The 144,179-nt window shown below is 39.9% G+C and overlaps 2 protein-coding genes and 1 long non-coding RNA gene across 7 annotated transcripts in view; all 3 read left to right on the top strand.

Moving 5' to 3' along the window:
- Positions 1–6,383: 6,383 nt before the first annotated feature.
- Positions 6,384–116,360, top strand: podxl2 (podocalyxin-like 2). Of its 2 annotated transcripts, none has more exons than XM_039771985.1 (8): positions 6,384–6,889; positions 64,100–64,381; positions 75,116–75,756; positions 92,061–92,135; positions 104,624–104,780; positions 106,152–106,213; positions 107,508–107,687; positions 115,235–116,360. In XM_039771985.1, exons 1-8 carry the CDS (start codon positions 6,856–6,858, stop codon positions 115,439–115,441), a joined length of 1,638 nt encoding a protein of 545 aa, XP_039627919.1. In that variant the 5' UTR covers positions 6,384–6,855; the 3' UTR covers positions 115,442–116,360. The 2 variants fall into 2 exon arrangements, with proteins under 2 accessions (XP_039627919.1, XP_039627918.1); XM_039771984.1 differs by having other exon boundaries at positions 6,385–6,889; positions 75,077–75,756.
- A 16,411-nt stretch (positions 116,361–132,771) lies between these two features.
- On the top strand, positions 132,772–135,133 carry LOC120541294. 2 transcript variants are annotated; one of them, XR_005635978.1, is made up of 4 exons: positions 132,772–132,864; positions 133,433–133,500; positions 134,199–134,361; positions 134,837–135,133. It is a non-coding gene; the product is annotated as an uncharacterized LOC120541294 (long non-coding RNA). The 2 variants fall into 2 exon arrangements; XR_005635979.1 differs by lacking the exon at positions 133,433–133,500.
- Positions 135,134–138,551: 3,418 nt separating this feature from the next.
- Positions 138,552–144,179, top strand: part of abtb1 (ankyrin repeat and BTB (POZ) domain containing 1) — a 40,410-nt gene continuing 34,782 nt past the window's right edge. For 2 of the 3 annotated variants that reach the window (XM_039773235.1, XM_039773236.1), the window contains exon 1: positions 138,552–138,879. In XM_039773235.1, the coding sequence (XP_039629169.1) occupies positions 138,824–138,879 (56 nt within the window). In that variant the 5' untranslated portion in view covers positions 138,552–138,823. The remainder of the gene's footprint in view (positions 138,880–144,179) is intronic. The other variant, XM_039773234.1, reaches the window with a different exon arrangement.

Here is a 144,179-nt window from a genome sequence, read left to right on the forward strand (position 1 = left end):
TCCACATCACAATGGGTGGCTACCATGCTTGCTCTGTCACTAGGATCAAAACTAGAGTTCCTGTGCTTTTAGAAAAACGAGCCCCTGTCCAAACACTCTATTTAGTGTAAACTGGGAGGATTTGGGATGCCCCAGGTGCCCGCAGTCTTGGCATCTCGTGTTTCCCAGGGCATCTTTAAACTTGTAGCAGGGATGGACTAGTGCAGTTAGAACATCAACAACAAGCTTGGTGCCAGCATGCCAAGTGCACTTTATTTCAGTTCAACAAATCAGTGTCTCAGCAAATGTGCAGTGCAATCAGTAAATAAATACTTCCATTTTTCCAGCTACAAAATTGTACCTTTTTCGAATTGCCAATGCAGGTTGTAAAAAAAAAAAGCAAAGCCATTTGCTTGGAAAACCCACAGTGACCCATCACAAGACAATCTGCAAACTGTATGCATCACTTTGCCATTAATTAATTAATATGAATCTCAAATTCAGACAACACATGACCAGAAATGACTTGTGACCTATACTTTACGAAACTATGCATAAAGCATACTTACTGTACATCACTGCCGTGGTCAGGTAGCACATTATTGGCTGTCAGAAGAAGGTGTGAGCTTGTGATATTTTAGAAATGTGAAACTCTACTGGAAAGTCATCAATCACAGAGTCATCTCTCTTATCATCCCCTGAACGTTTTTGTTGTATAATCTGACATCTTCAGATGAGAAAATCAGCGCCAGCAGTCATCAAGTTTGGCATCCCCTCTGACTAGAAGACGTTTAATGTGCCAAAGCCTTTACCAGGAAGCTCACATTCTCTAACTTTGAGGTAAGGATAATGCTTCAGATAAGGAAAACAGAAGTTCTGAGGTAAGGTTAGCAAAACTGAACTGTGAGGCCTGGACTTTGGGGGATCGGTGCTGGAGGCACTGGGTTGTGCACTGAACAAATTGTAAATATTGTACAATATAAACGTTTGTGTTGGGTGCCAAAACGATGTCCGCCTGTCTGTGTCCGGGTCACGTTCCACAATGTTAACAAATTTGTGAAATACCAGTTGGTTTCTGATTTTAAAAAGAATTTTGCTGCATAAAATACCACAGGCTAGGTCCAGGTTTTCTTAATCTGTTAGTGTCCTGCTAAGTAAGTCAACCATTCATTGAAATTTTCTTTTTTTTTTCCTGCATACTAAGAAGTTCTTCAAAGCAGAAAGAACCAACTTCATATACAAAGAACCCTTCCTAGAATGAAATGGTGCTCTGTCAAGTAATAGTTCTATGAGCAACCACACAATCTATTAAAGAACCATAAAATGCTGTTTAAGAACTACCGTTCATACTTGCATTACTATCATATATACTCGCATTTAAGTTCTCACACGGATAAGTAGGGGCTTGATTTTACCGTATAATTTCTGGTATTTTATAATGTTGATTGTATAAGTCGAATGTGGAAAACTCATGCTATTGGTCCAAGAGATTATGATATGCTAACGCCCACCAGAGAGAGTAACCACGGAGCACATGGCCTTTTTTTTCTATGTATTGTTCCTACGTGACCACACGGTAATACCCGAACTATTCAGAAGCAACGATTGCATTGTTTTGTATTTCACACCCTCATACGTCTTTATCGTAACAACATCCCATATCTATATGCCCAGAGGGGACTGGGCAGTCTCATGGTCTGGAATCCCTACAGATTTTATTTTTTTCTCCAGCCGTCTGGAGTTTTTTTTGTTTTTTCTGTCCCCCCTGGCCATTGAACCTTACTCTTATTCGATGTTAATGTTGATTTATTTTGTTTTATAATTGTGTCTTTCATTTTTCTATTCTTTAATATGTAAAGCACTTTGAGCTACTGTTTGTATGAAAATGTGCTATAGAAATAAATGTTGTTGTTGTTATCTATGATGGAGCGTTTGATCAGAAGAAAATATGAAGCTGGTTTTAAATTAAACATCGTTGAAGTGGCAAAAGAAATTGGTATCTGCCCTGCTGCAACAAAATTCAAATGTGTCTGAGAAAGTGGTGGGAGATTGGCGGAGGCAAAAAGATGTGGAAAAAAAAAGAAAAATGTAAGTGTTGTATCTTTGAACGGAAGTCGGGTCTGATTTTATGATAGATTTTTCGGGTTTCAAGACACGACTTATACACGTGTATATACGGTGTCACACACGTGCGAATAGGGGGACGTTGTGTGGATCAAGTAAAGGTAATTCCACACCAGGCCAGGGGAGAGCCCTCTTTCAGGGCTGATGTTGACTTTTGTCAAAGGGAGGAGTTGATGATGGTAATTAACTGTAAACTGTGACAAAACCAACTGTTATGTTTTAGTTGGTCTCTCATTGTCTGAAGGAACGTTAGCGTCATTGGTTTGACCACGACTTCTTGCGCTCGCATGAGTAGCAAAAATGGGACTGACATCTGGTGAGAGATCAAAGCGAATGTGTAAAGCAAAATACTCCACAGACGACATTCCGCCTATTATCTCTGAACTGGACTATGACTTTTCAGACTCTGATTTTGATACAAGTGATCGAAAACGAATGTGAAGTTCCAGCTTCAGCTAATTGATCCCCAGCTAATCGTGGTACTGACAGTGTTCACCAGGTAGAACTGTCACTTAACAATGATAAGAGGTAGAAACCACATTGCAATGCACTGCAACCGTGATCGCTGCTGCTGCCCCAGCCACGTGAAGACAGCCTGGCAGCAAACCTGCTGCGCATTTTTGGCAAACTGGCAGTCACAGCATGCAGCAACAGATTTTTTATATTGATTTCTGTGTGAAACCATTGCTTTTCAGAAACAGTTTTTTGGAAAAAATATTCAGCCCTCAAAGAATTAAACCTTCTCCTGCTAACTCTACAGACCAGCCGCAGGAAAACCTATCTGATAATCAAGAACGTCACTTCCAGTTCTGGTGCCCAGAAGAATATCACTTCCAGCCAACCTACATCACTTCCAGTTAACATACATCACTTCCTGTCTGACCATTTAAAACCACCATCTTTTCCAACCTTTATCAGTTCTGTCTTGGACTTTCTACAATCAACTACTCTGTTGAATGAAAAGACAAACTTTTGCAGCTAGGAATATTATACGGGTGGCTGCCCCAAACCTTTTCACGTGTGTCGAGTCTCTTCCTTTTTACAACAGTAATTATTTTTAAAAGTGCACTACATCTCAGATTATGATTATACTGGATAATCTCATATGTCAGAGTTACTTCTTATGCCTTATAGTTTTCGAGTTATAGCAGGTGTAGGCAACATCAGTCGTGGAGGGCCGTAGTGACTGCAGGTTTTTTTTCCCACCGTTTGTTAATGAGAGGTCAGTTATGGCTGATGAAGCAGTTATTGGTCAAGTGATGAAGTTCTGATGCGTCATTTTAGTGGTGGATCCCCACCCTTAATTGCTTAGTTCAGTCTTAAACAGCTGCATTCACTGTTTTTGATGGCTCCTTATTAGCAATAAGATGCAAACGACAATGGAGTCAGCAGTTCTCCATCTAATTTGTTTCCATTTACAACTGTGTGGATTCATCATGCACTATTTGGTTTAATAAAAACACTTAAAAGAACAATGTGACAGAGTGAAAATGAACTGTTTTAGACTTCAAATGATTTAAATGGGTCTAGTAGTGGTTCTGAGGTTAGGGATCTGCGCCAGCAATGGGATTGCTGTTGGTTCGAATCCCATAAATGCCAGAAGTGACTCCACTCCATTGGGCCCTTGAGCAAGACCCTTAACCTGAAATTGCTTTATAATGGGTATGACGTTAATCTGCATCCAGCCCAGCAAGTACGTTCTCCAACTTACCAAACTTGGGGGTTGGTGGCAGGATTGGCACTGCAGCCACCATAAAAAAAAAAAAATCTCACACTATTATAAGATGCTTCCGAGGTGTCACCCGCTGCACTCGGGTCCCAGTCCGGATGGTTTGTTGTGTGGTGGGGGTGGTGTATGCTCCCAACCTCTTGGAAAGAAAAAAATCTACGATATAAGAACCTCACATGCTATAAAATGAAATAAGGTCTGAGATTGGCAAGGATTGGTTACTAATTAAGTAGTTGGGTTGGAATGAAAACCTGCAGCCCTCCAGGACTGACAATGCCTACCACTGAGCTATGGGGAGATAAAAATGAGGTTTTAGAGGATTAGTCATGTTGTCCTTTACAATGACCGCAAGCAATGAAATATGCATTCATTTGTTGAGTATGGCTAGCCTATGATATTTATTTATATTTTAATAAAAGTTTTTAATTTTTGTCAAAAATATAAATAGTATTTTAAATTATTTATAATAACTAGGGGGCGCCGCCCCCTGCTCGCTTTGCTTGCCCATCCCCAGGTTTGGTTTACCGGATATACAATTTAAAGAGGTTGTTATTTTCATTGGGATTGTTACATATGCATTATTTTTACTTTTACTTTAAAAATTGTGTAAAAACAATACTTGTCCTTGATTTCCAGCCCTGGGCTTGGTTAAATTTCTTTCTCACAGGATATATAAAGCTGCTCACTTTGTGAGGTAGGGCTCAGCTGAACTTACGCTAAGTAGATGCCGTTCGTTCAGCTGCTGTCTTTCTGCTGCTGCTGCTGGCGAGCTGCGTGTTCTCTTTGTCGTGCTGTGCGTCGATCATTTCAATGTCTGCACAGCAGCTGTCCTTTTGTTACTTTACGTCTCTGCTGCTCGCGTTGTGAACGAACGCTAAGGACAGGAGGTTGGATCATTTGCTGGCTTGCTGCTGCTGCTGCTGTTGGCGAGCTGCGTGTTTTGCTTGTCGCTTGTCGTTGCTTTAAGAGCTGGGAGCACATGGAGTGTGTCTGCCAAATACATTCCAACAACTGCTAGGTTAGATGTCCGTGAACTTGTTTTAAATGTTGTCTCACTGCCTTGTCTCGCAGGATCAAAATTGTCATCCGAGAAGATCACGTCTCGTCTCCCTAGTCTCCCTCCCAAGATTTTTTTTTAAAATAGAGAGATTATATAGTCAATATATTTAGAATAAAATATCATTAATTTCAATGTTTTTTCATTTGGAGCTAGCCTTCACAATACTTTAAAAATGTTTAATTTTTATTTTTACTATCATTTTGTGTTGAATTACAATATATTAAACATATTATTTAAAATAAAAACTTTCTCATACAGTAGATACCTAAAATTTTAATTATAGTGGACTAAAGTGGTTGCTGGGGCCCCTCTGATATTAGGAGCCCTGAAGCTTAAGCTTCATTGGTTTCATAGGAGATCTGCTCCTGTTCTTCAGAGTGATGACAGTAGGGAACCATTTTTTGGGCACAAAAAAAAAATATCCACATGAAGGATCCAGAAATAATCTTTATGTAGTTATATAGAGGCTTCATAAATAGTCATGAATAAATGATAACAGATTTGTGAAATCTTAATGGGCTCCTGATAGTAAAGGGACTCTTGCAGCATACAAACACACAGGCTAAGTTCAGGTTCTTTAGATCTGTTAGAATCCTGCTGGGTAGCCTTGTCCACATATTAGGAACCTTTTCAAAGCAGAAAAAACAACCTGATTAGCAAAGAATCCTACACATGAAACTGCTCCTTGTCAAGCAATGGATCTTCAATGTAAAATCCCATTACAGAACCATTACCTATAAGAGTTTCAAGTAATTGCATCGGATTGGCTGGCCCAGCACTGACTCTTTCATCAGATTGGTTGGCCCAGCACTGACTCAGCTGTGGAATGGCCAATAGGGGGAGGCAGTTTGATGGCCAAGGTCTCCAGGACTCTGAAACCCAAATCGTATTATGTGATATCATCTACTGTTGAATTCTGCTCTGTACTTGTAATATTTCTACTGCATTATTATATTGTATTGAGGATTACTTGTGTTCTGTTCTGTGTATTGCGTTGTATTTACCCCCCTTTTTTCGATTCCCACTGCATGCCCAGCCTACCTTGAAAGGAGTCTCTCTTTGAGCTGCCTTTCCCAAGGTTTCTTCCATTTTTTTCCCTACAAGTGTTTTTTTGGGGGGAGTTTTTCCTTGTCTTCTTAGAGAATCAAGGCTGGGGAGCTGTCAAAAGATAGAGCCTGTAAAAGCCCATTGCAACACTTCTTGTGTGATTTTGGGCTATATAGAAATACATTTTGTTGTATTGTATTGTATTGTATTGTATTGTATTGTATTGTAAGAGTGCAGCCTCCTCGGGCAAAGATACAACAAGCAAGTTTTTCAACTCAGCATCGGTGTCCATATTGATTTATTTTACAAGTTTATTTATTTATTTTTTTTGCTCGGCTAAGCGTGATCTGGACCACCATAACGATCTATGAACTCGACGTACTTTAGGACCCGGCGTTCGACGCGGGTTGGTGCAGCAAGGAGCCTGCAGACGATGCGCAATCAATGCATTTTATTCAGCCTCGCTTAACGAGCTCAGTGTGCTCTGTGGGACCAAAGGGGTTCTCAAGGAATCATTACAGTGCTAATGTCCCTCTGCAAAATCGCTTCTAAATTTCGATTTATCTCAAGGATGAAATAAAGGCTAGACACAAGGACACTTTGCCTTCTTCAAAATTTCCGCTTTTCTTTTAAACGTTTTTTTCTTTTCTTTTATGAGTCCACAGTCACCGGCTTATCGTTCATCTGTTGGCTGTTTTGCTTTGTTTTGGCTAAAAGGAAAATAAACATATAATATCCTATAAAATAACAAATGTCACACGTAATATGCCGAGTATTTAGAATAAAACAAAAGGCTCTCTAAGTTTGGATGTGCTTGACGCCTTACAGAGGGACATTACGAGAGTGAGAGAGGGGACAGATCTGCTGCAAGGTGTCCTGAGAATTTCACCGCGAGCTGAAGCCTGGCACCGCAGACATGGACAGATCGGTACCTTTGCTTTTGATTTACGGTGAGCAATAACGTTTTCTTGTTATTTTTTAAATCGAAATGACTGTCAGCAGCCCAGCACTTTAATAGTTTTATCATCGAGTGTTGCAGATATTTCAAAAATAGTAAATGACAGCGTGCTCGTACTTAAAATCTGCAATCTGCACCCTCCAACTGCGCGACCTTACTGGTGTTCTGGCATGGCCGGAGAGATCAATTCCTTCTATGCTTCTGCACAAACTGAAATCCCAAGATGTATTTGTATTCGTCGGCGTGTTTTTGTTATCTTTTAAAAGCACCAGCATGCTTCTCTTAAACATTCACGTGTGTGATTTCCAGAAGTAAAACGAAAATGCTGCATTACGGCACTAACTCTAAGTAACAGATACTAATCAAATAATTCTGTTTAACATGATTGACTATTTTAACTAGTGCAAGACACAGACAGCCATGTGTATTTTATCTTGAAGCCGCCTTACCCAGTATACGGACAATGTCATATATAGGTATAACCGGCCACAAAGTGGGAGTAATCCTTGGACGGGACGCCAGACAGCCCAAATCAGGGCAAGCATTTACTTATATGCTCACATTACTGGCAACTGTATTTCTTTTACTGTTATCCTTAAAGAAAGTTCTTGTAGAGTGTGACGCATCTTGTGTCGGCGAGCAAGTAAACTCCACAGCGAAGGCATCCTAGTAGGAAATGAACCAACGTCCAAGTGCTGTGTGGCGCATCAGTGGTACCGGGGACCGAACGGGGCATGCGCACATTTTAAACGAACTTTTGAAATTGTATGTACGGTGATTAATTACACTTCATGACTCGCCCCTTCCTATTACTCTTTGGTATTGCGAGTGCAGTCACTGTGAACACTTGAAGAGAAACAGACGCTAGGATCATTAAGACAAGGGAAGTTTTGTTAAAATATTCAAGAGGACGGTGGCAGATAAAAATTCGTTTTTGTTACGTTGACCGCTTCAAAAAGGTTAATGTCTCATCGGAGTAGAATTTCTTACGATAAGTCGGGTCAGCCACATTCTGCTGTTCGTCTGCTTTATTCAATTTTTATAGTGATGCCTGCGAATTTCAAATTCATTTTATTTATATTTACCGGTGACGATAAATCAGAAAGACGATTACATGCAGGTCAGGTGGATTGGCGATTCTAAATTGGCCCTAGTGTGTGCTTGGTGTGTTTGTGTGTGTCCTGCGATGGGTTGGCACCCTGCCCAGGATTGGTTCCTGCCTTGTGCCCTGTGTTGGCTGGGATTGGCTCCAGCAGACCCCCGTGACCCTGTATTCGGATTCAGCGGGTTAGAAAATGGATGGATGGATGGACAGTTAGCAAACCCATATGGGCACCACATATTTTCCATATTGGGCACAATTTGGGTGCCATACAGGCCCCCCAGGATCATATAGAGCACAGATAGGTCCGTATATGTGGGTTGTTATTGGTGGCCGAGTACGGTACGCTGGGAGCAAGTGGACACCTGGACGGGTTGGCCGTGTTTAGAGGGGGTGTAAATGGGGGTGTAAGTTTGGGGGGTTTGGGCAAGAAGGACTGCATAGAAAACACGTACCTAAGCCCTAAGCTTGAAGTACCGTATATACTCGCGTATAAGTTGGGTCTTGAAACCCGAAAACTCGATCATAAAATCCCCCGACTTATACGCCTGACACTTATTTATTATTACTTTTTTTACACCTTCTTGCCTCCTCCAATCGCATCAGTTTTTCAGACACATCAAATTTTGTTGCCACAGTGCAGTTACCAATTTCTTTCGCCACTTCAATGACTATTAATTTAAAACCAGCTTCATAGTTTCTTCTGATCGAACGCTCCATCGTAGATAAGGGATGCTCTTACGATAAAGGTTTATGAGGGTGTGAGATGCAAAAAACAGAAATCAGTGCAAACGTCACTTCAGAATAGTTTGAGTATTACTGTCTAGTCACTTAGGCAAAATACATAAAAAAAGGCAGTGTGCTGCATGGTTCCTCTCTCAGGTGGACGTTAGCATATCATAATCTCTTGGACCAATAGTGTGAGTTTTCTGTATTCGACTTATACATCCAACATCATAAAATAATGGAAATTATACGGTGAAATCAAGCCCTGACTTATCTGCGGAAGAGCTTACGGTAATCATTTAAAATAATGAAGGATTTATTAACATACAGTATATTTATTTATTTGGTTGAACCCTTTATCCAAGGTAACTGAGACCATTTGAAATACCACTGCTTATTTTCTTTTGTTTGTTTTCAATTGGAGCACAAGCAGGTGAAGTGACTTGCACATGATCACACAGTGTCCGTAACAACAACAACATTTATTTATATAGCACATTTTCATACAAACAATGCAGCTCAAAGTGCTTTACATTACAGCCAAGAAGTTACTGAAAGAACATTGAAACATTTTTTGACATTTAACTTTTGTTGCGGCTGCCTCACAGTAATGGTTTGTGTTCCGTATCATCCCTGCATGGAGTCTGCATGTTCTCCCAGTGGGTTTCCTCTGGGTGCTCCAGCTTCCTCACACTATCCAACGACATGCAGGTTAGGTGAATTGGTGTTGCTGAATTGCCTGTAGTGTACGTTTGGTAAATGAACATGTGTTTGTCCTGTGATGGACTGGCGTCCAGTCCAGGGTTTGTTCCTGCTCCAGGCTCCAGCCCCCAACAACCCTGATCTGGATTAAGCAGCTTACAAAATGACATGACTTTTTATTAAACTCCATTTCAAATTGCATGATTGAATTTACAGGATATGGGATTTTAACTTCAGTTACTTTTCTGGTATGAATGTGAATTTCCCCTTGTGATTAATAAAGTATCTATCTATCTATCTATCTATCTATCTATCTATCTATCTATCTATCTATCTATTATATAGTGGCTATCTATCTATCTATCTATCTATCTATCTATCTATCTATCTATCTATCTATCTATCTATCTATCTATCTATCTATCTATCTATCTAAAATTGGTTTGCTGTGTGGACATGTGACACTCAATGGACTACCGTCCTGGCCAGAACTGCTTTCCACATCACATCCGGCTCCAGAACCACCCTTCATCTATTCTCTGAACTCACATTTTACTGAAAGATTTGCAAAATGAAAGGTGTTCTGATTTTCAGATGACTCCATTTTTATTTAAAATCCATCAAGGAACACTATGGGATCACAATGCACCCAGGAAACACTGACTGAGAGAGCATGCAGAGCATAAACACAAAATCAAACCTAAGAATGTGAGACAGTGATAATAATACTTTATGGTCAGATTAGTCAAATGACCACAGCACCATCTGCATAAACAATCCTTAAATTTGCAATTTTAGAGAGAAAACTAAAACCACGAGAACACACGACATTAAAAGTTAAAACACAATGAGATTATGTAAATTTTATTTAGTTGTTACTGAGTACATCATCTGTTCCTAGTATCTCTTTTAAGTAAGTTAGGCACACATGAATCACAGTTACAGTCATTTTATTTTTCTAACTGGTTTCTTTTAAGAGGGGCTTTTACTTGGTTGCATGTAATATGTGCTATTATAAGCAGGGCTACTTGCATTAGGAGACTTCCAGGCATAAATGTGAATGACCGTTTAGATTCCTCATTTTAGTGCACACATCTGGTTTATGATTTTTTGTTTGCTTCTGTGCTTTCTACACACACAAAGTTAGTCACTGGAACAACTTAATTGAAATATGAATAGCCATGTAAATCAACGGAGCAATTCCTAAAGTCGTGAACAGTGGAATTCGCAACTAATGTCTCAGTGGTTAATCTAACACTTTACTAATAAGTTACACCAAATTCAATGTAATCCATCTTGTTAACTTTGCCTGTTTTATTACCCAAACTTAACTCATCAGTTTTTAAAACACATATTTTTGTCAAGTCAAATTACTGCATATCATTCAGTCAGTCGTTCACAAATCCACTTAATCCAGTGCAGGGTCTTGGGGGTTGGAGACTACCCCATTAGCACTGGAGTGCGTAGAAAGACACAGCCCTGGATGAGTAACAAGTCCATGTCAGGGGCCACTCAAGCACACAACAACATACGTAAAAACGTACCCCAACCTAATCACCCTTGGGAATTTGGGAGGAAATCCCATAGAGACTTCACATGGAGATTAACTAGGAATGAGAATCAAACGCACAATACTGGAACTGTGAAGCAGTGGCACTAACCATGAGGCCACTCTGTCAGCCTGCAGCATAATAATTGAACATGGTACATTCCTGGTGGCATGGTGGCACAGCGGTAGCACTTCTGCCTTGCAGTAAATTGAACAAGGTTTACGTCCAAGGTCTTCCTTACGTGGAGTTTGCATGTTCTCTCTGATTCTGTGTAGGTTTCCTCTTGGTGCTCCAGTTTACTCCCACAGTTCAAAGACATGCAGGTTAGGTGAATTAGGGACACTAAATTGGCCCCAGTGTGTGGTTGGAGTGTGTGTGTGTTTGCCCTACAATGGACTGGCACCCTGTGCGAGCTGGAATAGACTCCAGCAGACCCCTGTGACTCTGTTCTGGAATAAGCTGACTGACTGACTACATCTTTGGTATTACATTCTCTTACGTTACATAGAAAAACACTTTTGTTTCTCTCTAGGGGGAAATGTGGCTTTATACAGAAGCTCAATGAATACATATTATAATAAAAAAACAACCCCTTCTTGAATACATACCAGAATGACTAAAAAGAAGTAAAACTAAAAGGTAAGAAAACGTCTGACCTGGCAAAAGATATAAGAGCAGTCTCAGTCACAGTGAGTCAAGATTTTCCTGTAGGCTTGAAGGAGCTCTTGTACCATTTCTTGACCTACTTCTGCTATGCAGAATTGTTTATAATGGCACTCAGTTTTGTTGTAATTCTCTCCTTTACTATGACCTCCAAGATCCCAGGAGTGCACCCCATAACTGAGCCTGCCTTTTTAATTTGCTTGTTTATTTGGTGGGCCACTCTTAATGTAATGTTACTAGCCCAGCACACCACAGCGCAGAAAATCACATTGGTCATCATGGACTTATAGAACATATAAAAGACTAGGGGGCTCTTCCCCCGCTCGCTTCGCTTGCCAACCCCAGTAGCCACTTTGCGGATCTGCCACTCGCGTGAGGTGAAGCAGATGTACAATTGAAACAGATTGTTACTTTCATGGGACTTGTTACATATGCATGATAGAACTAACTATTTTACATTACTTTAAAGTAATTAACCATAGTAAAAAATAATAAAACGTAATAAATTGAAAGAAAATTATGTTTCATGTTGAGTTAGAGGTATCCGTTGCGTCATACATTTTCATTCTGTTTGACTTTCAAATTAACACGCAAATACTTTTTAAACTTACACTTTTACTGTAAAACTTCAGTAAAAACAATATTTGGAATTAACTATTCCTCAATATCACAGTGAATTTTGATTCCGTGTTTGGAGTTACATTGTGACAATGCAACGTATATCTGCCCGTGAGTGAATATTGTTTCTTTCTCTCTTTCTCTCTAATAAATAAACCGACTTTTTCAAATGTTTGTCCCTGTGATTTGTTAATTGTCATAGCAAAAGCTACGTTTTAATACGAATGACATATCAAGATCTCCTTTGGTGTCTAATGTTATCCACATTACCTTTCTTCTGTTAAAATTTTACATGTTAGAATTGTTTGACCAATTTTGAAAACAACTAATCTTGTCCTTTTGCATAGCCCATCACTCATACATAAATTACGCAATAACATTACAATACATCTTTCTTTCAACAATGTTAACGGTTGTAGATATTCTACCAGATATTGTAAGTTGATGTTTTCATCTTTCGCACCATCACCACCAACTATTTCAGCATAGTCTATTGATATGTATTTAGCCAATTTGCTATGTAACCGATTGACAATTTTTGCATTAATTCATTTAACTTCATTGTTTCTCGGTGCTAGGAATGCCTGTGTACTCATTTCTCCTGTTGATGAAATTCTTCAATAAGATTTGGACATAATAAGTCATCTTTTATTGGGAACTTAAAGTGAGGAAAACGTAAAAATTTATAAGAGCTGAAAGCGTAGGAACTGTGCCTGACAAAAGCATTCACACCAATGAGAGGTGAGAGGACCGTGGGTGTGGGTGGTGAACCGGAAATGGCTGAGAGAAGGGTGGAACCCCATCTACCAACTTGAAAAAATCTCTTAGCAATAGTCTTGTCTCGTCTCAAGATTTTCTTTTATGATAGAGAGATGTATAAACTGGTAGAGACCGAAGGAAGTCAACCTTGTGGAAATAATTTTCCATCAGTGGTAACTCTGTTCTTGTTGAGGGCATGGTCCAAAACTGTGATGCCACCTTTCGGGAACTGACCATTTTAAGTCTTCTGAAATGGAAGAAGCAGAGCCATTTCTAGGAGCTATGGGAGGGGCTATGCATCCTTCTTGCACATTGTCTTGGAACAATGGAAGAAAAAGAAGATACAGTTAGTACCAGTGCCCCCTCTCATCCCAGAGTTGTATTGCTTACCTCATCAGAGCCAGGAAGTTGTCCCCAGGTGCACATGTACTGTATGACAGATGCCATTACCCATATTTCAAGAGAACAGTATCCTTAGTAAAAAGAGTCCACTCTGCCCTTTCAAAGCCGTGTTAATGTTTGTGATACACCATCTGCTAGATTGACAGAGACATAGAAACACACAGACACATCTTTTTATTTAGGTGTATATATATATATATATATATATATATATATATATATATATATATATATATATATATATATATATATATATATATATATATATATATATATATATATATATATATATATATATATATATATATACTCCGGTGGGCTGGCGCCCTGCACGGGTTTCTTTCCTGCCTTGTGCCCTGTGTTGGCTGGGATTGGCCTACAGCAGACCCCCGTGACCCTGTAGTTAGGATATAGCAGGTTGGATAATGGATGGATGGATGGATATATTTATACTAATAAAAGGCAAAGCCCTCCCTCACTCACTCACTCACTTACTCACTCACTCACTCACTCACTGACTCACTGACTCACTCACTCACTCACTCACTCATCACTAATTCTCCAACTTCCCATGTAAGTAGAAGGCGGAAATTTGGCAGGCTCATTCCTTACAGCTTACTTACAAAAGTTGGGCAGGTTTCATTTCAAAATTCTGCGCGTAATGGTCATAACTGGAACCTATTTTCTGTCCATATATTATAATAGACTGCAGCGCGATGTCCGTGGGGGGTGGAGTTTCGTGTGACATCATCACGCCTCCCACGTAATCATGTGAACTGAATGTGAACGCAGTACGTAGAAAACAAGGAGGAGCTCCAAAAAGCGCTGAAGAAAACATGCATTATACAATTGAGAAGGCAGCGAAACAATAAGAAGCGAGCCAGTGACGCATACAAGCATATTTGTAAGTGTAGCTACTGCGGAAACAAAGCACGGTGTAAACCTAAAGTTTAAATTAAGTTCATAGACAGGCTGCCACTGGCATTTGTCATGCACACTACTAATACAATATTCGCGGGATACAAGTTTAATGAGAGGACGCAGGGTATAAACGAGAGTTTTGATCACTTTGTAACTAAGTTAAAATTGCTGCTGAAGGACTGTGCTTATGCAAATTCCGAGAGACTATGTTTGTGAGGGGGACTGACGTCATCATCTCCCCTCCCATTCACCTCATTTCATTCACTTCATTTCGCTCTGAGCTGAGCTCTGCAGCTAACGCGGTCTTGCAGAAGCAACTTTGTGACGCTGCCACCAAATACTCATAGAACAATCCACAAATTAATACACACGCTGTCTCTAGGGTTTCTCCGCACTCTGAATCCTCCAGGCACTACTGAGCATAATCTAATTTTGAGAGTTGGGACACCACTAATATTACTGAAAACCTTACAGCCACTGAGACTTTGTAACGGCACGAGACTTCAGGTCACGTGTCTGCAAAAGAACCTAAATGAGGCAACTATTTTTACTGGCAGTTGCTCAGGGGAAAGAGTTTGTATTCCTCGCATCCCCATTATACTCTCTGATCTCCCATTTCAATTCAAATGCCTCCAATTTCCAGTAAGGCTCTGCTTCGCGATGACAATTAATAAATCTCAGGGACACACCCTACAAAAGGTTACATTGACAATCATGTTACGTTATTTTTAAAATGTTTCCTTTTCTTAGCACAAGCACAGCTGAGAAGCTTCGATGCATGTGCTCCATAACGCGTTAAAAAATAACACATTTAATCACACTTTGCATTCCAAGCAAAGGGGAACTTCTCTCAATGCATGATTTCCTGGTACACCGATTACATTGTTGCACACATCAGAGCTACAAAAATGGAAGAGTCTGAAGAAAGCACGTTGCTAGGACTGATCGGAGGCAATTTTCATTTCAAAAGACTACCCGACGGAAGTCTAGATAAAAGTCAACATCGGTCAAACTTACAAATTCTCTCGCAAAATGGATTGCTTTGGACTGTAGACCACTAACAGTGGTGGAAGATAGGGGGTTAGAAAATGTGCTACAGTTAGCATCTGGTCATCCAACTTTTCAACTACCGTGCCGAGAGACTATTTCAAGTAAAATTCAACAGCTTTATGACACTGAAAAGCAAGCAAAATTAGATGAATTACAGAAAGCTGACTTTGTGGCTTTTATTGGGGATCATTGGACTTCTGTGACCGTTAGTAATTCTAATTATATCTAATTACAAAATGTTCAATGATCACACTGTTTTAGCCTAATGTACAAAATAATTTTGGCTAAGGTTACTCAGAGTTTAAAGGTGAAGCTGGTCAAATTACCTTTTATGTTTCTGCCTTATTTTCTTAAGAAGAAATACTGCACTTTATGTTGAAATTTTTCTTATTATTTAAAGACAATACCATTCTGAACATGTACTTAAAGTACTTAGAATACCACTTTATTTTTAAGTCTGCCCAATTTTAGCCAGGGCTGATATTTTTGTTTCTGTTTTGAATTGAAATGCAGTTTAAATGCATTTCTTTTTCAGAAATTAAAAGAGCCTGAGTTTACAATATTTATGTCCATGTCTATTATTTGATTCTGTCGCCCACTAAAACCCTTTTACATTAAAAAAACCTTTGCACTTTGGGGCAAATTTACTTGTGCGATTACATGCGATGAATCAAGATTCATTAATTACAAAGCCTCTAATTAATTAGATCATTTTTTTTAATCGAGTCCCACCCCTAATATATATATATGTTGATATGTATATATATATATATATATGTAGATATGTATATGCATATATAGTTATATATATATATGTGTGTGTATGTGTGTACTGTATATATATTAATATATATATATATATATACACACACACACACATATATATACATATGTATGCATATACTGTATATATGTATATATGCATGGATGTATATGTATATAAATGTGTGTATATGTATATATATGTTTATATGTATGTGTGTGTATATATATATATATATATGACATCAACACTCATGACAATGACAAGACAATTACATTGTCAATCATGTTACGTTATTATTAAAACGTTTCCTTTTCTTTTTCATTACTTCTTTAACACACTACTTCTCTCCATGGTATTTTGCTAGTATATTTTGCTAGTATATATATATATATATATATATATATATATATATATATATATATATATATATAAATGTATGCTACATATTTTGTAAGAAAAAACACACAAATAGATCAGGGTTAGGGCACTGAATGGAAGACCCCTTTTAACTGCTGAAAGCTGTTGAAATATGTTTGTCATTTAGTTGTGGTAATGTCTATTCATAAGTGAGTCCAAACATAGACTGAGGAGCGTGGGTGGTGGAGACTTTATAATGGCAGGGTAGGCAAAAGGCACAGTTTCAAGTGAGCAAAAACTGGAATTGACATTAAATATCCTTGCACCATTGATTGCTGGTCCGCAGGTAGAAGAAGAAGGGAGGCATTAGGTGACAGCACCAACCCTTGACTCGGGGTGGAATTACATGTGTGGGGTAATACAGTATATATATATATATATATATATATATATATATATATATATATATATATATATATATATATATATATATATATATCTTATATACTGTATAAACATTTAGGTGTGGAAGTATGTGTGTCTGTCTGGCCCGGAAGTGAGAGGTGGAGTCGGGGTAAGGTCCCCACCTCTGAGAAAACAGAAAACTCGCTTAGCCTATACTAACACAAGCGAGGCCAGCATGTCAGCAAAACGAAACCTCAGAAGAAAGACAAAGTTGCTTAGCCACTAACATTGGCAAAACGGTATCCCTTTTACTTTTCCTCCCGCCTCTAATACACAAGCGTGGCGGGCACGTTGGCAAAATGAATCCTCCTAGGAGAAAGATGCCCATAGTAGTTCCTTTCAATTACCTGACATCTCTACATTCCAATTAATTTCTGATGATTTCAAAAGTTTCTAGGACCCCGGGCTTTTTATAGCACGGGCTTACACAACTAGTATGCATATATATATATATATATATATATATATATATATATATATATATATATATATATATATATATATATATATATAGAGAGAGAGAGAGAGAGAGGGAGAGACAGTTGTGATTAATCTGGAGTGTGTCAGAGGTCCTGGGTAAAGATGTCTGTCAATCATACAACAATAATAGAAGGCTAAAGGTGAGCTGAAGTGAATGCCAGGTATCAAAGCAATCCATTAATGTTCCATTTCTGTGTAAAACTGTAAAAGTCATATTGCACCTTAGACTGCAAGCTGAAACAGCTGAAAATCAGGATGTGCATCAGGGATTTTTAAAGTAATAACTGAGAAAATAATGTCTGGTTTGAAGTGAAAATGACAGGAAGCAAGATAATGATACCTTCAGTGTTTATTACAAACTGAGCACATCAGGAATCTGAACCTATGAGGACATCTGGACTTTATCTGGTTTGTTTTTTAACCAGAAATATTAAGCTAGTGACCGTGTACTTCAAATGAAAGTGCAACAAATTAAAGAACAATGTATTTCACAATTTACTCAATAGCTTAATTATCTTTTATTATTTGATTAGGCTCATAAATTTTTCACACCGTGGCAAACAAAGAAAAGAAAGTGAGCTGTCTCCTCTTTATAAATTAAAAACTTTCGAGGTTAAAGCAAAATCTGGTTCAGTTATTTAATAGGACTAAACATGAATACAAACGAGGCTGATTCTTCTCACTGAAGAGAAAAAGGAACCTGAGTTCTGGTACAAAATGTCTGAAACAAACCGTAGCATACTGAAGAAAATCTGGGGTCTTCTCCCTGTGAACTTTAAGAATTCAATTCAATTGATAAACTGCCCAAACCCTCTTAATCCAATTCAGCATGACCTGTGCAGGTTGCATGACAGAAAACAGCCATGGACAGCGTGCCAGTCCATCACATCACACTACCCCACACATGCAGTGGATTGAGAAAGCCTTCAGAACACTTTGCTTTTTGCACACTTTTTGTGTTCTAGATTTAATTTTAAATGGATACATTTGCCATTTTTGGACATGAATCTATAATCAATAACCCATAATGACAAATTGGAAACATGTTTTCAAAAAAGTTTGCAAATGCATTAAAAAGCAAAAACTGAAATCTTTCACTCATTGAAGTATTCAGACCCTTTGCGCTGCACTCCAGATTGTGGTCAGATGCACCCTGCTTGCTTTGATTCTCCTTGAGAAGTGTCTGGAACTTGATTCGTGTCCACTTGTGGCAAACTGAAGTGATTGGACATTGTTTAGAAAGGCACACACCTGTGTACAGACAGTGTACAATTCACAGTGCAAATCTGGACAAAAAGTCCTAGGTACTGCTTGTAGAACTCCATGGTCAAATTGTAGTGAGGTTCGGATTAGGGAAAGGGTATAAAACCATCCAGTGTTCCCAGAAGCACACAATAATTGTGAAATGGCAGAATTCTGGACTCTTCCTAGAGTTGGCCATCTGTATAAACTGCTCATGGTGTTAACCAATGACCTAATGGTCTCTCTAGCAGATCCTCAGAAGTCCTCTGCTCAGAGGCAGGAAGCCACGTTTGAGTAAAAGACATATGACAGCCCACTTGGAGTTTGACAAACAACATTTATTGGACTCTGGGAGATTGAAGAAAAAGATTCTTTGGTCTGATGAGACAAAAGTTAAACTCTTTGAGCAGAACTCCAAGCACAATGCAAAAATGGCAACTGTGTCCATTCTACAATTAAATCTATAACACAATACTGCATCCAGAAAGTAAAATGAATTCACTATACATGGTGTCAGTTTGGAAGAGCTTATTAACCAAACAGACACATCTGTGGCAGGAAAAGTCTCCTAGCACAGGGAGAGCATGCAAGCTCCACGCAAAGAAGATTGGAATGTAGGACACTAGGCCCAGCAGGTGGTAGCACTAAAGCCCTCTGTCAATTCAAATCACTTTATTCTCATTAAGCCCACTTCCACTAATACTGTAAGTCCAGTATGCTATGCAATAATTATAAATACATTAAGAAAACGGACAGAAGATAGACAGATAGACACTTTATACATTAGTCGACAGTAAGTCCAATTTCCAAGTCTCCCAAGTCAGCTACATTCTGAAATCATTCAACACACAAATAACAAAAATGTATTTTGTTATTATGAATATGCTAGCCGTGTTACCTGTCAAAGACAGATAATGAAAAATATTTAAAAATGTTTGATATCTCTTTCCTTATGTGAACCTTAAGGTCCTTTTCTTTCTTGACTAGTGCTCCTTCTGTTGGGTGCCCTCCCATAAAGGTCTGCCTCTCAGATATTGCCATTCCAAGGCGCCTTGCTCACCTCCTGTCGCTTTTATACCTCCCGTGTTTGAAGGCGACTCTCAGGGTGCCTCCTACACCTTTACACCTCTGCCTGTGTCTCACACTTACATTTATTCTTTCCATTGCTTTACAAAAGTGAAAATGACCAATCACAAAAAACAAACAAACCAAACAAACAAACAAACAAACGTATCAATCAGATTGCACTTCAAGACCAGACAAACAGACCATAGCATTTTATTGTACTGTAGATACATTCAATATTAGGAAGATAAAAGAAAAAATAATTAAACAATGTTGTCTAAGGGAGGAAGTTGGTCATGGAGGAAGTGTTTGGACATCATTTTTATTACTATTTAATTTAATATTGTTTCTTTGTATCAGTATACTACTGCTGGATTATGTGAATTTTCCCTTGGGATTAATAAAGTATCTATCTATCTATCTATCTATCTATCTATCTATCTATCTATCTATCTATCTATCTATCTATCAACCAGATTGCCCCTTTTAACGTATACACAGTCCTTAAAAGAAAAACAAGCCTTCAAGGGTGCATTCAATAATGAAAAATGATAAAACCGGGTTAAGTATAAATTAAAAAAGAGGCTTCTTCAGTCTTTTTTCTGGTGTTTAGTTTCAGGTAGGAGCTCCAGTGGTAAGTCTACTCTTTCCTGAGTGTACGCGCCACACCAGGAGTGTCTCGTTTTTATTGTGGAGGGACCTTAGGGGGCGGAGTCAGTTTCCCTCCGTGGACGGTTTCTCAGGGCTGTGAGGTAAACGGGAGATGTTAGCTTCAGCAATCACAGTCCTGGAGTGGTAGTGCTCACCTCAGATGAGCCTGGAAGGCAAACCTCAGATGGGCATGCATAGCAATAAGCGTACTGATTCAGAAAAGAAAACAGAATTTAAATTTTACCTGATATTTTGAAATGACTGCAGGAAATTTAAACAGCAAAACAGACAAACGGTAGGGTGGCGTGGTGGCACAGTGCTTAGCACTTCATCCTCACACCTCTGGGCATCTGGATTTGACTTCTGGCCTGGTCACTGATTGTGAGGAATTGAGATGTTCTCTCTAAGCCAGAATGGGTTTCCCACGTATTTTATATGAATTGAAGCACTTTGTGCACGTAAATCTATATATATAAAAGTCAATGTATGTGTATATGTATGTATGTATGTATGTTCCAGCATCACTTCTGAATGGCTGGAGCGATTTTCATGAAACTTGGTACACATTTCTTATTGGTCAACTAAGAATACTATAGGGTGAAATCAACCCTAACCCACCCTCTTCTGGACAGGGAGGGTGATGATCTTGTGGTCTTGTATGCATGTTATCATTCAGTTGACACTCGGAACGACCACCAGAGGGCGAACTGGAGGTGACTGCCAGCATTCTTTATGTTTGAGCACCACAGCACGTCCCTGCTGCTTTTGAAATTAAATAGAGTTCATCAACAGGATGATAACATACGTACAAGACCGCAAGAAAGGCACATTAGTGAGTCTTCATTGTTTGTTAGTTTATTTTTATTTTTAAAGTTCTTAAACAATTTAAAAAAAAAAAAAACACTTTATTTTCCTCCCAGGCAACGCTGAGTATTTCAGCTAGTGGTGTTATATAAAAAAATGCGTGATTATTAACTGGCCAGAATGTGTTATTGTTTAACAGGCAGTGTGGCCTGGTGCATAAGAAGTAAAGCAACAACTTGGTAAATGAATTTAAATAAGTGACCAGGGCTCCAGTTGTAAAAACATCTTAATAATTCCAGTACCGTATGTTGTACTTGTAATGTTCCTATGCGACAAAGCTCTGTATAATAGAGCTGGATTAAAATCCCTGTTGGAGTGCATTTTCTGATTTTGGTCAGTCTGTTTTGAGCCTTTTCTTTGACAGCCTTCTATTATGTCGGTTTATTTAGTTCTTTAATGTATTACAATAATAATTGTCAGTGATTAGAATGGCCACCATGTGCCAATCTGAATGCAAGCTAATGCATTAATGCATTTAAAACTATGTAGGGCAGCACACACTTTAACTAATCCATGAAAATATTATTGTGTTTTTTTATTCTTTAGCTTTAATGTGGAGCATTACATATGGTTGAAAATATATTTTACTTTTTTTTAGGGATCAGTAACTACAGTGTGGACGAGTTTGCAATATTGTGTTAAAAACTGAAACACTATGCACAAATGTAAAATAGAGTAGCATTTGTTGTCTTGTGAAAATATTCAGACCCTTGACTAATTCTCATATTTTAACACATAAATAATCTTACAATTACATTTTATTGTCTTTAATATCTTTATTTAGAAGCACTGAAACACAAAAGAAAAATGTGACATTACCTTAGAAGACTGCTGCTGTTAGGTGTAGGGATTGAACATTTGTTCAAACACCAAATGTCCTATTTTTATTTTTTTCTTTTAAGATTTTTTTCTAAAATAAAACAATATCACATTAAAACACTCTGAGTGACAGACCTTGAGTCGCAGTGGATTTAATTTGGCTTTCTTGACACTGATTGACAGAAAAAGACTCATTAGTATCAAAGTAAAAACAGATCTCTGCCAATAGTCTAAATTAATTCCAAACATAGAACACAAAGTCAAGTCAGAAACCCGTTAAAGCGCCTTAGACAGCTATGATAATGTTGACTCAGTGTGCACATGTATGTCTCTTTGTCAGCTTTTCACATTTGGACACTGCCATTGTCCTCCATTCTTCTTTATGAAACTGCTCGAGCTCAGTCAGGCTGCATGGGGATCACAAGTGAACAGCCTTTTTCAAGTCCAGTCGCAAACTCTCAGTTCATTAAGATGTGAACTCTGATTCAGTCACTGCAGGACTTGTTGTTTTTAAGCCATTACTGTGTAGCTTTGGCTTTCTGCTTGGAAAACAAATCACTCTTCTCCCAAGATGCAGGTGTCTTACAGACTGCATCAGATTTCCCCCCAGGATTTCCCTCTATTTGGCTGCATTTGTTTTACATTCTCCTCTCACAAGCCTTTCAGGGCCTGCTGCAGAGAAGCATCCCCACAGTCTGATGCTGCCACCGCCATACTTCACAGTGAGGATGGTGTGTTTTGATAATGTGCAGTTTTAATACACTAGTCTGACAGCCAAAAAGCTCAATTTTGGTCTCATCAGACGATAGAGCTTCTTCAAGCTGACTTCAGAGTCCACTAAATGAATTCTGCAACTTCTGAAGCCAATTGCCAGGTGCCAGATAGGATTTGGGGGTATCACGTTATGAGGGTTAATACTAATGTAGTCATGATTTTGTGCTTTATATTTGTAATTAATTTAGACCAGTAATTAATTTTAATCCACTGTGATTCAATGTTGTATAACAATAAAAATGTGGTAACCTGCAAGGAGTGAATACATTTTATAAGCACTCTATCTATCTATCTATCTATCTATCTATCTATCTATCTATCTATCTATCTATCTATCTATCTATCTATCTATCTATCTATTGTGGACGCGGCCCGGACACAGACAGGCAGACATGTTGTTAATCACCACCACACGTTTATTTACACTTTTATATACAGAATAAAGTCAGTGCACACACGAACCCCCACACAGTCCTGGCCACACAATGCCTTCTCTTCGGGCCACCTCCACTCTCCTCTCTTGCTTTGTCCTGCTTCCACCCGACTCCAGCCTCGAATGAAGGGAGACGGCCCCTTTTATTTCACCCCGGATGGGCTCCAGGTGTTTCCCGGCACTCCTCCCTAGACACGCCCCAGTGTGGCAGAAGTGCCGGCTGTTGTCCCGGAAGCTCTCCGGGTGTCCCTTCTCCTCTTCCCCCCACTACTTCCTGGTGTGGCGGAAGTGCTGAGGTCCAGGGTCCCCAAGGCATTGGGGCGCCCCCAGGCGGTGACCACGGGTCACTACAGGGTTGGGCTTCCAAGCCCCCTACCCATGGCCCCCAAAGCAACCAGGATGGCGGCCCCCATGTGATCCAGGGTGGGCATAGACTCTCTTCCGGTGCCTCAAGGCGTCCCGTCTGGGTCGTAGCCCCTGGCATCCCTGACACTATCTATCTATCTATCTATCTATCTATCTATCTATCTATCTATCTATCTATCTATTATATTGTAAAAGAATACACTCGACACACATAAAAAGGTAAAAAGGTTTGGGGCAGCCACCTGTATATTATTCCTGGCTGCAAAAGATTCTTGTAATAGTACAGAGATGTTTTCAATACCGAGTCCAAAACAGAACTGTCGATGGTTTGTCAAAATGGCGGTTTTAAGGGATTGGACAGGAAGTGGCGTAAGGGAACCAGAAGTGATGTTCTTCAGATGTCTGAGTAGGTGCTGGAAGTGATATTCTTCTAGGTGCCGGAACTGGAAGTGATATTCTTCTGTGCGCCGGAACCTGAAGTGGCGTCATCTGTTCTAAATCAGACAAGTTTTCCCTCAGCTGGTCTGTAGAGATAACAGGAGAAGTTTTTGTGCACCCCGCGACCCCCAGGCCTGGTGTGGAATTACTTTTGCTTGGTCCATACAACGTCTTTCTAGTCACACATGTGTGATAATATATTCCCTTTTCTATCTATCTATCTATCTATCTATCTATCTATCTATCTATCTATCTATCTATCTATCTATCTATCTATCTATCTATCTAATAGCATATAGTATATACTGTATAGAAGAGAGGAATTCATAGAATGCTAATGACATTCTTTTTAACTGGAGTGATAGTTTTAAATTCCCAGCTAAAACTTTGTGCTAAATCAAGTCAGTCACGTTAACTAAAGGAGAACAATGCAGGATGGTGGAGACAGTGACTCTTCCGGTTTTTTAAGGGCACTGGTAATGCGATTAGTTTAAGTTACTGAACACAGAAAACGACAATGGAAAAGGCGACAGAAACCAACAGTTTTCACCTCCCTTTATACCAGCTAAAGTATTGGCAGGTTAAGTGACTTGATCATGGGTGGGAATGGACCCAGTTGCTCAGGGTTTTGAGGTCCAGCACCTTAGCCGCTGTGCCTCCCTGCCACCAAGCACATGTCACTCTTCAACCGGAAAATTAAATTTCGCTTTGCCTATGCTATCCTAAAGCTGGCATTACAATTTTAGAGATTATATCAGACACACTTAATGCCAGAATACCTGAGGAAAGTGCAGTAAAATGATCTGGCAAGTGTAGCAGGCAAATGTCTAAAGTATTTCAGGGTTCTGCAAGTAAGCAAAAACAGACAGGATTGTAAGTTTGCTGCAGTGTTGGCAGTTTTGCAGACACTGCATTGATCTGTCATTATAAAGCTGAAATATCTGGATTAAACTCTGGGTCTGCAGGCCAAGCTTCATCCCTAGTCTCGCTTATGGTCATGAGATTTGGAAATTAACCAAAAAGCAGGATTGCAGGCAGAGGCCTCTGATTGTTCTGCTTATTCATTACTATGAAGAGCTCTGCACCGTAGGAGAGGCTTGCTGAGATGGCTTGGTCTGTTAATGAAATAACCATGAGCCCTAACTATTACAGGTATAATAGCCACAGACCCTGAACATTTTAAAAAGTATGTGTCTTTTATTTTTAATTGAAAGGGAATTTCTCAAACTCCCCTAGTGGAGGTGGAATCTGTTACTGATAAAGACTGCTTTTCTCATTTTGTCACCTTCACCCTCCTCCATTCCTCATATTTGTGGATTCTGTGGAGTATACAACAGGACAGAAGAGAAACTGATTGCTAAGGGGGTGATCTGAAATAGAAAGGCTAACACTCAGCAACTCAGTGGAACCCCACAATGCACTGCTGGTTTAGAATTTGTAGGTTATTCCTGTAGACCAGCGACCAGTGGAGTTCTACAGAGCTGGAGTTGAGACCCAAGCTCCTGGGTGGACTGTAGGATTTCTTCATGAGTTTCTATGATCTGGGTGTGAGTGAAGAACAAAAGGGTGTTGCCTTATGCTCTAGGGGGCAACCACACTCTTAGCATTTTTAGAATCAGAATGTCCTAAACAAGACGTTTGTAGCCTGGCAAGGATTTAATTTTATTCATAATCATTAACACATTCTGGTATTGCAAACCAGGTGTCTAAATACTGACTAATTCATTGTCATCTGGTAAATTTGCAAATGATTACACTTAACACCCTACTGTTTTAAGCATGTAAAATCAAGAAAATAACAATAACACATCCACACTGTGCATAATGTATTCATAGAGCTAATAGGGAAATTGATGTTGGTGATGTACTAGCACCGTGGTTAGTGCTGCTGTCTCACAGCTTTAGATACCTGGGTTTGATGACACCTTTGGTTGCTGCCTGCATTATGGGTTTTGAATCAGAGGCCATTCTGTACTACAACACCCCATTGGTTTAAGAGTAGTGTAAAGTTGGTCTCCTTGCCTCTCTCTCTCACACCATCTGACCACGGAAAGAAAACCATGATGAAGACAACTCTGTCTCACCAGCCATTCTGAGACAGGCTTGTGGCCTGTTTCAATACTCCATTCAAGGCCATGTGATAGTAAAGCAAGCTATACTGAAGATAAGCCAAGAGCCGCCTTTGGATGCAAGATGCACTGCTGCTTAGGCTTTAAGGGTATGGTTTGCCAATATTCACATTGTATTCTTCTTCCTTAATATTTTTGTACATTTTTATCAATCTCTCTATTATATTAAAAAATCCTAGGAGGAGAAGAGACTTTTTAGCCTGGGACGAGATGTGACTTTTTCAGAGAGACACTTTCATGTCCCATGAAATGAGACTTTGTGCCAAGAGATTTAACCATGCCAGGGGCCAAAAATAAATGACAAAGAGTAGATAACAAAGTAGAACGTTGTAAAGAATTCAAAAATGTTGGCACATGCAGAAAAGGTTATAGATCGAATATATTGTTTGGATTTAAACTTTAAGTCACAGGCATGTAGATCGTCTAATTCGTGTTGCCATCAGGGAAAAGTAGTGTTTCTTCCCAATGAAGAGGTGTATCCTCAAGAATTAAAAGACTTGTTGTTTGGTGAAAGTGAAATCCACATACGTGAGCGGCAGAGGCGCGAAATGGCCTTGTGCCTAGCACAGGCCTGAAGGTTGGCAAGTGAAGCCCCCTACTATAACATAATTAAATGTGTAACTTAACTCCTGCCTATTTTTTTATTCTGTTTAATTGCCTGAGGTTATAGATGTAGAAGGGAAAGGGGGAGGCAGTGCTTAAGTACATGTAAGTAAGTGTATGATATTTTAGACATTCCATTAGGGTCTACACAATAAAGGGTATAAAGGAGCAAACAGGGTCTCCATAGGACTTTACATAATGAAACAATCCCACATACAAATCTTCTTCTTCTTTTGGCTGCTCCTGTTAGGGGTTGCCACAGAGGATCATTTTCTTCCATATCTTCCTGTCCTCATCATCTTGTTCTGTTACACCCATCACCTGCATGTCCTCTCTCACCATATCCATTAACCTTCTCTTAGGCCTTCCTCTTTTCCTCTACCCTGGCAGCTCTATCTTTAATATCCTTCTCCCAATATACTCAGCATCTCTCCTCTGCACATGTCCAAACCAACGCATTCTCGCCTCTCTGACTTTGTCTCCCAACCGTCCAACTTTAGCTGCCCATCTAATGTCCTCATTTCTAATCCTGTCCAACCTCGTCACACGCAATGAAAATCTTAGCATCTTTAACTCTGCTACCTCCAGCTCTGTCTCCTGCTTTCTGGTCAGTGCCACTGTCTCCAGTCCATATAATATAGCTGGTCTCACTACCATCATATAGATCGCCAAACTTTTGCATCTGTTCACGACCACACACTAGGTATACGAACGAGCCAGTTTCTCTTTCGGTTTGTGCACGCCGATGATTTCCGCACATGTTCAGTCTCTCCCTGTGCATTCCCTGTGCAGCAAGAGAGAGAGAGCGTGACAGAGAGACACAGACAGACACACGCGCGCGTGAGAAAGAGACACACGCACACACACGCGCAAGAGAGACACACGCACGCACACACACACACTCGAGAGAGAGAAAGAGGGACACACGCGTACACACATGCGCGAGAGACACACACAGGCACACGCACACACGCGCGCACGCGCTAGAGAGAGACATAGGCGCGCATACACACGCGTTAGAGAGACACAGGCGTACACATACACACACAAACACACGAGCGAGAGAGACAAACGCGCGCACACAAACACACAAACGCCAGAGAGGGCTGGCCACATAATCCACTGTAATCATGTTTTACAACAAAACAACAGAAAAATTTAACTGAAAAAACTGAACTTAGCAACTAAAAATAGACTACGCTCACACTCGCAACTTGTAGTTCTTGTTGCCGATTGATGCTTTTGGGGGGGGGGGTTTTGCGGTGGGACGTCAGATAATACAGAATGTTGGATAAGCGAGACTCTACTGTACTTCCATTTGGCTCAGACTGTACAAAATTTCACACCACAACACACACTTAAAGTCAGCTCTTCAGTACAACCCATTCTGCTACCGATGCTTGTCAATAAACATTTCATGTCTATATCCTTGATTTTATGGACTGAACCCAATAATTTGGAGGGGAGTCCACATACTTTTGACCATATAGTACCATATAGTACATATTACATTAACCTGGTATTTTGATTAAAGATAATTATTTTGGACAATTTGTTCCAGGTGAAGGTTGCACACTATGGCTTCCCTGTCACAATATACATATCACATTCTAATGTCTCACTTCAGCACTACCATTATCAGCGAATATTTTCCCTGAAAGTGGTCTTAATTTAGGACAGTCCCAAAACCCAAGAACTAGTGAAGCTGGTGCTGCATGACATCGTATACAATTAGGACCCACTCCCTAATATATTTTACATAATTGTAATCAAGAAAGATGTGTGTCATGCACAATTGTAAGCCAAATGCAGAATATTTTGCACAGATTGATGAAGAATGTATTTTATGAATCGATAAATTCCACTCCGTGCCTGAGATTTTCAAAGAGAGGTCCTTTTCTTAGCATTACTTGTGAACATCCTGAGCTGCGCATAGTGACTTTAATTAATAAAGTCTAGAAATAATGTCAATGCTCCCCTCATTACTAACTATAAAATATTCAAGAATAGATGCAGGTGAAGGATGAAGGAAATTAGACAGGTTTTCTGTGTACTTGTGTATACTAGCCACCTGTGCAGTCTGTAGTGCTTCATGTTAGTAAGGTGGTCTGGTGGCCTTCTTCCCAGCCCTCTACATACACACCCCCCATCTCTCCTTATCTATCACTATCTCAGTCTAAGAAGAGGACAAGGACACATCTGGCATTTTCTGGACGGCTGGCCTTTTAGTATCCTTGGGGATTTCCCTTCATTTGCTTTGCCACTGCCTCTTTCATCGCTCTGTTCTGATATCTCCAGAGCTTTCATTTCTGTGGCAAGATGTACAGCAGCATCCCCATTCCCCTAGTGTCTCATTTTCTGCTAATGGCATGCACAGGTGCTTTGTCATTGGAAATGTGTTTCGTCTGTGTAATGGCCCCCTGCCTTTTGCTATATTACTAGTACCAGGCATTTCATTTGCCTTTCTTAATTTCCACATACTTCTTTTTGCAATGCTTTTTTTCCTGTGAAGTTTTCATTGCAAAACAGAAACTAACTTCAAAAGAGTCAAGAAAACCAATTTAAATAAAACAGTCTTCCAGTTTTCTTCCATATCCCCAATGATAATAACAGATTTTTGTTCTTTTTATTATGACTAGTACCCCAGCACCATCTCAGATGCATCAACGACTACTATCTCTTCTGCAGTTATGGACTGTAATGAGTCCACCTTTGACCATTAGTATAGGCTGTCCATAACAGATGACCAAGTGAGGAGACAACTGAGATGGCTACACACAGGAAAGGCCAATGGACCAGATGGAGTCAGCCCCTGAGATCTTAAGTTGCGTTGACCAAAGTTGTGCTTACCTTTGTCACATGTTCAGGCTGCAGAATTTGCTGCTGTTGTTCCAAAAAATGACCACAGACCAATGGCATTGATTTCCCACATTATGAAGACCTCCAAGAGGCTGGTTCTTGGCTAGATGAGTCCTCTTGTGCAAGACCACTTTGACCCACTGCAGTTTTATTATCATACTAACATTGGAGTAGGAGATGCAATTATCTATCTGCTCCACTAGGCTTATTTTCACCTGGACAAAGCTGGATGCACTGTGAGATTTCTGTTTTTTTGATTTCTCCAGTGCCTTCAGTATCATCCAGCCATCCCTGTTAAAGAGTGAGCTCACAGATATGCAGGTGGATGAGCCTTTGGTGTCCTGGGTGATGGACTGTCTGTTGAGCAGACTGTAGTCTGTTAGGCTCAAGGACTGCGTCTCTGATGTGGAATTGAGAAACACTGGAGCACCACAAGGACTAGTACACCTCAGATGCTAAGAGCATATTTCTTATGAATATTCTAAAAACACAGAAAGACTCTCGATATGGAAATTAAAGTGGAGCCTCCTGGCACTCACTGCTGCCGATGACGCGTCTCTCTAACTGCATGCTGGTGTTCCTGCACAGCCTAGGATTCAAACTGCAATGACAGTCTTTTATAAAGGCACCTGGTTTTCTTGCTTTACATTTGTTGAGTGCTGTAATTATAATCATATTGTTCAGTACTATAATTATAATCAATGATTTGTGCATGTTCCTAGAATAACAAGTGCAAGATTTCTTGACCAAAATGGAAGGATGCTGATTGTTCTGATGAGTTTGGGCAGACAATTGTGAGAGCAGTGCATGTCAGAAGAGAACAGTGTAGACCTGTGGCATCGGTAAAAATGGGCAGATCCTGAGGGCACACCCTGAGGTGGAGACACCTAGATTAGTGGCATCCTGGAGATCTTAATGGTAAAAAATTGAAAGGTGGGAATTTTCTTGGTTCTTGATACACTTGGGTGATGTATACAGTAAATGGAGAAGCCACCCTGTCAGTTAGGGACTAGAACCTGTGTAGATAGATAGACAGATAGGTATTTGCTTTGATGCTTTATGCTCTCCAGGTAGTCATCCTCTCTTCTATGTTATATAATAAGGCCAATACTTTGGATCTACACATACAAGGGTCAACACATTAATGTTATAACTCAAGGCCAGATGATTTCAAAACTGCTACATGTCAGTCAATTTCACCTACCTTTCTTGACTTCCTTATAAAACCTTATTCCAATTAATGTACAGTATATTTGTGACTATTCTAGATGTTTGAAGATCTACTTGTGATAGTGACATGGTTCTGACAGGATTCTTTCCATGGCTCAAGTGCTTAATTCTTTTAAATGAACATTTTTCGCTGTTGTCTCAAATATTATTTTGCATATTTTGTTAGTAGTACTAGTGTGTTGTATCGTGTTAGCCATTATGAATGTAGTGAGAAGTCAAGCAAAATGACACATTTTATTGGCTAACTAAAAAGATTACAATATACAAGCTTTTGAGGCAACCCAGGCCCCTTCTTCAGGCAAGATGTGATTATTATATATATACTAGGAGGCACTGGCCCCTGCTCACCTTGCTTGCCAACCGCTGGGTGGGCGCTATGCGCCAGCCACTTTGCGTCTCTGCCACTCACGTATGTGGATTTCACTTTCACCAAACAACAGATCTTTTAATTCTCACAGATATGGTTTTCATTGCGAAGAAACACTACTTTTCTCTGATGGCAACACAAATTAGATGATCTACAAGTCTCCGACTTAAAGTTTAAAGCCGAACAATATTTACACACTTCTGTCATATCAACTACAGTATGTCCATATATTTGATTTCTTTTCGCTGTTTTGCTATTTCACCGAGTAATAATTTCTGTTTGTTAGCACTAGTGCGATCTTTACTATCAGTTTTTTTAAGACTTTCGAATTTTAGTACTTTCATAATCTCTAACCTGCTCTACATGTATATCGTGCCAACATTTTTGAACCTCTTTACAACCTTATATGTTGTCTTCTACTCTTTGTCTTTTATTTCTGACCCTGCTTGGAGCTGAGAGTGCAGGATCTGTGTCACACGAATGAGAAGTGAGTGGACCATGGGCGTGCCAGCCACTTCGCGTCTCTGCCGCTCGAGTATGTGGGTTTCACTTTCACCAAACAGCAAATCTTTTAATTCTCGCACATACGGCTCATCATTAGGAAGAAACACTACTTTTCCCTGATGGCAACACGAATTAGACGATCTACAAGTCTCCGACTTAAAGTTTAAAGCCGAACAATCTCTACATACTTCTGTCATGTCACCTTTGTCTATATATTCAATCTCTTTTTGCTGTTCCATTATTTCACCAAGGAATAGTTTCCGTTTGTTAGCGCTAATGTGATCTTTACTATGAGGTTTTTTGAGACTTTTGAATTTTAGTACATTCATAATCTCTAACCTGCTCTGCATGTGTATCGCACCAATGTTTTTGATCTTCTTTATGATGTTCTACTTTGTCTTCTACTGTTTGTCTTTTATTTCCGACACCCTTGGGGCTGAGAGTGTAGGAACTGTGTCTGACATATATTTGTTATTATTTTATCGGTGGTGTGTTCTGTTTGTGTTCTATTTATGCAATATTATGTTGTTTATTTATTATTTTCCAGTTTTGTATTACATTAAGAATACATGCAGTCTATTTTCTTATCTGTTCCTGTCTGTGGTGCCCAAGGAGGCAGGGCCACCAGATTATGCAGTTGAGGATTGCACACAGCAGAATATATTGAGAAGCTGTTAGATTTCTATGTGTTTGGTTTATGAATTGGGTTTTTAGATTTCCTGACTTTTGACTCCTGCATATTGTTTATAAGGGACTGTCTTTTGTTTTTTTAGTATTTGGATTTATTTACTTGATTTTTGCTTGATTTTCATACATTGCCTTTTGCTATTTACTTTCTTTAATAAACTGGTAAATAATTGGAAAACTTTGTTTTATTTCCACTTAAACAGTTTTTACAGTTTTTTTCTCTGTCTTTTTTGTAGTTATTGACATTTGAACACTTTTTAAACTTTGAATGCATTAGCCTTATTTTTGGGCCTAGTCAGGCCTGATGCCCACATTTTGAGTTTGGAGCTTGGCTGCGTATGGTGTAATTCAGTAGGTCCTGACTTGAAAAGTAGGGCTGGTCTGACCTTTTGTGTTTATTTATTTGAGACCTTTTTGTGGCAGGATTTCACAACTGGCAGAGTTCTGTTCCAACTTTGTATAGTCGCCAACACTTATTGTAAAGGTACACAGTGGTGGTAAAGTGCACACTTAAAAAGAATAGAGATGATAAAAAAATATTTGAAGGGTCAGGCAAAGAAATGGTTTGAAGGCTAGCAAAGCTTGATAAGCAGTACCAGAAAAGCACTAGCAATGGAGCCCAAATGATTAGCAAAAATAGGTAGTCAAAAGAGCAGGCTAAGTCAAAAATCACCAAAACTAACAGAAGGATCTCTAATTAATAATTTTGCACTCAAATACATGCAAACTTGATTTTTCTTTACAATATGCAAAAACATGTATGCTGTCTTGAATGTCATTTATGTGGGGATTTCATGCAAGATGATCATGATAATTGTATGGCTAGCAGCTGCCCTTGTGGCTGTGGCCATGAAAATAAATGAGAAATGGAGAAACACTCAATGCAAAATGATGTTAAATAGCAACAAAATCATATCACCTCCATAAAAATAATAATAAATAAATAACAAAAAAATGAAATATATGTGTTCAAACAAGATCAAAAATGGTTACCATTATTAAAATGACACCTACTTGGATAGCTTCATTGCCTTGGCTTGTCATTCATTGATATTTCTTCTAATAAGGTCATCATTTACTTTTTATTGCTCTTGGTAGTGACTGATCACAAGTAACAAATGCAATGATGATCTGCAATGTGAATGTTCTTTACTTGTATGTGTTTTATCTTACCTGGTGGGAGGATGATGGACAAATGCATGGGATACAGAAAGTAACTGAACTAGAAAAGGGGGCCAGAAGGAGCTTTTGAGTGGTACCTTGATGTATTAAGTTATGTGTTGCTCTTCCTTTCTATCCATCTATGTACATAAAATGCTAAGAGTCATATTGGTCTTTCACATGATTACTCATGAACCACAAGGGACAGAATCTTGATTTTGGCCTAAATTGAATGATTATGATGTTATGCACAGTGGTGCAGCAAAAAATGTGTCTTTTGGTAACTTCCGGTAAGTTACCGGTGTTGTGTCTTTCCTATAGAAAACTGAATAGTTAAGCTGATCGAGAAGGTGAAATCGTAGAAAGAAAAAAAAAGACTGGAGACATCTTCTGAACATGAAGCAAATTACAGAAGCAGTTTTTGTGATAAGAAGAGAAAGTATGATAGTTCAGGCATCTGATAAGCATCAAGCATATGCAGTGCAGACACCTGCCGGAACCTTGATCATGGGAGGAGCTGTGGGATTATAAATAGAAGCTCTTGAAAGAGTCAAGCTTTTATTTCTAGAAACTTTTCTACCAATCTGTAAGACATTTAGGAGAAGGTGCTGCTTTTTTTCTGCCATGTCCCTTTGTTGATCACTTTACTTTTCTAAGATTTCTGCAACCTCAAGATAATGGTTCTAGCCCCAGTACTTTGTGAGTATCAGCAGGTTGCTGCATCATATGTGCTCGGCAGATGTCATGGCACTTCTTTTTACTTCTTCTTTTTACTGAGTTCTTTATCATGGTCAGCGATCAATAAACACAATATTTGCACTTGATAATAAATTTGGAAGATATACGTAAACATATCCTGGGGGATTATCAACAGACGGGCTTGCAAGAGTCAAGCTTTTATTACTATAACTTTTTCTGCTCACCTGTAATGTTCTATGCAGATAGTGCTACTTTTCTTTCTGCCATGTCACTTCATCTATCACTTACCTTTTCTGAGACAACCACTTGAAATGTATCAGGTTATAAGCTTTCAACCAAGACCAATATCAAGGCTGTAGCCCCAGGAGTTTTTTGGTAAAAGTCGGTTGGTGTGCCATACATTCTGGACACTCAACAGACGTCTCTATTCTCTTTTTTTTCCTTCTTCCGTTTATGAAGTTTTTCGTCGTGAATAGTTTATCAATAAACAAAATACTTACACTTGATGATGAATCTGGAAGACATATACGTATGTAACATGTCCTGGGGGATTATCAATAGATGGGCTTGCGAGAGTCGAGCTTTTATCGCTATAAATTTTTCTGCCCACCTGTAAGATTCTCAGTAGATGGTGCCACTTTTCTTTCTGGATTGTCACTTTGTCCATCTTATACCTTTTCTGAGATCTCCGCAAACTCATATTTTGTGACTTTTCAGAATGTATCAGGCCATAAGCTTTCAATTAAGCCCAAGATCAAGGTTCCAGTACCAGCAGGATGCTATGGCATATGTGCTTGGTGCTTAGTGGCTGTCATGGCTGTCATTCTTCATCAAGGAGTCAGCTTCTGCAATTTGCTTCACACTCAGCTGATGCCATTGCTCATCTTTTTTTCTGTCACCTTCTTGATCAGTTTGCTGTAACAAACCCACAAACCCAACTCACTTTGCTGAGATTGGCGGTACTTCCAGTTTGATTCACCAGCATGTATCAGGTTATAAGCTTTTGATTAAGACCAAAATGCTCCAGTAGTTAGAGCTGTCGTGTGACAGATGGACAGGCCAAGGTATTTTATATATACACTGCTCACAAAAATTAAAGGAACACTTTAAAGAAACACATTAGATACATCAGATCTCAATATGAAGTTGGATATCTATACAAATAACAACAGGGCAATGTCTTAGGAACAAAAGGATGCCAAGTCTTTTAATGGAAATAAAAGTTTTCTGCCTACAGAGGGCTTAATTGTGTAGACACCCTAAAATCAGAGTGAAATGAAGATGTGGCAGGCTAGTCCATTTTTTCAAAAACTTAATTTCTGCTACTCAAAATGCTTTTCAGTATCTTGTGTGGCCCCCACGAGCTTGTATGCATGCTTGACAACGTCGGGGCATGCTCCTAATGAGACGACGGATGGTGTCTTATGGCATTTCCTCCCAGATCTGTATGAGGGCATCCCTGAGCTGTTGTACAGTCTGAGGAGCAACCTGGCGGCGCCTAATGGACCGAAACATAATTTCCCACAGATGTTCTATTGGGTTTAAGTCAAGGGATCGTGAAGGCCATTCAATTGTTTCAATACCTTCATCCTTCAGGTACTGCCTACATACTCTTGCCACATGAGGCCGGGCATTGTCGTGCATTAGGAGGAAACCAGGACCTACTGCACCAGCGTAGGGTCTGACAATGGGTCCAAGGATTTCATCCTGATACCTAATGGCAGTCAAGATGCCGTTGTCTAGCCTGTAGAGGTCTGTGAGTCGCTCCATGGATATGCCTCCAAGATCATCACTGACCCACCACCAAACCAGTCATGCTAAACGATGTTACAGGCAGCATAATATTCTCCACGGCTTCTCCTGACCCTTTCACGCCTTTCACATATACTCAGGGTGAACCTGCTCTCATCTGTGAAAAGCACAGGACGCCAGTGGTGGACCTGCCAATTCTGGTATTCTATGGCAAATGCCAATTGAGCTCCCCGGTGCTGTGCAGTGAGCACAGGGCGCAGTAGACATTTGGGCCCTCAGGCAACCCTCATGAAGTCTGTTTCTGATTGTTTGGTCAGAGACATTCACACCAGTGGCCTGCTGGAGGTCATTTTGTAGGGCTCTGGCAGTGCTCATCCTGTTCCTCCTTGCCCAAAGGAGCAGATACTGGTCCTGCTGATGGGTTATGGACCTTCTATGGCCCTCTCCAGCTCTCCTAGAGTAACTGCTTGTCTCCTAGAATCTCCTCCATGCCCTTCAGACTTTGCAGGGAGACACAGCAAACCTTCTGGCAATGACACGTATTTATGTGCCATCCTGGAGAAGTTGGATTTCCTGTGCAACCTCTGTAGGGTCCAGGTATCACCTCGTGCTACCAGTAGTGACACTGACTGTAGCCAAATGCAAAACTAGTGAAGAAACAGTCAGAAAAGATGAGGAGGGAAAAATGTCAGTGGCTTCCACCTGTTAAACCATTCCTGTTTTGGGGGTCATCTCATTGTTGCCCCTCTAGTGCATCTGTTGTTAATTTCATTAACACCACAGCAGCTGAAACTGATTAACAACCCCCTCTGCTACTTAACTGACCAGATTAATATCCCATAAGTTTCATTGACTTTATGCTATACTCTGATTAAAAAGTGTTCCTTTAATTCTTTTAAGCAGTATATATATAGATTAAGAAAAATATATATACATGGTATAAGCAACAGACCCTACAGCCTTAAGCTGGAGGAGATGTCCATTCCACCTTTTCCATTCTAGGCCTGTCCTAGGAGCATTAACAGCTCAAAACAGGAACTTCCTCTGGATGGAACAAGGTGTGTTATCTAATAAATAAGAAAGAATGTTTGTCCGTTCCGATGTTTGTCACAACGCAATCACTGAGCAGTTTCGGTGATTAATACAAAAATTTAAATGTGTGAACATGATTCGAAAAACTAAGGTAAACCCTGAAACAGTGCATTCTAATTTAATTTGGAAAAAAGTTACATATCAAGGTTGAGAGAAATGTGGCAACACTGTCAACATCATCCACACGTAATCGAGGTGACTATTCTAACCGGAATCAGAAAGGGAGAGGACGTTTTCCTTCCATGTACACCTATAATTTCCAATGAACTCCCTTTCAATTTCCAGTACGTGTTGCTTTTGCATTGTCCATAAATAAAGTGCAAGGACGATCACTTAAAGTTACCGGAATTTACCTCAAAGAGCCGTGCTTTTCACGGCTATACGACACCTTTTCCAGAGTTGGATCAGGAAACAATTTATACGTTCTTGCTCCTAATGGTGAAACAAAAAATGTCACATTGTCATAAATGATACGTAGTCACCATAATTCATTATTTGTTAATAATGGAGGTTTTTTTACTTTTGAACGATATTCAAATAATAAATTAATTAATAAATGGAAACTGTTTCATAGCCGCACTTCCCTGCTAGTACCTTACAAGCAGTGAGCCTGCTGTTGATTATGAACAGAATGATGACAAGAGCAGCAGCCGAGTATCTGTTTAAAATGCAGGCGTTAGAAGACAGTGAGAAGGTAATTCTGTGCGTGGCTGAGTGCAGCAGAGTGGCTTGTGTTGTCACTTACAAGGTAATCGATGGCACGTTAGGAGAGCAGCTGTATCAACCTATCAAGTTAGATGGATCTGTGTACTCATCACAGGGTTTTGGACATCCAAATCCACCCTTAACGAAATCTTATCAGGAGGACATTCCATCATTTAATCTTGCAGATGTTTTTTATTTCCCTCACATGCACCTGAAGAACTGAGCTGTCACATAAGACATTTTGACATTCACATTCAGTTCTGCATGTGAAAGACTTGCACTGCATATGTGATTTTATTTTTTTCTACTAAAAGATGTTCCTAGCTAAACATCACACATCTGTTTATTTATTCTGCAGCTGCTCCTCTTTATACATGCTCTGTGAAATGAGTAAAACCTGCACATGTACTCCATAGTTACACTCCATAATATTGGAAATCGGTAAAATGTTGTGAGTGTCACAGTGGAAGCACTGCTGCCTCACAACAAGGTGACTGGGATTTCAAGGCCTGGGTGCTTCGTGTTTGGAGTTTGAATGTTCTCCTTGTGTCCAATTTGGTTTCCTCTCGGTGCTCTCGTTTCCACCCACAGTCCAGAGGCATGCAGGTTAGGTGGACTGGTGATGCTAAATTTGCCACTGAGCTTGTTCACCATGTGATGGGCTGGCGCCCTGTCTAGGGACTGTTCCTTCCTTGAGTCCAGTGCTTGCTGGGATAGTTTAACTCTTTCAGGGCGGTTGTCGACTTTTGTCAAAATTCAGGGATAGAGGATGGAAATCAGCTGTAAATGGTGACAAAACTAACCTTTCCGTTTTAGTTTGACTCTCTTTGCTAGAAGGGAAGTTAGCTTTGCTGATCTGACCTTTATTCCAAGCACATGCATGAGTAGCGAAGAGCAAACGACTTCTAAAATGGCGTCAACATCCATCGAGGGATCAAGGCGAATGCACAAACAATATACTATTTAGACGATGTTTTATATATTATTGCTGAATCAGACTCTGATTTTGATGCATGTGATCTAGAGATGAAGATCGAAAACGAGATACTGGTATCAGCTGAACGGTCCCCGGGTGATTGTGGTGCTAAACACGTTTGTGTAGCTGATGCGCTTATGGCAAAGTTCGCCTGGGAGGACCAACACTTACAATAACAAGAGGTGTAAACCAGATTGCGTTGTAGTGCAACTGTTATCCGCCACATGAAGACAGCCAGGGAGCCGGCTTGCTGCGCATTCCTGCTGGCCATTGAGCTGCCCCTGCGCAGCCGGCAGAAGCCAAAAATAGGCAGCAACGTCAGCCACAGCACACAGCGACAGACGTTTTATGTTTGTTTATGTGTGAAACCATTGCTTTGTGTACTTTACATTAAACAGAGTTTTTTGGAAAAAATATTCAGCTCTCAAAGATTTAAAGCAAGGATCCTCAATATATATATATATCAGTTCTTATGTGTTTCTGTTTCATTTACCGTTTGGTTTTGTGTATCTGATAATTTGGGTTTTTATTGTACAGGACTTTGGTCAGCCTTGATGTTGTTTTTAAAGTGCTTTATAAATAAATAAATAAAATAAATAAATAATAAAATAATAAATAAATCCCAGTCCTGGAGGGTTGCAGTGGCTGCAGGGTTTTGTTCTAACCCAGTTGCTTAATTAGAATTTAGAATTTAATTTCATGGCTTGTATGTGATTTAACTCTGCTATGTCAGGTCATTCTCATATCATAGATTTTCTTCCCCTTTCTAAGGATAACATCCAAATGATTTGAAGGCTAAAAAGGAGGAGTAATTCTCAGTCCTTCACTTTTTTCTCTTCACTTTCCTTCCAAGTATTTAATCAAACCCAATACTGCATGATAAGCACACACAGGTGTAAATGGTAACAATCTAAATGGAGAAATTGTTGGTCTCTTTTCTCATTTGCATGTTATGGCTAAATAGGAGCAATTAAAAACTAAGAATACAGCTGTTTAAGAGTAAAATGAGCAATAAGGGTTCAAAATCATAACGAGCGAGACAACTAAAGTGAAGCTGAAGTGTTACTTGAGTAATAAGAGCTTCTTATTAAGCAATTGGGTTGGATCAAAAACCCGCAGCCAGTGCGGCCCTCCAGGACTGTGATTGAGGACCCCTGGTTTAAAGTATCCCAGCGACCCTTTTTAGGACAAGCAGGTTTAGAAAAATAGATGTATGAATGGGTGTAAAATTTAGCTTAGTGATAACACTATTTTCTGAAGGTATATGAACTGTGTGGCCAAGTGAAAGGACTACAAGACTCAGGAATAAATATTGGGACAGCCCTGTTTAATCCATCAAAGGGAAATAAAGACAAAATGGCTGCTATGTGCGTAAAGGTAACAGAAAAGATCCAAAACAAAATTACTCAAACGTACTCAGGTGAGGTATTGTAATGTTCTCAGGATTTGTTAAGAAAACCTGAACTTATAGTACAACAACAACAACAACATTTATTTATATAGCACATTTTCATACAAACAGTAGCTCAAAGTGCTTTACATATTAAAGAATAGAAAAATGAAAGACATAATTATAAAAAATAAATCAACATTAACATCGAATAAGAGTAAGGTTCAATGGCCAGGGGACAGAAAAACAAAAACTCCAGACGGCTGGAGAAAAATAAAATCTGTAGGGATTCCAGACCATGATACCGCCCAGTCCCCTCTGGGCATTCTACCTAACATAAATGAAACAGTCCTCTTTGGATTTAGGGTTCTCACGGAAGGGCTTGATGATGATGATGGTCACGTAGACTTCTGCCTTTTAATCCGTCCATCATTGTTGGAGCATCATGAAGCTTTGAGTAGGTGGAGGTGGCGCAGGCCACCACCACAAAGAAACCGGAAAAAGAAACAGAAAAGAGAGTAGGAGTCGGTACAGATTTTAGAGCCACCATGAATAGTTATTATGATGAATTGAACATACAGAGTATCAGGATTAAGTTAAATTAATTAAAATGAAGTTATAAAAGGCCATGTTAAAGTAATGTGTTTTCAGCAGTGTTTTAAAGTGCTCTACTGTATCAGCCTGGCGAATTCCTATTGGCAGGCTATTCCAGATTTTAGGTGCATAGCAGCAGAAGGCCGCCTCACCACTTCTTTTAAGTTTTGTTCTTGGAATTCTAAGGAGACACTCATTTGAGGATCTGAGGTTACGATTTGGAATATAAGGTGTCAGACATTCCGATATATAAGATGGGGCGAGATTATTTAAGGCTTTATAAACCATAAGCAGAATTTTAAAGTCAATTCTGAATGACACAGGTAACCAGTGTAGTGACTAAGACTGGTGTGATGTGTTCTGATTTTCTTTTCCTAGTTAGGATTCTAGCAGCTGCATTCTGCACTAGTTGCAAACGATTTATATCTTTTTTGGGTAGTCCTGAGAGGAGTGCGTTACAGTAATCTAGTCGACTGAAAACAAACGTGAACTAATTTCTCAGCATCTTTCAGTGATAAAGAGGTCTAACTTTACTTATGTTTCTTAAGTGAAAAATGCTGTCCTAATGATCTGATTAATATGTGATTTAAAATTCAGATTACAGTCAACAATCACCCCTAAGCTTTTCCCTCCGTCTTGACTTTTAATCCTAATGTATCCAGTTTATTTCTAATAGCCTCATTGTATCCATTATTGCTGATCACTAAAATTTCAGTTTTCTCTTTATTTAACTTGAGAAAATTACTATTCATCCATTCTGAGATACAAGTCAGACATTGTGTTAGTGAATCAATAGAATCGGGTCATCAGGTGCTATTGATAAGTACAGCTGTGTGTCATCAGCATAGCTGTGGTAGCTCACGTTGTGCCCTGAGATAATCTGACCTAACGGAAGCATGTAGATTGAGAATAACAGCGGACCCAGGATAGAGCCTTGTGGAACACCATATTGGATATCATGTGTCTTCGAGTTGTAATTCCCACAACTAACAAAATATTTTCTCCCTGTCAGGTAGGATTCAAACCAATTTAAGACACTGCCAGAGAGGCCCACCCATTGACTAAGGCGATTTCTAAGAATGTTGTGATCAATGGTGTCAAATGCAGCACTCAGATCTAAGAGGATGAGAACAGATAAATGGCCTCTGTCTGCATTTACTCGCAAGTCATTTACTACTTTAACGAGTGCAGTTTCTGTGCTGTGATTTGTTCTAAAACCTGACTGAAATTTATCAAGAATAGCATGTTTATTTAGGTGGTCATTTAACTGCATAATGACTGCCTTCTCTAGAACTTTACTTAAGAAGGGCAAGTTAGAGATGGGTCTAAAATTTTCAAGAGCCGAGGGGTCAAGATTATGTTTCTTAAGTAGGGGTTTAACTACAGCAGTCTTAAGACAGTCTGGGAAGACCCCAGTATCTAGTGACGAATTTACTATGTCAAGAACATTATCAATTAGCACGCCTGATACTTCTTTGAAAAACCTTGTTGGTATCGGGTCAAGGACGCAGGTGGAGGATTTTAATTGAGATATTATTTTTTGTAAATCAGGTAAATCTATCCTAGTGAAAGAGTTTAATTTGTTTATAACAGGATGTTGGGGTTTAGGGGGATCCTTAGTGTTGCAATAGACTAGGCCTGATGATATTTTCAAAGAATGAAGCGGATAGGGCTGTGAATGGCCTGTCCTTATCTAGCTTTTTCTAATGTTCTAATGCAGTAAGAGTCCTTTAAAAATGATGCAACCAGTGGCATTTCACAAATCTGTTATTGTTTATTCATGGGTATTAAGGTTCTTTCTGGTCCCTTCATGTGGATAGATCTTTTGGTGGTGCAGACAGTGGAAAGGTAGCAGTCAGTACGTATTCAGTTGTGACATATCTGAAGGTACAATCTCAAGTGATTAGATTAGATTAGATAACCTTTATTAATTCCATGGGGAAATTCAGACGCATGCAGCAGGAGGACCTCCAGTGTGTTCAGGATTTCCCCTGTGATGTTGCAGCCTTTTCTGATAAGTTTGTTCAGGCATTGTACTTCTTTTGAGCTCAAGTTGCTTCCCCAGAAGACCGCAGTGTAGAACACCACACTGGCTACTATGGACTAGTACAGGGCGAGGCAGAAAGGACGGACGTCTTTGAAATGGCTAGAACTCACCACTAGGTGGAGTGACAGATGTGCGGTAGGTGGCGTTAGGTTCGCGAAGTCTTAGCATATTTTTATTTTCTTTTTAGTTGAAGCCATGGAGCCGTGGACGATAGAACACTGCTTTTTTGCGTACGACTGTTTTGTCAAGAATAACTAATCACCGTGAATTTCTTTGCCATTTCAATATCCACAGAAATAAAGCTGTTCCCGCTCCTAACACTATCCAATGTTGGGTTAAAGCACTTCGTACACAAGGTACACTAATGAGCAAAAGACGCCGGGGGCTACACGCGCACGCACCCTGAAAATGTGGAAAGCGTACGACAGAGCAATGTTGAAAAGAGTGGAGACCAACTTCCATGAGTGCCTTCAGAAATGCATCAGTGATAACGGACACCACATGGGAAATGTTGTTTTCCACACTTGATTTTGTCAAATGCTATTTCAATATGAACTCAAATCTTTCAATAAATTTCTTTGTAAGAAAAAATTAACAATTTTGTGATTTTGTAAAAAACGTCCGTCCTTTCTGCTTCACCCTGTAGAACATTTCCAGCAGTTTGGCTACACACATCAAAAGACCTGATTCTCCTTAGCAAGGCCAGTGTGTTCTCACACTTCTTGTCCAGCGCCACTGTGTTGTCAGGCCAGTCCAGTTTGCTGTTTATGTGAACCCCCAGCTGCTTGTAGCCCTTCACCACTTCCACATCATAACCCTGAATGGTTATCATTACATCTTGGACAGGGGCATAACTGGTCGATAATAAGTTTAACATATTAGCTAGCAAATGTGAAAAAGTCATCCTAAACATCAATCCACTTGTTTGTTCAGTTTACTGGTGTTAATGGATCTGGAGTGCATATGTGCTAACGGGCAGAAAGGGACAAACTTACCTGGCACTACTGAATAAGAAGACATCACAATAAGAGACAACTTGTGTGCTATGGCAGACACAGACCATGATGCCAAGGGTATTGCTGGTTGTGGGGTCAACCAGCAAACTTCACGCGTGATACTCAACTGTCATGAAAAGGTGTGGTGGATTGCAGTTCCCCCTTCTGGGTGGCTCCTTTTTTGTCTTAGTACTATCCATTAAATAATTTCAGACTTTTGGTGATTTGATGGCCAATAGCTTAACTGTATACTGAATGTGCTTAGTGGAAAAGTTGTTGTAAGAATGGAATCGAGATTGTGTGATGTCATGAAAGCAACCTAAAGTTATAACCAGAAAAGCAGGAAAATAATCATCTAAGACAAAAAAAAAATCGTGGTGAGGATTAGTTTGAAAATTAGAATACACATAACTGTGTCAAAAGGAGAGACAAGAATTGTTGACAAGCACAGAAAAGAGTTCAAAACAAAAGAACTCTCCAATGAACAAATAAACTGAATGATGAGTCGTTTTAGTTGAATGGACAACCATAAAGTCCAAGGGGCTGATCTTGATATACCCCGTGACCTGGTGATATCATGTGCTGCACACTTCCAGTTGACAATACACGTACCTGAGGATGGCAAACAAGCCATCGATAAAAAAAATCCCAAAATGCTGATGTCCATGAAAAATACAAGATGGCACTGTGGGAGAATGCAAAATAATTACGACTATAAGTAAAAACGTGTTGAAGCAAAATATAATCTCGAGTGGAGGAGACTCCATGAGGTGCCAGTCCAGATCTTCACAGCCCTCAAAGTCATTGATAAAACTGATCCAGAAGAATTCTTTCAACTTATGGGTGAATTGTGTACTTGAGGACTCTAGTGGAAGTGCATTTAGGACTAAAGCCAGAATAAGGATGAGATATTGGGGCATCTTAGCTATTGGCTAAACAAATGAGCCTGATGGACTAAATGGTCTCCTTTCATTTATCAAGTTTTTAATGTCCATATAACTATGACCCTTGGATTTTTGGGTCTCAAACACATAAATAAAAATGATGTATAGGTAATTTTAAAGGTTGCAATTTCTGTTTATCAAAACTAAAAGTGAAAGTCAAGTCACAGCAGGCTGAATTTTTCTTTAATGTCAAAGTGATTCATTTGTTAACGTGACTGATTAGCATCTTCCATGATGGCATTACCCTTTTTTCTACCTCTCCTCTGCCTTTTCTAAACATCAACACATTCTCTGGTGATCCTTATTTTGTCCTGATTTTAGTTTTAGCTTGACATCTGATCATCCCTTTGTTACCAGCGAGCAGCACCCCCATCAGGATTTACTCATTTCAAGCCCACCAGACCGAATTCTCTACGGCTTGCCACATCCATGCCATTCTGAGCACACTCTTGAATGGCTGTGTTGTGAAATTAAAGCCAGTGTGATGAGACATACGATGGGGTAATGAAGTGTGACAGGTTCTGCCTCAAAGGACGTTTGGAGATGGGCGATGGGAAGCCGAGGTCAATGCCTCAGCTGTTAGTACAAGAAGCAGACCTCTTGAGAGACCCAGTGCTGTTTTTTCTTTTGTTATTTATAGAGCTACTTTCTATGGTTGTATTCCCTAACTATTGCACAACCCATATACAGTATATTCTAAATTGACTCTTTCTTTTCCTTTCTTTGCCTTCTTTTTATTTAAATTAGTGTTTTAGGGGAGTAGGGATTCATTCATGGTGAATAACTAGGGCAGAATTTTAGCACCTTTTAAGATTCATTTGCTTTGAGACTGAGCCATTTTCCCTTCTTCTCTGCTTCCTCTTGGTTTTTCAGGTTTAATAAGTACAGTGGCAAGAAAAAGTATGTGAACCCTTTGGAATTACCTGGTTCCCTACATTAATTGGTCATAAAATGTGATCTGATCTTCATTTAAGTCACAAATATAGACAAGCATGATATGCTCAAGATAATAACAAACAAAACAGTCATAATCCTTCATGTCTTTGTTGAGAACACCCATCAAACATTCATAGTGTGCTGTGTAAAAAGTGGATTTAATAACTGGTCAAACCTCATTTGGCAGCAATAATCTCTAACAAGCACTTCCAGTAGCTGTAGATCAGAAAACATTTGAACCACTCTTCATTACTGACCTGCTTCAGCACAGCCATATTCCTAGGGTGTCTGGTGTGAATGGCTCTCTTGAGGTCATTCCACAACATCTCCATTGGGTGAAGGTCTCAGCTCTGACTGGGACACTCAAAATGGTAAAAATTTATTTTTTTGAAGCCATTCTTTAGTAGATATACTTCAATGCTTAATGATATTGTCCTGCCGTATCACCCAACTTCTACTGAGCTTCAGCTGGAGGACAACCTCCCTGTATTATTCCTTGATAAGCTTGGGAATTCATTTGTCCCTCAATAAGGCCTTTAATGACCTCTTGGGTACAGCTATCAGCAGTGTGTCTGCCTGCGCAGGAAGTGTCCACCTTGTTGAGAGGTTTACTTACCTTGGCAGTGACATTGATGTCTCTGGTGACTTTTCCTATGAAGTCAGAGATGGACTGAGAGAGTATGGTGGTTCAAGAGTTGCTGGAAAGGAGTATGTGGTCTTCCCGATATCTATGCAAAACGACGAAGGTCCAAGTCTTTAGAGTCCTGGTGCTTCCTGTCTTGATTTATGGTTGCGAGACATGGATTGCTATCCAGTGACCTGAGACGAAGAGTGGACTCCTTTGGTACTGTGTCACTCCTCCTTGGGTACCGTTGGTTTGACCATTGTGTCGAATGACCAGTTGTTCATGGAGTCCCGAATGAGGCACATTATCTGCAATGTGAGAGAGCATCAGTTACGGCACTATGGCCATGTGGCATGTTTCCCGAGGTTGATCCGGCTCGTAGGAACCTCATTGTTGGGGACCCAAGTGGCTAGACCAGGCCAAGGGGTCACCCATGTAACACCTGGCTGCGGCAGATAGTGGGTCATTTCTAGAGGGTGGGACTGGACCGCGTCGCGTGTCTGCCTGGGGGGTTGCTAACCGGGATCTCGAGTTGTTTCGTCGTGTGGTGGGTGCGGCAAAGCACTATACCAGTGCATGCTCCCGAACCTGAACTTGACTTGATGGCCCCAAGTATACTAAATCATTGGGATGATGTTCTCATGTTGGTATGCGGTACCCTTTAAACATGATATACACTGTCGCATGTTCTTCTTGAACAAGTCAACCTTAGTTTAATCATTCCACAAAACATTTTCACAATTATGTTGTGGAGTGTCAAAGTGCTCTTTAGCAAACTTTAGGTGCAGAGAGATTTTTTTTTTTTGGTGAGCAGTGGCTTCCTCCTTAGACTCCATGCCTGTTAAATGTTTTGCATGTGGTAGACTCATGACCAGGTACATGAACCCATTCCAATAACTTCTTCATGCCTTTAGTTGTTACTCTAAGATTCTTTTGGAGTCATCTTGGCTGGACACCCACTTCTAGGAAGACTAGCTGCAAGACTAAATCATCTCCATTTATACACAGTTTGTCTAACTGTGGACTAATGGATATTTAAACTATTTGAAATTTCTTTGTATCTGTTTCCAGCCTTATTCAAATCAACAGTTCTTGAACATGGATCTTCTGAGATCTCTTTTTTGCATCACATCACCAGATGCTTCTTGTGAATCTTCTTCTTTCGGTTGTTCTTGTTAGGGGCTGCCACAGCGGATAAACTTCTTCCATACCTTTCTGTCCTCTGCCTCTTGCTCTGTCACACCCATCACCTGCATGTGCTCTCTCAACACATCCATAAGCCTTCTCTTAGGCCTTCCTCTTTCCCTCTTGCCTGGCAGCTTTATCCTTAACATCCTTCTCCCAATATACCCAGCATCTCTCCTCTGCACATGTCCAAACCAACGCAATCTTGCCTCTCTGACTTTGTCTCCCAGCCGTCCAGCCTGAGCTGACCCTCTAATGTCCTCATTTCTAATCCTGTCTATCCTCATCACACCCAATGCAAATCTTAGCATCTTTAACTCTGCCACCTCCATCTCTGTCTCCTGCTTTCTGGTCAGTGCCACCGTCTCTAACCCATATAACATAGCTGGTCTCACTACCATTAGTAGACCTTCCCTTTCACTCTTGCTGATACCCGTCTGTCACAAATTACTCCTGACACTCTTCTCCACCCATTCCACCCTGCCTACACTCTCTTCTTCACCTCTCTTCCACAATCCCCATTACTCTTTACTGTTGATCCCAAGTATTTAAACTCAGCAGACTCAAATTACAAGTACATCCCAGACCACAACTTGGACTTAGGACCTTGGTTGAACAGGCCATATGTCTGGTAACTCTTCAACGACAAGAAGTCTCACAACAAGTAGTTAAATTGTGAAAACCGGAGGGAACACCAAAGGCCATCATCCACAGCTCTCTTCCAACTCGAGGGAGAATCATCCAGGTATTTTTTAGGTACAAATATGCATGTTGGCAGGGCCTGGAAGATTATGAGGGAGAAAAGCACATTTGAAATGTACAGTAAGTGGGTATCCATTGATCTGGAGATGTACTTCAGCATCAGTCTTTAGTCAGAAGTTATCCATAAATCATGTTAGGTAACTGCCCCAGTCCAAAAGTAAGAGTTTTAATATCACATCCAGAAGCTGATATTTTGGCATGAGAATTGCAATAGCATGGTCCTTAGCATGTGTAGTATTCCCGCAGTACATTTCAGGCAACGGGGCAGCAAGTGAACACATACCCTTAATTTTTTCTGCCTAGTTTTTTACCAACAATTACTGTTAATTGTAAGGCCATGTTGGCATACTGTCCTGGTTTGATACAAATGCTTTCAATGACATAGGGTAGGATAAAAAGTCACTGACAGCTTGATTGACAACAATCAGAGATAAAATGCACTCATGGTTTCTTTCATCTTCACCCCTTCAGTTTTGAGAAGGATAATCACTTCTTCATTAAAAAGCAGCCCACAGTTATTTATTTCCCCATGGGCTTTATGTTTCTGTGCTGTAAGCCATTTCTTAGCATTCTGTTATCAAAGTGCATTATTTGTGTGCACTATGTCATTATTTTTTATTATTTGACTGATGCCTTCATCCAAGGTGATTTACGATATCTGCGATACATCTGATTACATTTCTTTTTGTTTTTCCAGTTGGATCACAAGCAGGGGATTTGAACCCACAACCTCAGGGTGTGAAGTCCTACATCCAGAGCCCTAACTACTACACCACACTGCCTGCCTTTTGTAATGGGCCTCCCCAATTGGGTTTTAGGGAGTTGCAGGTGTGTCATACTAAAGGGGGTGAATATTATTTGCAGTTATTTTATTTTTAATTAATGTTGGTCACTTTGCAGAGATCGGATTTGACGTTGATATTAACTGATCTTTTTCTGTTCATCATTGTCAGAATAGCCAAAGTAAATCCTCTGTGATTCAATGCTGTAAAAACAATATAATATGAAAACGTCGAAGGGGTGAATACTTTTTATAGGCACTGTATGCAGACACAGAGGGCTACAGATTAAAAAAATTAAAAACTCTTCTGATGTCGATGCTCACTTCCTTCTGCCCTGTTATTACGGAAAATACTTAGTAAATACAGAAGAGTCTTGAGCAAGCATTAGAAATGCACTCCAACATGGATGTCCTTTATTTATACCAAATGGTGGAGTACCACATGCTCTTGTTAGTGCAACATGGCAGACTGAATAAATCTAACAGAAAGTTTCCTTTAACCAGATAGGTTCATTTACATATAATGACCGTGCAGCATTTCAATTAAACCCATCGGCCTACAGATAAATGGTATACGAGGTGAGACACAAAAATAACCGGACTGGGCTTGGGGCCTTCCTGGAAAACCGTCTGGAGGTCGGTCAGACTTGAATCATAGAACTATATCCCCTCCTACATGCCCTCTCAAACCGCCGACTGGCTAGGTGTATCCTATGAATAGCCCAGTCAGTATATGCACAACAATCGCTACACGAGTTGCCGCTATAATGTCGGATGAAAAAAAATAGAACAGCAAATCAACATCAAATTTCTCACAAAATTGAACAAAATGGCCACAGAAACTTACGAAATGATAAAAAAAGTGTACAGTGATAACAGTTTGTCTCGCACACAAGTTTTTGAGGGGCACAAACATTTCAAGGAAGGACAAGAAAATGTGGAAGACGTTCAACGCCCAGGTCGAGAGAGGGGTGGGTGCTTCACCAAGACAATGCTCCTGCGTACAATGCCTTTTCCGTAAAGCAGTTTTTGACAAACAAAAACATTCCTGTCCTCGATCATCCTCCCTGTTTGCCCGATTTAGCTCCCTGTGATTTTTACTTGTCCCCAAAAATCAAAAGTGACCTGAAGGGGAGCACATTTTTCTTCAATGGATGAAGTGAAGACAGAAACTGCAAGCCTGTTGAAGAGCTTCAAGCAAGAAGACTTCCAGCACTGTTTCAATCAATGAAAGATACGCATGGAGTGGTGTAGAGATCGGGAGGGGGAGTATATAGAAGGTAACAGAATGCTGTAATTCATCAATAAATATGTTTTTTTTTACCAATCCGGTTATTTTTGTGTCTCACCTGATATAGTTTATTATTAAGAGTTGAGGGTACACACTTGGTTAAAAAAATAAGACTACTTTTATATAAGCTGTTATAAGACAAGATATAAAATTAAATGTTAAATATGTGATCTCTGTAAGAGGCTAGGGGTTGCTGTTGCCCCTTTCAACTGAACAGACAAACACTGAACGCAGGGTAAAATCACCAAGAAGGTATTCAATTATTTTCTTCTTGTTTTCAGTGCCACCATACTCAGGCAATTCAATAATAATAATATTTATAATAATAATAATAATCACAATAATTTCTCCTCCACTCCTCCCAGCAAGCTCTGTCCTCTACCTCCCAACTCTGGCTCACTTGCTGGGTCTCCAACAGTCCTTTATATAGTCCTTGACCCAGAAGTGCTTCTGTTTTTCCACTCCAGTGACTTGTTAGCACCTCCGAGTCAGATGGAGAATTGGATTTTTCTTCAGCCCAGAAGTACTTTGGGACTCTTACTTCTGGGCTATAAATATGACATGAGTCCTTCTGTTCCTTTATAGCTCCCCCTGGCGGCACCCAGGGCACCCAACAGTGCAACCAAACTCCAAGTCCCAGGATGCCCTGCGGGAATCAGGGGCACCAACAAATCCTGGGGAAGCTGCCATTTAGCGTTTTGGGGGAGGCAGTATCCTAGAAAAGCTGCCTCCCCCCATCCTTCCATCACAAGGGCATCCCGGGCCGGGATGAGCTGCCGGCCATCTGCCACATTTCATTTTCTAATTTAAATCTACTGGTACAAATGAAGTCAGGATTTCTAGTTTATAAGGCAGGTAATTTCAAACATTTTTTTCCTTTTCCCTTACACCCATAGACTGCAAAGATATACAGTACATCTGGCAATTTCAGATTGTGTTTAATGCTTCCCAAAATCATTTTAAATTCTTTTAATAATCAATGAACAAATAGCATCTAAGTTCAATTACGCTTTAATATTTTAGCCGCAGTACTCTTTTTTGATAACATGGTGTTGTATTGACAGACATCATTTAAACCTCTCAACAGCAACCAAAACTCTCCACTTTGCCTCATTAGCTGGTACACCATTGGGTTCTTTCAGGTGAGTCCAATCCCTGATCGTCTGAACAGCCATTAAGTTCATTGCTGATAAATATTGCTATTGACTGCCTTTAATCTTAGGGCCTGTGTTGTGAAATTAGGAAACTCAAGCAGTATTGATCTGTTGAGTCAATGTACTGAGTGTCTAGGAATAGAAACTTGAAGTGCAAAAAGTACCAGAAGGACAAAGAAATACTTTTATTAAATGCAAAAACAACAGTCCATAAAATGGACCTAGTGCAGTGACATTTGATTATGAAGAAAAGAATGTAAATTAAAAAATAAAGAATCACTTTTGTATTGTATTTCATTTTTACCTACAGTGTCTTGTTTGACCACAGTCTTCCTCTTCTGGCTGCTCCCGTTAGGGGTTGCCCCAGTGGATCATCTTTTTCCATATCTTTCTGTCCTCTCCATCTTGCTGTGTCACACCCATCACCTGCATGTCCTCTCTCACCACATCTGTAAACCTTCTGTTAGGCCTTCCTCTTCTCCTCTTACCTGGTAGCCCTATCCTTAACATCCTACTCCTAATGTATTCAGCATCTTTCCTCTGCACATGTCCATACCAACACAATCTCGCCTCTCTTGACTTTGTCGCCCAATCGTCCAAGTTGAGCTGACCCTCTAATATACTCATTTCTAATCCTGTCCATCCTTGTCACATCAAATACAAATCTTAATATCTTTCACTCTGCTACCCCCAGCTCTGTCTCCTGCATTCTGGTCAGTGCCATCGTCTCCAACCCATATAACATAGCTGGTCTCACTACATCCTGTAGACCTTCCTTTCACACTTCCTGATACCCATCTGTCACAAATCACTCCTGACACTCTTCTCCACCAATTCCACCCTGCCTACACTCTCATTTCACCTCTCTTCCACAATCCCCATTATTCTGTACTGTTGATCCCAAGTATTTAAACTCATCCACCTTCCCCAACTCTACTCCCAGCATCCTCACCGTTCCACTGACCTCCCTCTCATTTACACACAAGTATTCTGTCTTGTTCCTACTGACCTTCATTCCTCTCCTCTCCAGAGCATATCTCCACCTCTCCAGGGTCTCCTCAACCTGCTCCCTACTATCATTACAGATCACAATGTCATCAGTAAACATCACAGTCCACGGGGACTCCTACCTAATCTCATCTGTCAACCTGTCCAACACCATTGCAAATAAAAAAGGGCTCAGACCCAATCCCTAATATAATCCCACCTCCACCTTGAATGCATCTGTCACTCCTATCGCAGAACTCACCACTGTCACACTTCCCTTGTACGTGTCCTATACAACTCACATACTTCTCTGCCACTCCCGACTTCCTCATACAATACCACAGCTCCTCTCGAGGCACCCTGTCATATGCTTTCTCCAGGTCCACAAAGACGCAATGCAACTCCTTCTGGCCTTCTCAATACTCCTCCATAGCATCCTCATCATATCTGTTTGACCACAGTGACGTAAGAAAAAATTTCACAGTCTCTTATGCATGATGCACTGTTTACTCTCATAACATCTCTGAGGCTATGGTGTGTCTTAAGACTCTCTCACACTTGTGAAGTGGGTCACTGCCACCATAATCATGCCAAGAATTTAGCAGAATTGGCTCATTCTCACATACCAGGGTGACCTGGCCATTTTCTAGCCGCAACTTTCACTCATGCACCTCTCATCTCATGTTAGGGGGTGGGGACCCCAAAAGGTGCACAAAACGTCACAAGCATGCAATGTTATGGATTTGGCTTGAAATAAAATACAGCGCCATGCACTGATGGTTGGGGGTTACATTTACATGAACTTAGTCATTAGTTTGTATGATTTCCTTGAATCACAAACGACCTTACTCCTTACCTTTCCCGTTTCTTTGCTGAATCATATCCACACCATCTTCACAAGTGGTCAGTATTGTCTGTGATGAAGGTGTCTGGCTGCTTCTGGTGGTAAATAGTTTCTTACAGTATATGGAAAGGAGGTTCTTTATTTAGTTTACTACAGTGAAACCTCGATTCATGACCATAATTCGTTCCAAAACTCTGGTTGTAAACCGATTTGGTCGTGAACCGAAGCAATTTCCACCATAGGATTGTATGTAAATACAATTAATCCTTTCCAGACCGTACAAACTGTATGTAAATATATATATTTTTGTAGTTTTTAAGCACAAATATAGTTAATTATACCATAGAATGCACAGCATAATAGTAAGCTAAATGTAAAAACATTGAATAACACTGAGAAAACCTTGAACAGAGAAAACTAACACTGCAATAGTTTGCGCTATAGTGCTAGGAACCGCTTGCTAAAACACTTTTTTTTAATGAGTTTTAAGCACAGGGAAAAAAATGAACATTTGAAAAATCCGTAATTTAATAAATCACCAAGAAAAGTAACATTGCAACAATGCACGCTATGAACCGATCGCTGTAAACAGAACTGAAAACTAAAACAAGCCTTTTCTACCTTATGCGTCCAGCCTCCCTCTCTCACTCACTCTCTCTCTCTTTCGTGTGTGCGTGTGTCTCTTTGAGCCTGGAGCGCCTGTGTGTGTGCCTCTGTCTCGCGCGCCTGTGTGTGTGTACATCTGTCTGGCACGCCTGTGTGAGTGTGTGTGCCTCTGTCTAGCGCGCCTGTGTGTGTGTCTCTCTCTTGTGCGCCTCTGTGTGTCTGTGTGTGTCGTGCGCGCCTCTGTGTATGTCACGCTCTCTCTCTCTTGTTCGCTCGCTCGCTGCACAGGAAATGCACAGGGAGAGACTGAACATGTACAAACCAAAAGGAAAACTGGCTTGTTCGTATACTGATTGTGTGGTCGTGAACCGAGGCAAAAGTTTGGCGAACTTTCTTGGTCGTAAACCAATTTGTACGTGTACCGAGACTTTCGTGAACTGAGGTTCCACTGTATTCCAGAAGGTTCCAGAAAAGCAAATCTAGCAAAAGAATGTTCTGCTAAGTGATCAAGTTCCTTTACTTTGTTGACCATTTTGGTGTATTTTGGGATAGGTGCAGGCAGAGGCCTGCCATTGGAGTTTAGAGGTTAGGCTGCCAGGGGTGAGGCCTAATCTAGGCTGGCTAGGGAAGTCCGGCTGGCCTAGCCTGGTTAAGGGATCTTTCAGGGGCATAACACTCTTTTGTTATTAAGAATTTACTTGAACATAATAATTATATTCTGCATTTATATTTCATTTATTTTAGTCATGACTCTAGACAATGACTAGGCACAGGGTTGACTACCAGTTAAGTGAATATAATCAGAATGTGACTAGCTTCAAGGTGTATGATTACAGGTAACACTGGATAACACATTTTTTCAAAGGTTCGTCTTTCTGAATAATTGTTGATGATTATTATGGGCAACTTCAAGCTGTGCACAAATATAATTTTAGATTGATTGTACCACTAAGGAATTTGGAGAAACATGAAAAAAATGTTTAATTGTATTTAATGTATGTAATCACTTAATGATGCTGGCACATTGTAATTTATTAGTTCAACTGATGTCAAAATGCTTCCCTGCTGATTTTTGCTTTTGTTCTGATAGTTCTTATTTCGGTGTCCAATAATAGTTGAATGCATCAAATGATTCCACTTGCCCTGATACTGATTTTCCATTGCTGTAATGTCCTGGTGAAACCTTTCATAATGTTCATCACTGACTGAACCAAGATTAGCAGGGAAAAAGTCCAAGTGTGAATGCAGAAAATTAATCTTTACTGTAGCAACATGGTGCACTTGATGGTTTTGTATTCCTGAAGCATGTTGTCAACCAGCTCAATGTAGTTTGGTGCTCTGTTGCTGCCAAGAAAATTCTCAACACCGTTCTACAGTGCCTTTCATGTGATTTCCTCTAGCCAGATTAGCAGAGTTTTGAACTGCTTGTCATTGATGGTGTGTCTGATATAAGTCAAGTCAAGTCAAGTTGGGGAGCATACACTGGTACAGTGCGTTGCTGCACCCACCACAAGACGAAACAACTCAGAATCCCGGTTGGCAACCCCCCAGGCAGACATGCTGTCCATTCCCACCCTCTGGAAATGACCCTCTATCTGCCACAGCCAGGTGTTACATGGGCAACCCCTTGGCCTGGTCCAGCCACTCAGGTCCCCAGCAATGAGGATCCTGCGAGCTGGATCACCCTCATTCGGGACTCCATGAGCAACCGCTCTTTCGACACAAAGTCAAACCAGCAGTACTCAAGGATTCTCTGAAGAGACACAGTACCGAAGGAGTCCGGTCTTAGTTTCAGGTCACAGGATAGTGTCCATGTCTTGTGCTGTGACGTGCGAGTCCCCGTCTTGCACCCCAAAACAAGAAGCTGAGTCTCAGTACTTTAACAACACCAGCTTTATTCAGCTTGAAACAGCAACAGCGCAGTTATTTATTGTAGCGGGATCTGCCATTCTCCTATACACAGACACAGCAGTCAGGCAGGGTCGTGGCCAAGCAGTACTGTGCCCTGTGCATTTAAAATGTTCCTTGTTCCTTGTATCACCCATCGACGGCAAGCGCTTATGCATGTCAGTGATCTTTTTGGATTCGCTTTTATGGCAAACTGCTACAGCGCTGGGAGACTGCCATTGCTTTGGGATGCTCTTCCGCGTGTCGTCCGGTTGGATGGAATCCCACAAGAGTTTAGAAACTCTAAAGACTTTGACCTTCGTCCTTTTGCAGAGATATTGGGAGTGCCACACACCCCTTTCCAGTGACCTCATGACCCCCAATGCTCTCCCAATCCGTCTACTGACTTCATAGGAAGAGTCACCAGAGACATGAATGTCACTGCCAAGGCAAATAAATCCTCTCGACAAGGTTGACACTGTCTCTGCAAACAGTGTGTCTGTGTCTGATATAAGGACCAACAAAATTGCCTTACTTAATCTTACCTTCAGTGTTTTGTGGAAACACTTGGGCATCTCAGATATCAAAATCCTTCACCTTCCTTGTTCATCTCTTTCACTAGAAAGAGGAGGCAAAAATAGGTTTGTTAGGTCAACAAGTCATTTTATGTGCCACTCTGCCCAAATGCTTGCAGAGTTCCCTTTAATGTATTGAGACTGTTTAGCATGGCTGTCCCATTCCCAAATGAAACATCTGGTACATCTGAGCTACATTCCTAGAAGCTGTGCCACTGCTTATACGATTACCACCAATGTTCAGGTTATAGTCGATGTGTTATAAATATATACTGTGGCTGATGCCTGGGGCGACGACCCGGCCGGGACGCCTTGGAGGACCGGAAGAGGGCGTACGCCCACCTCAGACCACGTGGGGGTGAAAACCCTGGTTGCTATGGGGACCACGGGTACAGAGCTTTGAAGCTCAACCCTGTAGGGGCCCGTGGTCACCGCCAGGGGGCGCCCCAGTGCCTTGGAGACCCTGGACCTCAGCACTTCCGCCACACCCGGAAGTGCTGGGTGTAAAAGAGCAGGGACACCGGAGTGCTTCCGGGGATGCAGCCGGCACTTCCGCCACACTGGGGCGTGTCGGTGGAAGATTGCCGGGAAACACCTGGATCACGTCTGGGTGATTATAAAAGGGGCCGCCTCCCTCCATTCGATGGATGGAGTCGGGTGGAAGAAGGATGAAGTCTTGGAGGAGAGGAATGGAGGCGGACCACAGAAGGCCTAGACTTTAAGGGATGATTGGTGCTGTGGCACTGGGTTTGTGCACTCTATTGCTGAGATTATTGTAAATAAACGAGTGTGGTGCTAAACACATCATGTCTACCTGTCTGTGTCCGGGCTGTACCCTACAATACTTACAATATGAGAAGAATTCAAAGGAGTATTTGATGATTAATTCTGTGATCAGCAGGCCAAAAATCCATAAGATATGCTCAAAAGTGTTCAGGAAGCAACATTTTCATTGTCCACTGTAATTTATCAGCAATTTTCATAAAAATTTCTGACTTACAGTGCAAGTGAATTGCAGCTTTTCTAGTGCTGGATGGAAGTGCCAAGGTGATATAACAAGATATTTGCTGAGAAATGAAAAAGCAAGTATAAAGCAGGATTTATTCACATTTTGTAATCCTTCTGGCAGCCAACATGTGGCCTCAATTTGAGTGATACGAGGACATTGTGTTACCTTAAACCTGAGTAAACACAATTTCAATGCCCACAGAAGCTGGCATTTGGCCAGCATATTATTTCAAAGCCAAAATTGCATCACACAGTGATATGTGGCAGTATGTTGGAGCCACAGAGTGGCTGAAGCTGAATGGAGCAGAAAGAAGTTCTGCCACCTGTCATTATGAAACTGCAGACATTTTTATTAGGCCAACAACTGATGGACTGACTGCACTTACATAAATACACACAAAAGAGTGGTCTGAACCAACAGAAATTTTAAAGCGTACAGAATCTTTCAATATTATTATTGAAGGGAATATATATGAACACTTTAAAACTGTAGATTTCCTTGAGGGTCATTTGGAGAAAAAAACATGTCACTTTGAGCCTACAGTCACTGAAGAGCACTCTACAAAAATAAACAGAACTGAGTTGAATTGAATGTTAGTTGTCAGTCACTCAGTCATTCTCCAACCCGCTATATCCCAACACAGGGTCATGGGGGTCTGCTGGAGCCAATCCCAGCCAACACAGGGCACAACGCAGGAACAAACCCCGGGCAGGGTGCCAGCCCACCACAGGGTACACACACACACACACCAAGCACACACCAGGGACAATTTAGGATCGTCAATGCACCTAACCTGCATGTCTTAGGACTGTGGGAGAAAACTGGAGAACCCGGGCCACCGTGCCACCCCAATGTTAGTCGTGCAGGGAGATTAATAAGGGTGTACATTAATGGTTGTCATAGACAAAGATGGTATCCTGTTCACTTCTAGACAATAATTAAAACCTGAATCTACCAAACATTTTTGGACAATTATACGAGCTGCTCATGACTTTCTATTTTTCATAGTGGTTTCTCTTTTTTACTTCTGTCTCTTCATATCAAGGTATTCTGAGGTGTATCCTTCAACCAAAAAACTTGATAAACTGACATATATCTGTCTATTACATTAAAAAATTCTTCGATGCGACAAGACTTTTTGGAAGAGAGATTTTGTCAAGTCCCACGAGGTGAGAGTTTTGTTTTGAGTTTTTTTCAAGTCACACCCTCCTCTCAAACATTTTCAAACAAGACCACGGTCCTCTCAACTCTCATTCATGTGAATGTTTTTATCAGACACACTTCCTGTGCTCTCAGCTCTTATACATTTTAACGTTTTCCTCACTTTAAGTTTCTAATCAAAGAAGACGTATTATGTCCAAATCTTGTTGAAGAATTTCATCACGACAGGGTTATCAGCATAAAAAATGAGTACACGTGCAATCCTAGCACAGAGAAACAAAGAAGTCAGATTAATTAACACCAAAAATGTCGATCGGTTACACTGCAAATTGGTTAAATGAGTCCAAAAATGTCGATCGGTTACACTGCAAATTGGTTAAATGCGTATCAATAGACTACGCTGAAACAGTTGGTGTTGATTGTGCAGAAGATGAATATCTACAACGGTTAACAACATCCGGTCTTACAATGCACGAATTACTGTAGAAAGAAGGATGTACCCAAGATAGGTAATGTAGTATATCTTCTGTGGGTAACATTAGACAACAAAGGAGATCTTGATATGCCATTCGTATTAAAACGTTAACAGTTTCCGGTTAGAATAGCTTTTGCAAAGACAATTAACAAATCTCAGAGCCAAACATTCGAAAAAGTCATTTATTTAATAGAGAGAAAGAAACGAAATTCAATCATGGGCAGTTTTATGTTGAGTTGATGAATATGTAACAATTCCCTTGAAAATAAAAATCTGTTTAAATTGTACATCCGCATCCCCATACGCGAGCAGCAGAACCGCAAAGAGGCCAGTGCGTAGCACAGGCCAGGGGGTTGGCAAGCAAAGCGAGCAGGGGGCAAAGCCCCCTAGTATTGTAAATAAATATAACCAGTTGTACACTATGTGGTACCCCACATCACAATGCAACTTGGACAATCAAGGGTACCTCATATAGAAATAATGCCTATTGGAATGAGTTACCAAAAACGTCCAGCTATGGAGGCACAACCAATTGAAGATAGGATGTGTAACCAGCAGGGGGTGCTACTGAGTCCCTAACCCCATACACAGTAATGCCCAACACAGTTTCTGGTTCACATAAAGGATATTTTTATTACACACCATTTTTTTACAGCCAATAATTACACAATCCAAAGACATGTTGGATCTTTTTCTCTCCTTCTGCCCTATTGGTGATTGTCACCTACTGCCTCATGACTGTGTCTACTTGAGTTGAGGTAGTGGGTCCCCTTTAAACAGGACCCAAGAATGCTTCTGGTGCCATGGTGCATCTTATTGGAAGCACTTCTGGGTCACACGGGAACCAGAGAGGTCCTTTCCCTGACAGCATGGCACCAAGGTACCCCGACAGGGCTGCACTTCTGGACTCCAACTACTATGCACTCATGTGGGTCTCTGCACTGGGATGTTGGGATGCCTCAAGGGGACCACTGTCTTATGTGGAGGATAAGAACTGCTCCTGGCCTCTGGTTTCTGCTAGTCTATCCCTTACTGTATATCTTTTCAGCCAGGCAAGAAATTATCCATCTGTCCTCCATGGCACTTACAGATAACTCCAGAACAGTATACAGAAAACATTAAATCAACAAGATTAAAGAAAATGAGTGATAACTCCTTAATAAATAAGTGATAAATTAATTGGGGTTTTGGCAAGCGGCTGGGGGTGGCACTCAGCCGGGAAGCCCGGAAGGACCACGAGGGGGTGACCTCCCTGGTGGCCTTGGGGACCACGGGAACTGAGCTTGGAAGCTCAACCCGATAGGGGCCCATGGTCACCACCAGGGTATGCCCCAATGCCTGGAGAGCCCTGGTGCTCAGCACTTCCGCCACAAACGGAAGTGCTAGGGGGAAGACGACCAGGGACACCCGGAGTGCTTCTGGGTGCACAGCCGGTACTTCCGCCACACTGGGGAGTGCCGACGAAAGATTATCGGGAGTCACCTGGAGCATGTCTGGATGATTATAAAAGGGGCCACCTCCCTCCGTTCAGTGGCTTGAGTCGGGAGCTTAGAAGGACGGAGCTCGGGAGGAGAGGAAAGGAGGCGGCCTGAAGAGACGAAGGCATTGTGTGAGAGGCCTGAACTCTTGGGAGTTTTAGGGTTGTGTGTGTTTCACTTGTGTAAATAATGTATAATAAACGTGTGTTGGGTGAACCATCACTGTCCGCGTGTCTGTGTCCGGGCCTTGTGCCACAGGGTATTGGCACCAAATCCAATAGTACCATGGCTGTATTAAAACATGATTTTGGAAAACAGTTGTGTTCTATCTATCTATCTATCTATCTATCTATCTATCTATCTATCTATCTATCTATCTATCTATCTATCTATCTATCTTATAAAACAATTATGTAAGAAAATGTCTACCCCTGGGTTCCAGTGTTTACTTTTACTTATACTTTAATGGTGGTAATGGGCATATTGGGACACTCCACCCTGGGGCGTGAGATATGCTATTTGTAACAGCCCTGTTTTGTGTTTTATATATTGTATTATTTCACTGGGTCAGGCTAGATCTTTGTCAATAGCATTATTTAATAATATATTGGGACTGGCAATATGATGAATATATCAGGGGTCCTCTCAATCGTGGTTCCGGAGGGCTGCAGTGGCTACAGTTTTCCTAATTAGAACTCAGTCCTTGCTGATAATGAAACTTGGTATTTAACTCTATAACTTGCTAGCTCTTTCATTCAATGACAAAAAAATTTTAGATGCATTATACATCAGAGGTCGTCAGTTACAGCCCTGGGGGTCCACAGTGGCTGCAGGTTTTCACTTCAACTAATTTCTTAACTAGACCCCATTTACTTACTACTAAAGAATTATGTTTTTGGGCTTAATTTTAGTTATCTGGCCTGTTACTTAATTCAGAACTCTTAATTGCCTATTTTATTTTTTAGCAACTGCATTTAAGTTTTAATCATTGCCTGTTTTCTTAACCAGACATTAGTTAATAATGAAATGCAGATAACCAATAAACCAGCAGCTCTCCAGCTTATGTGCTCCCTTTTAAACCTGTGCATATGCACCATGAAGTACCTGGGCTAAAAAACTTTTAGAAATAAGTGAGTGGGGAATTGGAAGGGGTATTAAGTTTAAATCTGTTCTGGTCCACAAAACACATGGATAATGTCCTCAGAGAAGGGAACTCTGTAGTGCAGTTATAATTTCTCTTGGACGAATGAAAGCACCAACAAGCCAAATAGTTAAATACCAAGTTTAATAATCAGCAAGGACTGTCTTCTAATTAGGAAACTAGTTTGAAGGAAAAGCTGCAGCCACTGCAGCCCTCCAAGACTGTGACTGAGGACCCCTGGTTTATATGAATGAGACTATTAGATGGGCAGTGCTATTCTGATTCCCATTATTCCATTTTTATCACCTACTTACTAAGGAGCTATTATTAATTGTCTTTAATTTTATTGGTTTCATATCTTGCCATGGTGGAGTGGTGGATCTGAGGCTAGGGGTCTGTGGTTTGAATCCCATACGTGCCAGAAGTGACTCTCCTCCTTGATCAAGGCCCTTAACTTGCTACTGCTCCATCCTGGGTATGAAATGAACCTGCATCCAGCCCTGCAAGCAGGTCTTCCAACTTGCAGGGAAAACGTGGAGGCTGGTGGCAGGATTGGCACTCCAACCACCGTAAAAAAAAAAGAAACTCACACTATTCCAGTGTGGTGCTGACGTGTCACCAGTTGCATGGCTGCACACAGATCTCAATCCGAGAGGTTCACCATGTGGTGAGTGTGGCAAAGCAAAACTCCCATCCTCTCTCTCTCCCTCTCTCGTATCTTGTCATGGAGTTATTCTACTTTTGAATGGTGCAGGCCTGCCGCCAGCTGGGGGACAAACGGGACTCTGGTTTGTCAAAGGGGGCCGACAGCGGCACGCTTCTCAAAGACAAAGGAGAGCCGACGTCAACGTTCTTCAGCTTGACGTTGAGTAGTATGTTTGTTGTACAGGGTACGTGGATAATGGATTGACTTCGCCGCTGTAATTGAATACTTCCATTTCACACACACAGGCGCTGTTCTGTCTCAGACAATAGCGATATTGTTGTACACTATCGTGGATGTTGACGTGTATGGTGTAGCAGAAGTCCGTCTCCGTAGTTTGATAATTTCACTCGCTTAGGTGTTTATTGTTGCTTTTAAAGCAGTGACGAGTGTGAGTTGGTTTTGTGTGTATCACTAAAGATTCTGGATCACCCAGATTTTTTGAAAATTTTGAAGTTTGATACAGCAAGTTACCATACTGATTGTACACCATGTAGACCCTAACCCTAACCGTTAGTATATATTAAAATGTTCAGATGTTACTCCTATTCATTGCATTGGTATAATTGTACCATTACACGTTAGATAATACATAGGCCTATCTCATTAATGTATTGTTTTAATTCCGCTACGAGCTTCCGTTAGCACTGGCTTTCCTTCTCGCAGTCAAACTTTGATGTGCGAGAAGGCTTAACTCATCAAGTATGGTATTCATAAATGCAGCATTGTCGCTATTGGATAAACTACATTTCGATCATTTTGTATACGAATTTGAAGGTTTTGGCATGTGGGGACCCGGGGGAAGGCAGAGGGGCCCAAACGTACCCAGTTGTCTGGGGCCCAAATATTTCTGGCAGAGGGGCTGAATGGTGGTGTCTTCATAGTTAAAACTGATTAAGTCAGTGTTTGTGTTGCAATTACTTAGTACGTTTTCCTTAATTTTTCACTTAAGCTGGCACATAAGTCTTCGAACTGCCTCAAGAATGATTTAAGATATGAAGAGGTAGGGGAAGTGTCGGCGAAGGTGGTAGGGATGAGAACGGTGCCCAGACGTGTGGGCTGCACAGCTGCCTAAATAATATAAAATAAAATAAAAATAAAAAAAGGAATAACCTTGGAGGTCAATCATTACCTTGAAAGTGGACAGAAGAGGTCACATAGCACATGTGTTCCAAATTTCAGATCAATAGGTCAAACAGTTTGCGAGCTACAGGTGATTTAAAATCCTGGACAGACAAATGGACAGCCACGGTAGCGTATTATATAAGAAGACAAGAGAGGATGCTTTCAATAGAAATTGTCTCTGTACAGTAGTTAGTTAAGTTGCCTTAACTCCTGTAAATTGCTATGCATATTAGTTCCTTTATAGTTCATCATGATTCATTTGAGCAAAACTTAATTTAGCAGCTTCAAAAAAGACAATTGTATTCTCTAGGGCAATTAGGTAATGTGATTCTGTTAAGTGTGACCTTTATAATTTCATTCATGAGAAATCTGTAATTCTTATTTTTGGTTCTTGCATTATTTTATATTAACACATAGCACAGTTCCTAGGGAGATCTTATAACACAACTGAAACATAAAGGCCTTGCGAAACACCACAATAACTTAAAAAATTGCACATTGTGACTTTCTTGTCTGTCAATGTCTTTTAGGTACAGCACTGTTTCTCACTGGCTCGTGTGAAGATTCATCCTGGAGTCACGTAAGTTCCGGTCCTGCCAGTGATCCGACGGCCTCATCCTACCTGGACCTGCTGGATTCCTCAGAACAGACCGACTTTGGCCCTGTCCCTCCCAACACCTTTGTTACTCCTAATTTCCTGATTACTTCTCAGGAGTCTGGCTTTTCCAGTGAAGAAAATGATGGTTCAAAGTACACATGGGATGACGTGGATGATCCAAATAACACCAGTTTGGAGGTTGACATGCCAAAAGGTATCCCTTTTTTGTTAATTCACAACCAGTACACACTGGATGGAAACAACTTTCTCTAAACAATCAGAGGATGATCATTGTAAAGATACGTCCAAATGTTCATTATTTAGTACTAGCATTTGATTTGTGTTAAGAATATAATTTCTTAAACATTTGTATAATTGTGCCTTGCTTTACAGAAAACACAAACCAGTTGGTTTTGAGGGAACTTCAAACCACTAAAAGGGTTGTGATTGACTAAATAAGAGCCTGAGGGCTGAGCAGCGGCAAACCTGAGAACTTACACCCAGTGGAATATGGTGGCTAACATGCAGTCAGGGTAGCAAGGAACTAACTGAATGGCTTCAAGGTGGAAACATAAACAGGCTCAGTGCATCACATACTAAAGTCATAAAACTACTCCATAAAGAATTCATTTGGCACCACCGGGAGTAAAGCATCCTGTGCCAGGCACTGATTGTTGACTGGCACTCTACACAGCATGGGTGCTATAAATCTGTGACGTGTACCTAACATGAAAGGTCCCTACTAACCTCTTAGGTTCTTTTCTTAATGGAGAAAAGTAAGAAATGTCAAAACTATCTACGTAGCTGTTACCTGTGACCTCTTACCTGTTTCACTGTCCATATTGTACCCCACGTATTCAGTCACGGGGACACCTAATAGAAGGCTTCTCCTTTACTGAGACTGACTTTGACTCAACCCAGTATACCCCAATACAGAGCTTTACAAGAGTATCCTCTCATGACCTGAACGGACCGCAGTTAGACAAGGAATGGATAATCTCTCATCTCAGGGATCAGACAGAGACACTTTAAGCTTTCACTTAAAAATTATATTTATCTGCATCAATACCAATAGCAGAAAATATAAGCAATACAAAGAATTGTACAACCTGAGTGGATCAATAAAGACCCCGACCCTAGTTGATGGATGCAAGCTGTGATGAGTGCACACTTGAAAGAGAGACAGTATGTAGAAAGCATCTACAAAAATATTCTCACGGCAACTCAAAAGCCACAAAGTAGCACTTCAGACCTTCTCCTTTTATGTGAAATTCAAATTTGTATTGTTGTTCCACCCCCCCCCCTTTAAAATATTCTTGGTAAGTCAACAAGTTCCCCCTTCTTTACGTCTTCTTAACTACCTGTCTTTACATCACTGTAATTTAAGGATCTACAACGAGCAGCTCCGTCTTTCAAATTCATGGTTTATCAGCTTGTCTAAGTGCAAGCTCTGGCATCTCTTTAAAGTTACACCATGTGCACATTTTTCCTGCAATACCCCAGTCTTATTTTGTTCCAAGTGAAGAATACTAGATTTATTTAATGTGGCATGGCGGGTCAGTCATAGCTGTGGGATATTGCCACCTGTCAGATATGCTGGACAAGCCAACTGTGTTATCTGTACAGAGAAGTGGCAGCTTTCCAGGACGGCATATATTAATAACCTTCTCACACAGCCTCATTTGAATAATACATTTACTGCATGCAGTGTTTGTAAGACATCAGAATTATAAACCCACCAGCCACTTCAATGGGCATGCAGACATTCGCTGTACTATACAGTGCATATGAAGGAATGGATTAAATTAAATGGCTTCACTACTCAGCATAGGATTAGCATAATGTCAGCGTAGTTGTTACAGAGTTAAATTTACTTTTAGACCTACAGAGTGGTCAAAATAAACAGTTAAAAATGGGTTGATGCATGAATACAACCTTCATCTTACAGAAATGACATATTCAGCTTTTCAGGTAATTCAGTTTACTCAAGCCATACCTTGGACCAGACCTTTCTGAAGATATTGAAGAACTAGCCAGGGTAACCAACCAGTCTAGCCTGGGTACAAATAAATTGGGGCAAACTGCCTTTAAGAAATGCAAAATGGCTGAACACAATCCACGATGAGACAAAAAAATGTGCTCAGAGTCAAATCTGATTCTGAGAGACAATGGCAGATTAATTGAGAAGAAAACACTGTGCGTAGCTGTGTCTTCATGACGACATCCTTCCCCTGCACAATCGTGGTGCCTAATGGGAATTCTAGTCCCTGGGTTGATTACCAAACAATGAAACAAACATCCAAATGGAAATGGCTTCTAATTTTATTTATATAGATTTAGACAGCCTAGGAATGGAAAACATAGAGAAAACATTACATATTAAAGAGGGTCCTTATTAATTAAACACATTGACAAGCATTGTAGCCCTTAATTTATCGATATTTATAGAGAACTCTGCTATGGGAAGAAGTGACCTTCAGTAAGACTGAAAAGCATCCAAAATGCATCAAAAATATTTCTCCATTTCTCGAGTTACCCTCTTAGCCTTCTTATTCGTCTCAGGATGATAACCAGAAATTAGATTAACTTTTACTTCTAGGTTTCATTGAAAGCAGGGCATCAGTGCAACACAACAGATTCTGGAGAACTTGTAGCTGAAATATTTCTAAAACAATTTAGTTGGCCATCTCTTGTGCAGAAAGAATTTTTTTCAACATCATAAAGTGGGGAGAATTAGTGATGTGCATTTCAATTCACTTTACTGATTGGTTCATATGATTTGTTTGATTTATATATAAGATTCAAAGTTTTGGGTAGTAGGAGGACAGGTACCCATTTTGACTTCACAAATATACGATTGAATAATTCAAGGTTTCAAGGTTTTGAGGTTTCGAGGTTTCTTTATTTGTCATTTGTGCATAAAAACAACAGTCCAGGTACATTGTAATTCTTGTGCAGAGCTCTTTCAGAGCCATCATAGTAAACATTTAAAACAATAAAACAATATAATAAATAATATGAATTATACCAACACTATACAAAAAGGTGGTAATATCTACACATAAAATACAATTATATTGCAGATATTGCACAGTTAAAATATTTCACATTTTTATCATTCGTCATTTACAGTACATGACAAGTGAAGTAAGGTAGTGTGGGGTTATTTCACATATTCAGTAATTTTGTTTTGCCATCAGTCTAACTGCGGCAGGGAAGAAGCTCTTGAAAAACCTGGTTCTGTGAGTGATGATGCTGTCCGCTCTGCTGTGTCTCAGATTGTACGTACATTTTTTGTGTCTGAGCAGAGAGTGAGCTGGATGGAATAAGTCCCTGATAATTCCCTCTGCTCTTTTCCGACAATGATGTGCCTACATAGAATCCATGGAAGGACGTTTTGTCCCTATGATCCTCTCCGCAGTCTTTATGACTCTTTGCAAAGCCTTCCTCTCTGCCTGTGTGGTATAATTCACAATATCTGTGTGTGTGCATATATATATATATACAGTATATATTGTGACAGATTAAGGTTTTCTCGCACCCTTATACCCTCAGACCACACGTCAGACACCAGGTAAAAGTCCAAATAATTATTTATTATAATAATAATGTGCACAAAGCATGCTCCTCTCCACAATACTCAATAAACAAATACACAATAATCAATAAAGAAATCCTCCACTCCCAGACTCTTATCCCCCCTGCCTCCCAACTCAGCTTGCCATCTGGGAGCTCCCACAGTCCTTTTATATCTCCGACCCGGAAGTGTTCCTAATCCCCAGTCCATTTGGCTCTCAATCACTTCCAGGTCAGGTACAAGGCCGTAGGGAAAATATCCATTACTCCTCCCTGCAGCGTCCCCTAGTGGCCCCCATGGCATCCAGCAGGGCTGTGCATAAAACTCCATTGTCCATGATGCCCTGCTGGTCTTCTGGGGACCTCCATGCTACAAGGAGGGCTCCACCTGGCGGCTTGGGGGTACTGGCCAGGATAAACGGCTGCCGATTCTCCACAATATATATATATATATATATATATATATATATATATATATATATATATATACTGCTCAAAAGAATTAAAGGAACACTTTTAATCAGAGTATAGCATAAAGTCAATGAAACTTATGGGATATTAATCTGGTCAGTTAAGTAGCAGAGGGGTTGTTAATCAGTTTCAGCTGCTGTGGTGTTAATGAAATTAACAACAGATGCACTAGAGGGGCAACAATGAGATGACCCCCAAAACAGGAATGGTTTAACAGGTGGAGGCCACTGACATTTTTCCCTCCTCATCTTTTCTGACTGTTTCTTCACTAGTTTTGCATTTGGCTACAGTCAGTGTCACTACTGGTAGCATGAGGCGATACCTGGACCCTACAGAGGTTGCACAGGTAGTCCAACTTCTCCAGGATGGCACATCAATATGTGTCACTGCCAGAAGGTTTGCTGTGTCTCCCTGCACAGTCTCAAGGGCATGGAGGAGATTCTAGGAGACAAGCAGTTACTCTAGGAGAGCTGGAGAGGGCCATAGAAGGTCCATAACCCATCAGCAGGACCAGTATCTGCTCCTTTGGGCAAGGAGGAACAGGATGAGCACTGCCAAAGCCCTGCAAAATGCCACTGGTGTGAATGTTTCTGACCAAACAACCAGAAAGACTTCATGAGGGTGACCCAAGGGCCCCATGTCCTCTAATGGGCCCTGAGCTCACTGCCCAGCAGCATGCAGCTCGATTGGCATTCGCCATAGAATACCAGAATTGGCAGATGCACCACTGGTGCCCTGTGCCTTTTACAGATGAGAGCAGGTTCACCCTGAGCACGTGACAGAAGTGAAAGGGTCTGGAGAAGCCATGGAGAACATTATGCTGCCTGTAACATCATTCAGCATGAGCAGTTTGGTGGTGGGTTAATGATTGTCTGGGGAGGCATATCCATGGAGGGTCACACAGACCACTACAGGCTTGACAAAGGCACCTTGGCTGCCATTAGGTATCAGGATGAAATCCTTGGACCCATTGTCAGACCCTATGCTGGTACAGTGGCTCCTGGTGCACGACAATTCCTGGCCTCATGTGGTGAGAGTATGCAGGCAGTTCCTGGAGGATGAAGGAATTGGTACCATTGACTGGTCACCACACTTTCCAGACCTAAATCCAATAGAACACCTCTGGGACATTATGTTTTGGTTCATCCAATGCCACCAGGTTGCACCTCAGACTGTCCAGGAGCTCAGTGATGCCCTGGTCCAGATCTGGGAGGAGATCCCCACAACACCATCTGTCATCTCATTAGAAGCATGCACCAATGTTGTCAGGCATGTATACAAGAACACAGGGGCCATACAAAGTGCTGCGTACAATTTTGAGTTGCTGCAATTAAATTTTGGCAAAATGGACTAGCCTGCCACATAATTTTTTCACTCTGATTTTTGGGGCGTCTTTGAATTCAGGGCTCTGTAGGTTGATCATTTTCATTTCCATCAAACGATGTGGCATCCTTTCGTTCCTAACACATTACCCAGTCTACATCAGTATAGATATCCAGGAGGATTTTGAGCAGTTTATATACAGTATATATATATACTGTATCTTCTCATATAATATGCTACCGTGGCTGTTCGTTTGATTGTCTGGGATTTTAAATCACCTGCAGCTCACAAACCGTTTCACCTATTGACTTGAAATTTGGCACACTTATACTATGTGACGTCTGCTATCCTCTTTCGGGATGATGATTGACCTCCAAGGTTATTCCTCTTTTTATTTTTATTTCATTTTATTGTAGAATCAACCGGTCACCGCAGTCAGAGCATACACTGAGACAGCAGATAAGGCACCCAGTGAGTGCCATAATCTGAGTCTTATAATACGCTCATTGAAAGGAGTGACATTGGACACCATCGGAAGAAGCCAATCTGCTACAACAACAGCTACTCCCCGAGTATGACAGCCATCAGACCGACCAGATCAATAAAAGGTGTATCCACCTACAGAGATCTGGCCAGTCCCCAGTGTGCGGACCTCAGAGAGCGCCGCCACTGAAATGAGGAGTTTATGTAGCTCGTCCGGCAGCAGAGGAAGATGATCATCTTGCCGAAGAGACAAGACGTTCCATGTGCCCAATCGTACGTGCCGCCTCAAATAGGGACCCGAGTGCTGCCGTGCAGCAGGTAACACCTCAGCACCACACCAGTTCCAATCCCCAACAGACCTGACCCTATTGACTCACCAACAGTTTTGACTCTTCCGGGGATGGGGCTCCCGAGTGCTTTCCCCCATCTCCTTCCTATGGGCGGCTGCAGCAGAGCTACTCCAGCGGAGAGCAAAAAGGAGTCTTTTCTGTAGTCTCGGAGCTTTGTGAAATTTTTTTATAGTGGCTGGAGTGACAATCCTGCCACCAACCCCCATGATTTCCCTACAAGTTGGAGGACCACTTGCAGGGCCGGATGCAGTTTAATGATGTTGAATTGAGTGATGTCTCGGCAAGGGTGACATTTCATTCGCAGCTTTCCTCAGTGGTTAAAGGTGACACTCCTCTGGTCATGGGTGACTTCAATGCAGCCACTGGCACTGACAGGGCTGGATATGAGGATTGTCTCGGTCCCCATGGGTCTGGTGACCATGGAGAAAATGGCTCCATGTTCCTTGACTTTGCAAAAGGTCAGACGCTGCGAATCACTGGATCCTGGTTCCAGCGCCCTGAACCACATCATTGGACTTGGTACTCCAATACTGGTGGTGTGGTGAAGGAAATTGATCACATCCTCGTGGGCAGACGCTGGAGGCTCTTGCAAAACTGCAGGGTCTACAGAAGTGCCCAGTTTGTGAATTCTGACCATAGACTTGTTGCTACTCTTAGGACCCCGCTTAGGTCTAGTAGGTTACCACCTACTAGGAAAATGAGCCTGGATTTGGCCAGACTCCAAGACCAGGCTGTTTCTAATGAGTTTGCACGCAGTTTGTGTGAAGAACTTGCAGATTTGGGTATGACTGCCGATCCTAATGTGATGTGGGAGACCTCCCGTGACAAGACCCTGAAGGTTGCTGAGGGTTGTGTTGGTGTTACCAATGTTCCCAGAAGGAGGTGTTTCATCTCGCAGGGCACCCTGTATATCATCGAGAGGAGTCGCAGCGCACAGCTCAATGGCAACTCTGGTCTGTACCAGGAACTAAGAGGGGTGGCTGCGAGGGCTCTGAAGGCAGATAAGGAGGTGTTTGTTACAGGAATCTACGATAAAGTGACACACCATCTGTGGTCTAGCAACCCACATCCTGCTTACAGAGGAATCGAAGCATTGCACACATCTGAATCTGTTCCTTGGAGAGTCGCAGTCAGGGCGGCTGATGGAACAGTCCTTACGGATGACACTGCATTTGTGACCGACTGGGCTGGCTACTTTGAGCAGTTGCTCAAAACTGATCCTCCGGCTAGGATGTTGGATATCTCTGGGTCCACAGTCCTTGAGGCTGATCCTCCAATTAGCTGTGAACCACCCTGTCTCATTGAGATTGCACAGGTGGTAACCCAGCTGAGGGGAGGAAAGGCTGCAGGGATCTGTGGTATCCGGGGTGAACTTCCCCAGGCTGGTGGTAATGCTGTCCTCTTGGCATTGCAAGCAATCTTTGCTTCTATTTGAGAGACTGGCATTATCCCAACTGACTGGAAAACGGGACTTGTCGTCCCTATCTTGAAAAGGAAGGGTGAGCATGTAGATTGCAGCAACTACAGGGGGATAACACTGTAAAGTCCTTACAAGGGTCATCCTCAGTAGGATATGTGAACACTTGTTCACCTACCAGCGACCGGAACAGTCTGGTTTTACGCCTAAGAAGTCTACCATCGACCGCATCCTGGTGCTAAGGTTTTTCATGGAGCTCAAACGCGAATATCAGCAGAGTTTCTTTGCAGCCTTTGTCGATTTTTGCAAAGCTTTCGACTCAGTTGATCGAGCTGTCCTGTGGGACATCCTGAGGGTTTGTGGGATCCCCTCGAGGTTGCTGGATATCATGGCCGGCCTATACACTGGTACTGTGAGTGCTGTGCAGAGTGGAGGTAGGACCTGTGCATTTTTCCCAGTTGATTCTGGGGTTCATCAGGGGTGTGTTCTTGCAGCTACTCTGTTCAATGCTTGTATGAACTGGATGTTGGGCAAAGTCGTGGAGTCCAGCGACTGTGGGGCATCTGTTGGTGAAGAAAGATTCATGGATCTTGACTTTGCTGATGATGCTGTGCTCTTCGCGGAGTCAATGGAGGCTCTGAACGGGGTGCTTGAGAGACTGAGCGAGGAGTCTGAGTGTCTGGGCTTGCGAATGTCCTGGATAAAAACCAAGATCCAGGCCTTTAACGACCTCTTCGGCACGGCCATCAGCAGTGTGTCTGTTTGCGGAGAGAGTGTCGACCTTGTTGAGGGGTTTACTTACCTTGGCAGTGACATTCATGTCTCTGGTGACTCTTCCTATGAAGTCAGTAGACAGACCGGGAGAGCATGGGGGGGTCATGAGTTTGCTGGAAAAGGGTGTGTGACGCTCCCGATATCTATGCAAAAGGAAGAAGGTTTTTATAATCCTGGTGCTTCCTGTCTTGCTATATGGTTGCGAGACATAGACGCTATCCAGTGACCTGAGATGAAGACTAGACAGCTTTGGTACTGTGTCTCTTCGGAAAATCCTTGGGTACCATTGGTTTGACTTTGTGTCGAATGAGCGGTTGCTCATGGAGTCCCGAATGAGGCACATTAACTGCATTGTGAGGGAGAGTCAGTTACGGCACTACGGCCATGTGACAGGTGATCCAGCTCGTAAGATCCTCATTTCTGGGGACCCGAGTGGCTGGACCAGGCCAAGGGGTCGCCCACGTAACACCTGGCTGCAACAGATAGAGGGTCATTTCCAGAGGGTGGAACTGGACTGCATGTCTGCCTGGGGGGTTGCAAACCGGGATCCCGAGTTGTTTCGTCGTGTAGTGGGTGCGGCAATGCACTGTACCAGTGCATGCTCCCCAACTTGACTTGACTCATAGAATCAACTCTCTGCAGCGTGCAGCAGGGTGGCCATGTGACACATGCGTATGGGCACCGTTCTCATTCCCTACCACCTTCGTGGTCTCTTCCACTACCTCTTCATATCTTAAATCATTCTTGAGGCATTGAAAACTTAAGTGCCAGCTTAAGTGAAAAATGAAGAAAAAAGTACTAAGTAATTGCAACACAAGAACTGTTCTTAATCAGTTTTAACGCAAAAGATGACGATGGAAGAAGAGAAGAAGCGGGCTGCTAGGGTGGAGTAAACAAGAGCTGCTCACGAAGCAGCAAGCGCACCAACCTCTGAGCAAACGAATGCTAAATGTACAGAGAAAGAGTATGACAACTGTAAGTCAAGTATATTCACTGCATGTTATCATGCCGTACGCTGTTACTGGTATATACTATATATACTGTATATACATTGTAAGGTTTCTGAACTCCTTTGGGACTTCCTCCCAACGGGATGACATGCCAAAGATCATCCCAAAGTGCGATTGCAGCGTCTATGGAAGACAGATTATTAGTTGCCGGGGCAACTGTGGGCTCCCAACGCCGAAGCAACTCGCAACTAAAGCAGATCCGAGTCGATCACGGTTGCGGTATAAGCACTTGCCACTGATGGGTGGTGCAAGGAACATTATAAATGCAGAGAACAGGATTACTTGGCCACTAACCTGGCCATGACCCTGCCTGACTGCTGTGTCTGTGGTAGATCCCACTACAATAAATAACCGTGCTGTTCCTGTTTAAGGCAGAACAAAGTTGGTTTTGCCAAAGTACTGAGACTCAGCCTCATGTTTTGGGGTGCAAGACAGGGACTCACATGTCACTATATATATATACTAGACATTAAGCCCGTTACAATAATTGGGAAAACAATTAATATACTGATTATAATTTAGTTCTAACTAGAAAGAATCATGAATCAGACAGATGGTACTTTCTCATGTGCTTTACACATTTAAACAAAAGAGGCTGATGGCATCATGCATGAGCTTTACCTCTCTCTCTGAGTCCTACTGAATCGAATCATTTGTTGCTGAGAATTGATTCACACAATTCATTGAAGAAAGCCATTCAAAAACAACAAAATGTTTGCAATCACAAATCACTCGGGAGAATATATCAAACCACAAGCAACGCTGTTATATAACCTTAAAAGGGAGGAAGATTCATTTTTAAATCTGCTGAGATACACTCCCAAGGACTGTATTGTAATGACAATATTCAGAGATGACCTACTGAACTTTTATTTAGAGACTTTCCAACTGAGGGCCACCAAAAATCTTTTAAAATTTGTCCCTTCGTCTTTATTATTATGAGATGTCTAGAGAATAAAGAATTGTGTCCCCAAAATAAAATGTTTGGCTGAGATTTAAAGCATAAAAATTATTTATTTAAAAGTGGTAAGTAGCTTTCAGGTGGCCATCCAAGAGATTAATCTTTCAGGCCAGGTCAATAATGTTAAGTTTAACATGGAAACCAGAGCCAAAGGAGATAAGTAGAATTTATGAATGTGTAACAGGCAAAGTTTAAAATCAGTAAGCATAACCAAAAAGGCAAAGAAAATTGTCAATCAGTCGTTTTTGGCAAAGAAAGTGATGATAACAAAGTAAAGGCCTCTGAGTCTGGCTTGACACAGAACACTCCTAAATAAACACAACACAAGGCGTCACAAAATGGTGCCAATTAAAACAGAATGGCAGAAAATTATGGAAACATTTACTTTTTCCCTGACACCAACAACTAATACAACTAACCACATAGAAAAATTATATTATGCTGATTCAGAAACAAAGCTAGAATTATGTGTAGGTAGAGGAAAGAGAATTACTTTTAGAATGGGTAAAACAAAGTACTGATCAAACTGTTTTGACTTTTTCAGGCTACAATTCTATTATAATGCAGCCATCTTCTCTCCCAGATCTCATCCCAGATGATGTGAATTCATCCAGCTCCCTCTCCACCACAAAATCCAAAGTCAGCCAGTCTGACTTCTGGGAGGTAAATGATGAAACTGGGGAAAATCAGTATAACTTTGTAGATCCAAGTTCTACTTCTGTGGCAAGCCTTTCCTCCGATGTGAAATACCAGACAGAAAAATCAATCCTGTTCATGACTGAGGATCTCCAAGAGCAAACAACTGAGGGCTACTACAACACGTCTGTCAATGACACCATGGCTCTCTTAGATGCTGAAGTGTCAAACCAGGAGCTGCAAGCAGACTCAGAGGAGCTGCCTTCATCAGCATCAGAGGCAGATACTCCCACCTATCCTGAAAGGTCTTCTGAGGATTTTTCAGAAAGGGACATTTTGTTGGACACCATAGCCATGGTTACTGTAGTACACAGAGGAGTTGACATTAAAACCGAGGAAGGTGATTCTGACCTTACAGCCAAGCTGTCTACAGTATCCTCTGCAAACTCTGTGGAAGTGCCTTGGGGTGAGGGTGATGAGGTCATGAAAGGCATGGAGCCTCATTTTAGAGAAGAAAGGACTACGGCTCCCAGCATATCAAATCAGGCTGAAGACTTTCAACCAGACACGGCTCATGAGCTACCCCAGGTAAGGTCATCGCAATAGTTCTTTGATCATGTTTACCTATTTTAATTCATACTGGACATCCATCCATCCATCCATTTTCCAACCCGCTGAATCCGAACACAGGGTCACAGGGGTCTGCTGGAGCCAATCCCAGCCAACACAGGGCACAAGGCAGGAACCAATCCTGGGCAGGGTGCTAACCCACCGCAGGACACACACAAACACACCCACACACCAAGCACACACTAGGGCCAATTTAGAATCGCCAATCCACCTAACCGGCATGTCTTTGGACTGTGGGAGGAAACCGGAGCGCCCGGAGGAAACCCACGCAGACACGGGGAGAACATGCAAACTCCACGCAGGGGAGACCCGGGAAGCAAACCCAGGTCCCCTAACTGCGAGGCAGCAGCGCTACCACTGCGCCACCATGCCGCCTCATACTGGACAATCATTTGGATTTGTGATCCCATGTGGATAAAATTTACACCTCCAAATTTGAAGTCATCACCCTCTCCTCAAAAAGAGAGGGGGTTGTTCTCTACAGTTAAAGGGAGAGCAGGTGGCGGAGGTATGGAGGAGTTCAAATACCTCATGGCCTTGCTTATGAGTGAGGACAGAGATGACCAACAAACTGATGAAAATAGCAAAAATTATACTAACATTGTACTGGATTATATGGGCTAAATTCACAAGTATATCTTTCATTTACTAGCTCTGGGTAATGACTAAAATAATGAGATTACAAGTACCAGCAGCCTTAATGAGCTTCTTAGCAGGATTGCTGAGTTCACTCCCCATGGTAAGGTGTGGAGCTCAGCAATATGGGAAGACCACTAGGAGGTCTTTCCATATTGTTGCCCTTCTAAACCAAGAGGAGTTAACTCAGGAGGTTTGATTATGTAGTTAGAATGGTCTCATTGTCCTCAGCTGGGTGAAGACTGACAGTCAGACCCATTACTTATGGAAGTACTGTATCTCTTGGCCCACCTGGAAGCATCTGGTAATTCTTTAGGAGGAGGTACCTGTATCAGATGTTGCTGAACATAAGATTGAAAGTGAAGTGCGCTAAACCTTATTCTTGCTGTCGGCAGTTTAATCACTAAGGCAGGGGTCTCAAACTCATCGCTCGCAACCCCTTTCCAAGTAATGAATCCTACATAAATTTGAAAACTTGATTAGTCAAATTAGGGGTGGGCGATATTTCCAAAAAATCATATCACGAACCACATTCTGAATTGTAATCTTTTCAATGTGGCGTACACTTAAGAGAATATCTGGACTCAAACTCATCAAGACCTAAGTAACACTTTATTTTAAATATCAAAGAAAGTTGAATTCAATTCTCCTCTCATTTGCTAGCTAAGCGGAGTTAAGGACCGCGCACCGAAGCTGGCGAGTGAGTGAGGAAGGCCCCTCCCCCCGGCCCGCTGCATGGATCTCGGATTCGCACAAATAAATCGGTACGGCAAGCGAACTATGATACATAGCGAAATGAGAGAAGTCGCAAAATCAACCGGAATGTTGAAGCAAATTCTAGAACAAAACCCAATCTAAATCCGTTAAGTAGTTCTCTCTTGAAAAGCGGACAGACATACAGAGAGAGAGACATTAGATTTTATATATTATATATTAGTAAACCTTCAAAATAATGTGCAGTTAAAGTCTCAACAGCATTCTCAGCATTTCTGGAGCTTAGTAGAGCCAGATAACTATAAGAATCTTCAGCAAGCAGCTCTGAAAATGTCTTTTGTTTGGGTCTCCATACCTCTGTGAGTCTGACATGAATGTCATGAAATCAAAGTTCAGAACAAGACTGACAGACAGACATTGAAATGACTCCAGAAGAGTGAACCTCAGTGGCTCCACTCCACCATACGCCTGCCTCTCTTGTTGAGTCATCTAACTAAATAACACATCACACATGTGACTGGACCTATGAATAAAGTGACACAGTGACATGTGACAAAATGACAAATGAATACGTCAGATCTGTGTGTTTGGAATTGCATTGTTTTGTTTTGACAGCACTCATGTTTTAATTCAATACTGTGAGATACACTAGAAAATGCATACAGACATACAAAATGCACTTGCAAATGAACTACATTTTTTTGTGATGTTTTAATGCAAAAAAGTGAGTTGTGGACACCAACATTTTGTAAATGTTCAGGCAAAACAAGCTTATTCAGTTTGTCTGGGTTGAAATAAGCTATGAGAATAAACGTTAGAAAACATGAGGAGCTCTCAGCCATTTTCATTTTGTAAAAGTAGCTCTCAGGGGTAAAAAAGGTTGGAGACCCCTGCTCTAAGGTGTAACTTTAAATTGGAGTAGGTGGCTTTAGAATTAGGAAGCATAATGTGGCTACTTACATGATAAAGTGCAGAAACTCAGAAGTGTGGGAGGAAGGAGCAGAACTGTTATTGTAAAATTTTAACAAAGGACTTTCACAAAGGCATTCATTCATTTTCTATGGTAAAACATATCGATATGTTACTTGGCTACTGAAGAATGCATCTTGTCTGGTAATACTTTGATATTTAGTCAAGAATTCACATGAACATTTTGATAATTAGTTTAAGAAGAAAGAATAAAAACCTCTGCGATATTACAAGGCTACAGATTAAGGAATACTGTGCAAGGTATTGCTTGACTGTGCATAAGAACTGGTTTAATGCAAATGTAAGCTGTTTCCAATTTATAAGTATGCCATGGTGTTGGCCTCTTGCTTATGACGTCAGAGACATGAGCTCCAAATGTGGCTCCTTTGGAAAACAGGCCCATACCTAAGTAGAGCCATATAAGATCAGACAAGTGAGGTAATCATAGAAGAGAAGGAGGAGTAGGAAGAGGGAGTCACACTTAGAATGCCTCAATTCACCATCAAAGCTTCCTGTAACAGCAATGCAAAACCAGAGTCTTCTGCAGGAGTGAGAACAGCACTGCCAGGTTGTATGGTGTGGATTGCATCACCCTTATTTTCTATTGTTTATTGTATCAGTTATTAGAATAATGTTTAAAGAATCAAATGTATTAAGTCTGTTCATCTGTTTGCATTTTGCTTTATTTTGCCAATTCTAGATGGGATTTGAGCTCCTTTTAGAGTTTAAGTAAATCAGGGGTGAAGAGGGAAATGTCTAACAGAAAGCAATACAGTAGGAGTAATGCATCAGTGGTTGGTAAGTAGCGTTAACCAAGGTGTCTCAGACTTTAGGTTGAGATTTTATCCTGGGACACCTGTGTGTTGTCCATGCTAAAGCTGTTGAGTCCATATGTGGTGTACTGTGGGGTGACAGGCTTTGCAAGAATCACTCATAATCAGTGTTTAAGGGAATATGGTTGGTGTGTGCATATGTGAGTTAAGGTTAGTGTGCAGGAATAGGCCAACACAAAATGAATTACTGTAAGAAAGTTCTAATAGCTCCATGATAATACAATAGGGATGATACACTGCAAATTTTATTTTCAGTAGCAAAATATAGAATAAGCAACCAAAAATCAAAAATTGCTGAGTGTTCTGTGTGTCGTTACACCCAATCTCCATGAACATGACAGCCTCTTGAAGTACAAAAAGTTTATTTTTCCAGAAAAAGAAATATTATTGCTGTTAATCACAGACATTATAACTTAGTATCATAGCACATAAAGACTAATGTTATAGTTAGTGGTTATAAGACAACTTTAATAATTGAAAGTTTAAATATATTGTAATGGTAAGTGGATACGATAAATAATAATGAAAACAAAACACAAATATATTTAAGGATGTTTTTCCTCGTCCTGAAAGATTCCATTTCCCATGATGATGACAATAATAATAAGTATCATTGTGGTGCTGGGGCTACAGCTTGAATCTCAGCCCAATCACTGCCTGTATGGACTTTATACATTCCCTTCGTATCCATATGTAGGTTTTCTTATGAGGTTTTCTTTAAAAGACATGGGGGCAGTGAAGGGCTGTGATTTTCATTTGTATACTATCAGCAATTACTGTTAATTTAATCTCGTCATTTTCATCCATTTGTGTTTCATCGTTCATGTTTTTAGTGGGAAAGTGCAATGTTGCAGTGTCTTCACAGCACTCTGTCTTTGATGGCTTGTATGTGGAGTTTGCTGGGCTCCTCAATGTTCAAAGGCATATTGCTACACAAAAGGAATAAATGATGATAGGATAATGGGCAAAGCTAAACTGTCACCTGTTAACATCACTCATTGTACATGAGTATGCTCACCAAAGCTGACATGCCTTCCACAGTTGGCTTCCACCCCAACTGTTTAGAATATTAACTCCAGCTACAGTTCTCTTCTGGTGGGTGCTGCTTCACAAAGCAGACACTTAAAATGTGAATTCAAAATAAAAAACAATATCAACACCACATAGATAAACTCAGTTTCTAGCATTGTGAGGAAACAGTGCAGCAGCATGTCAGCCTGAATCAGACAGGCAGACAGACAGACAGATAAACAGACAGATACACAGATATATAGATAGATAGATAGATAGATAGATAGATAGATAGATAGATAGATAGATAGATAGATAGATAGATAGATAGATAGATAGATAGATAGATAGATAGATAGATAGATAGATAGATAGATAGATAGTGTGGAGACTGGCCTGGACACAGACAGGCAGACACCGATAGTTTGTCACCACACACGCATTGATTAAACATTACTTATTATTACAACGTTTAACAGCACATAACCCAGTGGCCCTGCACCAATCACCCTTAGTCCAGGCCTTTCCCTCAATTCCTCTCCTTCTGACCTCCTCCACTCCTCTCCTCCAGGCTTCGTCCTCTTCCACCCGACTCCAGCTGTCGAATGGAGGGAGTCAGCCCCTTTTATCTTCACCCGGAAGCACTCCAGGTGTCCCTCCAGCACTTCCGGGTGTGGTGGATGTGCTGATGACCAGGGCTCTCCAGGCATTCGGGCGTCGCCTGGCGGTGACCACAGGCCCCTATAGGGTTGAGCTTCCATGCTAATTCCCGTGGTACCTATAGCCACCAGGGCGGTCACCCCCTTGAGGTCCGGAGAAGGCGTAATCCCTCCTCCGGCCCTTCTGGGTGTCTCGGCTGGGTGCCACCCCGAGCCACTCGCCACAATAGATAGATAGATAGATAGATAGATAGATAGATAGATAGATAGATAGATAGATAGATAGATAGATAGATAGATAGATAGATAGATAGCTCTTTGTCCCCAATTGGCTTTTTGCAGAAGCTCAATAAATAAATTAATACATATTACTATATTATAACAAATAACAAACAACAATATGCCCTATGAAATACCCACTAGAATGACTAAAAAGAAAGGAAGTTAAAAAGAAATACTTGCTTAAAGATAAAAAGAGCAGTCCCATAACCAAACACAATGGGAAATTGCCATTAGTAGGAGCCCCAGTGACGTTTCTTGACACACTTCAGCCGAATAATTAATTGACTGAAAGTCCTCAAAGTTAGTTTGCCACTGAGAGGATGTGCAGTATTGTATATAATGGCCATTAGCTTTGTCTTCATTCTCTCCTCCACAACTGTTTCCAACAGGCCCAGAGTGTGTCCCATAACTGAGCCTGCGTTCTTGGTCAGCTTGTTGTTTCAGTGGGCCTCTATTGCAGTGATGTTACGGGCCCAGCACACTTCAGTGTAGAAAATTACACAGGACATCCCAGGGTTGTAGAACACGTAGCAGAACATGTAGTGGATGTCACTACCCACATCAAAGGAGTGCATTCTCCTAAGAAAAAAAGGAGTCTGCTCTACTTATTTTTTATGGTTCCTTTCTTTCTAGCCTGTCATTGATTTGGACCCTCAAGTGCCTGTAGCAGTGCACCACCTCTACATTCATTCCCTGAATAGTGACTGGGCAAAGAGGCCGTCACATGCAGTGAAATTCAATAACTAGTCCCTTGGTTTTGCTGATGTTAAGTTGCAGACAATTCTTACTACAACAAAAAAACAAAGTTCTCCACCTGACTATTCTCTGTCTCACCACCCTTATCAATACACCCAGAGCAGGACTGACATTTACAATCAGCTTTCCCAATAGCCTGCTGCCTGGCATTCAGAGCAACCAGGAAAATAAACTAATGGTGAAATTATATAATGTCATTATACTGGAAAATGAGCGGGCGTTATTGCTCTGTAGTGGGCACAAATCCTTTCGGTTTAACGTTAGAGGGTTTCTTGTTTTTGGTCAAGTCTTCACTTGCATCTCGCACTCTGACAGTTAAACAGGAGCGCTAAGATTAGAAGTGCTAACATCTGGTGCTTTTGTTATATATGAAGATTGTTTATAATATACTTTGAATTATATTTGGATGTTGTATGGGTTTTGGTATTTGTTACTCTTATTTATTTTGTTTTATTTTTATTTCAAAATTTAATGAAGTGTAGCCTATGGTCACATTTTTAATGTTTTTTTTTTCCTTTTTCCCTCAGAGTGTTTTTAAATGTACCCATTGTTCTTTATTTCATGATGTTAGTTAATTAATGTGTCTTGTTATTTTAATATTTTTAAAGTGTGTCTCTCGCACTCCGACAGTTAAACCTGATGAGAGAGTGACTGGATAAGCTACACGAAATGTTTTATGTTAATTTTTTTATTAATGAAACACGTATGCAAGTGGAATGATTTGTGTTTTTAAACATACCTGTTGTTGTTTATTTCATGATGTTTGGTAATGAATGTGTCCTGTTATTTTAATACTTTTAAAGTGTGTCTCTTGCGCTCTGACAGTTAAGCCCAAGGAGAGATCGACTGAATAGGCTGCACGAAATGTTTCAGAGTTTTTTGTTTCCTAAGTGCATTGTTTAAAAACAGCGGTGGGTTGGCGCCCTGCCCGGGGTTTGTTTCCTGCCTTGCGCCCTGTGTTGGCTGGGATTGGCTCCAGCAGACCCCCGTGACCCTGTAGTTAGGATACTGTACAGTGAACCCTCGTTTATCACGGTTCATCCGTTCCAGACTCTACCGTGATAAATGAATTTTCGCGAAGTAGGATTCTTTATTTATAAATCGAATATTTTCGCAGTTAGAGTATAGAAAACCTGTTTACGACCTTCTAAATACATTTTTTAACATTATTAGAGGCCTCGAGACATGAAATAACACCCTTTAGTCACCATTACACTCGTATTACCCAATATATTAGACAAAATAAGAGAAAATAAGACATATTAGACGTTACAAATATCATATTACTAGGCGCACTCGCCTTTTAAGGCGATCGACTTTTATCCTCAATTTTTGTGTGCTCCATGTGTACATCAGGGATGTAAGTGTAGAGAATGAGAACATCAAAGTGCCCATTCATAACATCTCCCGAAAACCTAAGTTTTTTTTTTTATCCCCTCAAGTGCCTGTCCAAAGTCATACAATGTCAGCCCGAATCTGTACTGCTAAAGACGGAGTTTCATGCACTAAATAAGCTATAGATGAGAATAAGCAAGCACCATCTCCCCTGATATTTACTACGCGGTGAGGCATTTGTACTCCATCAACATTAATTATTTCCAGAGACATAATTTTGTCTATTTTTCCAGCGCATCTCGCACAAAACCAAGGGTACGATGAGAGCACCAGAACTCTGCTCACATCGCGTCGCTTCGTACCTCAAGCCGCAAGTAGTAAGTCTGTAATAAGCGGAATACCGCTACGCTTTGTACTCACGGGACAGAAGGACAATCCCGAACGCTTTTATATAGTAGATTATTGTACTGTACATTTAATTGCACACAAACACACACAGTTCTTACACACAACCACTAACCTATGAAGGCACGACCTCAGTAGGAGAGTCTTCAGAGGTGGTGCAGTATCTTCAGCAGGTGCGTTGTTGTCTTCTTCCACTGAAGGAGTACTAGGAGTAGGCAGTGGGTGTCTGGGGTCGCGGCTGAAGAACATCTTGATAGGCAGTTGCTGCCACTGTCTTTTCATATGCGTGAGGAGGCTTTTGTAGGGTATTGCCATCTTTGATCATATCCAAGAATTTCACCTTCTCCTGGATAGTAAGCATCTTCCTCCGCCGCTTAGTTTTATTGTCAGAAGGCTTAGAAAAAGCAGCACGTTTAGGAGACATCGTAGGGCTTAGATAAAAGTTCTCAGAAAGTGCATGCGTAGTGACGTAAGCGAGTATGAGAAAAAAATCACGATAGAGTGAAGCCGCGAAAGTCGAAGCGTGATATAGCGAGGGATCACTGTATAGCGGGTTGGATAAGGGGTGGATGGATGGATTGTTTAAAAAAATTATGTGGCACTGAAACATTTTTTGAGTCTTTTGTCTATTGAAGAAATTCAAAGTGTTTTTTTTTTGTGGAAGAGTATTCAGCATTATCATCTAGACAGTGACAGTGGCTTGGCTGTGTTTATTCCTGACTCCCAGTTGAAACTGCACAAATAATCTCTGCACTGTGGATTTCACTGACAACTACTTTTTGTGGTTCAGTGCTTTTTGCACATTTGTTTTCATATAAATATTATAGAGCTACATGGTTTATTTATGAAGCGTTTACATTTATGAAGTGTTGTTCCACAATTTATTTTTAGGTTGTCTTGAGACTAATATTTAAGAGTGAAATGTATGTGTAAAATCTAAATCTACTGTCTCCTCATCCATAAAAAAACTTCAAGAAAAAATGGTGTGTGTTGATTTTTTGAGTCTGTACCTGTACAAGAAAATTGGTGTATATTGCATGGCCTGGTCTGGATTAGACTAGGAATTACCGGCCTGAATAAGCTTCCCAGTCCGGCCCTGAATACACTGCATAAGTGCAGAGTCATCAGAGAGTTTCTCCAAGTGACTTGATGTGGTATAATATTTATAGTCAGAGGTGTACAGAGTAAAGAAAAAGAGACAGGACTGTTCTTTGTGGTGCTCCAATGTTGCTCACATCCACATCATAGACACAGTCTTTGAGCCTCACAGGCTGCAGCCTGTATGACAGATAGTGTCGTGGCGAAAAATGTATCATTAGAAGGCTTTTTACCTGAAAATAAAGGCTATTAGGACTCGGGATAGACAGACAAAGTTTTAAAGCTTTATTGCAATAAAACAACACAAAAAATAACAAGGACTCAACCCAATACGGCCAAATTGAGCTGAGCCCTGAACGTTACAGCAATCAAAGTTTTTATAACAATTTCTTATCATTTTGACCTCGTTCGATTAGCTCATTCTGCACCTGGCTATACTGTCTATTGTTCACTTCAGTTTCTGTTTTTCTTATTCTTGATTGGTTCTTCAGCTGGGCAGATGTTCTTTATTCCATATTTGGTCTTTCATGGTGTCACTTCCTTCTCTAAGCCTTTCAAGTTATGTTATAATGGTGGCCTAAAGCTAAGCTTTAATTAAAAAGAAATATGGTATATGTTTTTATTTAATCATTTGCCTGGCATACTTGATTCGTCTTAATTTCTATGCTAAAGTTAATTTCTAATATATTCTTCTGTAATTATTGCTAATGCCTGAATATACTAATGTTTCTCTTCATGCATTACATCAGTGTGACCTTGCTTACAGCAAAAGCCTTTTGTTTCCTTTCTGCTGGTTCCCCAATCCAGCTGATTTCTTTACGGGCCTCCCAGAGCCGTCTTCTGTCTGAGGTATCGTTTCCTTAGCTTCCCAGCCTTGGACACAGGTATTCTCAAACTCTTATCCTGCTCTAAGCTGGTTTCTGTACATCAATTCTTGTTCTTTTTCTGTTCTTTCCCAGACTAGCAATTCTGCTGTAAGCTTAAAAAATAATGCAATATAACTGATTTTTTAGTTAACTATTTGCTTGACCTATCTTATTTGCTTAACATTCTAATTTATGCTTAATCTAATGTTTTAAAAGCTTTTAATTACTTTTATGGCTCTTTATGTTAATTTTGCTATTTTACGCTAATATAAAAATGTTTCCTTCTACAATAGTCCACCATGCAGGACACCATAGGCTCATCCACCTGCATATCCATGACTGTACCCCTTAACAAGGAATGCTGGATGGTACTGAAGGCATTGGGTAAATCAAAAAACATAATCTTCACAGTGATTTTAGCTTTGTCCAATCCAGGTGTGAAGCAGAACGATAACTGCATCTTTCAATCCCTTATTTGTCTGTTGTACAAACCTGCACAATTCTGTACTATTTTACAATTTCACAGTCTACTCAACTTGCTGAACTCTTAAATGCTGGTAGGCCTTCTTTGTGTCTCTGTTAGCAAATTTAGAGGAACACAGACACTTTAATGACCAACGGATGGATCCAATGTAAAGCTATAAAAAAAAGAAATCCATTGTCGTTTTGAGATTGTCATGCCCAGGAGGACCGGAGGAGGGCTTGTGCCTCCTCCAGACCGCGAGGGGGCATCCGCCCTGGTTATGTTGGGGGCCTCGGGTAAAGGGCTTGGAAGCCCAGCCCTGTAGGGACCTGTGGCCACCGCCAGGTGGCGCCCCAGTGCCTGAATATCCCAGGAGCCCAGCACTTCCGCCACACCAGGAAGTGCTGGGGGGAAGACGACAGGGGACACCCAGGCGGCTTCCGGGTGTGCAGCCGGGACATCCGCCACACTGGGGCGTGGCTACAGAGGAATGCCGGGAAGCAGCTGGAGCCCATCCGGGTTCCTATTTAAGGGGCCGCCTCCCTCCAGTCATCGGCAGAAGTCGGGTGGAAGAGGACTGGGGAGTGCACGTGACAATACTTGTAAATATTATAAATAAACAGTGTGTGGTGGATCCAACGATGTCCATCTGTGTGTGTCCGGGTTCAAGTTCACAATAGATACAAATCTGCTATAAGATGATATACTATATTAATCTGAGAGGGAAAATTGTATTTTTATTATTACCTTTGGGGGTCAAAGCACAGGGTCAGTCATTGTTCAGCACCTCTGGAGCAATTTTCAGAGCTAAGAGCCCAGCAGAGTAGGATCCCTTCCAGATAACAGTGCAGATCCTTAGCTGCCACTAGATAGATAGTTTTCAAAAAGATGTGAAGTAATGTACAATTATTTTTTTATTAATAATATTCAATGTAGTAAATAAAATACTGTTTCTTATGCAAAAAAGAACTATAATGCAATAAAGCAGAAGGAATCACTTTAGGAAAAACACTAAAAAGATTCACTAATGCTGCCCAATAAAAACATTTAAAAATCCTAGGAGTGTTTGATCATTTTAGTAAGCCTGAACTTATTATTAATCAACAGAAGCTTTAACTTGTTGCCGATTCCTGTATCTCGTAGGCTTCTTCCAAGCCTCCGGGTTTATCATTTCCAGTGACATTTCCCTCCTTCTTTCTCAAGCACATTGTTCCATTGAAGTTGGCAAAAATCGAAGATGTCATAGGGAGGCCATGCTGCAAAGCTCTGAAACCTCCTGATGGAAAGGTCACATCTCAGTGCCTGTCAGAGTGGTAATTAGCATCGCTTATGAGTGAAAAGGCAGATTTTCCATAATGAGAACAGCAGCTTTGTTGGGGTGAGATGATACATCCTCCCCTTGGGAGGATTACTGCACCACCCGGTGTTTGATTCCTTCCAAATACTCAATAAACACTTTCACATGAGAATTTCAGCTACTTCCACTGTATAAAAAAATCACTTTTCTATTAAAACACTCGCTTTGACTATATAGTCAATCTCTGAGAAAAACAGAAACTAATAAAGTAGCCTGTGTACAAGATAGCAGTATGCAATTTGGCATAATCATATGCTGTGCATGTTAGGTGACCTGGACATTCTAAATTTGTTCTGTTTGAGTTTGTGTGCATATGTGTGGTGTGTGTGTGTGTGTGTGTGTGTGTGTGTGTGTGTGTGTGTGTGAGAGAGAGAGAGAGTAAAAGGGAAAGAACGAGAGAAAGTGTGAGACAGAGTGAATGCCCTGTCCAAGGCTGGTTCCTGCCTTGTGTCTAATGCTGATTGACACTCCTCAGAATACCATCTATGACCATGAGGCACTGTGCTTCTGGATTACATAATACATGTTAACGCTGACTAATTCAGCTCAACTTTGTAGGGAACAGAGTCCATCCAAGCAGCACTGGGACAAAGCAGGACTCAACTCTGCTATTCAGCAATATTCCTAAAGAATATAGTCTTAACTAAGATTATGCAATTTCACACAATAGTAAAATAGATAAATAAACAAAAGAATGGGTCAGTGTTAGTATTAAAAACATCATTCTGATGAAAACCTGATGAAGTTTTTTTCAATATTTAATTGTTTTTCTGGTTCAATCTGTTTCTTATTTCATTGTGGTCACTGATAATTTAAGTTGATCTTTGCACGGTCGTATCCATATTGTTATTATGTCTGATGGGAAAGGCAAGTGAATTTTTTCAGAATGGACCAGGAGAAAAGCCAGGGTCAATATTCCAAGCTGTAGTCTAAACCCCAAATCAGTCCTAACTTTTACTGCAATCCAAATGTTAAACAAAATTCATGATCAAAATAACAAAGCTTGGCGGTCTATAATTTAAAGTCAAAAACAAAGTGCGACACACAATAACAACTTTAATCCATAATCCGGGAAAATTGAGCGGTGCTGATCTTTATGCTGTTTATCTGATCACAGGTCAAATATCCAATTATAGCAACAACATAAAAAGGACCTACAAAATGGCGTCTCATATGAAAAACAAAATGGCTTCAAAGAGAAGTTATATATTTGAAACATTTATTTACAAATGTCAAAAATTAATTCAGCAACCAAAAATACTTATAAAAGCCCAAATAAAGTCTTGAAAAATGTAAAAAAAAAATGAAGATTATAATAATTCATAACAGCTGTTTATAATCATTTTGTCCATTGCTAGTCACATGATGTGGACAGTACGTTGAAGACTAATTCATTTCAATCTATCTACACTACATGTTAAAAAATATGGCCACACCCAGAAATGTTCATGTTTTTGAAAGTAATTGATAACTTTTTTGTTATCAAGATATCATTAACTGAATTCAAAAATAGACCAGACATTACTAGGGTTTGTAATTGCTATTGCTGCTTGAAATTATTAATTTTAGCGTGTAATTCACATTTGACTACAAAGCCCAATTTTCAATAGTCATTCCTTCAGTGCCCTCACATTTAGCTCATCCCAAATTCACCATTTTTAATTGCAAGTTGGCTATTAGAGAATTTTTAGAGTTTAGTTAGTACAGCTGAAACCTTGTAATTTGTTCAATATGCAAGTGTCTTTCCTTCAGTTGAAATGGACTGGCTTTCTTAAAGTGGATTCAAAAATGGCCTCAGGATTCTGGCCATTTGAAAAGCATTTATCTGAAACTGGCAAATAAAAGCAAAAAAAATCTAATGGAAAAATGACACAAGCATGGAAAAGTGTATCATAGTCAGCATTCTCTGTCACAGATAACACTGATATTTGGTGTGTATTTAAGGAAGAAGGCAACTGAGGACCTGTAAAGTGTTTGTTTCTCAAAGTGCACACTCTGATGTCCTCTTACTGTGTTGTGCATCTTCCCCTTTTTTCTATCCTGGTCAGATTGTCCTTTTTTCTTGAGACACTACTGGACACCTTTGTATGAAATCTTGAGCTTAATGGCAATCTGTCACATGGAATAAAAAAGGACTTTGGCTTTCCTGTCATATAGTAAAGATGAGGTTGATTGATGATTGCAAATATGGCCTCCACGAGGGTGAGAACAGCACTGTCTTTGGAAAGAAATTGTCTCAGGGCAGTACCAATGAAGCATGGAGTTGATTGCATGAAGTATGAATGGGATACCACATTTCAGGAAATAGTGTGAATTCTAGGAGAAATTGAGCATGCTGTAGTAGTCACACTAAACATCAGTATTAAGGGTTGAGAGTTCACATGGAGCATTGAAAATATTAAAAAGGTAAAAATAAATACACACATACCTGCAAATGTAATACAATTTGCATAAACCAGATTGCACAGTTACCATTCAATTAGATGAAGTCTAGCACTTGATTGTAACTCAGACCCTTTCTCACACGCCATCAGGTAGGAGCTGAATAAGACAAAGATGAAAAAATGTCTAAATGAATTTGTGATTGGGCTGCTCAAAATACAAAGAGAGGTGGCAAGAAATGAATAGCAGTGCGCTCTGAAACCAACAGTAAAACCCCTCATCTTAACACCATGCAAGTGATGCATACAGGTGGGTGTCCTCTCAATGCGATCACTTTTTTGGACACGATGCCGATAAGGAAGCACACTAATTTTGACATATGTAGTAAATGTTAGTCAAACATTCCAAAATGAACCCTTTTAGTAAATACTTATGAGTGTTAAGACAGTAGACCTGTGATTTCTGGTAAACTAAATTGAGGTTAATTGAGATTAATGTGTGTCTGTGGATCATCCTCCAGGCTCGTCTGAAGCAGGTATCTTCTTTTTCCTAAGCAGCACTGAAAAGAAACCCCACAAGAGCAACTGACTCCACCCCTTCCTGTCTCTCACCTATAAAACCTGCTGATAGCAGAAGTAGGTTGTCCAAACTAAAATGACTGGACCAGAGAGCAGCACTCCCGAAACTGAATGACTAATTGTGAAATCTTCTACTTCTTTTGGCTGCTCCCGTTAGGTGTTGCCACAGCAGATCATCTTCTTCCATATCTTTCTGTCCTCTCCATCTTGTTCTGTTACACCCATCACCTGCATGTCCTCTCTCATCATATCCATAAACCTCCTCTTAGGTCTTTTTCTTTTCCTCTTACCTGGCAGCTCTATCCTTAACATCCTTCTCCCAGTATACCCAGCATCTCTCCTCTGCACATGTCCAAATGAACACAATCTCGCCTCTCTGACTTTGTCTCCAAACTGTCCAACTTGAGCTGACCCTCTAATGTACTCATTTCAAATCCTGTCCATCCTCGTCACACCCAATGCAAATCTTAGCATCTTTAACTCTGCCACCTCCAGCTCTGTCTCCTGCTTTCTGGTCAGTGCCACCGTCTTTAACACATATAACATAGCTGGTCTCACTACCATCCTGTAGACCTTTCCTTTCACTCTTGCTAATACCCGTCTGTCATAAATCACTCCTGACGCTCTTCTCACCCATTCCACCCTGCCTGCACTCTCTTTTTCACTCCTCTTCCACAATCCCCATTACTCTGTGCTATTGATCCCAAGTATTTAAATTCCTCCACCTTCGCCAACTCTACTCCCTGCATTGTCACCATTCAACTGACCTCCCTCTCATTCACACATATGTATTCTGTCCTACTGAGCTTCATTCCTCTCCTCTCTAGAGCAGATCTCCACCTCTCCATTGTCTCCTCAACCTGCTCATCATCAATCATCATAGTTCATGGGGACTTCTGTCTGATCTCATCTGTCAAATAAACTGGCTTACTTGCAGTGGTTTTTGTTGATTTTGTAGCATTGTGTATAGTTTTTTGGTTACCCTGTGACTTTATTAAACAGGGACATCTGGGTTGGCACACAAAATTTTCCTGCAGGGTCCTGCAGTGCCTTATTCGCCCACAGTTCATATGATGGCTGCTGGAGAGTAAATATAATAAAATGACACTCACCTGAAACGTCTAATGTCTAATAACTGAAGGACATCAGTGTCTGCCTGCCTTCTTTTCTACACTTGCCTATTTGAAATGTCCTTTTCATTAGCATGTGTAGAAGTACATATTTTCAAATAGTCCTGCAGTTTTTTGATTATAGGCATTTGGCTCACAGAGCTACATTGTGTAAACAAATTAGGATATTGTTTTTCCCAGAGAAAAAATGTGTCTGCCCAATGAAAGAAGTCTGCGACATGTCCATGGGACGTTTATTGATATGTTTAGTTTGCTTAAAAGTTTAAAGTGTGAAACTAATTCCGAACGAACCGGAAATTGAAGTAAGGGAAGGAATCATCCCCTGATTTGGAACAAAGTAAAACAGACTAGGAGTGGGAAAACACCTTAAATGATGACGTATCAATGGACCCGAGACTGGACTGAATTTGGAAATGGATTAGAAAAAAATAAAATGTTAATGGATAGAAAGAGCTGGAAATGATATTTGTAGAACTGGATGGGCATAAACAAGTCCTATAATCTGAAAAATAATATATATTTTTATTTCCGGTATTTGATATGAAGGAGAGAGGCTAATTGGATTGTACAGAAAAAGGTTGGCATTGTGATTAGGAACGCATTACTAATGGACTGTTTTGCAGAGTTAATTATGCGCATCACTATTAGTTAAAAAGTTTACTAATTTAAATAATGAATGTCACAAACTAAGGAGCTTTGAAAAGGTGCTCATAACCTCGACTCATATGCCTTCCTGGTATTCCTATTTTACACTGTTTTATCATGAACACCTCTGTGCTTCTTTCTAGGTTGTCTGCACTGACTGGAGTAACTTGATTGGAAAAGGATATATAATACTGAACATGTCAGACAACAATGAATGTGTGAGTTTATCATTACTTTTAATTTTACAACTGTGAGTTTTAGTTTCTGTTTGGTTATCGATAGATAGAAATATTGCTAATTCATCATATCCTTTAGTCCACAGTCTGAATTGAATGTTTGTTTTAAATACTGTGCATCACAGAAACAAAAGATTACACACACCACAATATTTAATGACAAGTGTGTTTGATATTCATTTTGATGCAATACAAAGACAAAGTCATGGCACCATCTTGTATCCTTACCTTGCATTATCATGCAAGCCAACATAGAGCCCCTAATTTCAGTACAAATTGCTTCATCACTTCCTCTTCTGACTGATTAGCATCTCTCGTGAATTGCATGTTCTTTATACCAAATGAAGCACCGCCTGATTTTAAATAGCTCAGTTCAATTCATGGCACAGGCAGCTGCAGCCTTTCCAAATAGTTTGATATCTCCATGGAAACCATGTAAAACCATTTATTATAATCGACATGAACTTTTCTGTTGTCAAGACAACAGAGTGACTTGAAGGGCTCAGAAGAGACAGGAGGATGAAGGCCGGCTATAGATTCTAAGGCTTAGAAACCCTGTTGAACCAGTGGGGAACCGGGGAGACTCGTACAGTTGGCTATATTTTTCACATTGCTTATTAAGTAATTAGCTTAATGGGCTGTGAAGTGAACCTATAGGCCGTTAAAAGCAAGACAACCAAAAGAGCCATCCAGTGATCTAAACAGATCTAAGATAGTATTAGCTAAATAATGTATAGCCCCTTTGAATCAAAACAAATGTCTGATAGTTAGGAAGAGCTTGTGCTAGCATTTTTGCTGCTGTGGGTGAAGCTGTAAGTAGCACCCATCCTCCCCTTTGCTTTGAGTGGAATCATCACTACCAGACCTTAACACAGAAACCTGGAGACACAAGAAAGGAACCAGAACTGGGGAGAGTGAAATATGGAAGGTTTGGATACAAAAGAGTGAAATTTAGGAATGTCACGGGGGTCATTTAAATACTTATAGCAATGTCTGTTTACAAGATTGTATCAGTAAAATACACACTTGAAGAATGACACTATGGAAAGCACGTAAGAACTGGGCTGCATTAGCAGGCTTTATTGATTTGCATTTAAAGTATCTACAAAGAAAAAAAAAGTATTGTGCATTGTCAACTTAAACTGTAAACAAATCATTTAGTTCTGTATTTAAACCGCCAGCCAAAGAGGTGCCTTACAATAATGACAAGATGGTTATAATTTTTATCATGGCAGCAACTTAAACATATTGATTTTTTTTAAATCAATGAAATAAATGAATAAACAAATGTGATCACTAGAGAGTCCCCTAAATGATATGAGCAAAAAATATATTCTTATTTCTTGTGCACACAAGGTAGTTTTGTGTGCACATGAGAAAGTATAAAATGTCTTGAGCATACAGAAGTTTCCTACGCATACACAAAAGTATCTCACGAGCACGTACTAGTTTCTTGTGCACATGTGAAATGTGTCATTTTTTTAAACTCATGTCACTTTGCAGACTTCACAAAATTTTATGAAAGTTTAGTGCAATGATTAACTTTAAACAATCCACCATGACTGTTATTTAGTGTATCCAATATATGCAAATAATGCAATATAATTATCCAATCAAAGCACCACTTTCCAGTCATGGACAGACTATGAAGAACTTTTTTAACATGCCAAGATGAAATCTCATAGATGGTACTGAACTACGGAAAATGATATTTGCCAAGTTTTAGTGTACATTTTAATGTTAGAATTAGAATTTGAATGAAACCAGACCTTAGCAATGTGTTTAAGAGCAGCAGTCCTGTTGCAGTCACGATCATTTAATTTTATTTTACTGGGTCTGTGTCTTTTATGCTATGTCAATTATTATTATTATTATTATGGTTGTTGTTGTTGTTGTTTTTGTTTGTTTTATTATTGCATTATTATCAGAGGTGGGCAGAGTAGCCAAAAATTGTACTCAAGTAAAAGTAGCAGTAACAAGTAGAAGTAAAAAGTAGTCATCCAAAAAATTACTCAAATAAGAGTAAAAAAGTATTTGGTGAAAAAACTACTCAAGTACTGAGTAACTGTTTGAACATCCATCCATCCTTCCATTTTCTAACCCGCTGAATCAGAATACAGGGTCACGGGGGTCTGCTGGAGCCAATTTCAGCCAACACCGGGCACAAGGCAGGAACCAATCCCGGGCAGGGTGCCAACCCACCGCAGTGTTTGAACATAATAAATGATTTATTTTTTAGAAATGTTGTAATAAGACAGACAAAAATATAAAATAATGTGCAAATCCCGCTATTTCCAAATAATAAAATAAAAAATGAGTAAAAATAAATAACATCTTTACAAAATAAAGATGCACAAATAACACAAAGTTCCAAATCTCAGTTTTTCACAACAAAGCTTTTGAAGCGAATACCTACAGTAGGTAAGATGTCTGTCTGAACAGTGCAAACTACTTACAGTGACGAGATATCCTGCACACTGACAGTATAATACTGCATATTCACTTGGTGGTGTAGCAGGTACGCGTCTTCAAAAAAAAAAAAAGGCCAGCTTCAAATCCATAAAGCCGTGCCACTCTCCGTGGGTGCAATTGCACGACCGCAGGGTGTTAATTAATTAGTTGGAGCAAGTCACACCTGCACATGTGGGTGCGATTGTTCTCAATTGCTTCATTGGCTTCCTGCGGCATGTGATTAAGGCCCACGGAGATGGGAGTGTATATATACGGGTCAGCACAAAAAAAGAAGGGGAATCAAAGAAAAGGAGAAAAGAAAAGAGCCAAGATGGAGGTCGGCCGAAAGGAGCTTGTGGCTGCTGAGTCTCCGCCGGCTACGCGAGCAATGGGTGGGTGAGCCAGGAGAATGAGAAGGAGGTGGGCTGAGAGATCAGGACGAGTCAGTCTGCATCTTAACCTCGGATTTTTAACAGATTTAATTATTGATTTTTTTTATCCTTACTTTTCCCAATGATTTTTATGGATTTATATATGTACTGTTTTTTAGAACACTGCACCATTGACACTTTTGTTGATTTAACTTTTGTTTTGACTGGTTTTTAATAAAAGCACTTGAGCACTTTTTCCACCATCCTCTGGCCTCACAAGTGAATTATCCTCATATGTCAGCTCATCTCGGTCATAAATATCGATGGTGTGGGTTCAGCAGACTCAAATGTGGGACCGGCATCGTCACACACTTGCCCTCCAAATAGCACAGCTGATAGAAAATAACATTAGAACAGGGCAGCTTGTGCAAGTACAAGAAGTCTCACTTTACCATGACTGGCTGTGCATGTTTGGTTAAAGCGTGCTTGTTCTTCACTCAGTGAAGAGATAGTTAAGCTTCTCAAGGTTCTTATAGTAAAGCTGTGACCATTTTGCAGTGAACAGGAGCCCTGCATGACTAAAAAGGAAGTTTGTGTGTGGTCATGTGACTGCATGGCTACGTCTGATTGGTGAAACGGAGTCATGTGATTATTGTTGCTACGTCTGATTGGTGAAACAGTCATGCAGTAGATCCACTGGCGACTTCTCTCTGGCAATAATAATAGTGCAATGTATAAATGGAAAAAAGTAACGAGTCGAGTGTTGCCCAATGTAGCGGAGTAAAAGTAGTGTTTCTTCTTCACAAATGTACTCAAGTAAAAGTAAAAAGTATGGTGCAGTAAAACTACTCTTAGAAGTACAATTTTTTTAAAATGTTACTCAAGTACAGTAAATGTAACGGAGTAAATGTAACTCCTCTGATTATTATCTACTAGCTGTGCTGCCTGTCTATGACAGTTTAAAATGTAAGCAATCAACCTAGACCTCAGCGTTAACATTTGCATACATCTATTGGAATGTATTTTGTAATGCATGCAATAATAAAATGGAATGAAATTAAATAAAATAATAGAAATAGATGAAATGAAATATGCAATTCATATGACTCTGCTATATGCCATTTGGTGTTAGATTCGTAAAAGCAGTGTTAATGCTTGTAATGTACCATCTGTTGGAATGATAAACGCAATGCAGTTTATTACTGCATTTTTGACAAGTAGGCATCCATAAAAAAATAAAACTACACATAAAGAAAGCAAACAATTTAGAATATTTCTCGTAAAGCAAAACTCTGACAAACTGAGTGCTGTGCATCCTGGGATTAGAAGGAACATGTGTAAGTCATCTGCCTTATGACCAAGTATGTGAAAATAATATAAAATAATATAACAGACACTTATTGTGAGTCTGAGTGTTCATAAGTCAAAAACTCTATTGTTTAAAGAAAAAAAACTCATTCCACCATCATATTTTGCCACCTTTAGCTTCTACCAAGCTGGCCTATGTGGTAGAGCCGGCTATGTAGTTGTACAAGTTGACAAAAACCCTGAAATATTCAGGGAAAAGAGATCAAGATAAATGAAAGTGTTATGCTAGGTAAGTTGACAATGAGGCCTAAATGGGCCTTAATTACTGAACCTTACAATAAGGAAATGCATATCAGGGTAAATGAATAATAAAATTAAAATGAACTTTAATGGTTAAAGTCAACAAAATCATACCAATGCAAATCTCTATTAACACATTAATTAAGTAAAGTAGGTTATATATAAAGACCAGTAAATTCTCCACGAGCTGCTAACAAAAATTAGAACTTACAATTGATTATGAATTATTAGCATGTATTTGAGGATCTTCTCAATTGTCAGCAAGCATTTCTCTCTCTTTGTTGTTCTGGCATTCTGCATACCCCTCTTGATGTTCAGCAGATATCGTTGCCCTTCTTCCTAATATGGCGTTCTTCAATACATAATCAGCTTCTGTGATTTGATTGATGCTCAGAAGATGTTGCTGCTCTTCTTTTTCGTTCTTCCATGGCACTTGCTTTTGAGATTACTTTTAAACACACAACTACAGATCACTTTACCAAGGTTGCTGCTAAATTATTATTATTTTTTTTTTTTGAATTTCCAGAACATATCATAAGCTTTCAATGAAGACCAAGATCAAAGTTCTAGCTAGTAGTTTGTTAGTAATTGCGTAACTAACACACAGACCTTAGCATTTTATATGTTGAGGAGATTAGAAATACAGAACAGTTAGACATTTTTTGTTTTAGGGTGGAACCAATATCTGATGTGATTCCAGAAGATAAACAAATCTCAAACGGATTACTAATAAAGAAGTATTAGCAGATGTACTATACTGAAAATGCTTAAAAAACAAAACTGGAACAACCCTTGTCCAGGCCAATAATTTAGAACCTAGTGATACTGCTTCATTTCCCTCCTTCATTTTGTCAGGCTGAGTGGCTCATCCACATAATGGAAGAACTTTAGAACCTAATATAAATGTGCAGTGCCATTTCTCTCTAGTATAAAGAGTCTTCACATTGCCCTCAAATAGCATGCTATTTCTAGCACAACAAATTGGATTGTGCTGCACAATGGAAAACATCAGGCTGTATTATTTCTATTTTTAATACTGTGAAAATAGACAGATTATCATGTGATCTCCTTGTAACTCTTTTCACAAAACAAGTTTCTTGGAGACACAGAAAGGCTTTATTTATGGTGACAAATCTTTCAGCTTTAGATTCATAATTTTAATACTTTCTATCTATCTATCTATCTATCTTAAATAAAGTATTTTTTCATTTTTTTAAATTTACAAAATTATCCAAAGCTCAAAAATTCAACACATATTCTTTTTTTAAAATATCATTATGTCTCTACAGTGGTTGATCTTTGAATTCCAATACAAGATTCACATGGTCATAATTATGTCAACCAAGATTAAATAATGCTGGTAATCTGGGGTGGAATGCATAGCCAAAAAAAGGTTAAAATACAGAAATTCTATCCATCCATTATCCAACCCGCTATATCCCAACTACAGGGTCATTACATTAAAAAATTGAAATAAAATCCTCTTGCCTTCCACAAAGGCAAATTCAAGGCCAGGGTTATAAATGTTTCCAAGATGGATGTCCTTTATTACAGAAAGCTTGAGGGAACCAGTTATGTGTATAGGTCAGTTCACCATGACAACACTGAATAATATGACAAAACATTAATATAAAATAAGTTAGGATCATTTGCATAACAGAGTTAAGAAACACATGAGATTGCACCAATCAGCATATAGATAAATGGTATAATCTTTGAAACTGGTAGGCCATGTCCAGAGCTAGATGAGAGACTGGGATTGTGAGACAGGGTGTATTAGTTTACCCCACAGTGTGAAAAACAAAAAACGTTTTGCATTCATCTCAATGGAAGTAGGAGGTACAGTATTGAAGGAGGTACAGGAAGCTGGCGAAGAATGCTGGAGAGCTGCAAGGGTGCAGAGTGAGATTCCAACACAAGAGGCTGAACAGTTACATGAGAGAGTTCTGCATGTATGAGCGTGAGAAGCCCATCAGATCACATACACATTTGTGGGAGGTGCCCTGTTGTGCCCCATTTCCTGCAGAAGACAAGGGCCAGGTGAGGTTCTAGGTTAGTGGAAGTTTTGTGAGGGCCTGAAGAGAGTTCAGAGGGAAAGATTTACCGGAGTGGGGTTCAAGAAAGGGAAATGGACCATAGATCCATTCCATGTGAGGGCATGCTCTTGCAGGAGTTTTTGAGACCCCATGAACTAAGAACTGTAATTAGAAGATAGGACACAGCAATGCAAACTTGGCATATAAGCCTACAGATGGGGTTGGAGAGTTATCTGACCAGGATTGACTACAGATATCTAATGTAAAGATAATCATCTGTTGGTGTGGTTTATCAGTGAAGCATAGGTGCCTTCTGCAAACTCCATGATATGAGAAGAAGGTGATGCGGCGACTAAGGTTAAGTTTTGAGATTGATTATTGAGGTGGAGACAAGAACCTAAGATTGAAGGACGCTACAGGTCCTACAGGGAATTGATTGGTTTTGCTAATATTATTTTGACAGTCCCAAGATGGGAAATGACAGTGCCTGCTAATTGAAGTTCTGAGAAGAGAGTCACTATTGTGAAGTGGTGGCATGAGTCAGTAAGTATCCTGTTGAGGAGCTGAGTGAAGTCTCTCTGTCCTGAATAATTTTGGAGAGGGCAAAGAAAGAAAGAGTCTGAGACTTTATTTATTTTTATTTGCACTTTGCTTTTTGCTTATGTCAATGAAGAACTGATCTTAATAATAATTTAATGCATGGCATGAGGCTGTGATTCAGCACACATATAATGAATAGCTTTTGTATTTTTATTAAAGAAGCTTTTGTGTCTGTATCACTCTGGAAACTTGTTTAAGACTACAGATGCCCATAGTCTGAGCTATGTGCCAGTTGCTGTTGCACATGACATCAAATACACACCCAATTGTTTCTATATCTAAAGGTCCCAAAATATTGTAGTTAAGCAGATTAAGTCTTTGGCACACATAAATGTCTAAAGAGGAATTTCTCACATATATCTCTCTGCTATAAAAGAAAATCCTGAGAGCAGATGAAACTATTTCCAAGAGATTTTTTAAAGTCCCTTGAGACGAGGCTTTTGCCATGAGATTTTTTCAAATCCAGCCCTCCTCTCAATCATATTCAAGCACGCACACGGTCCTCCCGCCTCTCATTTATGTGAATGCTTTTGACAGACACAGTTCTTGCTTTCTCAGCTCTTATAAACGTTTACATTTTCCTCACTTTAAGATCCCAAATAAAGATGACTTATCTTATTGAAGAATTTCATCCCGAAGGTTTATCAACCAAAGGAATGAGTACACAGGCAATCCTAGCACCGAGAAATAATAAAGTCAAATGAATTAACACAAAAATTGTCAATCGGTTACACTGCAAATTGGTTAAATGCGTAACAATAGACTATGCTGAAACAGTTGGTGGTGATTGTGCGGAATATGAAAACATCAACTTACAATATCCCGAAGAATATCTACAACCGTAAACACTGTCCAGTCTTTCACCACCTGAAATACTGTTAAAAGAAGGATGTATCCAAGAATGGTAATGCAGTAAATCTTCCGTGGATAACATTAGACACCAAAGAAGATCTTGATATGCCATTCGTATTTAAATGTTCACAGTTTCCTGTGAGAATAGCTTTTGCAAAGAAAATTAACAAATCACAGAGACAAACATTCGAACAAGTCAAGTTTATTTATTAGAGAGAAAGAAAGAAACAAAATTCACTCACAGTCAGTTATACGTTGCATTGTCACGATGTAAGTCCAAACACAGAATCAAAATTCAATACGATATTGATTAAAATGTAATTAAAATAATTTTTTACTGAAGTTTTACAGTATAAGTGTATGTTTAAAAAGTATTTGTGCGTAATTTCAAAACCAAACAGAACAAATATAACGAATATCTCGATAACAATCGATGTGCATATCACAGAGTCCAAAACCGAACTGCTATAGTAGCCTAAGATGGAGGCTTTAAAGGTCTTGAGAGGAACTGATGTCATCAAAGGGAGCGGAACCAGAAGTGATGTCATCAGTGGGGCCGGCTTCGGAAGAGACGTCATCAAAGGGGCCGGCTTCGAAAAGACGTCATCAAAGGGGCCAACTTCAGAAGTGACGTCATCAAAGGGGCCAGCTTCGGAAGTGACATCTTCAGAGGTGCCGGAACCTTGCAGGATTTCCCGGGAAAGGTCTGTAGGAAACTGAGAAAGACAGTCAGCGCACTCCGCGGCCCCCATTTTATTTTATTACAATTACTCGAGCCCTTTAGTTGCCTCCTACTCGCACGTGTGTGACAAGGCCCCCCCTCAGCCCAGACACATCGGGTCGAGTGTCCTGCACCGAGAGGTCGTGGGCACGAGAGAGAGCATCATCATTGGCATGGAGAGATCCCTTACGATGAATAAGCGAAAACCTGTAAGGTTGAAGGTCAAGAAACCACCTTGTGACCCGTGGATTTGACTCCTTGTGAAGGGCCATCCACTGTAAAGGAGCATGATCCGTCACTAGAGTGAACTCCCGGCCCAAGAGGTAGTACCTCAACTGCGTAATCGCCCATTTGATCGCAAGGGCTTCTCTCTCCACCACTGCATACCTGATCTCTCGATCCAACAGTTTCCGGCTCAGGTACATGATGGGGTGTTTGACACCATCGACACTTTGGCTCAGCACTGCACCCAGGCCTGTGTCCGAAGCATCCGTCTGATGAATAAAAGGGAGAGAAAAATTAGGAGGTTTTAATATTAGTGCTGACGTAAGAGCCTGTTTTAAGTCACTAAATACAGTGTCTGCCTTGTCAGTCCATACCACATGATTAGGAGCCCTCTTCTTTGTAAGATCAGTCAAGGGCGCCGCTCACTCTGAAAACCGAGGTACAAACCAGCGGTAGTACCCAGCCAACCCGAGAAAGGCTTGGACCTGCCTCTTGGTTTTCGGACGGGACCATTTAACAATGGCATCTATTTTTGAACACTGTGGTTTCACAGTACCCCGACCCACCAGGTAGCCCAAATATTTAGCTTCTTTCAATCCAAAGAAACATTTCTTGGGATTAATACGCAGCCCGGCTTCTCTAGTGTTGACCTGCTGTACGTGTTCCCTCCATGTGCTGGAATAGATGACTACGTCATCCAGATAGGCAGCACTATACGCATTACGGGGTTGGAGCACTTTGTCCACCAGACGCTGGAAAGTCGCAGGAGCCCCGTGTAACCCGAATGGAAGAGCACGATACTGCCAGTGTCCGCTAGAAGTTCTGAACGCGGTCTTGACCTTCGCGGAGTCCGGAGTGGTGAGTTGTTTCACCAAATAGTCGACCAACCCTTTTCTCTCCTTAATTTCATAAGGGCCTTGCCAATGGGCGAGTAATTTCGAATGAGAGGTGGGAATTAATACCATGACACGATCCCCCGGCTGGAATTCTTGGAGTGTCGTGCCACGATCGTAATAACGGGTCTGTGCTGCTTGTGCCTCTTCCATATGACTTTTTAAAATAGGTTGAATTTTCTCAAATCTATCGCGTAACTGTGCGATATATTCCAAAATATTTGTACAGGGAAGAGTCTCTTCTTCCCAACCTTCTTTCAAAATATCCAATATACCTCGGGGTTGTCGTCCGTATAACAATTCAAAAGGAGAGAACCCTGTAGAGGCTTGTGGGACCTCCTGATAGGCAAAGAGAACAAGGGGGAGGAGTTGATCCCAATTCTTCTCATCCCCGCTGACCACCTTGCGAAGCATCTGCTTGAGAGTCTGATTAATCCTCTCCACTAGACTGTCGGTTTGAGGATGATACACCGCGGTTTTTAAGTGCTTTATTTTCAGTAACTTGGCCGTTTCCCTGAACGTCTCAGAGGTAAAAGGTGTTCCTTGGTCCATTAGGACTTCTTTAGGAATACCAACACGCGCAAATACTCCTACTAGTTCCCGTGCGATTGCTTTAGATGTAGCTGAGCGCAAGGGAACAGCTTCTGGATATCGGGTCGCATAATCCACAAGGACTAATATGTATTTATGTCCTCGGGCTGAGGGCTCCAAGGGTCCTACAGTATCGACCCCGATTCATTCAAAGGGGACATCAATTAAGGGAAGTGGAACGAGAGGAGCACGGTCCTTCTTAGGAATTTGCCGCAATTGACATTCTGGACAATAAATACAAAAACGGCGAACCTCCTCGTTAATTTCCGGCCAATAAAATCTGAGCTTAATCTGCTCTAAAGTTTTTTCGGAGCCTAAATGGCCTCCAAGGAGGTGGACGTGAGCTAATTCACAAACCTGCCGCCGGTAAGTTCATGTAATTAACAACAGTTTCCGAACCTCCGCCCCATGTTCCGCGACCCGATATAATAGATCATTTTCTATTACAAAGTGTGGTCCTCATGGCATGTGCTGGTGTGTTCGTTGGCCGTTGACCAGGACTACTGCATTTTTTGCAAATTTTAGGGAGTCATCGTTCCACTGCTCCCTTTTAAAAGAAGCCGGTGTTTGTTTGAACTGAAAGTAAATGTTGGAGAGAGGGTCCGGTCTGACCTCAAGGGGAGGGGATGACGTATTCGCCTGCGATGGACCAGGAATCTCCCCGCCCTCCTCGTGAACTTCCGTATCTCTCTCCGCCGGCTGTGTACACGGCGTGGAGACAGCTTAAGACAAGTTATCCCCATCTACAATGAGGCCTAAGTTTTTATCAGGAGTAGTCAATAGTTTACCGCATTTATTTTCTGACCAGTCCCGTCCTAGAATCGCTGAGAAGGGAGGATTAGGGTGGATCGCCATGAGATGTTTTTTTAGCGTTCCTCCCTGACTCACGAAACATAGGGTGGTACTTTCCTACCTGGTTCATTACATGTCCGAGTCCCGGTTTCTTCTGGGACTTCATCCTGCCGTCTACGCCACTGTCATAAAAACGAGTCCAAGACATTATAAAGGTTTGAGGCAGCCACCCGTATATTGTTTTTCCCAGCTGCAAAATGGTTTCCTTCATCAAACAATCGATGTGCATATCACAGAGTCCAAAACAGAACTGCTATAGTAGCCTAAGATGGAGGCTTTAAAGGTCTTGAGAGGAACTCATGTCATCAATGTGACCGGAACCAGAAGTGACGTCATCAAAGGGGCCGGCTTCGGAAGAGACGTCATCAAAGCGGCCGACTTCGGAAGTGACATCATCAAAGGGGCCGGCTTCGGAAATGACGTCTTCAGATGTGCCGGAGCCTTGCAGGATTTCCCGGGAAAGGTCTGTAGGTAACTGAGAAAGACAGCAGTCAGAGCACTCTGCCGCCCCCCGGTCGGATGTTTTATTACAATTACTCGAGCCCTTTAGCTCCCTCCTACTCGCACGTGTGTGACAGCAGCATGAAACATACTTTGTAATTTACTTTCAAATTATTACGTTTTAATATTTTTTAATATGGTTAATTACTTGCTGTAATGTAAAATAGTTAGTTCTATTACGCATATGTAACAATTCACATGAAAATAACAATCTGTTCAAATTGTACATCCGCATCCAAATATGCAAGTGGTGAAAACGCAAAGTGGCTAGTGCATAGCGCCAGCCTGGGGGTTGGCGAGCGAAGTGAACAGGGGGCAATGCCACCAGTGAGACCAAAACAAAAAGTATTAGTTGTCATCATCTCCTTGTTCCCCAGGTAACCGTACAGGAAATGATAGATACAGAAGATCTTAGTTGCCCAGGATAGTCATAAACAAAACATTCACAATTTCACACAGAAATTAATAAAATGCACAAGGAAGCATTTTGTTTTACCACTATAACACCAAAATCACTGAAATGCAAAAACAATTATACCAATAAATACCATACAAAAGGCAAATTGTAAAAAAATCACAAAAACTGGTATAAATGCTGATGGTTGATGCAACACTGCACATGTTAGCATCATTAGTTATTTTTTTATTACTATTGCTGTTTATTATTATGATATTATATTATTATAAATATTTGTACTAATCACATTACTATTATTTTCATCTGTCTGCCTGGTCTATGCTTTGTTTTTTATCTTATTGTATGCTCCAGGAAGTTTTCCGAGTGCAGATGGGAGATCGGCTGCTAGCTATGGTGGAGACAGCTTTTTCCAGAAAGATGGACAGCCCCCAGGGGTCTTGGTTAATTTCTCTTGGAAAGCCCAACAAGCAAGACAAGCAACTGCTGATGACTCTGGCAAGCGAAGAAGGTAGTAGTTGTAGCATTATTCTCATGTGAAATTCTAAACAATGCTAACATAGTATAGTGCACATTGAAAATGAGTAAGGTAAATGTCATATGAATTTTATGGATTTATTTTTTTGTTTTTGTAGTTTTTTCTTGTCTTCTTAGAGAGTCATGGCTGGGAGACTGTCAATTAAACAAGGCCTGTTAAAGCCCATTGAGGCAATCCTTATGTGATTTTGGGCTACATACAAGCAAGAAATTGTTGTTGTTGACGAACCATGTGAAATGTGATGCAATAGTGGAAAAATCAGATTATCACCTTTTGAAGACTTACGAGAGCCTTTTAAAAGTTTAGTATTTGGATTACATCCTGACTTAGAACATTTTCTCAGTGCTGTAGGAAAACATAACAATAATTATTAGTGCAAAAAGAATAATCAATTGCAAATTTTAAAGTACAAGGACAGGTGTATCACCATTGTCTTAGGAAATTTCCTGGACGACGCTACATCAAATAGTTATTTAATAATAATGAAAATATAGGTTGCGTCTCCAGACTGTAATTTAATTTATTAATTTTTTGAAAAGAGTGCACCCCTAGATGATTTAAGGAAACACTGGAAACAGGACCTTCTTATTTGATTATTGCATAATAAATGATTGTTGAGCTAAGGGACTCCTGGTTCCTGTCTGGGTCGTGTGCTCCCTGAGATGCTTTGAGTCCTCTTTTGAAAGTGAAAAGGCCGTACTCTGACAGATCAGGTGCTCCTTGCCTCATGTTAAGGAGGGACAAACTGTGACAGTATGAAGATTGGATTTATCCTCCATTATATTCCTCAAATTGAATGAGTTAGAAGTTCCTTATTGAGCTCATTTCATTCCTTATGGTATGTTTGTCCTCATTTCCCAATCTGAGTGAGGGATCATATACAGTAGTTTATTAAATGGAAAAACAGAAATAATTGACATTCACTATAAAAAAATAAGAATACTAAAAACAATATTTCATCCCATTAAGTGGAATCATTTTGTTTCTCACTTTCTTATTCACTTTGTGATGCAATTTAAAAATAAATAACATAAATAGTTTAAAAATATAAATACAGAACATGCAGACAGTGGCCAGACTGACAATCCAATTAAAGTGCACCACTATGTCACCCACTTTCATTGATTAACGTCTTTTTAATTCTCAACATTAAATATTACAGATTTGAAAACTAACCTGCAGAAGTTTTAAGATGAAATAAGATAAATATTCTGAATACTTTTACCCTGGGTGTGTCATTGAAGTTCGAAATATCAGGGGGTCTAATACATTGTGAAATGTGATTTTAAAAATATTTTAAAACTCCTCTGCTCTTTACTTTTCTGCTTTTATTAAATTATTCAGGGGTGGTTCCATCAAAAGATGTGCTTTCTATGCTGGGAGAAATTCAGAGAGGTCTATTTGAGGTAAGTAGCTTGTTTTTCTCCGTCTCCCACCCATTTTATTAAATATTGAGCTGCTGATTCAAGACTAAAGCTGCTCTGCAGTCAGTGCACAATGCTGCATTGACCTTGACTCATAAATACTACAGAATGAGAAGTCGGTCTGCGTCACTCTTTTTCTTAATCGTGATAAATAAATCAAACCCAGTACATTGTAAAGCAATAGTACTTAGATAGAAGAATAACCAAAGTTTTAATGAGGTTATTAAAGTTCCCTATGACATTATCTAGAATGGACTTAAATAATGAAAACTATGAGAAATTACCATTTACTCTGTCTATTCATTTCAAATATGACACAATGCACTGACATTTACTGAGGGTCATTGGTTTTTCTGAATCTTTTGTGAAACATTAGGAATGATCAGGATGCGCTACATCACGAAGTGCTCTGTGATGAAAAAGTTCTTGCTGTTATATTTAGACATGATTTTTGAATTCATGATGCCTAATGTACAAACATAGAAGTATGGACATGTAGTAGGACACAGGAAAACACTGACTTGAAAAGACAATTTCAGGCTACTGTATCTAGTACCATTTTAGCATAATAAGCCATATGCAGTATACTAGAATCCAAACTAGTCACTGCCTATGTATCATGTTGGTTTGCCTTTCATTTTGTGATTTACTGCAAGCCTCATCTCAATTTATGAGAGACTACATGGAGGCCAAGCTCATAAACTTTAAATGTGTATATTTAAACCTTGCAGTTTTTGTCTGTCTATCTATCTATCTATCTGTCTATCTATCTATCTGTATATCTATCTATCTATCTATCTATCTATTATATTGTGGCTTATCTATCTATCTATCTATCTATTGTATAGTGCCTTAACTATCTATCTATCTATCTATCTATCTATTGTATAGTGCCTTAACTATCTATCTATCTATCTATCTATCTATCTATCTATCTATCTTGGAAGGAGCCTAGGAAATACACATTGAGGTTTCTGTTAATGTATAATTAGTTCAGTCTCACTAGAATGATGAATCACTCCTAAAATTAAAAAAAAAAAAATTATTGGTCAGCTTGAAGTAGTTTTTTAGTGTTTTTCTGATTATTCCTTCTGTTTTTATACAAAGTAGCATTATAGTTCTGTTTATTGCATGTGAGATAATATTTTCGTTTTATTTGAAAAATACATTGAATATTAGTAAAAAGAAGAAATGACTGGACTTGACTTACATCTTTGTCTATCTATCTATCTATCTATCTATCTGTCTGTCTATATCATTTTTATTTCTTTTAAAGATTGGCATTCAAAACTACACCACAGCCACCAGCTGCCAATCTTGGCCAAGTCAACCTCAGAGTGATTATGGGAAGCTGTTTGTTGTACTGGTCATTATTGGATCCATCTGTGTGGTTATTATAGTGTCTGGATTCATCTACATCTGCTGGCAGAGACGGCTACCAAAATTAAAAAGCTCGGTAAGTAGAGTCGGCTATGAAACTGTTGGGCCGTAATTAGCATGGCCTCCTCTAAGGTCCAGGAGATGGTGTTTGGCTTGGCCAAGGGGATTGCAGGCTCTTCCCATGTCTGTGTGGAACCTTTTATGGAAAATCATATTTCCATAAGGAAGCAGTATTATGTGTGTCAGGTCAAGTGTCAAACTGTCCTCTCCAGGACTGGCACCTGCCTTTTCCTTAACGCTGGTGGGATAGGCTCCACACCCTGCAATGCTGAAGTGCACTAAACAGGTTCAGCACAGAGGCATGTTCATTTCAGTTCTATGCAAGATTTATAGGCTAAGCTTCATCAACAATAACCTTTAAATATTTTATGAAAATATGAACTTATAATACTCATAAAAAGTATTCACTTGTTTGAAAGTTTTCTCATTATACTATTATACAATGTTGAATTAGCAGTAGACTTAATTTGGCTTTTTTGACATCAATCAACAGAAAAAGACTCTTTAATGTCAATGTGAAACAAGATCTCGGCAAAGTGCTCTGTATATATAAAACATGAAATGATCAATCACATAAATATTTGCCCCCATGAATTAGCTCAATTGATTTTTTTTGGCACTGTATGTTGGAGAATACTGACATAAAACAGAGACGCTAAATTTTAGGTCAAAAACAGCCTTTATCCAGTCAGTTTGTTCATGTTAATAAGCTGTCATGGGTGTATGTTTAATTAAACTGTCATGGTTGACATTCTTCAAGTGAGCATTCAGTCAGTCTTTATAGTGAATACTATACAGCACTTAACAAAATATTACCTAAATTATTTGGAAGGCTATAAGCAGTCACTGTAAATGAGCAAGGCCTTTCAGGTATCTTAAACCCTATTTAATGGTCATTTATTTTTTATATTTTCCTTCTGTTTACTGTATGCACATGAAATGAAGAAACAAGATGGTGTGTATTGTGCAGATTAATAGTAACAATGGAGAACCTCTGTAAAATGTGTACAAGGAAAGCCTGACAATACTGAAATGTGTTGTATTGTAAATCTTATTTCCATTTGTCAGCTCACACCTGAATAAAAAGTTATCTGCCTCAGTATGGTGGGTTCATACTAAAATGTGAAAAATGTACAGCTAAAAACAAATTGTTTCAGCAACGTATGATGATTCAGTTTCTTGTGATGAAAGAAATTTCCCTGGCTAGCAATTACTCATTACTTCATCATGGATATAAAGATGTTCAAATAGGTGCTAGCAGTGTCAGAAGATGGATAAGACACTTTACTGGTGTGAAAACAGACAGAACAGAGCTTACTGTGGAAGGAGATCTCCAAGGAAGACAGGAATAGTTCAATCAATCGGTCTTTATTCAGTCACAGATGAGTACATGGATTCTACGTTGCAAAGCAGAAGAGCAAAGTTTTCCTTTTTCGATTGGTTTTTAATATCTTTCCTCTCTTCCCTTACTTATCAATAAGCATAATATCATTTACCTATACATTTCATTTAATATTGCACAAATCGGCCTACCGTTTCTGTTTTGTGTATGTGTCAGAAGGGCCCCAAGGAAGGAAATGTCATCTTTCCTGTGTCTAAAAGACCCGTTCCTAGAAAAGTAAGTTACCATAAGTCAGCTTACTTCACCTTGTCTTATGACAGGCGTCTGTATGAATAACCTTTTACTACAGCAGAACAGCTTTTAACCCTTCATAGCTTGCAAGTACTTTTTTTCTTTCACATTACCTACATGCTTCATCTACTGAGAACAAAGAAGAAAAAAAAAATCAATTAGCTTATTAACCATCAGAACATTGCACCATGCAGCTGATGTGACAATCTCCAAATTTTGAACAGTATTAATGAGGCATTGATTAGGATCAGTGCCGGTGCTGGGTTATTTTGCACCCTAGGCCAAGTTTATTAGTGCGAACTGTTCGGTAGCTAACCCTCCTTTTGATCTGCACCCTTGGTGAACACCTAATTCGCCTTAATGGTGGCGCCAGCCCTGATTGGGGTAGAGATTTTGTGGAGATGTTAACAAAGGTACAAGGAAACAGTACATTTCAAGCCCACTCAGACACATGGAGCCAGCTTGGAATTGTTACGTTTTGTAAACTAGCACAGTCCCTGTGGAAGACAGGTAATAGAGTAACTAAAAAATATTTGCTATTTATTGCCCTGCTTGTACAGGGTGCGGCAGAAATAACTCCCACATTTCAAAGGGGGATTGAAAAAAATTGGTACAAGGTATCACCAAAAACTTTTTATTTCCCAAATGTAGATATAAAAAAGTTTTTTTACTTTAAGTTTTAAAAATTATATAGTCCAAATGGTGGCCTTGACGGCTAATACACATTTGGAGCCGTTCTTGGAAGTTGTCCATCACTCTCACTAGCATGTCAGGCGAAATTCCTTCAATTTCTTCTTGAATGGCCTCCTTTAGTTGGTCCAAGGACCGAGGACGATGTTTGAAAACCTCAGCCTTGAAGTACCCCCACAGAAAAAAGTCACAGGGTCTTAAATCAGGCGTGTGCGGTGGCCACAGAACTGCCTCGTGTAAGGAGACCACTCGACCCGGGAACATCTCCTGCAAAAGATCCCATTACAGCAATCCATGCGTCTTCCCCTAGTCTACTGGAGACTACTGGAGACAATTCCTGACCAATCATAATCTTGTATGGGTGTAAATGAAGGTCAGTATGCAAAATTCGCCTCACAGTTCTTTCCGAAATCCGAACGCGTTGGAGACAGCTCAATCAAAGCCCTCACTGCAGCGATGTTTTCGAGTGTTCTCACATTTTTGGGACGTCCAGGTGGTTTTCTCTTCAGTGCAAATCCTGTTGCCCTTACTCTCTGAACCCACAGCAAAATCGTTTTCAGGTATGCAACATTTTCATTACCACCTAAACCGAACCGTGTGCGAAACGCCCTCTGCATCGCAGTTACAGATTTGCCATTTTTGAAAAAAGCCTCCACTACAAAGCCTCGATGCTCACCCGACCACGGCATGGTGACAACTTTATTATGTACCGTACCTAACGGAACGGACCGCACCCCTCTACCTTCTTTGGGAACCCCACACTGATTTTTCGAAATGTGGGAGTTATTTCTGCTGCACCTTGTACCTTCAGCACCATTCCTCTGTATTCACATGCGTGTGAACGTCTATTCAACAGCAGTGCTTTTCTGAAATGTGTGTTCCTGTAAAGCCTACTTCTCAGACTCTGTCATCATTTTCGAGATGCCTTTCTCACCTCCTGTCTGGTTTTATACTTGACGCCTCATACACCTTTACTCCTCCTCATGTGTCTCACATTGGAACTTCCTCTTTCGTCACGTCACCAAAGCCAAATTGACCAATCACACCAAAGCCAAACTGACCAATCAGATTGCTCTGAGTGACTGGACACATAGACCTTAGTGTTTCATTATATAGTAGACTAGCAAAATACCGCGCTTCGCAGCGGCGAAGTACTGCTTTAAAATTTTTATTAAGAAGAAAATGAAATCTTTTTAAACTGAGGGAAAATATACCAATAATTATTTGTTAAGGATCTCTTTGTATACCACATTGTCATTTCGGCCCTCCGGTTGTAATATGACCAAGCTGTGCGCTGAGCTTACTCTTGAGCATGCAACATACAGTTGGCCATGTGAAAAGTAATCTTGTTTCAAATCTCACAGCTTGGATTGCTGATATCATAATTGGTTTGAGTTTCATGTTTTTTTTCAATTACGACAGTATTTGCAGGACTTGTGTTGAAGTGACATTTGGCATCTGTCAAGCATTGTAAGCATACAACCGGTTTCATCGATAACTTCACATCCAGCTTTTGAGAGTTTAAACATTCATAAACATCAAAGTGTCCACTAATGAAATCGTCACCCGTGAATCTAAGATGTTAAAGAGGTACAGGCAGTTGTCGAAAGGTGTAAAATATTTGGCCATTTCGGTACACTTGAAAGCGACAACTGTACAATTCAGCGGCAGCCATCAACTCTCATGCAGATCCATAGGTGAAGGGCTTAAGCATTTCACTCTTATAGTGCTCCTGTGTAGTATAATTATCTCCTGTACCATCAGTCCACACCTTGAACCTGTCCCAATCATTCAATACATAAGACACAATGTTCCTCCGGGTATCAAGAGTGAGCCTGATATGGCCGTGCAATACGTAACAAAGAGAATGGAAAAGGCAGGTGCCATCTTCGGGCATGGAAACCACTCGGTAAGTGACAGTTCTTTGATCGATGGTGATCACCTGACATGTTAATAGGGGTATGGTTGGAACAATAAAGGGAATGGGTACCTGAACAATGTAAAGTAAGTCTAAATTACCTACACAATAACTATAATCGTAATAAACGAACAATAAAACAGCGGAGAAGCCGTGGATTAAATAAAAAGGCTGCAGTTATCAGCAGGGAGACGTGAATCCCGTGGCAAAGCAAGGAAGGGAATGTAGAGACCGTAGCGACGGAAAGCCTTATATGGGCAGGCAGCCAACAACCTGGGAGGCGTTGGGATGGGGGACCCAACGCCGTCTCACACGGTGACCGAGCTGCAGGCTATGGACGTATATATGTACGTAAGTAGGATTCAGTTAGCGTTGGGAACCCATGTACCAAATTTCTTGAAGATGGGCCCATAAGTAACAAAGACCATTGGAAAGTTCAATATGGCGGCCAACAGTGGCATCATACCACCGAAATAAGCACGTACATTGGTTTCGTTTAGCGCAGGGAAGCCGCCTACCAAATTTCGTGAAGATGGGGCCATAAATAAGAAAGTTCAACATGGCGGACGTTGTTGAACGTTATGACCGTTACTTGTAGAATTTCGAAATGAAACCTGCTTAACTTTTGTAAGTAAGCTGTAAGGAATGAGCCTGCCAAATTTCAGCCTTCTTTCTACATGGGAAGTTGGAAAATTAGTGACGTTGGAAAGTTAAATATGGCAGCCGAAAGTGGCTTCATACCACTGAAATAAGTATGTACATCGGTTTCGGTTAGCGCAGGGAAGCCGCCTACCAAATTTCTTGAAGATGGGGTCAGCCTTCTACCTACACGGGAAGTTGGAGAATTAGTGACGTTGGAAAGTTCAATATGGCAGCCGAAAGTGGCGTCATACCACTGAAATAAGTATGTACATCGGTTTCGGTTAGCGCAGGGAAGCCGCCTGCCAAATTTCGTGAAGATGGGGCCATAAATAAGAAAGTTCAACATGGCGGACGTTGTCGACCGTTATGACCATTACGTGTAGAATTTCTAAATGAAACCTGCTAAACTTTTGTAAGTAAGCTGTAAGGAATGAGCCTGCCAAATTTCAGCCTTCTACCTACACAGGAAGTTGGAGAATTAGTGATGAGTCAGTGAGTCAGTCAGTCAGTCAGTGAGGGCTTTGCCTTTTATTAGTATAGATTCACACTTTTAGGATGTAGGAAGAAAATCTGGACACCCAGAGGTGCCTCACAGACATGCAGAGAACATGTCATAGTCTTTGGAATTCTAGTAACTTGCTCAGAGTCACATAGTGAGACAGTGTGAGAGTGGTTAGGGATTGTACCATTTGGTTTTCAATCAAAAGCTTTCGGCACTACAACACACACTTGTACCAAAGATTCATTTGGCTATAGAGTAGCCAGTGCTTGCTCTGGCAACATTAGATGCATATTGAGTGAAAAAAAATGGAAACATCAGAACATCAGTTCATCAAAAAGCACATACATTCATATTCTCTCACTATTTGCCAATTTAGAATTTCATATTTTCATAATTTAATATTTTATTGTGGAAGATTTTTGGAAGGTAGCAGAGATATTGTTTGCTCTTGCCCAGTGTTGGTCAAAATATGCTCCCATTTTCATACTTAAGTAAGGGTTACCCACCAGCTAGAATTAATTTGTGTTTGCTTTGTTTATGTTAATATTGTTGGTTATTTAATTTCTATGTATCTGTGTATCTTCCATTATTTTCCACGTATATTGTGGGTGGTGCCTCCAAGAGGTTGGGCCATCTGCCCATCACCATCAAGGGACTGTCCTCATCTCTATAAAGATGGTGACAACCTCCAGTCCCTTATCAATTGATGGTTTAGGTTAATGTTACAAAGTCTATCATTTCAATTGGTATATTGGAGTGTCTAGAAGCACAACTAAATGATATTCTTTCTAGCATTTCAATAGTAATACATAAATGTTTTCCATCAGCAACAATCTACTAAACTTAAACTCCATCCTGTCAGAGTAAGTGTAATACTTAATCAGGATTTCAGATTGGATAGACAACCAGATCAGAAACTATATTTGACCCGGGAGATGGCTGATGCATTTTCAGGATATTGGATGAAGTCTTTGAGTCTTTTATCTTAATTTTAAAGGTTCCCCATCCCTCCCGCATTCCTTTCCTTAACTTCATTGGTAGTATGCCCTTCCCTAACCCTAATCTTAAAATATTCCTTTTTATAGCCCTAATCTTAAAGATTGTACTTGGGGGCCCTAAAGTTAAATATCCCCCTGGGGCCCAAATCAAACCTCATGATATTCATTTTTGATCATTATAAATACCTTAATTGAAATATTAGGTTTGAAATTTTAAATTGATGTTCATTTATTAGGCCATTTATTTATGCTTTATTTGAATCAATTATATAAAAGCTTTATTGAAGTATATTTTTGCTCTGTTTTAATTTCAGTTTTATAGATAAACCAGCAGGGACAGTCTTCTTGAACCACCTGTGGTTTTAAAACCTCTCTGCAGATTTTAGTAAATTCTTTTATACTTTTATTACAAACACATTTATGATTATTTTAGCATAAAATAATGGATTTATGTAGAGCAAAATAATAATTTTATTTTGCATTTTGATAGTGTGATATTTTATGGATGGTTAAAAGATGGTTTAAATTGAAATATTTTATAGATGAGTGATTCTGTGCCTTGCTCTTCAGAGTATTAAAATCTCCACTACCCTATCCTGATATATTTTAGATAATTTTACTTTTGAGAGGTGCATTGAGTGTACAAGTTTCATTTTGGGTAGACAGATTAAGAATTAATATTATAACCTATTGAGTCCCACTCCTTATCTGAGATATCAATGGAGATATTTCCTTCCCAGCATTGCCAAAGGAGGTCCAGCAGCAAGCACCCTGACAGTGACTGATAATGTCTTCAGATGCTGCCAATAGTCTTCTCATGACTAGTTAAAATATTTTCGAGTTTGAACGTTGGTAAAGGATTTGGAACGTTGGGCAAATTCTTTTTTACAAACCTGTAAATAGAAAAGTAACAGAGCTTATCAGAAGGTGCAAACACAATATTAATATAAAGATCTCTGAAGGCTGAGATACTCAGTGTCTTGTGGGACTTAAATACTGAGAACTGAATAAAGTGGCTTCATAAAGTTTAGAGATGAATAATAAGCAGAATACTTAATTCATTTCTGTCACATTTTGTAATTTACAATACAAAACCACTTGGGACAGTAAATAATGTTTGACAAAATTAAGCTGTCTTTCTGTTTTCTTGTGTTTTTTTTTCTCTCTCAATTTGCTTTAGTCACCTGGTGAAGAGCTCCATTTTGTTGAAAATGGTTGTCATGACAATCCAACACTGGACATCACAACTGACAGCCAATCAGAGATGCAAGAAAAGAAGCCGAGTATGAACGGGGTCACGGTGGAAGGGGCAGATAACTGGCAAATTTTAATTAACAAACCGGCAAGAGAAGATATGGAAAATTACGAGGAGGACACCCATCTTTAACTGGACTTGCACAGCATGATGGGATGTTGCATCTTTAAAATAGCTTTGCAGACACTGTGAGATGTATTTGCTCCTCAAGCTGTGATCATATCAGTATTTGCCAGGATTTAAGAATAATAATATCAGCGCAAATTAAGAACAATTATTTGCTGCACTGCTTGGGTGATCATGAGTATTTATCAAGGCTGTACAGTTTGTGCGAATGTAGGATATCTTGTTCTGCAAAGCAATAGTGGGACAGCTAGGAAGAAGCCAAATAGTTAAGTGTTTAGAAGACTTTATTTCACCATCTTCTGTGCTCACAATGTGCTGAGTTTAGTAATAAGACACTAGATGGGTTATGAGAGTCATCCACATGCCACCAACATTATCTAGAATCCAAGCAGTTTAATCTTCGTCTTGCCATAGTGGTAAAGTGCAATGTATTGACATCTTTATGCACAAGTCTTGTATATAAAAAAAAAGAAAAAGAAGGAGCACATTTTTAACTTTGTTCATTTTTATTTTATAAACCAGTCATTTCACCATCTGGAAGATGTCGTTTAAATTGTGCTAATCTAATTAATGTCTGTCATGAAAGCAGTGGACCACAGAAAGCATGAAGGAAGAGTGGCACACCTGCAACTGTTTCCAAATGTTTAAACCATCAAAGTACTAACTTGACGCAGGCCTACGTATAGCACATATGCCAGGAATGCCATATATGTGCTTAAGAAAGTTATCGACAACCTTCATATTGAAAATCTGGACTCTGCTTTTGTGCCTTTGCCAGTTAAGTCTCTAGAGAGGAGCAATGCTGTTTTGAATGTATAAAGAGGCACAATGACACACAACAAGAATCGTCAGCTTAGAATATGAATGGGGCACATCATTTAAACATACTTGTATGACCAGTTAATAATATTATTGGAAAGATTAATGTCTGTCTTAGTCTGTATCACATTATTTGTGAAAATGTATGTGCTACTCGATGTCTGATCAGGGGCATCAAAGTCTCAAATGGAAGAAAATGGCAATATTTTTAAATGCCACATATCAGAGTGAGAAGTGTCAAGGGGCGCTGTATTTTCATTTCTTTGTAAATGCTAAACTTGTCAATGCCAGCTTTTCAATGTTTGTATTCTCTATGATCAAGCCTCAAGTGCATCTTGCCTTGGTTTTCACGGATGACATTTTGCAGCTTGCATTTTTTTTTGTGCTGTGTTCTTTTTGAGCAAGGGATTTTTGGTTATGTCTGTTTATGTCCGACTTTGAAGTAAATGAAAAAGGCTGCAGCAGCAAGCCTGAGAAAGGGAACTTACCAACGAAATTAGAAAGAGAAGAATTATGCAACCCAAAGAAGTGAAAATTAAAGCCCAAATCCAAAAGTAAAGTAGTATGAAAACCCAGCATGTAAAAAGTGAAAAGAATAGGTCTAAACGACTCAATCCAACCTTCTGAAATGGAAAGCAACAAACCAAAGACAATGTTAACACTTTTTACTTTGATCATCATTACAAGTTTAGAAAATGTCTTATAATTGTTGTTTAATTCCTGCAAGTGAGGGACAAGAATGTTATGTGACTCACTCGAAGTCGTACAGTGAGTGGAGAAAGGGCCAGTTAACCTAGTGATATAAAGTATGATACCTTAGCCACTAGGACACACTGACTAGATTTAAACTCCTGTCCCAATCAGTGATTGTAAAAGATATCTCAAAAGGGGTTTGCTCCATTACTGCAGCAACTAATAAGGCATGTATCAGAGAAATTAGCGTTTTAAATAAAGAAAAGTTGATATCACCATTACAAATACCTCCTCCTGCTGGAGGTCCTTTATTACAACAAGCCCAAGGGAATTTGCCATGTAAAGAGCCCAGTTCTGTATGACAAGACTAAGGAATATAACAAAGTAATGATTTTTAAGTAAGTTAGGTTCATTTGCATGAGGGAGAGGCAAGAAAAGAAGTATATCAGTTTGTAGCCGTCAACATATAGATAAACACACTTATTGTATATCTTAGTATTATCTAAATGTCCCAAGATAGTTAAACAGATTTAAAGTCTTAGGTATATGTCCGATTCATTGAATATAAATTCTTCTAGAGTATAAATTATTCTATAGAATAGAATACAAAGTATTAATTGTTATTATATCATCAGTCACTTGGTAATGTCTTGTGTACAAATGATACAGAATGCCTTAATTAAACAGACAGGCACTATTAGCAACATGTTTTGTCTTGGTAGAGTTCTATATTACTCTGCTTTCCCTCTTTTGTATTCTTTATTGTGTAGCCTTTGTCAGAATGTCTCATATTCCATTGACTTGCCACTGTTTATAAGGTATTAAACTTTATAACTTCTCCCCACCTTCCCTTCTACATCTATAACCTCAGGCAATTACATGGAGCAAAAGACAAGCAGGAGTTAAGTTACAACTTTAAATAATGTACTACTGTATTGATAATATCCATTGAATAATAATAATGAAGCAAAATACATGTGAGTTTCGGCAACCATTCAACCTGATAAATGCTGATGTGCAGTTTCAGGTGGCACATAGACTTGAAGTTACTTTAAATGTCTCTAGTTAAGTTATCATTTCTAGGTTTCTTCAGGACAGACTGTCTCAATATGGCTGCTGAGTTGTGCTCCTCATGGCAATGGTGTGACAGAGAGATGCTTCTTCATGGTGATGGCATAAGAGAGATAGAGAGGGGTAAAGCAACTAATTCATACATTCTTTGTTCAAATTCTACAGCCAATAGGTCATCGTGGTACAGAATAGTTTCTGATTCAAACCAATTCCAAACAGCCGACTTTACACCAATAGAATTCTGGTGTGGCACATCTCCCAATTGCTTTATTTTCACATCTGCCCCCCAAAAAACATTTGTTGAGTAAAGCTTGCTAGCTAAGTAGCCTTCCTGTCTGCAGAGAATCGCTTGCCAGACTGATTTTAAGCACTTCCTCCAACTCTGCCATAAAATTCCTCAGTCAGTTCTAAAGACTGTGGGTTCTTTAAACATAAAAGCTTCTCACCAATGAAACATTAATATGACATTTCTTTGCCTAAGTTACAAATAAAGACCTACAAAATATTTATGAACTTAAATACAAACTTTCACACCACAACACAGCACTTTACAAATGTATACAAAAAATTTTTCTCTTACACATGTCTAAGTTCTTCTAGCAGTGTAGTAGGTAGGATCAGCTTGTTATGACAATATGTGTTACGTTTGCAAACATGTTTCCTTTATGTTTTTATTTTGAGTACTGCTGTATATCAAACCTAACATATTTTTTAAAAGACTAGAGGACGCCACCCCGTGCTTGCTTCGCTTGCCAACCCCTGGGTTTGGTTAACCAAGATATACAATTTAAAGAGATTGTTATTTTCATGAGAATTGTTACATATGCACTATTTTCGCTTTTACTTTAAAACGTCAGTTTAAACAATATTTGGGGTTAACTTTTCTTCAAGATCGAATTGAATTTTGAATCCACGTTTGGATTTACATTATGGCAACGTAACATATAACTGCCCATGAGTGAATATCGTTTCTTTCTCTCTAATAAATAAACCGACTTTTTCGAATGTTTGTCCCTGTGATTTGTTAATTGTCATAGCAAAAGCTATTCTGACGGGAAACTATAAAAATTTTTAATACGAATGGCATATCAAGATCTCCTTTTGTGTCTAATGTTATTCACGGAATATGTACTACATTACCTTTCTTGTCACCTGTTAAAATTTTACATATTAGAATTGTTCGGCCAATCTTATTCCATTGCATAGTCCATCACTCATACATAAATTCCACAATAACATTACGATACATCCTTCTTTCAACAGTAATTCGGTCGGTGGAAGACCGGACGGTGTTAATGGTTGTAGATATTCAATTGGATATTGTAAACTGATGTTTTCATTTTCCGCACACTCATCACCACATGCTTGAGCATAGTCTATTACGCATTTAATCAATTTGATGTATAACCAATCAACAATTTTCTCGTTAATTTGTTTGACTTCAACATTTCTTGCTGCCATATTTTGATGAATGGGTGATTCTACACTGAATCTTTGTAAGTGTGTGTGTGTGTGTTCATAAGTAAGCCCTTTAATGTATTGGTGTCTGTCCATGTTAAGTGTCGGAATGCACTTGATGACCATGGTCTTGTTTGAAAATATTGTAAGTAGGGCCTGACTTGAAAGAATCTCATAGCAAAAGTCTCCGTCTTGCAGGACTTGCTTGCAAAGGTTGTAAGTATGGCGTGACTTGAAAGAATCTTATGGTAAAAGTCTCCATCTCGCGGGACCTCCTTCCAAAACGTCTCTTCAAAAAGTCACATCTCATCGCAGGATTAGTCTTGTCTTGTCCCAAGATTTTTTTATTATAATAGAGAGAAATTATATGAAGCTGGTGAAGATCATTGGCCATCACTGAATGTACTTTGTTGGGTGTGTTTACAATAAGAGGAAAGAATCATCTGATAATTTTAACTGATTTTAATTAGCTACACCAAAACTTTGATAAAATTAAAGTAGACATTAAGTGATGCATACTCCAATCTCAACACAAATGCTATCCAAACTCATGCCATCCTGCAATAAGATTGACCTATTCATTGCTTTTCTGAATCTGCTTTCTCCATTAGTCCAGATTTTTACATAGGTACATACTCCTTTATCTGTATGTGTCCTAAAAATATGAAAACTAAGCGGATTTATTACTTGAAATTGTGTTATTGTCAGTGAGTTTGAGAAAATCAGAGAGTGTGACCTTCCACAGTTTGTTCCTGTGCTGGGTGGATTCAGAATGGAGGAATAGACTCTCTATGTCCATATAAGCCCGTGGAAGACTTGATTAATTGTTGGTTGGTTTAATTATAATGTCCATCTTTTAGATAACAAAGAAGGTTTGGCTATTGATTGAAAACATTCTCTCACTTTTTGATGCTTTTTGTTTCGGTAGAAGAGAAGGTTTCATTGTTTACATTTATTTATACAATGAATGTTTTTAAATATATGGTTTTCTTATAGATGCACTTTAGAATTATTTTAGTAATTAATACAATTGCAAAACTGAGGGAAGAATATGATTACCATTTTAAGACAGCAGCACTTGTACTGTATGTCAGCTGCTGTTTTTGAGAAGCACTACAAAATGCACCAGTAGCCTTCTTATGAAACCAAATCATGTTTTTATACATAAAAGTAGAATGATAAAAAATAAAGCATCTTATATGCTTGAAAGCAAGTTTAAGATACACTTTTACATGTCATAGCTCAATATTTTCACCAGATACAATGGCTACTGCAATCAGACTAAATTCTTCAGCTCAAATATTTAATTCATTTTCAAAATTTATGTACATTTTTTCCTATACAGAAATTTACCAATGAACCAAAATGAAAGTGTAATTTCTCAATTAAATTAAAATATAACAAAAATGTGAATAAAAAGCTTCAACTTATATCTATTCTCACATCTTCCCACAAGCCTCTTGATGCTGCCTTACTAAAGTGTAGCTGGTTGCTTGTAATGCCACTTGTGCATTTCTTTTTCAGCTTTGTCATCATTTAAAAATCAATGTCCAGTGATGTCCCTTTTTCAGAGGGAGATGGATGTGTATAGCCAATAAAGTAAAAGAAGCGGTAATATCTGTGGCGTCTGTATATTCTCTGTCAAAATTCTATCAGGACATAAAAATAAAAAAAGGGATAATTTTTTTCTTTTTGGTAGCAAGATGGCTTATTATATTTATCTCTTCAGTGCAATAATTGAGGTAACCACCAAGAAATAGCAAAAGCCTAGTTAAAAAAAACTAGTTCTACATCCAGAAAGTCTAAAAACTATCAAGACATTAAAACAAATGGAGAACTAGGCTCAAGGTCAAACCAGATACACCGACTTCTGAAGATCAATCTGGAGCCCCTGGTGTGAGATTCAGCTTTAACTAAGTCCACATCTACACACTAAGCACAACACCTATTTTTTTTCCCCTTTTTTTAGCTTTACGTATCTCCTCTGACACAAGTAATGCTTTGAAGGTGAAGCTCTGCACTCAATGTACTTTTACGTAAAATGGAGCCCATTATGTCATATGCTAATGCTACAGAGCTCACCACACAACAACAATCTATTTATAGTTTTATAGGACCACCATTGTCACAAGTAGGGTCCAGTGAGATTCTTATTTGCATCCTGAGGTGGTCGTCATGTGATGGGTGCAGCAATGCACTGCATCAGTGCTTGCTCTCAACCTGTATCTCTCTATACGCCAGTCAACCACATTGCCACTATTTGCAACCATGACTAGTGACTACAACTACCTTACCTCGAAATTTGTCTTTCTTATCTGAAAAATCTCAGAACACATTTGTCGCAACAACTGGTATCCACCTTACTAATTCCGCTGATCAACTTAAAAATGGCATTATCCATCCATCCATCCATCCATCCTCTTCCGCTTATCCGAGGTCGGGTCGCGGGGGCAGCAGCTTAAGCAGAGATGCCCAGACTTCCCTCTCCCCGGCCACTTCTTCCACCTCTTCCGGGAGAATCCCAAGGCGTTCCCAGGCCAGCCGGGAGACATAGTCCCTCCAGCGTGTCCTGGGTCTTCCCCGGGGCCTCCTCCCGGTTAGACGTGCCCGGAACACCTCACCAGGGAGGCGTCCAAGAGGCATCCTGATCAGATGCCCGAGCCACATCATCTGACTCCACTCGATGCGGAGGAGCAGCGGCTCTACTCTGAGCCCCTCCCGGATGACTGAGCTTCTCACCCTATCTTTAAGGGAAAGCCCAGACACCCTGCGGAGGAAACTCATTTCAGCCGCTTGTATTCGAGATCTCGTTCTTTCGGTCACTACCCATAGCTCATGACCATAGGTGAGGGTAGGAGCGTAGATCGACTGGTAAATTGAGAGCCTTGCCTTACGGCTCAGCTCCTTTTTCACCACGACAGACCGATGCAGAGCCCGCATCACTGCGGATGGCGCACTGATCCGCCTGTCGATCTCACGCTCCATTCTTCCCTCACTCGTGAACAAGACCCCGAGATACTTGAACTCCTCCACTTGGAGCAGGATCTCTCCCCCAACCCTGAGAGGGCACTCCACCCTTTTCCGGCTGAGGACCATGCTCTCGGAAAATGGCATTATGTAACCTCTTAATTTCCATTCACTCAAACTACATAATTCAATTCCTTTGATCTTTCCTCATAGTTCAGACACCACAGTCCTAGAATTAGTCATTTTGCTCTCCACTGGGCTCTGTTTAGTAGTGTCACAGTATTTTGTAATAGGAAGGCCATTGATAGTCCAGGTGAGGCCACACACTGGGAATGCTTCCTCCTTAACACTGGAAGTGCACCCGGGTCCAGCGTAAAAGGGACCACCTACGTCTACTCTGGGAGGAGAGTTGGGAGAGGCTTCTGACTAAGCTCACCTGGGAGGAGTGGAGGGAAAGAGACTTGTTTTATAGCTGTGTCAAGAGTTTGGGGCTGTGAAATGCCACATAGTAGACACACGTTTCCAGCAAAATAATAACAAAAAATGCAATACCAACAATAGATAAGGAACACACCACACAGAGTGGATACTGTTGTAGCGAAAGTGTAAACCAATAGGTGAAACATCATAGTAATAGGTTTGAAGAATAAATGGCGCTTAAGTGGAAAAATGAAGGAATAGTCAAAAAAACTAAGCCAGGAAAACAAACATGCCAAAGCACAAAGTGTTAACCAAAATTTGTAGACCAGAAAACAAAAGAAAATGGTCCAAATATTCCTAATAAATCTTTCCCTAACAAGTGTCGGTGCTAGTGATTCATTGATCTTTAAGACTTATACAAAATCTTGTTTTCTAAGTTTTGCTCTAATGTTTTAGTTAGGGCTCTGTCCCTAGGTTTCATCTTTTTTAATTGTACTTAATTTATATTTCCTATTTGTTTTTGCTTCTATGTATGATTTCTTTCTTTTTGTATTGTATTATGGGTTGGCGCCCTGCCCAGGACTGGTTCCTGCCTTGTGCCCTGTGTTGGCTAGGAATGGCTCCAGCAGACCCCCGTGACCCTGTGTTCAGATTCAGTGGGTTAGAAAATGGATGGATGGATGGATGTATTGTATTATTCATTATTATTGTTGGTTAAAAACAATTGCAGAACAAGTTAATAACAAAAACAACATTATGCATTAAAAACAACATCAGATGAACCTATAGAAGGAACATTCACACAGTTTTAAGTATACTTTCATGTGGCTAATGAAAAGCCTTTCAACCTGAGGATTATGCAACAAATACTATTGGACTTTGTATCATTGGTAAGAAGAAAAAGTGCCTTTGCAGGGTAGCCAAGTTATTTAATAATCCCACTTAATCCTGACCAGGGTAGTGGGGTGGGCTGGAGTCGATCCAAGCTAGCATACGGTGCAAGGCAGGAGGAAACCCTGGACAATAATAGTATCAGCTTTTTAAGACAGCCAGTGAAATGTAAGCCCTAGAAAAAATGCTGTGTGCCACTCACATCCAGACTTAACTGCCCATAAGTGTACACGGATAGAAGACAGTCATGTGTATTCTGCTCAGGACTTTATTCACAGGCAGGCCACTTCTAGGGCTACTTTTCTGAAACACTCCGAGTACTGTGCTATAGCTCCCTCTGGTGTCGTCTGAGCATACTGCAGCTAGATTCCTTGGTTCACATGTGTGAAGCTGCTTCTGTTACACCTACAGTATATAAAGAACAAAAACACATTTTTAAAGAAATTCAGATAATGAAAGTTAAACAGTAAAAAATAAAAGGAACATTATATTTTTATGAGAGGTGAATTTATGGTGATTAGTAGTACAGTGAAAAATGAGTAGTGAGAAAACTGCTATATAAATGTAAAGAATTATTATTATTAATATTATTATTAATAAATGGTAACAAGAAGAACATTACACACAGCACCAGTCTAGTGTTGAAGACCAGCTTTAATACAATACCTTTGTGTTGTGGGAGATATTTATTCAGCTCATTCAGAAAATCCTCAAGAGCAAAAGAAGACTATGCATATTGTTTCTAAAGGGATTCAACCAGAAACCCAAGCTCTATGATGCAACATCCCAGCTGTCTACCCACTATTGTGGCACCACATAGATAATTTCGATGCTTTAGAAATGTTTCAATACCCTAAAAAACAAACTTGACTTGTACAAACCATTGACATTTTTATAAGAGTCTCTTCCTATACGTACTTGGGAACTGGCTTTTAGGCTCTGAGCTAAGACATCCTTCACCCATCTTTTCCTTCTCCATCATTTCCTTTATAAGCAACTTGAACATCTACAGGCACTCATTAGGCCAGTCTGTAATTGTCCATTAACCTCACCGTCTTATGTTTGGAATATGGGAGGAAAAGCAGATTACCAAGAACAAACCCCACACAAGCATTGCCAAAATGTGCAAATTCTGCATGGAGAGTGTCCAGGGGCCTCATGTATAACGCCTTGTTCAAAATTCGCACTATAACATGACGTAAGCACAAAAGCCGAAATGTGCTTACGCACAGAAAAATCCAGATGCAGGAATCTGTGCGTACTCCAACTTCCACGTTCTTCCGCTACATAAATCTCGGTCAGCCTAAAAAGTAACTCACGTGCACGCGTCTTCTGTCCTGCCCCAATTCTTCCCAGAATTACGCCTCTTTGAATATGCAAATCAATATAAATAGCCCTTAAGCTCAGCCTTCTGTGAAAAGACAATGGGAAAAGCATGGAGGAAAATATAAGAATTTCAGCGAATACCAAGTGGAGGCAAAGAAAAACATACTATTTGTTGATTTAAACAGTTTTATAAGCAACAAAAGGAAGTTGATCAAGTGACATAGCATGTTGGAGAAACTTGAAAGCTCAAGTTCACAACGTCGCACAGTGCCCAAAATAAAAAAGAAGTTGTCAGATATCAAAGTCGCCGTGAAAAGGCGAGTCGTAGCCCACCATCTGAGTGTCATATGAAAGCTTATTAGGGTACAGAGAAAAAAAAGGCACACAGTGGGGAAAAAGCACGAAATGTCAACTTCAATCTCAAAATTTCCACTTTAATCACATAGTTTATTTTGTCATTAAAGTAGAACATCATAAACTTCATCTTTAAAATCATTTAATTAACCAGTTTTTCAAATCACATTGTAATTAAAGCAGCATGTTAAAGGCTTTGTTTTGTATGCGTTCTTCTATGTGCTCTATGTGTGTGAATCACTACGTGCTTCTTAAACTGGCTTTCTCTACCTCTGACAGGACACAGAATCCATTACATTCATGATATTACAGCTCTCTGAATAACTAAAATACTGAGATGTATACATGATATCATTTTCATGATGATAGGAGTTGAAACACGTTATATGGGTTTCACGGTGGCGCAGTGTTTGTGTGCGACCTTCAAAGAAATAATTTATTGCAGCAGTACTCAGGGGCAGCTCTAGGCTCATGGCGGCCCTGGGCAGAGAAAGAATCAGTGGCCCCTTTGCCTGCCAATGTCAATATGGTATCTTATGCACAGCGGATGGCCATGTCTGTTGCGGAGACTGCATAGCCGCCTCATGCTCATGACACAAGCGTTTAACTTTTGATGATAATTGCTGCTGCGTATTTAGCTGTGTCGTTATTTTTTCTTTCTGTTTTATATTCAATATATATTGGCTTGGTGGCCCTGTGCAGATGCACAGTTTGTACATGCCTAAGGCCGCCCCTGCAGTACTGTCTCTTTCAAATGTACTAACCTCCAATTCCTGTCCTTCCTTTTCTTTCTCCAAGTAACCAATCACCACACAACCAGCTCTGTAATAGACCTTAAGCCATCTGTAAGCTTATAACATCGATTCTTCAAAACTTTCAAGGAACATTGAAATATCTTCGTAGTACATGTTTAATTATTCTGTCCTTCACGCCAGTCCCAGTGAAGCATACAGTGCAAGGCAGGAACAATCGTGAGCGAAGCGCCAGATACTTGCTAGCGTAGCAACACCGTGTCCTTTAATTATTAACAATATAGATTATTTAAATAAAATTAAAGTTTTATCTGTATAATATAATATACATATTTTGCTGCATTTCATCCTAAAAAAGATATTGTCATCATCGCTTTATAAAGTGGCTCAGGTTGTGCAATATTATAACTGTAGTGCACGTTTACAGTGAGGTTATTGTACTTATAGAGTACAAACAGTTCTACAAGGAGCAGTTGATGGACTGATTGAGTGCATTTAGAGCTCTTGGGATGAAACTCTTTCTGAACCGTGAGGTCCGTACAGGAAAGGTTTTGAAGCGTTTGCCGTGTGAGAAGCAGTTCAAATAGGAAGCATGGCTGAGGCAGCGTGTGCTTGATGCTGTATACGGATAATTCTCTTTCCAATCAGCTGCTCCGAGTGGTGCAGTGAGAGTAACATGGAAAAAGATAATCCGCTGTGGCAACCCCTAACGGGAGCAGCTAAAGGAAGTAAAAGAAGGTGCAATGAGAGAAACAACACTAAAGCAGCTATGGTATTTGGAATAGTTTGACCATTCTGTGGACCATTATATTGTTACTGGATAATTACAATCAGATGCTAATAAACAATATGCGGTTAATTTCAGTGTATTTATAAAGCCGTGTCAGGGACGTGGACATGAAAAAGAAAGGGAAACCACACAGGAACAGTAGCACTGCTTTGACGCTGAGTGCCACCAGTCTGCAAAACCGAGTGGAGAACTTGTGTACGACAGGGTATGAGGTACCGTGGAAATGTGCGTGGCTTTATGCCAAGTTTAGGTTTTATACACCGCGATTTGAACGTGGAAACGCTCTTACGCAACATTTCTGTGCGTACGCACCGCTTATAAATGAGGCCTGGAATTCAAATTCTTCAAGAAACTCCTGAAACTGCATCTAGCAACACATGTGTTTGTAAGTGGATATGGTTATAGTGTTTTTGAACTGCATTTAAACTAGTAAAACAAAGATTATACCGTGGCCTCAAACTGATTCAGTCACTCAGATTAATTAAATACAATTTATTATTAATAAGTATACCTACACTTACGAAACCATTGCTCTGTAATTACTAATATAAGGTGGGTCCCACATAAATACATAAATACAAAGCATACTACTGAAACATAAACAAAGGTACATCATTCAATATATACCACCAGTAACGGTACACTGCATGATAACGTGCAGTGAATACACTTGACTTGAGCATTCATAGTTTTCATTCTCTTTCTCTGAGGTTGATGTGCTTGCTGCTTCCTGAGCAGCTCTACTTTTCTCCACCCTAGCGGCCCACTGCTTCTCTTCTTTCGTCTGCATGTTTTTGCGTTAAAAATGACTAAGTTAGTTTTTGTGTTGCAATTACTTAGTACGGGTGGCACTGTGGCGCTGTGGGTAGCGCTGTTTCCTTGCAGTTAGGAGACCTGGGTTCGCTTCCCGGGTCCTTCCTGCGTGGAGTTTGCATGTTCTCTCCGTGTCTGCGTGGGTTTCCTCCCACAGTCCAAAGACATACAGGTTAGGTGCATTGGCGATTCTAAATTGTCCCTTGTGTGTGCTTGGTGTGTGTGCGCCCTGTGGTGGGCTGGCGCCCTGCCCAGGGTTTGTTTCCTGCCTTGCGCCCTGTGTTGGCTGGAATTGGCTCCAGCAGACCCCTGTGACCCTGTAGTTAGGATATAGCGGGTTGGATAATGGATGGATGGAATTACTTATTGCGTTTTTTCTTAATTTTTCACTTAAGCGCCACAATCTGCCTCAAGAATGATTAAAGATATGAAGATGTTGGGGAAGTGACCGCGAAGGTGGTAGGGAAAGAGAACGATGCACGTATGCATGTGCCGCACGGCCACCCTGCTGCACGCTGCCAAGAGTTCATTCTACAGTAAAATAAAAATAAAAAGAGTAATAAAAATCATCACCCCGAAAGCAGATAGTAGACGTCATGTAGTGTATGTGTACCAAATTTCAGGTCAATAGGTGAAATGGTTTGCGAGCTACAGGTGATTTACAATCCTGGACAAACAAACGAACAGCCACGGTAGCGTATTATATAAGAATATGGTCTGGGAAAGTTAAAACCTTGTTTTTTGCGGTTAATGCGGTCTGTTTAATGGGTTAAGAAATATTGCTGCATCCCGGGAAGGTAGTGGAGCAAACACCTCTGGCAGTGCTTTGGTTGGAACGGCATTTCTTTTTTTTAACATTACAAAACAATAGTACAAATAAGTTAAATGTGTACCTAAAGAATTAAATAAACATCCAGTACCTTGTTTATCTACTATCTTTACATGTTTTCTGCAATATAATTTTCATTTAAAGGCTTAATATTTCGCATCACACAGTTCACAACGGTACGCAGCACTGGTGTTCGTTTTCTTGATTTATGCAGAGGTGAGTCAAGAAAGGGGGCAGGATTAGAGCAGTCTAGATAGAATGCTAGAGAAATATTGCGATGGTAAAACTTACTCTCTCTTTTCTCCTTTTATTTCATGTTTCTCTAAGAAGATTGAATGAATGTTATATAACATACACGTAAGTACTAAATAAGTTATTTTTGAATGGCACTAAAACCAAATTAATTCTCTAGTACCTCTGAATTTAACTCGTTAGTCTGCCAGTCACCTTACAGTGCTGACTGCCCTAATATGATAACAAAATTCTACGAAATAGAAAGGTAACGATTATCCTATAACCATGATTCCAGTTTGCAGTATTTTGATAATTCATGCAAAGAACACAACATTACCATCCAAGTAATGCAAGGTGTCAGTTTTTAAGTGAGATAAAAGCTACGGAGATCGGAGCGTGCCAGGAGCAAAGGTTTAGGATGAGCAGTGTTTTCCAATTGTTTTTCTGTGCTGGCACACTTTTTGTAACCCAAAAATTCTCAAGGCACAACACGATTCTACCAAGCAGAAAAACTTTAATTCTGTACACTTGCTAAACTGTCCAAAGGGGAGGGACAACTAAATCAGTGTCCAGCAGTCCATTAAAAGTCAACAGTCATTTGGGTCACTTCATTTTTAACTTGACACGTCTTTGTCTCATATGTTACACCAGTTTGAAAAGTGGCCATCCACCAATACCTGTGCCAAGCTCTTTGGAGGAGGTTGTAGCCACTTCACGACCAGAAAATTGGCATTTGGTGCATGGTGTCAGGAATACGAATACTGGGCCCAATTTTCTTCGAATAAACTGTGAATACCACGGTTTACCTGGACATCTTTGAACAAGTTACGACCAACTAACAAGAACAAATGTACTGCTTTTTCCAACAAGATGGGGCAACATGCCACACCTCATGTGACTTACTGGCATGGGTTCATGAACTGTTTACAGAGGAGCAAACTGTGAGCAAGGGCCACCACATTCCCCGGACTTATCCACATGCGATTTTTATCTGTGGGGAAATTTAAAGCAGAAAGTGTACACCAACAATCCACATACCCTGGATAAACACAAGGAAAACATCACAAGCACTATCCGTAGCATCACTGTTGAAGAGCTGCAGGCAGTATCAGCCAACATTCTCCAATGTGTCAAAAGGTGCATAGACGTAAACAGGGACCACTTTCAGCATCTGTTGTAACTTGTGTGTACGTGAATAAAAACAATCCACTTGCATGTTCATCTTGTCATACTATTGCCGGAGGTGGGCTACTTTTCCATGGCCCACCCTGTATAATATGTACAGTAATATACATATATACTGTCCATATTATATATAGTAAATTATGTATTGTAGTACCTAGTGCTTGCCAGTGCCCACCCAACAGATTTTGCTCATTTATTGCTGTTGTGGGCAGTTTACAATATTCAGAGGGGTGGCTTTCTTTGTCACACCAGTGGGAGATTGTGGGACTATGGCAGGCTGGCTCTTTTCATGAGTTTCCCTGAAGCTGGCTGATCATTTGATTGATTAAATGCCTGCTCAGTCCAGATGGCTGCAACTTGTCAGTGCCATTAATTAGTCCTCTAACTTAAAGTTTAAGGCACCCAGCAACCAATGGCACTAAAACTATACAAAACAGCAGCATGGTCTTCTCTTCTACTGTGGTCAACTTTTATAGGCTCCCCTGCAGCTGATGGTGAAGCTCCTCATATGAATGATGGAACACCAGCTCATACTAAAATACAATTATTTTCTATTTTATTCAGTATTAGTAATTAATTTAGATCACTTGCAAAGATCTGTGCTCACTTTTATATCAAAGAGGCTTTGAAATTTCCCAAGGAGGCACTGTGTGCGTACATTTACTGTATATGTGTCACTATTATAATAAAAAAAATCCTGCGACGGGACTAGACTTTTTAGCCTGGGACGACACATTACTTTTTTTAGAGATACTTTCATGTCCCGTGAGACGAGACTTTGTGCCAAGAGATTTAACCACACCCGGAGCTGGAAATAAAAGACAAAGTGTAGAAGACAAAGTAGATTGTAGTAAAGAATTTAAAAATGTTGGTGGGATACACATGCAGAGCAGGAAAGAGATAATTAAAGTACTAAAAGTTGAAATTCTCAAAAAAATGATAAAGATCGCATTAGCGCAAACAAACAGAAATTATTACTCGGTGAAATAACGGAACAGCAAAAAGAGATTGAATATATTGTTTGGATTTAAACTTTTAAGTCAGAGACTTGTAGATTGTCTAATTCGTGTTGCATCAGGGAAAATTAGTGTTTCTTCCCAATGAAGAGGCGTATCTACAAGAATTAAAAGATTTGTTGTCTGGTGAAAATGAAATCCACATATGCAAGTGTCAGAGACGCGAAGTGGCTGGCATGTAGTTCAGGCCTGGGGGGTTGGCGAACAAAGTGAGCAGCTCGCCAACCCCCCTAGTACATTTAAGTGTGCAGGGCGTTATTAAGTATTGTCATTTGTATTGAAGACCTCTGAACAATGGCCCATCATACTGTAAGACATGATGCTTCAGGTCCAAGTCAGACCACGTGCCACCACAGATGCCACCAAAAGTAAGAAAATAGAAAAGACTTATTGATGACAAATCAAAAACGGTCATGAATGTGAAAAGAGAACGATTCCTAATCTGAAATTTAGATGTGTCTTTAACTAAAAAAGGTTTCTTAGTATGACTTCAACTGATGATTCAAACTATTGTGCTGTCAGATCCACTCCAAGAGAGTCTAAGTACTATTAAATTGTGTTCGTTTGATGAAGGCTGAATTCAGATTGACTCAAAATGGATCCATTTATGAATGTGCCTGCTATTTAGTGATCTAAAAATGCTCTCAGAACTGTCCAGAAAAAAAAGTATATCGTCAAGTACTTTTAATGGCTACTTTTCTGCCAAGAACTTTTGCTAAGGTCTGGCCATCTAGCCACAAGCGACTTTGGTGACCAGATTTCGAATTTAGCTCTACCTCTCACATGTGGGTCCCCGAGTGAAAAATCTTTTGTGATCACATTGATATATAACTAATAGTTATGAAGAGTAGATTACTCGTTTGGATTTTGATTACAAAATCACACATCCATCCATTGATTTTGAATATTTTTTATAATTGCAAAGCATCAAAGCAAAGGTGAAAAAGAAAAGGCTGCGTAATTTCTACATGGGCTATGTGCTTCAACCCTCTATAGTAGTTTTTAGAAGGGTCAGGCTGCAGGTAGCAGACTCGGACTTCCACGCCTCCAGCCTTCCATGCCCCCGGTCTTCCATGCCTCCTGCCTTCCATAGTATGCCCCATGACCGCCCACAGTCCGTTGAAATAGACGGAGAAGAGCTGCTGTACATTTTTTCCAATTTGAAAAAGAAAAGAAGCTGAAAACTTTTTCCGACACGGAACAATGGCACAACAGAACCAGGTATGGACTCACAGAATAAAAAGCTCAGTATATTTAAAGAAACTTTAGATCCATTAAACAAAACTAATGAGATGTACGATTATATACTGTATAGGGAATCCAAGTGTTCTCTGTTTATCGTCATTACTGACATATCCTATTTTTAAGCATATCGTTTTAATTATTTTTTACCTCTTGTATTATTTATTTTTAATATTTGCCGTATTATTTCATCTTTATTCACTTTTTCACTTATTTATGAGATGTTATGTAGAGAATCTGCAATGTTAATGTACAATATGGAAGGTATATATGTTTATCGTTGTCATTAACATTTATTAAATATCTTATTTAACTTGATTTTTCTGTAGTTAAGTTAGCTATTTATAAAAGCACGTTAGCGCTTTCTGCCAAATTAATATTACATATTATTTTTGTCTTGATTTCCACAGTCACATTTCTCAATAAAGGCAGAGAATATAAAAATAACTTTGATTACATTGATTAAATATCCAAAAGAATCCAAGTGCCCTCTTTGTAAAAAGCAATGAGACTTCAGCATCCTGCTGCCTGCCTTCAGAGTCATGAAGAGCACATTGTCAAGTATGCAGGTAGTGTATGTATGCCAGGAGTGTGTGCTTGCAAACAGTACTGACGTTTAGATTTCTGAACTGGAACTTTTTAAAATACAGTTTAAAAAGCTGAGCATTTTCCGTTGTTTGACAGGTTTTACTGTTTACAGATGTAACACAGGGTGTGTCCCAAGCGGCCAATTCCATTGTTGTTTTTTGTTTGAAAGTCATTGTCAACAGTTTACTGTATGTCAGTATTTAATATTTTTCTTTGATTCATTTTTTTTACCCCTTGTTTTAGTGCATCCCTAGTGTGTGCTTGATGTGTGTGTGTGTGTGTGTGTGTGTGCACCCTGCGGTGCGCTGGCACCCTGCCCAGGGTTTGTTTCCTGCCTTGCACCCTGTGTTGGCTAGGATTGGCTCCAGCAGACCCCCGTGACCCTGTAGTTAGGATATATCGGGTTGGATAATGGATGGATGGATGGATGTATTAGGGCCTTCCAAGTCAGATGAATAGCCATGACTGTGGAATTTTCATGTTGATGGTATGATCATTTCATATTGTAACTATATATTTTTGTATGTCTGTATTTAATGTTGTGTCCAGGTTTTCAAAGGACCATTATGTGGTGTCTCTGTATTTTGTCCTCAAGGCCCCTCTTCAATTTTAACGAGGTGTGTCTCAACTTTAGTCCTTTCTTCTTTCATTGTAGCATTTGTAGAGGGAGGATTATATCTGGTTGCTGGTTCCCATTTTTGTCACCTACTACAATTTGTGTTGGATATTTGTGTTATGTTTAATTTAGTTTATTATATTTGTTTTTTTTTTTTATTTCAGCATACTGTCCATAGTGGTTTTGAAGTTCCAGAAACGCATACCTTTCAAAATCCAGATATTTTAAATGTATGTTTATAATGGTTTGCATAAATATTTTTGGAACATTAAACTCCTTTTAACAACATGACTCTGCTCAGTCCTCTTTAGAATGACATGCCAGCTTTAAGGAAGTGCTGGTGTAGAATGTTACTTGAGAACTCCAGCCCCAAGGGATAAATGAAATTTAAATTTCCTTTAATAACTTTTATTCACTTCTGCGGTAATGTGGCAAATATACTTAGCCATATTGTAAATCAAAGACAAATAGTCAAAATGCTTACCATTATAAACTTAGTGCTTCTTTTTGAAATCACTGAAGTAACTGCTCACATCTGACTGAGCAAGCAAACGCCCTTCTAAATGAAGGCCAAGAACCAAACAAAAAATTAGAAGGTACAGAAATAATGGACAGCCAGGATAGGGTCATTTATTGTGCTTATTCTTTTAGTTCTTTTTTAACATTTCCTTAGGTAAATATCATTTTCTCTGTTTTCAGGTTCAGACTTTATTGCGCCATTAATGAGAAGACAAAGTAAAGACTGAAATGAAAAAAAATGTCTTGCTATTCTGTTCCATAGCACTGCGTTCTGCAGATTTCAGATCTTTTCTTTTAGAAGAAACATCAGCCACCCTTCTCCAACATCCAGCACAAGGCACAGGTACAGACACATCATTTTTATACTTTCATAAGAAAGATGAATTACATTTTGTTGATGCTGGCTTACAATGCCTATGTTATAGTGAATAAAATGTATAAAAAGACTTAATGCTTGTCTCAGATGCCGACTGTTAATTGTTAAGCAGTAGGAGTCAAAGCCCAAAAGACTAAAAGCCTGTTTTACATCTTCTGACAAACTGGAGTACTAGTACAACACTTAAAGACCTTAAAACATTTGAAATGTATTGTGTGCTGTATTAATAATAGTGTATTGTAAGAAACATTGAAGACTTGTAGAATCTGTGATCAAAAGCAGTAATGTTAATAATGTATAACAAATTAAATATACTGTACATTTTTTTTTACTTTCCTTACATCCCTTGTACTGTAAATGTGGAGGAAAAGTCTATAAGTTTTATGATGACCATTTAAAGAATTTTCTTTCTTTCTTTTTTTATTAATAAAACATATTACAGCAACATGGAATCCTTCAGCATTTTACTGAGGCAGAGAAGTGGTGTGCTGAGAACATTTCTGTGTTCAGGGGGTGAGTCTCACTCCCTTCATTACTGTCAATGGACAAATGCAACATTGAGGAGGCCCTTCAGAAATTTGATTTGATGTCTGAATTTCCAGAAGAAGAGGAGAGGGAATATGTCTTTAGACATATTTTTTTCACATACAGTATGGAAGACATGCATCTGTATTTAGATAACGTGAGGGGAAAAAGGAAAATGATTGTATTTTGTGAGAAAATGTAACAAACATACATGTCCCTCATTGTTCAGTTACAACCTACAATTCTTGTTCTGTATTTTATATATTCTTTAACATTTTTGTAATAAATGTTGCAAACCAACTTCATCTTTACAGTCCATTGTCTCAGATCTGCACTTCTTAGTGTTATGTATTAAAATAATGTTTTATAAAGCAGGGCAAGGCAATTTTTATTTATAAACCACATTTACAACAGCAGCCACAACTGAACCAAAGTGCTGTACAAGAAAGGGTAAAAGAAGCAGTTCCAATATACTGTATGTACACATCACAAAACTGCAAGAATAACCAAACATTACATAAAAGATAAACTTAAAATACCCATACCTACATATTTCTAATCATGAATGTACATGACCCAACATATACAAACAATGTCAACCTCTTGCAGAGTCAAATGGCAGCAAGAAGAAATAAGACTTCAATGATGATTTAAAAATGGCCTGTGCTGAAGCAGACCTAACATAATAAGGTGAGCCATTCCAGAGAAAAGGAGCAGCCACTGCAAACGCCCGATTCCTCCTTTGCTTCAGCCTCGACCTCGGCACAACTAAGAGCCTCAGGCTAGTAGACCGCAGGGCTCTTGTTGGCACATACGAGTGAAGAGGTTCCAAAAGGCAAGATGGGGCTGATCCATTCAAACATTTGAAAACAAGAAACAGAATTTTAAAATCAATTCTGAAATGGACCAGAAGCTAATGAAGCAAGGTCAGTATTGGTGAAATATGGCCACACTTACGAGAGCCATTCAATAAGTGAACAGCAAAGTTGTGGAATAGTTGTAGGTGTCGTAACAGGACCTGATCAACACCTACCTACAAAAACTGCAATAGTCCAAATGAGATGTTGTAAAAGCTTGGATGGCCTTTTCAAGATCACTGAAAGACGGAAAAGCCTTTACCTTAAAGTCTCAGCTGGAAAAAGGTTCATTTAACCTCACAATGTATCTGTTTGTCGAGTTTAAATGAGCTGTCACAGACCACACCTGGGCTAACTGAAGCTTTATGATACATACTGTATATGGCAAGGGGTCCAAGAGCAACATCAGAGACACTCAAACTTTCTTAACTTTTGGACACCATGATCACATTTTTATTATCATTTAGTTTAAGAAGATGTATTGCTATCCAGGTTTTAATATCAATCAAGCACACATGGAGGGTCTGTATTTTCTCGCTTTGATTTTAGTGGCAAATATATTTAAGTGTAATCAGTATAGAGAAGCTACTTGTTAACAATGGAGCCTAAAGGTAACATCCATCCATCCATCCATTTTCAAACCCGCTGAATCCGAATACAGGGTCACGGGGGTCTGCTGGAGCCAATCCCAGCCAACACAGGGCACAAGGCAGGAACCAATCCTGGGCAGGGTGCCAACCCACCGCAGGACACACACAAACACACCAAGCACACACTAGGGCCAATTTAGAATTGCCAATCCACCTAACCTGCATGTCTTTGGAAAGTGGGAGGAAACCGGAGCACCCGGAGGAAACCCACACAGACACGGGGAGAACATGCAAACTCCACGCAGGGAGGACCCGTAAAGGTAACATGCCTAACAAAAAGATAGCTGGTCCAACGATGGAACCCTGCGGAACCCCACAAGAACCAGGAGCTACAGAGGATAAGAACTCACCCAAATGAATAGAAACGCTCCTATTTCTTAGATAAGATTTAAACCATTTCAGGGCATTACCTTGGATGCCTACATACTGTTCAATCAGGATATAAGAATCATAAGATCCACTGCATCAAACGCTGAGGTAAGATTTAGCAGTAAAAGAATGGCAGAAACTCCAGCATTACTAATTGGGAAGAGGTCACTGTTAGCCTTTAACAAGGATGTTTCAGTGCTATAAGAACATCTGTATCCAGATTGTTTTTTTTCCAGAATTTCTATTTTCATCTAGAAATGTTTGAGTTAGGACAACTTTCTCTAAGACTTTAGATAAAAAGGCAGTTTAGAAATTGGCCTGAAACTTGACACATTAGAGGGTCCTTATTTTGTTTGTTATAATACGTTTCTGCACCACAACGTGTTTCAAGGAAGCAAGAACACAACCAGAAATCAAGCTAGCATTTATTAAGGTAACAATAGTCTGACAGAATCAAAAAAATCCTTGACTAATCAAGAGGGGACACTGTTCGGGGGCAATTTGTAGGATTTAGGCGTTCCACCAAATCAGACAACAGAGACGATGACACACGCAGGCACAAAGTGGTCAAAGACATCTGAACACACTATTGGAAGAGATGAATCCTTAGCAAGCAGTAAAACCGATGACCTAATAATGGTAATCTTATTTACAAAAAAGTATATCTCCGTTTGGAGAGTAAGTTGGGGTATGCGACCAATGACAAATTCCTAATACAAGAAATGGTATATGGTGATTAAAGGATTTAAAATCACTAAAAAAATTGATTTGTAATTATTGTATCGAACCAAACAAAACATTTTTAAAGTTAAGTTTAAAATCTGTTAGTTCAGTTCCAAATAAAAAAGACGGTTTATGGAAGTGCAACTTTCAATAATGCAAATTTTTACATTTCTTTAGAAAAACAAACGATATAATATCTATTAAGCAATTTAAGAGATTTGCTTCACTTTTTTGGCTAAGTACATACTTATACGTTAGGGTCCCAGGAAGAACAATTCTGTATTAAAATTAAAAACCATTTAAACGTTTGAAAGTTTAATAACTCCACTTGAAATTTATCGACATTACAGCAGCAGCGTAGAACAAAATTAAGAAAACACAATTCAAGACAGACAATGGAAATGAAGGTATGAACTGTATAGTAAGCGGATCAGTTCAATATAAACAATTTTAAAAGTTTCTTTTACTGAGAATACAAAAGTTTAGACCTTCATTTTCATGCCTCATTAACGGAATTTTCCTTTATTGAACGAGGTTCCAGAAATAATGTCAGACATGCCGTTTAGTACAAAAGTACCATAAAAATAATTTCAAATATTTTGAATGATAGAATTAACTATAATTGTAGTTAGAGCAAACACATTCATATTTAGTATGGTGTTTTCTTAATCCAAAAATATTTTATGCCCTCTTTCTTTTAACTATATCGAATCCTGACTCATAAATTATAAAACAGTATTTTGTTTTTGAATGTAAATACGACAGTAATGCCATAAAGAGAAACTCAGATTCTTGCCTCGTGATTGCAGGAAGTCATATTAATATCGTCTTTTAGGGTTACATGGTAAATCAACGTTATAGGTTTTCAACGAAAGCGATGTGACAGAGGACGGACGCGAATGCTGGGGGCGTGGTTTGGAAGGCAGGAGGCGCGGAAGGCCGGGGGCGTGGAAGGAGGAGTCTGCGACCTGCAGCCGGATATATTGGAGGTTTTTAGTGGAACAGACGGCTTATACCGTGTCACGCCACTAGATGTCTCTGCTGTGCTGACTCTGTCTGTCCTGCGGAAGGTGGAGTCGTGTCTCAGTGTCTGGATTGGCACTCGTTGGTGTTTATTAACGAAGCGTTTGTTTACGTTAACGTAAGAGTTCAGGCAGTGGGCACAACAAGCCACTGGTCAGTGGTTACGGACGGTAAGGGAGAACGTAGCGTAAACTTCGTCCACACCGAGGCCCTGACCCGAGCCCTGGCCAGCGCAAGTCTGCCCGTTTCAATGCCTGTCAGAGGACTGCGGCCTCCGCCGAGATGGACACGAACGATTTGTTTACAAGTTGCAGGAAAGGCGACGTTTCTCGAGTGAGGTGAGAGTGCAGTTAAGTTGGTCTTTTGTTTTATCTGTGAACTGATTCAGAAGTAACATGTTTAAATGTTGGAACTCCTGCGTCTCCAACCCATCTTTTCCTGCTTTCATTGTTTTGTGTTTATGACATTTTTGTTCTGTGTTAAAAGGTGAGGCCACAAAGTTTGCAAGCTTATGACAAGTACGAAAACGGCGTGTACATGGGGTGGGTGTTTGGCAGGGGAGAGAATGGGGGGCGAATAGGTGGAAGCCGCAGTACGTGTCTCTTCAGGGTGGTATGGCGCTCTACTTTATTTAGGTATTTCTCCTTTAGATTGATCCACATAAAGCCCGTTTAATCAGTCAGTCACAGAATTACTGATGAGTGGATCTTGTCCACCATTCTAACCACAGTGAAACGTCGAAGGAACATGTTGATCAGAATTGTGAAAACTTCAGATAAAGAATAGGTTTTGACACGGACTGCGGGAAATCTTTATGCTTAGATGAGAAATACTAAATTTAATTAAGACAAACATCACGCGTCGTAAGAGTAGTAGCTTATTGTGTCAGTTTAATAAATGCCTTAGCTGGATTATTTTGTCTTTATATGATATATTTAATTTGACACTGCATCATGTGATGATTTAATACGTGTAAATTCAACCAAGTATATATATATATATATATAAATATAATATATAAATTTATATATATAAATAAACCATTGACACACATTTTTAGGAAGTCGCTGCTCACTGGAGAGATTCAGAAGGACTGGAAAATGGCAAATATCATCTCACTATTTAAAACGGGTGACAGGGCAGATCCAAGCAACTAGGGGCCAGTAAGCTTAACATGCATCACAGGAAAATTAATGGAAGGAATTATTAAGGATAAGATTGAGCAACACCTGGCAAGGACATGAGTTATTCGGTACAGTCAGCATGGGTTCAGAAGAGGGAAGTTGTGTTTACTAACATGCTGTAATTCTATGAGGAGGCAACAAAAGGGATACGGTCAAAGTGGAGCATATGATATTATTCTTGACTTTCAGAAAGCATTTGATAAGGTGCCACATGAGAGGTTGGGCATCAAACTAAAAGAAGTGGGAGTTCAGGGTGATGTTTTTAGATGGGTGCAGAATTGGCTCAGACACAGGAAGCAGAGGGTGATGGTGCGAGGAACCTCATCAGAACTGGCCGATGTTAAGAGTGGTGTTCCACAGGGATCAGTGTTAGGGCCACTGCTATTTTTAATATATATAAATGATTTAGATAGGAATATAAGAAAAAAGCTGGTTAAGTTTGCAGATGATACCAAGATAGGTGGATTAGCAGATAATTTGGAATCCGTTATATCATTACAGAAGGACTTGGATAGCATAAAGGCTTGGGCAGATTTGTGGCAGATGAAAGTTAATGCCAGTAAATGTAAAGTATTATACATAGGAAGTAAAAATGTTAGGTTTGAATACACAATGGGTGGTCAGAAAGTCGAGAGTACACCTTATGAGAAGGATTTAGGAGTCATAGTGGACTCTAAGCTATTGACTTCCCGACAGTGTTCAGAAGCCATTAAGAAGGCTAACAGAATGTCAAGCTATATAGCGCCCTGATGTCAGGAGTGCAAGGCCAAGGAGGTTCTGCTTAAGCTGTGTAACACACTGGTGAGGCCTCATCTGGAGTACTGTGTGCAGTTTTGGACATAGCAGCACTAGAAAAGGTACAGAGAAGGGCGACTAAGCTGATTCCAGGGCTACAGGGGTTGTATTATGAGGAAAAATTAAAAGAGCTGAGCCTATGCATGCAGTTTAAGCAAAAGAAGATTAAGAGGTGACATGATTGAAGTGTTTAAAATTATGAAGGGAATTAGTACAGTGGATCGAGACTGTTATTTAAAACAAGTTCATCAAGAACACGGGGACACAGTTGGAAACTTGTTAAGGGTAAATTTTACACAAATGTTATGAAGTTTTTCTTTACACAAAGGATGATAGACACTTGGAATAAGCTGACAAGTAGTGTGGTAAACAGTAAGACTTTAGGGACTTTCAAAACTTGATTTTTTCTTGGAAGAAATAAGTGGATAGGACTGGCGAGCTTTGTTCTCATCTAGATTGTTCTAATGTTAAGCAGGAAAAACACATTTTGATTGTATGCTTTATTGTATGGTTTGAAGATCTTAGAGGCAACCATGGACAGTTTATATAAAAAAAAAAAAAAAGTCTAAATTAGAGTAAGCTGCTATAATTCAGAGTGTTCATAAAAAATATCATGAAGTATAAATGTACAGTATAATAAACAAGAGTTGCTGCATCAAATATTTAAAATACTAAAATGTGTGCCTCAGTCTAAATGTTCTAATTCAGCCTATACTTGGAGGTTTGTAAGAGGGGTAGATCCCTAGTAAAGGATCAAAAATAACATCATATTTGTAATCGCTGACCATGAAAAAGTTTAAAGTGATACCCCACATGTTTATCTTTGAAATTAGCCATTTTTTTTTTAAAAATGACCAAAAAATGAGGGTTTTTTGGTTCTAGAAGACTGAAAATAGAGCAGAACCTCAAAAGTGTGATGCCTTGCATTAATTAAACATCAAGATTAGTCTAACGGCATATAATACATGGGGGTTTTCTTGTACTGGGGTGTCAGGAGGCATATAAAAACTGTAGCAAAGAAGGACTGTATCTGTGATGAGTTCAGGACATTCAGTGTTCACTCTGGAGTGTCGGTCTGGACACGGGTAAATGATGCAGAAAATTCCACACAGCAGCTCAGGAGGAAATTGTGACTGTTTTATTTTCGGATGTTATTTGTATTTGAATAGGTGTATGCGTGGTCTACAATTTAAAAAACAAAAAAAACATATGCAGTACATAGAACTTATTAGTAAATTACACAGAAGTCCACTAGATGTCAGCATTACTCAAATTAGATACTGGTTTATCAACAGTATGAAATCCAAATCAATAAAGTTTATCAATAAACCATTTCAACAAACTTACAGTAAAGTACGTTGGTATAATAACTGAAATTGTTATTGAAAGAATAGTGCTGCATGTAAATAACACTAAGGCACATTCCCAGTACAGTACACTTTAAACAACTTTACATCTTAACCGTATAACAAACCTGCGGTGCAAGTCAAACACCAATGAGCTCACCTCTGCTCATCAACGCCCACTTTGTGACTGATTTGGTATATTAGAAACTCTCAGCTGTTGCAATTATTTTAACTAATTAAGGAAATAACTACAAGGCAATTACAAACACACATGTATCTTTCTTCTCCGCTAACATCCCATAATCGGTGCTCATGTGCATGCTGCGTGGTGCATATGAACATGAAGTGTGAGCCATGCCTCTCAGTTATTGCTGTCTCTCTAACAAAAGTGTTCATATGTAATTAGATTCGATTAGGTACATTTTTTAATCCGAAAGGGAATTTTAGATGAATACAACAGTGGAGTTGTGGTTCTAAGGCTAAGGATCTATGCTGGTTATCCAGAAGGTTGCCGGTTTGAATCCCTGTTATTGCCAAGAAGAGATCCTATTCTGTTGGGCTCTTGAGCAAGGCCCTTCACCTGCAATTGCTCCAGGGGCACTGTAAATGGCTGACCCCGCGCTCTGACCCCAAGGGGTATGCAAAAAACTAACAAATTCATTATACAAGAAATTGTATAAGGCGAAATTAAGAACAAAAAAGGATACATACTCACACAACAAATAATACAATCAGCAGATTTCCTGATATGTTTGTTTATGTATTGTGCATCTTGAACACGAAAAAAAACAAAGTAAGGCCAAGGAGCACCTGACTAGATGAAATCAGGGGTGAGGCTAATGGAAAACTGAGTATGATAGAGAACGGTGATAGTAAGCCATCTGATAGACAATCACATCTGATGATGATGAATGTGATGGCCATGATGCTTAGAGTAATTGGAACACAAAACCATTAACCATTAATCCATCCATTTTCAAATCCGCTTGCTATGGGTGCAAGACAGGAACCAGCACTGGAAGTGTGCAAGTGTATCACGGGGCTCATGTACCACACTTTCTCACAGCAGACCAGTTTAGAGGTTCCATTTAATTTAAAATGCACATCCTTATAATTCCAGAATGCCCAGTCAAATAAAACAAAATATATTGATGTGGGAAGAACATTCATACTCCAAATAAACGGACCTGCGCATGGGAGGCAGCAGTGATAATTACTGCACTACTTTGCTGTCCTAAAAAGAAATAAATGAAAATTAAATGTATACTTAGGGTGTCAATAACATAATGGAGCCCAAAAGTATGCACACACATGGGTGCAAGTTCTTCAAAGGGCCAATTTAAAATTGCTAGTTAACCTAAGCTGTCCACCATAGGAATGCAGGAGGAACTTGCAATATTAATAGAAAACTCCACTGAAACAGGTAGAGTTTGTAAAGTCCACATATATGTGCCCAAGCCAATATGTGCATTCATGACTCTGGAGGCATGAATGATCAGTGCATCAATAACAAAAAATACAGGCAGAGCACATGCATAAATATAGCCATACAAAAAAAAACATATTAAGATTTTTTAAGTTGGATACTTGCATATGTAATTAATAAAAGAAAAGAATATGTATAAGAATAAATTAAACTGAGACCAGCTCTTGAAAACCATTGTTTTAGTCTACAGTAGAGTCTACAGTCTCCACATGAAAAAAAATCTAGAAGTGCAAGATCAGATCCAATGGGCAGTTATAAGAGCAAATAAACACCAAATACATTATTGCTATAACAAACATTACTTAATTTGAATTTAATTTGATGATTCTCAAAACTCTGCGTGGAGTTTGCATGTTCTTCCGTGTCTGCGTGGGTTTCCTCTGGGTGCTCCGGTTTCCTCCCACAGTCCAAAGACATGCAGGCTAGGTGGATTGGCAATTCTAAATTGGCCCTAGTGTGTGCTTGGTGTGTGGGTGTGTTTGTGTGTGTCCTGCGGTGGGTTGGCACCCTGCCCGGGATTGGTTCCTGCCTTGTGCCCTGTGTTGGCTGGGATTGGATGGATTCTCAAAACTTAACTTTTTCCAACAGCCTTCAAACAGCCAACAGACAAATCCACATTTATTTATTGAATTGTAGAAGCTTTGAATGAACAAGTGTCACAGAAAGGTAATGACCAAGATTAAAGGAAAAATGCACAAAACTATAGTGAGACTGGCAGTGGTGTATAGTGCAGTAACTTGGGCAACAACTGGAAGGTAGACTGAAAGAATGGAAGTTTCAGAGATGAAAATACTGCAAAATAGGTACATCTGGGGAACTTAAAGATG

Source organism: Polypterus senegalus, chromosome 12, assembly GCF_016835505.1.
Source record: "Polypterus senegalus isolate Bchr_013 chromosome 12, ASM1683550v1, whole genome shotgun sequence".
Taxonomy (NCBI): domain Eukaryota; kingdom Metazoa; phylum Chordata; class Cladistia; order Polypteriformes; family Polypteridae; genus Polypterus; species Polypterus senegalus.

What these genes read in the sequence shown, in the direction of transcription:
- podxl2 (XM_039771984.1), top strand. Translation starts at nt 6,856, where the DNA reads ATGGACAGATCGGTACCTTTGCTTTTGATTTACG. An exon ending in GACTCTGGCAAGCGAAGAAG is followed by an intron (nt 104,781 to 106,151) that starts GTAGTAGTTGTA and finishes TAAATTATTCAG; the next exon opens with GGGTGGTTCCATCAAAAGAT. An exon ending in TACCAAAATTAAAAAGCTCG is followed by an intron (nt 107,688 to 115,234) that starts GTAAGTAGAGTC and finishes AATTTGCTTTAG; the next exon opens with TCACCTGGTGAAGAGCTCCA.